The sequence below is a fragment of the Ochotona curzoniae genome, unplaced genomic scaffold (assembly GCF_017591425.1).
Source record: "Ochotona curzoniae isolate NIBS_2020 unplaced genomic scaffold, NIBS_Ocur_1.0 contig_4838, whole genome shotgun sequence".
In the NCBI taxonomy this organism is placed as follows: domain Eukaryota; kingdom Metazoa; phylum Chordata; class Mammalia; order Lagomorpha; family Ochotonidae; genus Ochotona; species Ochotona curzoniae.
This window is the reverse complement of record NW_024466399.1, coordinates 625,989-770,167: the sequence shown is the minus strand read 5'-3', so window position 1 is coordinate 770,167 and position 144,179 is coordinate 625,989. Positions and strand designations below refer to the sequence as shown.

At 45.0% G+C, this 144,179-nt stretch overlaps 2 protein-coding genes across 7 annotated transcripts; one reads left to right on the top strand and one right to left on the bottom strand.

Annotated features, from left to right (window-relative positions):
• Positions 1-8,914: 8,914 nt before the first annotated feature.
• GJA3 (gap junction protein alpha 3) lies at positions 8,915-10,153 on the top strand. Its single transcript, XM_040988342.1, has one exon. The coding sequence runs from the start codon at positions 8,915-8,917 to the stop codon at positions 10,151-10,153; it is 1,239 nt and encodes a 412-aa protein (XP_040844276.1).
• Positions 10,154-47,248: 37,095 nt separating this feature from the next.
• On the bottom strand, positions 47,249-137,467 carry ZMYM2 (zinc finger MYM-type containing 2). 6 transcript variants are annotated; one of them, XM_040988354.1, is made up of 26 exons: positions 137,346-137,431; positions 134,811-134,879; positions 122,564-122,609; positions 106,294-107,150; positions 101,176-101,461; positions 99,415-99,580; positions 98,499-98,711; positions 91,434-91,505; positions 88,067-88,217; positions 86,709-86,824; positions 83,333-83,449; positions 81,801-81,951; positions 78,481-78,653; positions 72,327-72,492; positions 71,703-71,737; positions 69,475-69,604; positions 68,760-68,875; positions 67,849-68,020; positions 65,830-65,955; positions 63,766-63,860; positions 61,257-61,425; positions 60,954-61,105; positions 51,228-51,342; positions 50,364-50,615; positions 49,958-50,078; positions 47,249-48,109 (listed from the first exon to the last, which is right to left on the bottom strand). In XM_040988354.1, the coding sequence occupies exons 4-26, from the start codon at positions 107,138-107,140 to the stop codon at positions 47,917-47,919; spliced, it is 4,134 nt and encodes a 1,377-aa protein (XP_040844288.1). In that variant the 5' UTR covers positions 107,141-107,150; positions 122,564-122,609; positions 134,811-134,879; positions 137,346-137,431; the 3' UTR covers positions 47,249-47,916. The 6 variants fall into 6 exon arrangements, 5 of the variants coding, with proteins under 5 accessions (XP_040844288.1, XP_040844285.1, XP_040844287.1 ...); XM_040988351.1 differs by lacking the exon at positions 122,564-122,609 and having other exon boundaries at positions 137,356-137,467; XM_040988353.1 differs by lacking the exon at positions 122,564-122,609.
• Between the last annotated feature and the right edge of the window lie 6,712 nt (positions 137,468-144,179).

Sequence of the window (144,179 nt, the reverse complement as noted above, 5' to 3'; positions counted from 1 at the left end):
GCTTCCTGCTAACGCAGCTGGGAAGGCAGTGGAAGAAGGCGCAGGTGGCTGGAGCTGCTGCTTTGTAGGATGGAACTACCAGGCCCTGGCAGTAGCTTGGCTCACCTCTGGCCGTTGTGGTCATTGCCATTTGGAGTGAACCAGTGCATGGGAAATCAATCAATCAATCAATGGTTCTATCTCTGTCCTTCCAAATAAATAAATCTAAAATAAAAACCACATTCCAGTCAGCAATAGCTAATATAAAGCTAGTTTGCCTAGTCCCGTTCTTCATTGCAGTCCATCTAATTTATACAAGCAACAATAGTTTCCCCATCAAGGAGGATTTAGTACAATACAGACCACGGTGTTTGGTGCTAACTCCCTTCTAGCTTTATCTACTACTTGATTCTGCCTCTTGTGCTCCCTGTGCGGGTGCCTGGGGACCCCTGGTCCTGCCTGCACCTGCTGAGCTCTGCTCTTTCCCCAGCTCTTAAACACCAGCTACTTGATGACAACTGTAGATAGGGAGGCCCCAGCCTCAACCCTGGCACGTCTCCTCCACATTGCAAACGTTCCGTGTTCTGAAAATGTGGGTAGGGAAGACGTGAAGGACAAGGAAACAGAGAAGGAAAGGCACAGAGAAAGAGCGAGTGAGAAAGAGAGAGCCGTCATCCACTGTTCATGCAACAGGCCAGGCTGAGGCCGGGAACCAAGGGCGCCATCTGGGTCTCCCACGTGGGTGGCAGTCCTGAGCACTTGGGCTGGCCTCCACTGCCTTCCTAGGTGCATGAGTAAGCATGTTAAATGATAAATAGGAGAGCTCAGAGTCTAAGGGGCACTCCGATCTGGCAGTGTCCCAAGTGGCAGCTTGAGCCCCTGTGCCAGCTCCTGCTGCAGACTCTCTGAAGGCCCCTGGGTGAACTCACGATTATTGAGTCTGTGCCCCTGTGGCCACCCCATTGTAAAAGGGCTCCGGTTTGGTCCCAAGCTGTAGCAGCCTCCTCAGCACCCCCAGCTGAGGTCGCATGGCCAGGCCCTGCTGTGCCTCCTCTACACCTGCTCCGCCTGCCTGCCCACCTGTCTTCCTGCCATGACCTCGGGGCTGTGCAGGTACCCCACCCGGCTGGAGCCAGCAGGGCTCACTGTACCACTCCCTGCAGCTGCTCTAGGACTCGCCTGTCATGTATCTGTTCCCTCTGCCTGCAGTGGCCAGTCTCCCTCCCTGCAACTGTGCCTCGCTCAGCCGCTCCCTCCTGTTTTCACTCGCTGTCCCTCGGGCCCTCCTGGGCTCCCCCTCCTTGCTCCCTAGACCCTCCAGGTCCCTGTACCTCCTGCTCTGAGCCCCACATGCTCTGCTGGGCACTGGGCGCTGGGCTTGGGCTTTAGGATCACTGCCCCGCTCACGGCATGTCCTGTTTTCTCCCTAATCCAGTGCCAGCCACACTGGGGCAACATCCTGGAAGGGACCCCCGGTGGAGCGCTGCACCTTGATGGTGAACGAGGAGCCTGATGGAGGGGGTGCGGGTGGGACCCCTCCTGTCCTTGCAAGGACCCCAGGCCTGCCTAGCCTCCTCCGAGCCAAGCTCCTGTTTGACCTCACTGCTGAGAGTCCTGTCAACAGCTCGGAGCCTCCTCTCCCACACCTGCCCTTACCCTCCCTCCCTCCCTGACAGAGAAGCAGGCTCCACTTTCTGGGCCAGCCCGGCAAGGCCTGTGCCTCCTTGCAATGTGTGGGGCTCTCCTTACCCATGTAGATGCCACCGCAGCCCCCATTCGTGCCTGTCTTGCCTCTGCACGGCCCCTCTCTCTCACTACCCTCACCCTAAGGGCCTTGTCTTCATCTGGGAGATGGACGGAAGCAGCTGAGCTGTGCCTTCACTGCCAGGTGTCCCTTCACCTGCAAGCCCCGCCCACATCTCTGCCTACCTGCCGGCCCCACCACTGCCCCTAAGGATGGAACTTTTTAAAGATTTATTTATTTTAAAAGACGGAGTTACAATGAAAGAGATTGTCCCTTCGCTGGTCCACACCCTCTGCTGGAGATGGCCTCCACAACTAGTTCTGAGCCAGGCTGAAGGCAGGCCCTCCGGTCTTCCTGTGTAGGTGCAGGGGTCCAAAGACTTAGGCTATCCTGTATGATTTTCCTAGATGCGTTAGTAGGGAGTTGGATCGGAAGTGGAGCAGCCAGGACTGGAGACGGTGTGTAGATCCATTGCACAATAACCCCTGCTGCAAGGGTGGAACTTTCTAAATTAACTGCTGAATACTGAGGGGGCAAGGATGCTGAAAAAAAAAAGGAAGAAAAATGTAATTAAGAAGTGAAGTGCATGATTTTTCAGCACACACATCCCATGCACCTGATAAAAACCGAATCGTATGGCTTGTGGGGCTTAATCAGGGGCAGTGGCAGGGTGGAGACACAGGGTCCATCTTGGTCCCTCCCCACATTGATAACAACCTCACCCTTCCACCAAGGCACAGACACACACACATCAACCCCTGCACACACACAGGAGCCTCTACCCGGGGTTGCCATTCACCTTAGTGCCCTGTGTACTTCCCTGGATAGCAGGTGCCACAGCAGCCACCCCTCCCAGCCTCTGCCGTGAGCCCTAACACAAAGTGTGCTAACACCAACAAGAGCTCAGCACCGAGATTCCTCCCAACCCAACAACCCTTTGCTCAGAAAGCCCTTGCCTTTCACGGAAAGGCATGGAAAACAGAGTTAAGAGGCAAGTTTAGGGGCAGGCCTTGTAACACAGGGGGACGTCACCGCTTGAGATACCCACATCTATCAGTGGGCTGCTTTTTTTTTTTTTGCCATTTTATTTTTATTGGAAAGTCAGATATACAGAGAGGAGGAGAGACAGAGAGGAAGATCCTCTGTCTGCTAATTAATTCCCCAAGTGGCTGCAATGGCCGGAGCTGAGCCAATCCAAAGCCAGGAACCAGGACCTTCTTCTGGGTCCCCCACGCAGGTGCAGGGTCCGTCCTCCACTGCTTTCCCAGGCCACAGAGAGCTGGATGGCAAGCGAAGCTGCCGAGATTAGAACCGGTGCCCATGTGGGATCCCAGAGCACTCAGGGCGAGGACTTTGGCCTCTAGGCCACCGCACCAGGCCCCAATGTGCTGTTTTGAGCACCAGCTACTTTACTTCTGACCTGGACTCCCGCTGATGCACCTGGGAAAGCAGTGGAAGATGGCCCAAGTACTCAGATCCAGGAGACCTACACGAAGTTCCCAGCTCCTGACTTGAATCTGGCCCAGCTCTGGCTATTGCAGGCATCTGGGAATGAACCAATGAAAGGAAAATTCTCTCTCTTTGTGTTTCTCCTTCTCTGTGTGTATCAGAGAGTGTGTTTAACGGTTTGTGTGCTTTGAAAAATTTCTGAAAGTCTACAAACAATTCCTGGGAACACAGTTATAAAAATCTATGCACAAGTGTTAATTTTTTTGCACCAAATTAAACTTGCCTTTTCATTCCATTTTTCCACGAGCATTTTGGAGTGTTCTCATTTCTACTATGTAGCTTTTACTCTCTTTTCCCCATATTCACTACTACCCACACTTTTTAAAGGCTTTATTTCACTTATTTGAAAGACAGAGTTATGCAGAGAGAGAGAGAAAGAGAGAGAATTTCCCCCATCTGGAACTGGGCTGATCCAAAGCCAGGAGGCAGGAGCTTCCTCTGGGCCTCCCACGTGGGCACGGGGCCCAAGCACTTGGAGCGTATACGCTGCCTTCCCAGACGCATCAGCAGGGAGCTGGATTGGAAGTGGAACAGTGGGACTAGAACTGGTACCTAAATGTAATGCCAGCCCTGCAGACAAAGGTTTATTTAGCCTGCTATGCCAGAGCATGAACCCCATAAATAGACTTAAAGTAGAAAATGTGTTTTTTTTTAAAAGATATATGTTATTATAAAGGCAGATTTTAGAGAGAAAGAAAAAATTTTGCATCCACTGGCTTACTTCCCAAATGGCTACAACAGCCAGAGCTGAGATGGTCCAAAGCCACGAGCCAGGAGCCCCTTCCAGGTCTCTCATGTGGAGCCATGGTCCTAAAAGACTTGAGCCATTTTCCACTGCTTTCCCAGGCCACAAGCAGAGAACTAAACAGAAAACAGAGCAGCCAGGATATGAACTGGAACGCTGGTGCTTGCAGCTGGAGGATTAGTTAATTGATCCATCCTGCCATCCCCCAAAGAATGTGTCTTAAACTTCTTTATCTAACAAAGCCTATGGCCACAAAGCCTATGGCCAGGACTGAGCACACAGTTGTCACTCTGTGAAACAGCCCTGATGAGCTCAAGGGGAAATCTAACATGTCCTGAAGGCCCCAAGGGGAAACGGTGTGACTGATGAGCAGAATACAACTATTGGACTGTGAAACCTCACACCTGCTTCTCATTGCATCTCAGACGAAACCCTGCAGTGTCATCTTCTGAAGAGATTGCCCACATGCAAGCAGCACAGCACCCCACCCTTGCTGCTTTAGATCAGCGACACGCTGACACTGGGGGCAGGCTCTGGGGAGTGCTGCACTGGGCGATTTCATGCATGTGTGAGCATCGCAGAGTCGGCTGGCACCATGTAATCCTAAGGGCCGCCGCTGCCTTTGCAGCCTACCATGGAAGCGCTGTGCCATGGGCACCTGACACGGAGGCAAGCTGCCTCTGTCCCTGGTGAGCATCACCCCGGGCACCCAGCCCCCTGCATTCATCCCACTCGATGGAGGCCTGCCTGGATTCTGGAGTCCCCCTGGTACATTCTCTGTACTTAATATAAAGAGAATGGATTCTATCCATTCCATTGACTACAGGTCCAAGAAGACAAGCATACTTCCTCACTGCCCTCACTTCACCAGTTGATGCAAAGGCATGATTTTAATCCACTCTATGTTCACAGGCTTAATTAACCCTGAATCGTATTGCTCAACAGGTAAAGAAAAGGAAGCCTGCAATTCTACCGGTGCGTAAACATGGGCCAAAAATCCACGGTTGTGTCCCAAAGTGGCCCTTTCATTCCTATGCATTTTTGCATCTTATATTAGTTGCTATATATTAGGGGAAACAAACATGAGTCTTTTTGAGATTGTCCTATTTTACTAAACATAATGGTTTCTAATTGTATCCATTTTGTTGCAAAAGACATTGTGCTTTATGGATGAGCAGTATTCCATAGTGTGTGTGCCTCATTTTCTTTGTCACTCATCCGTTCGTGGACATCTGGGTTGACCCCACACCTTAGCTGGTGTGAGTTGAACTGCAATAAGCATGGGGGTGCAAATCCCCCTCTCGTAGGCTGGTTTTGTTTCATTTGGGTGTATCCCCAGAAGTGAGATGGCTGGGTCCCCTGGCAGGTCTGCTTTGAGGTCTCAGGAGTCTGCAGATTGTCTTTCATAATCATTGCTTAGTTGGCATTCTCACCACCCAGCTGAGTCTTAGCGTGCCAAGTATGCTTCTCGTGTGTTCATGCCACCGGGGGCCTGATGTCGGGGTGTGATTGAGAGTGATACTGTCATCCTGTCTTATCCACCTCCCCTCCGCCCTCATCAGAGGGTACCTGGAACCTCATCATGGCCCTGATCTGTAGAATGGTTTTCCTATAAATCAGCCACAGAGAGAACATGCTTATCAATAAGTAATACACTGAACAACCTTATGTGCAAGTGGTTTCTCTGTGTCCCTCTTGGAATTTCTGATTAACCTTGGTGGACCACTGGAGGTGGCACCATGCACGTTAGTCATGTTAAGAGGCCTCGGGGCCTCTGCCTGTCCCCTGCACCCAGCCACAGGCTGGCACTGTGCAGCGAGCCATGGCCACTCCTGCTTTGCTGCTTTCCATCTGGATCTGACCAACACGAGGGCACTAGCTAGTCCTGGAAAACGGAAGTAAAAGACTAAGATAATTTTAGTGCAAGAATTGTGACATCCACGCAGAGTGTTTTCCATGCCTAAATTTTTCTTTTATTCATTCATGCATGAGATTTCCAAAGCAGAACACGCCCGAGGAAGCCTGGTGGTGGGGCTGGGCTGTGGTCCTCGGGGGCAGACGCAGACACGCTCGCCCTGGACTATGCAGAATCTGTTCAAGAAACTGCTGTCTCTGAACACCAACCCCAAGGGGAGCAAAGTCTGCTCTGAGCCCCAGGGCACCCAGGCCAGCAACTGTCAGGATTTATACTGTCCCTCGTGGTCACACGAGTGAATGAACTTGGTGCACATATCCAAATGGGGATGCCAACAGACTTCTTACACCTCATTGGACTAAACTACCCTTTTTGGCACCTCCAGCCACAGGGACTTGCTGGGTTACACCCCATCCCACCCCCACCAGGAGGCAGGGGGCCAAACCACAGCATCAACTGTGGACAGCCACTGCAACTGGCTGCCAATCATCCTTCAGCAGACACTCCTGTCCCAATTTGACAACGCCCCATGTACACCCATTCATCCAGATCTCTGATTGTTTTCTTAGTGCGATGTCAAAGGCAGTGGGTACGTGGACATGTCTTACGCACGCTGCTAAGTTTCTTTCAGGAAAGGCCTTACCCACCGTGAGTAATCATGGGAAGTGTGTGTCCACTGTGGGCACACTCCTGGTGGTGCCATATCTCTGGGACTTGATGAGCACCAGGCAAAGCACCAGGGTGGCTATGTGGCATCGCTCTCGTAGGTTGCACTCAGAGGTCAGGACGTGAGTTCAAGGACACATGTTTGAGAATTTTGAGCTCATGGACAGAGAGCAGAACTGGAACAGAGGAGCAGGAAGAAAGCTGCAGCCGGCTCTCTTGCCCGCCTCCATCAACTTTACCAACTGAGTAAGCCATGACTGGAGCCCACATTGCTCAACAGGTGCAAAATGGGCATCTGGTGGGAACAGTTTCGGCGTGACCAGCACTGGGAGCAGGCCCACGTGAATCTTGCCCATGGTGCAGGGTTTTTGTCCTGTGTGGCGCTGGCCCAGAGGCCTACCCAGGACCATGTTCTAGAACCCCAGCAGAGACACCACTGGAGACCCTGGGGGACAGCAAGGGGCAGGGACGGAGGTGAGTGCCCATACCAAGCCAGAGGGATGGGTGTGAGGCCCCATGAAGAGTTAGACTCGTTGGAAGTAGGCCTTGCAGTGCTGTGGCTTCCGTTGCTGCTTGGGATCTTTGCATCCTCCGCTGGAGTGTCTGGAAACAACTGCCACCACAGCCTGCCAGGCCAGCTTCCTGTAAGGCTCCCGGGATGCGGTTCTTGAGTCTCTGCTGCCCAGGCAAGGAGACTCGGGTGGAGTTCTGGCTCCTGGCTTTGCCTGGCCCAGCTCCGGTATTTGGACCTAGTGCATGGGAAGTGCTCGCTCGCTCACTTTCTCACCGATGAATACACAGGGATAAATAAATATGTTAAAGGAGGATTGATGGCTTGAAGAAGCATGAGGCAACATGGAGCGGTCCCCTGACTTCATGGGGAAGACTGGGTTGTTTTATGTTTAATAAGTGCATTTCCATAGTAAATTAAAGTTCTGCCTTCTTAGAACATGCAGGATGCCAGACACAACATGGGACCAGGAGACCGGTAAGGAACGTGAATAGTCAGGCCCAGAGTGGTAGCCTAGCGGCTAAAGTCCTCATCTTGAATGCTCCAGGGTCCCATATGGGTACCGGTTCATATCCAGCTGCTCCACTTCCCATCCAGCTCCCTGCTTGTGGCCTGGGAAAGCAGTCGAGGACGGCCCAAAGCCTTGGGACCCTGCACCTGCATGGGAGACCCAGGGGAAGGCTCCTGATTCCTGGCTTCGGATCAGCTCAGCTCTGCTGTGGCCACTTGAGGAGTGAACTAGTAGATGGAAGATCTTTCTCTCTGGAAATTTGACTTTCCAATAAAAATAGAAGAAATGTAAATAGCAAGCTTCCGCTACAGATTTCAAATGACCAGACCAAAATGTTGGCAGTTTTATTCTTGTTTCTAATCAGTTTTATTTGCCATGCAACTCACTCATAAAAAGCAATGTCTTGAAACATTTTTAAATTCACTCAAGACGTGGTCATACTCTCACAGCCGAGACCCCCTTACGGGCTACAGAGGGTGGCAGTAACACCCTCTGGACTGTCTGCCAGCTTCAGTGTCCGGTGTCTGGCCATTGAGGTCCCTGGGAGGGCCTACAGCAACCCCCCCCCCAGCCCTCCTCTCCCCACATCCTGGGTTCTCCCTCCCCACCCCCACACTTACATACCTACAAGCCTGGCCTGGCCTGAGCTGGCCTGCATCCTGGCACCTCCCACGGCAGGTCTCCTCTCTGACAGGCAGGACTAGCAGCACCCTTGGGCACCTCAGCCCAAGAGAGCAAGGCCCAGCAGCTTCTCCCATGATGGCTGGGCCCTTCTCACTGGCACATGGGACATGCCTAGTGCCCTCTGGTGCCACGGATTCAGCAGTCCCATCTGCCCGACTAGTGTCCTGGTCCATCAGGGCATGGCCTTGATTCCACTCTGCCCACACCTGCTACCCAGCTTTGCCCAGGTGTGCAGTTTGGGCTTTGGGAGGGCCTCCGGTTGGTGAGGATAAGATTTTAGGTTGGATGCTTCTGGACGTGGAATCCCACGTGGGTCTGGGTCTTATCGATTCTGTTTCCATCTTAAGGGCAGCTAACGTGGATACTAGCACAGTTGGTCCAGGTGTTTGCCCAGAGGCTGGGCACTTCCGCCTGTATCTGTGAAAGGCAGGTGTGCTCTGCTGATGGGCCACAGTGACAAGAAAGATCAACCTGGACGTGTTGTGTACAGACAAAAACGTTTTCCATGGGCTGCTTTAGGGGTCCGTGGGGCATGGCACAAGTGGAACTAACGGGTGAGTAATGAGTTTCCCAAGCCACCCCGCCCCCGCCACGGGTCTGGGGCCTGCGTGGTAACCTCCGTGTTCCTTGCAGGTTAGCAATCTGGAGCAATGGGCGACTGGAGCTTTCTGGGAAGACTACTCGAGAACGCGCAGGAGCACTCCACGGTCATCGGCAAGGTCTGGCTAACGGTGCTCTTCATCTTCCGGATCCTGGTGCTGGGGGCGGCGGCCGAGGAGGTGTGGGGCGATGAGCAGGCCGACTTCACCTGCAACACGCAGCAGCCCGGCTGTGAGAACGTCTGCTACGACCGCGCCTTCCCCATCTCGCACATCCGCTTCTGGGCGCTGCAGATCATCTTCGTGTCCACCCCGACCCTCATCTACCTGGGTCACGTGCTGCACATCGTGCGCATGGAAGAGAAGAAGAAAAAGAGAGAGGAGGAGCTGCTGAGGAGGAACCACGGACACCCCGGCGGCCACGGGGAGTCGCTGGCCACAACGGGCGCGCAAGACCTGCCCGCGGCCCCTGTGCGCGACGACCGCGGCAAGGTGCGCATCGCCGGCGCGCTGCTGCGGACCTACGTCTTCAACATCATCTTCAAGACGTTGTTCGAGGTGGGCTTCATCGCCGGTCAGTACTTCCTGTACGGCTTCAAGCTGCAGCCGCTGTACCGCTGCGACCGCTGGCCCTGCCCCAACACCGTGGACTGCTTCATCTCCCGGCCCACGGAGAAGACCATCTTCATCATCTTCATGCTGGCGGTGGCGTGCGCCTCGCTCCTGCTCAACATGCTGGAGATCTACCACCTGGGCTGGAAGAAGCTGAAGCAGGGCGTCACCAACCACTACGTCGCGGACCCCTGCGAGGCCCTGGCCGCGCGCCCCGGGCCACCCGCCGTCACCATCGGCTTCCCGCCCAGCTACGCGCACGCTGCCGCCGCGCTCCCGCAGGGGCCGGTGCGGGCCTCGCCCCCTGCGGGGGACTCCACGGAGGTGGCCGTGGTCGCGGAGCCCGAGAAGAGCCGGCCGCAGGCGCAGTCCAGGAAGGCGTCCCCGGGCGCGTCCAGCGCCGCGGCCCCGAGCCCCGGTGGCAGCAGCAGCAGTGCGAGCAGCCTGCCGCCCCCTCGGGAGGCCGGGCCGGGAGGCTCGGCTCCGCTGCTGCCGGGAGCAGACGCCACCGGGAGCAGCTCGGAGGAGGGGCCCTTGGGGGCGACGCCGGGAGAGGAAGAGCCGGCCGTGACCGCTGCGGCCGAGACGCACGCGCCGCCCTTGTTGTCGGCGGACGCTGGCAGGTGCAGCAAGGCCAGCAGCAGCGGTCGGGCGAGACCGAGTGACTTGGCCATCTAGGGATGGTCTCTCCAAGACAGCTTTATAAATCACCTTTTTTTCTAGACATCCAAAACCGAAGTACAGTTTCAGATGGGCAGGTAGACAGTCCCCTGGAAGGAGAGGGGCCGCCGGGGTCCCCCCGGGTCTCCGTGTTTAGTGCTTTTGCTGTTCTCGACGCGGGGAGCTGCGCAGCCCGGCGGCGGGTGGTCCCGGGAGGGCGTCCCGGGCTGCGCGGTCTCCGCAAGGTAGCCGGTCGGCGGGGGTGGGGGCGGGACGCGGGGAGGAGGAGCAGGTGTCTGCGCCCCCGGGGCCATGAGGTTCCCCGTTGCTCAGCTCTCCGTGGGAGACGCAGACACACTTAGCTCTATCTCTGTTTGATACTTTTAACTTAGAGTTGAATTTCATTTGGGCTGTTTGCCAAACTGCACTAAAAAAAGATTGAGAGCAAGTCCATAGAGTGTCTTTTGAGTTTCTGAAACTGCACGTGAAGGCCTGGATGGCAGACGGCAGGCTTCATGACGAGTGATGAAGAGCAGTCGCCCTGCAGGGGCAGAGGCGGTAGGTCGGGGCCACGGAGGTCAGGGTGGCAGGCAGGTGGCGGCGGAGCAGCACGCTGGGGGTGGCTTTTAAACAGCGGTGGAGATAGACATAATGGTGTGTCGGGTATGCCTTAGGTATTTATTTTTTAAAATTCTTGTGCTTTGATCTGAATGGTTATAGGTGTGCCCCTCCCCCCCAACTTCCTGGAGAAAAGAAAAAAAAAAATCGTCCAGAATACTGGTGCGGATTTTGACAAGAAATTCTTCCATGTCATAAGTCAGCTAATTACTGAGAGGATGCACTATCTAAATTAAAAGCAAGGGGGAAGTTTAGGGGGCTTTCAAATACTTGAAGTTGGTGAAGATTTCCGAGAAGTCAAAAATTAACTAACTGCTCTTGCAAGGAAATTAGCAATGATGATCTACACTTTAAAAAAAAAAGTGCAAAAACAAAAACGCACTTCAAGTGTCCTAACCATTCTTTGTGGGTAGCCTGTTTGCTTTCTAAAATGTAAATAAAAGTGTCTGGGTTTTACTCCGGTGTCCCTGTCTTCACTCGGTGCCAGAGGGCGCGATGTGTGTGGTGTGACCAGAAAGTGGTGGCGGCTCTCAAGCAGACACACCCGTTATCTGGGTAATTTCTAACAACCTAAGGAAAAACGCAATTCCCAAGGCTCGGATTCACGTGTGCAGTGAATTCCACCAGTCCAGGGCATAGGATGCACTGGGCCACTGCTGAGACTTCGAAGATGCAAGTTCCCACACAAATCTCCACAATCATTCTTAACCAGGGTGAGAGGAGGAGAGAGGATTCAGGTCTTTGGGAAATTGTGCGAGGGACCCTTCTCATGCCTCGGCTGGTGCTCCAGACATATAACTTGACTCTGCCTGTGCAGCAGGTGCCTTAGGCTCAGGTAAGCAGGACTGGGGCCTCCTGGGTGAGGAGGATCATGCAAAATTCGAACACAAGTCTGCTGCTGCAGTAGAGTAAGTTGAGCTCCCGCCTGTGGTGCCAGCATCACACACAGATACCAGTGTGCGTCCCCAGTACCAGCTGTTTCAGCCATTTGGGAAGTAAACCAGCACATGGAAGATTTTCCTCTCTGTGTAAATAAAAAGAAATAAATCTTTTAAAAATTGCATCTCCCTGTGGGCCAGGTTCCAGATGCAGTTTCAAGTGTGTTAATTATTTGAAAATCTCACTGAGATAACTTTTCCCTTGATTTAACAACAACAAAAATTGAAACCCCTAGGTTATCATAAAACTCAGACATGATGCCAGCCTTCAGTTGCAGAGCCAGCATCCCCTGTGGGCACCAGTCAGAATCCTTGCCACTCCGTTGCTGATCCAGCTGCCTGCATATGGCCTGGGAAAACAGCAGAAGACAGGCCAAAGCTATGCCCACATGGGAGACCTGGAGGAAGTTCCTGGCTCCTGGCTTCAGACTAGCCCAGCTCTTCCTCTCCTTCTCACTTTGTAAATCTGCCTTTCAAATAGAAATACATGTTTAAAAAGAAAAGTTTAGACCACTCTGCCTGTGTTGTTCGCACACCCGACTTTTTGTCTGCAGAGGGCTGTCACTCCTGCATTGTGGGAGTGAGAATTCCTGCACCTGCTCGGCCCACATACTGGGAAACCTGTCCGCTTCCAACAATTCCAAGACATTGCATGCATTATCACCCACTTTCTGCATCATTTTATTGAGTTGTCCTTGGAATTTTTTTCCCTTAAAATTGATCCCCCCACAGCTGGCATGGTACCTCAACAGGCTAATCCTCCACCTGCAAGCTCCAGCATCCCATATAGGATGTTTCACATCCCAGCTGCTCCACTTCCCAGCTCATGGTCCATGAAAACAGTGCAGGATGACCGAAAGGATGGCCTGGGAACTCTGAGCGAGACCTCGAAGGAGCTCCTGGCTCTTGACTTAAGCTGCAAACACTAGGTTGACTCAATCTAAAATTCCTTACCCGCCCCAAATATTTTTCCCTCTTTCCATTGTAGACTATCATAACAAAAGCTTTCATGACCAGTTAAGGGTTTAAGTAAACTATGCACAATGACCTGCTTCTAGAAAGTACCATACTTGAAGATGTTTGGTGTGTAACTGTCAGCTTAGCTCCTATAATTTACAAAATTCTGACAACTCTTTTGGGGCCATAATGGTTTTCTCCTAGATTGCCTTGCAACTGCGAATGAGCCTTTTTCTAAGAGGAAACGATCAAAAGTTCCTTCAATGTACCAGGCTAGTTCTATAGTTGGTAAACGCTTTTGATCGATAAACTCCCTGAGCAAATTTCCAGAACTGCAGTTTTTATTATTAAAGGTATACTAACAAGCACAAAGTTTTTTCAGCAGTAAAAACTTGAGAAATCCTTGCAGAGGTCACCTGTCTTTTTGACTCTCCCCTGCTCGCCCTGTCTGTTCAGGCTTCTTTTTCTGGAGTGTGCCCCCCTCCTTGCCCACAGTCCTACGTTAGTGGAGCCCAGAGGTCTCTACTCGCAGGAGGCCCGAGTGCATGGCCCCAGGAGGACTGTGTGTGTGTAAATACTAGCATAGCTTTTGTGACACTCTGAGCAGTGCCTCATCTCTGGTTTTGATCAGACACTTGACACTGTCCCTGCTTTATAAACTCACAGATGATGTGATTTCCAGGGATGCAGTAGAGCAAGAAGAGGATCTGAAGCTCCCCCGCCCCCCCAAAAGCACAGCCCCCAGGGCAGCTGGAGATGCCCATACCCCCAGAGGAGTCCTGGCACAGGCCCTAGCTCCACTCCCAGACTCCAGCTTCCAGCTGACGCACACCCTGGCAGGCAGCAGGTGGTGGTTCTGCTATCCATCCCAACAGGAGTGCTGGACTCCCAGCTTGGGCCTGACCCAGGCCTAGCTGCTATGAGCATTTAGAAAGTCAGTATGGGGCCCGGCGCGGTGGCGCAAGTGGTTAAAGGTCCTCGCCTTGCACGCCCGGGATCCCATATGGGTGCCGGTTCTAATCCCGGCAGCCCCGCTTCCCTTCCAGCTCCCTGCCTGTGGCCTGGGAAAGCAGTCAAGGATGGCCCAAAGCCTTGGGAACCTGCACCCGTGTGGGAGACCCTGAAGAGGCTCCTGGCTTCGGATCAGCATAGTATCGGCCCGTTGCGCTCACTTGGGGAGTGAATCATCGGATGGAAGATCTTCCTCTCTGTCTCTCCTCTCTGTATATCCGCCTTTCCAATTAAAAAAAAAAAAAGAAAGTCAGTATGCAATTCGCATCCCATATGGACACCTCTTCTTACCTTGGATGCTCCGCTTTCAGCTCCTGCCGCTTCCCAGCTCCCTGCTTATGCCCTGAGAAAGCAGTGGAGGATGACCCAAGGCCTTGAGCCCCTGCACCTGTGTGGGTAACCCAGAAGAAGCTCCTGACTCCTAGCTTTGGGTTGACTCAGCTCCAGCAATTCTGACCATCTGTGAGTGGATTAAAGATCTCCATCTCTCTTTCTCTCTTTATAAATCTGCCTTTAAATGAAAGTAAATAAGTCTTTTTATTAAAAAAAAATAGTGAGTGAATAGAAAAATCACTTTCTCTTTCTTGCTGTCTTCTTCCCAAATAAATTAAAATGGAACGTCTTTATTGTCCCTACGTGGACATTTTTAGCAACTTTGTGCAGTTTTATTACCTTTCTACAGTGCAAAAAAAAAAAAAAATGAAAAGAACAGTGGTGTTTTGTTTGTCTTAACCCACCCAAAGACGTATTTCCAAATATATTGCTTTGATGTCTGAAAACTGACCCAGAGAGAGGCCCCAAAGGCTCTGGGCCTCACAGGTCCCAGGCCGCTAGTTCACTCCCAACTGGCTGCAACAACTGGGCCCGGGCCAGACTGAAGCCAGGAGCCTGGACCTGCAGCAGAGTCGGGAGCTCTCGGGCCATCTCCCGGTGCCTTCCCGTTGCTTTAGCACGGAACTGGGTCAGAAGTGGCTCAATGGGACTTCAGCCATTATTCATCTGGGATGCCAGGGCCTTACCTCCCTGGGCCACGCCAGCCCCTTTCTCCATTTTAAGAGAGGAATGTGTGGTTACTAGCACACACATAAGCCTTTCTCAGATAGGATTTCATTGCGGAGTCTCAATTTCCCACATCTCAAGACAAACCCAACCTTCAGATTCGCACGGAGGCTGTTTGACCTCACCATGCAGGGAAGACAGAAGTCTCCATTTCTATCGAGTGCATCACCAACTGCACTTAATAACGGCATTCACGAAATGCTTGATCAACGTGGAGACTGCAGGCCCAGATGGGCGTGAGGGTCTAACTCTTTTAGGGAACAGTCGCCCATGAGTCATCTCAAAAGGCCAAGCCTCAGGTGCCTCCTGGAGCTGCCCTTCTCTGAGAGGACGACAAGATGACATCAGCCAGTTTTGCAAGTCCACTCATCTCCAAGCAGTTTAACCAAAGTAGAAGGCTGCTGATTTAAGACAGGTGAGGCCCATTACGGTTCATTCTGGTAAATGTGTGTCCTTCTGGTGGCTGTGGAAGCTTCTTCTTCTTCTTCTTCTTTTTTTTTGTATGATACAAGACATCCTAGTTGTTGAACTACAGCTTCAATGTTACATGGATTTTGGCATGTGCTAACCTGGTTAGCCACATCACACCGAAATTGTTATTCCAGGGCCCAGCGTCGTGGTCTAGCAACTAAAGTCCTCACCTTGAATGTGCCGGAATCCCATATGGGTGCCAGTTCTAATCCCAGCAGCCCAACTTCCCATCCAGCTCCCTGCTTGTGGCCTGGGAAAGCAGTTGAGGACGGCCCAAAGCTTTGGGACCCTGCACCCATGTGAGAGACCTGGAGGAGGTTCCTGGCTCCTGGCTCCTGGCTCTGGATTGACACAGCACTGGCCGTTGAGGTCACTTAGGGAGTGAATCATTGGATGGAAAGTCTTCCTCTCTGTCTCTCCTCCTCTCCGTATATCTGACTTTGTCATAAAAAATAAATCTTGAAAAAACAAAACAAAACAAAAGAAATTGCTTATTCCAGTCATGTTAATTTTTGTTACTCATCTAACTGATGAGGGGTGTTTATTCTGTTCCCATACTTATCTTCCGGGGCCCAATAACCGTGTCTGTCCACATGGCAAGTATTGTAGCCACACTGTCCTCAAGGTCCCAGCTAACTGTGCTGCTGCCTCCTCCCCCTTGCTTCTTCAGGTTCTTCCCACAAGCAAAGATTGTGAGGCACTTCGGCTCCTGCAGAGCCCACCATCAGCTCACGCAGCATGCCGCACCTTAGCAGTTACATTTGAAATAAAGTCTGGTCCACTGCTACCCTAGTTAAAGCAATCAACTCTAAACAACAAATCGTCTCCCTTTTTCAATAAGTTATTGAATTATCTGAAGCTTCAGTTTATAGAGACGGAGGTAGGGGAGCGGGACAGAGAGGGCTTCCACCCTCTGCTTCATTGCCCAGATGGTCATAACTGCGGGGGGCAGACCCAAGTCAGGGGCCAGGAGCTTCACCCAGCTCCCCGACACAGACGGCAGGGCCTCAAGCACTGCATGGCCCAAGGTTCACAGCTGTTCCAGGCACATCAGCAGGGAGCTGGATCAGACATGGACCAGCCTGGACTTTATGGCAGCTCATGGGGGATGCCAGGGTCCCAGGCGTCCTTGACGAGGTGTCCCACAATGCACATCCTTCAGCCCCAAGAGCCGTCTCTTCTCCCACCCCCTCCTGACACTAGAGTCGACTTAGGAACTGAGCTCGCTTATTAAGGAGTTCGCACACATTGTGTCTGAGGACCACAGTCTCCCCTTGTTGGTGTGTCACCCAGCTCCGATGTGCTCCTCTGTGGTGGCTTCTCCTTCATCAGGAAGGCCCCTGGGATAAGTGCTCACGGCCACAGAGAAGCTCTTGAGGCTCAGTAGTCAGGGTCCTTGTGGCCTCTGCCCTCCCCTTGGGTGGCCTTGACACTGGCCACAGTCACATGCTTGGGGTCAGGGCTTTCATCGGCCTCTGAACTTCCGGCTCACTTGTAATTTCTCTGCTGCTGTTGATTAAAGGTCTCCTCTCTGGCTCTGGTGCTGTAGTGTAGCAAGCTAATCCTCTGCCTGCTAACACAGCATTCTATATGGGCACTGGTTCATGTCCCGGCTGCTCCGCTTCCCACAAGCTCCCTGCTTATGGTCTGGAAAAGTAACAGAGGATGTCTCAAGTCCTAGTAACCCTTCCCCTACACGGGAGACCTGGAAGAAGCTCCTGGCGTCTGACTCTTGGCTTTGGAGCAGCTCGTCCCTGGCTGTTATAGCCATCAGGGCAGTGAACTAGTGCGTCGGGGTGGGGGAGGTCTCTCTTCTCTCTGCCTCTCCTTTCTGTGAGAGAAAGAGAAAGGAAGGAAGGAAAGATAGAAGGAAGGAAGGAAGGAAGGAAGGAAGGAAGGAAGGAAGGAAGGAAGGAAGGAAAGAAGGAAGGAAGGAAGGAAGGAAGGAAGGAAGGAAGGAAGGAAGGAAGGAAGGAAGGAAGGAAGGAAGGGAGGGAGGGAGACAGGGAGGGAGGGAGGGAGGGAGGGAGGGAGGGAGGAAGGAAGGAAGGAAGGAGAAAGAAAGAAAAAAACAGGAGCTTCTCTAGATAATTGTACCTTTTCTTTAGACACTAGACCTTTACTGTCTGGGAAGCTTAGCTTGTTGCACTGTCTCATTACAGTTCCTTGGTAAGCTGGCTAGTAGACTGTCACCTACGTGACATAATGTGGTATTGTTTTTATTTTAACTTCCCGCAATCCTTCCCCATATTCCCTCACGAAGATATTCGAGAATTTCTTAAGCCCCTGGAGGAAGACAGTCCACCAGTAAGTTCTTGTATCTCTGCAGAGAACCTGGGCTCTTCCCTTCAAAGGTTAAGTGTCTCCTGGGGTTGCCACACACAAAATCGTGGCTAAGCGTGCAGTACTGGCAGCATGCCATATCAGAACACTGGCTGCTCTGCTTCCAACCCACCTGCTAACTGATGCGCTTGCGAAAGCAGCAGAAAGCGACCCGAGCGCTTGGGGTCCTGCCCTCGCGTGGGCAGCCGGGGGCAGTGCCCGGCTAGCCTTTTTTGTTGTAAATCAGCAAATGGAAGATCATTTTCTCTCCCTGTCATACTATACTTTCAAATAAAAATTTTTTAAAAACCCTGGTATTCAGAATCCAGCATGATGCAGAAAGAAGAAAGAAAAAGCAGCTTTGCAGCCCGGTCCTGCTCTGCCCAGGCAGATCGGCTGACTGGGCATAAGGACAGGGTGCTACAGATGCATATTTCGGAATGCATCACTAAAAGCACTAAGTTCTTTAACCAGTCTGTGTACTCTGCTCTCCGCTTTATCAAAGGTGAAACCAGGAGTGTTACAGAGGCTCTCTCCATGGTCTGACCAGCCTCTGCTCTCAGAGTCCGTTGGTTTCAGGAGGGAGTCTTTGCAAAGTTTCTAACTTAAACCTGCTCTTGACTCCTGCTGCTGTGGCGCTGGCTGCTCCTCGCCTCACTCCCAGGAGCATGCATCACGGATCAGGCTGGACCTGCCACTGCACACTGTTCTGTCCCTTCTGGAATCCAGAAGACCCGGGACCAGAGTTGTGGCAAAGCAAGGTAAGCGGCAGCTTGCGCGCTAGCTTCCTGTATCCCAGCTGCATTTCACGTCCTGCTGTTCTGCTTTCAACCAGCTCCCTACTGATGTGCTTGGGAAAGTAACAGAGGATGGCCCCTTGCTTGAGACCTTGCCCCAACGAGGGAGACCAGCATGGAGTTACTGGCCCATCTGGGGTGTCACCTGCTGCCCACCCTAAATCCACGGGTAACTTTGCTGGTGAGGTCTAAAATACGCACCTGGAGGAGCGGTCAGGCAGCTGTCTGTTGGCCACAATTGAGGAGGTGATGGAAATTTCCAAAGCCTTTGTAGGCAGGGAACGTGGGAGCCTTTGGTTTCTCAGAAACGACCATGTCAGAGGCGACGTAGTTGTGAGAACAAGTTCAGACAGTCAGTTTAGGAACACAGGTTGTGGAATGCAGTGACATGCTCTTCCTGGGCTGGAGAGCTTACTGCAGAGTAAGCTGTCCCTCGTGCTCTATTCGGACAAGTCCTGTGCTTGTCGTAGAGTCTGGGAGAGTCCAGAGTGGCTGGGCATGGCATAGCTCCCAGATTTGCAACTGCAAACCTGAAAGAACCTGGAGGAAGCTCAGGCACCTGCAGGGTCTTGAACAGACAGGAGTTAGAAGGCAAGCTCCCAAGCTCTTGGAGTAGTTAGTTGGTGACGAAGCCACCTCCAGGTGAGAGGACTGGCTTATGCCGTGGGATGTTTGGGCATTGGAGAAACCCCTACCTCTGGTGTTGGAAGAACTTTGCGTGCTTACAGAAAGTGTTTTTTTGAGATGCTTATTGTTAAAGCCACAATCCCCACCCTACCGCCTCCCCAAAGCCCCAAAGCCAGGGAATAACAAATGTTGGTGGGGACAAAGTGGATCTCTTCCCGCCACCGCTTAGAATGTGAAATGTCACAGCCCCTGTAGAACACAGACAGTGACTTTTCAGAAAATCAACAACAAAAATTCCCTGATGATCCAGTAATTCCAGCTCTGAGTACACATCCCCCCCAAAATCACAACCAATAAGATCTCCCTTAGGGCCTGGTGGCGTGGCCTAGTGGCTAAAGTCCTCACCTTGAACGCGCCCGGGATCCCATGTGGGCGCCGGTTCTAATCCCAGCAGCTCCACTTCCCTTCCAGCTCCCTGCCTGTGGCCTGGGAAAGCAGTCAAAGACAGCCCAGACCTTAGGATCTTGCACCCATGTGGGAGACCCAGAGGAGGTTCCTGGATCCTGGCTTCAGATCGGCGCAGCACCAGTCGTTGCACTCACTTGGGGAGTGAATCATCGGATGAAAGAGCTTGCTCTCTATCTCTCCTCTCTGTATATCTGACTTTGTAATGAAAAAAAAAAAATCTTTAAAACAAAATCTCCCTTAAACAGGTATTTGTGGGGTTTTAATTTTTATCTGAAAGGCAAATTTACACACACTCACAGATCTTTCGTGCTTTAGTTCACTCCTCAAATGGCTACAGTGGCCAGAACTGGGACAGTCCAAAGCTAGGAGTCAGAAACTTCTTCCTTTGTGGATGGCAGGGTCCCACTAATTGGACTGTATGTCACTGCTTTCCCACGTACTTTGGCAGGGAGCTGGGTCAGAACTGAAGCAGCTGGGACTTGAACCAGCACCTATATGGAATGCTGGTGTCACAGACAGAGGCTTAACCTACTGTGTCATGGTGCCAGCCCCTAAACAGATATTTGTACACTGAAATTCATGGTAGCGTCCCAAGAGTCAGTGGTCAAATGTGTAAACATGATGTGGGCTAAATGAAGACAGCTTAAAATGTTCATGGAAAATGGGATGGAAAAACGAATTTTAGTATAAAAACTTTTCTTGAAAATTCAGGCACTTTTTCATAATACATTATTCTCTGTGAATTTGGTAAAGACACCTGTACATACCATGGAGCATTTGCTGTTGGGGCCACTCGCTGGGAAAACGCCTACACTGCCTCTGTGCTCTGCCCACTGGCGTGCCCAGCTCAGCCTCGCCGAGTCAGCAAGCAGCACTTAGTACACTCACCCCCTCCTGTCCCGTCACTTACAGCAAGCGGGCTGCACGCACAGGGCTCCCCGACAGACACCCTCCTCCACATGCAAAGTTTGCCCTTTATGGTTATTGCTTTGTGCTGTTTGCACACATTGGTAAAACTACTTTACCAAGCATCTCCTGAACCATTTCCGCCTAGCAACCCATACCCTATGTAACTACTACACAATCTAATAAAGTTGGATCGAGTCTTCTCTAAGTGGTCTCTGCGCCCTCCTCGGTTGTGCGGTGGGCTTCTCCACTCGGCTGAAGTTAGGCCTACAAGGAGACTCCTTGCCCGATGGGGGCAAGCCCACAATTTTCAGCCTGAAAAAGACAAGAACAGTTCTGGTCTGGGCTACAATCTGGGTGTATTTTAAGGACCTTTATGTTGCGTGGAATGAGCCAGCCGGACACAAAGACACAAACGAACAATTCCACTTACAGGAGTTGCATAGAGTGGGCAAACCCATAGTGACATGGAAGTGAATGGTAATTCATTATTTGAGAAAATGGAAAATGGACAGAGAAGTAGACAGCAGGCACGAGAGACACAGAAGTAAAATCACCCATACAGCAGCCACTGTGGGCCGAGTGCAGGGCAACCAGGGTCCCTTGGAAGAACAGCTCACACGGGGCAGAAAAGCACCAATGTGCCAAGTGCCTTCAGTAGGCTGCGCAGGGCTGGGGGGCGGGGGAGGGGCACAGGAATGTGCCATTCCCAGAGCAGAGGGGAGAGCCCACAGAGACCCACAGATGGAGCCACCTCTTGTTGTAACAGTGAGGGCAGCCCCTGGACAGCTTTTAGCAGGACCAGAAGACCGCTTGTTTAAGTTGCGCAGCACACCTGCAGCATCTACCTTGCAAAGTGCCCAGGCTGACAAGTCATTCTGGCTGGGCGCTTCCGTTCCTCCCAGGCAAGTCTTTCCAGCAAGCCGCCTGAGTGCGCTCCTGCCCACATCCAGCTCCCCCTGGCACAGGCACACCATGAGAACAAGGCTGGATGCCACGCGCTAAACCTTCGGCTGTGTCATGCATGCATCAGGCCCTGTGCTAACTGCTGCTCGGTGCTGGAGCTCAGCCGATGAGCAGGAATTCCCTACAATATCAGCATGCTGGGTCACAGAACAGTATGTCATCAGATGCAGTTTCAAAGATCTGCAAGCTGGGTGCGGCTGAGCCAACGTCAACAGGAAGGAGTGAGCGGTGTGGGGCAGAAAGTGGAGTGGTGGGTTGGACCCATCAGGTCCAGTGTGTTTCTGTTGGTGCATATTTCAATGCAATTGACACAAGTGCATTAAAGTGGATAAGAAATTGTGATCTAGAGTATATATATCCTCTACTGTCATAATGAAATACAGATTGTCCTATAAATGGGACATGGTACTATATATATGCCTGTCTATAAACAGTGCCTTGAGCAAATATAATATCCCATTATAACTTGCACAGTTTTGATATTTACTTTTATTTGAAGAACAGAGTGACACACAGAGGGAGAGACAGTTAAAAAGAACTTCTGTGGGCTCAGTGTGGTAGCCTAGAGGCTAAAGACCTCACCTTGCACATGCCAGAATCTCTTTGGGCACTGGTTCTAATCCTGGGTGCCCACTTCCCATCCAGCCCCCTGCTTGTGGCCTAAGCCTTGGGACCCTGCACCTGCACTGAGAGACCTAGAAGAGGCTCCTGGCTCCTGACTTCAGATTGGCACAGCTCCAGCTGTTGTGCCACTTGGGGAGTGAATCAGTGGACAGAAGCACTTCTCTCTGTCTCTGCCCCCTCTGTATACCTGACTTTGCAATAAAAATAAAACATATATATTTTTAAAGATCTTCCATACACTGGTTCACTTCCCAAATGGCTGCAACAGCCAAGGCTGGTCCGGGTCCAATCCAGAGCCAGGAATCCATCCAGGTCTGCCGCGTGCGTGGGATCCAAGTACTTGAGTCACCACCCACTGCTTTCCCGCGGAGCTCAGCTGGGAGTGGAGCAGCCAAGACTGAAACCCACACTGTGACATGGGATGCCGGTGTCACACGTGGTGACAAACCCCGCTGCGCCAGAATGCCAGCCCCAATTCTTTTTGGTGGAAAGGGAAAAAAAAAAAATACTTCATGGGGTTTCATAATGTTTTTCTCAACTTGACGCTGTTCTTGTCCTTCTGATTCAGAATAACGTGGCTTCCCACGTCCAATCTGATAGCATCTTAGTGAGTGCTAGGTCTGGGAATGTCCCCTGCTTGGTCTTGTCCCAAAATTTGTAAATAACTTGTGCAGTTACAGTATACGCATTAAGTATTCAGGTTAACAAAGGACAATACTGTTTTTTATCTTTCATAGAAATAAAATACTTAGCAGCCAACCAGCCGTGCTTGCCCACAGCTCCACTGAAGCTGTCCCACCCATCCCAGGTCCCCGATGTGAGGCATGTTCCGAGGGTCCTGCTCAAGCAGTTTTCATAGTTCATCAGTTCTGAATTCCTGCAAGTCTCACCGTTCCAATCGCGATGAAACCTATTCAGAATCCACTGGCTGACACGGTCTCTTCATGGTTGGGGTTCTGAGATCAGCAGTTCAGTTGGAGGGATCTCCAAAGAAACTTCATCTGAGATGATCCCAGACCTGATTCTTGTGTGAGTTTGCCAGTACAGGGTCTGGCACAGTCCCTCGCCCCACTCAGCTTCTGCACATGCTGGTCGTTGGAATTGCTGGGTCAGTTCTGTGTCTAGCCCTGTCTTCCAATGAACTGATGGGTGTTGCAGTCCAGCCCGATCCTGTCCACTTCATACTCAGCCCTCATGTGAACCAGTGGGAGCTGCAGCCTAGCTGGGGTGACTCCCCATAACCCCCCACCAGACCTACCCCCTACCCTGGTTCCCATAGACCAGCCCAGTTTTGACCACTGCAGCCATTTGGGATGTGAATCAGAAGATAGAATTTATCTCTCTGTAATTCTGCCTTTAAAACAAAAATAAATAAACCTTTACCAGGAAAAAAAAATTAAAAACAGGGCCCGGCGCAATAGCAGAGCGGTTAAAGTCCTCACCTTGCACGCTGGGATCCCATATGGGTGCCGGTTCTAATCCCGGCCGCTCCACTTCCCATTCAGCTCCCTGCTTGTAGTCTGGGAAAGCAGTGGAGGACCCTGCACCCACATGGAAAGCCTTGGGACCCTGCACCCACATGGAAGACCTGGAGGAGGTTCCTGGCTCCTGGCTTCAAATCAGTGCAGCAGCGTCCATTGTGGTCACTTGGGGAGTGAATCATCGGACAGAAGATCTTTCTCTCTGTCTCTCCTCCTCTCTGTATATCTGGCTTTTTTTTTTAATTAAAAATAAAAATAAATAAATAAATCTTTTTTTAAAAGACAGAAATAGGGTGGGTCTCAGGACGGGGCGTCTCATGCCTGGATCCCGGACAGCCGCCATGGGCACATGGTGAGCCGTTCTCCCCGGGCGGCCAGTGCGCCATTGGTGCCAGGCTCCGCCTGCTGGCCGCCGGCCCGGGATATGCTCTTGGGATTTGGTTTCTTTGAGTTGCCTGCTTAATTAGCTCCAGGTTGAACCATTGTGCTTTCTTGACCTGAAACAGGCAGTAACTCTTCATTAGCAAACTTGTAATAACTAATAATGCTGAGCACCAAATACAGTCATGCAGAATGCTATCGGCTTGGGGCTTTCCTGCACAAGTAGCTCCAAACGCTGGCAAGTTGTCAAATGGTAATGGAAACAGAGAAGATTAGGCACGATGAGCAACCTTAGCACAAGTAAAACTAGAAACCAGGAGGGAGCAGCGGTCATGCCGAGCTAGGCTCTTGAACTGCTGGACTCGTGGGAGCCTGGGATGCTAAGCCACAGTGTCTAAGGCAGAGCAGAGTTTCGGACAGTGGGCGGGGCTGTGCCAAGGAGTCAGGAGCATCCATTGGAGGCATGTGATCTATGGTGGGAAACAGGACCCGTTGGGGAGGCAAAGGGGACAACCTAGTGGGCTGAGGTTCCCACAAGAGGCGCGTGACTGGAAGGGGGGTGCGTTTTGATCTGGGAAAACAGTTGTAGTTCCTAGGCACAAGTGTGGACGGGATTGAAAGCCCGAACTGGGGCCGGGACCCGACTCCCCCTGGTGTTCTGGAGGACAAGGGCAGATGTGAGGATGGACTAGGCAGGGTCTTAAACCCTCCTGCGCCATGTGTGTGCAACGTGGGTTCTGGGCAAATCATGTCTGGGCTGGAACATCCAAACAGCAGAACCAGATAGGGTTGGAAGGCCAGTCAGGAAAGCCACAGTTCCTGCTATGACGGAAGTGGACTGAGTAGGGTTGGCTCCGGGACCCACTGGTAAGCGTGTGAAACCTGGATTGGGCGAGGTTATGATGGAGGAGCCTGGGCAACTCCTTGGCAGGGCACAGGGACCAGCAGGTAAACGCAAGAAACATGATAGGAAACAGCCAGAAAAAGCATGGAAAACTACCCACTGGCTTACAATTGGCAGGACGTGGGGGCCCAGACCAGGCTGAATCTGTCCACGTCATCCACTGGCAAATCCAAGGCACCGTGTGGGTCGACCAGGGTCCGTTCGCAACAAAGACTAGTGCACATTATGGAATGCCGAGGTGAGGTTGCCTGTACCAGAAAGGGACGCAGCGCTCCCAACCAGCCTTCGAGAACAAGCAAGAAGTGGGCCAGAGCTGGCAGGGGAATAAGGGAGGGGTTCCTTTGCTGGCGCTATTCCACAGGAGAACATGGGCGTGGGAATGGGGGCAGACAGACTAGGCAGAGCTACCACACCTTTGGCCTCATGTGACCTAGATCAGGGAAAGGCCATGTCTGGGAGGATTATTCCTACTGGTGCAAACAAAAAAAAGGTGGGCGAGGTTTGTATGGCAGCATCAACAGGAATTGGGAGTGGGAAGAGGCCTGGGCGGGAAATAGTGGGCTCAATCCTCTTGGGTGTTACACTTCCATGGGAGGACATAATACTAAGACAGGGCTGGGGGTGGAATGGGATGTGGGGAAGGGACTGGATTATGCTACACTACTGGCCAAACCAGGGTAGGGGGTTAGGGCATGGTTGGGGTTCTTGTGGGTCGCTCCAACCTAGGGCTACAGCTCCTGCTCGGTTAATGTGAGGGCCAAGTATGTAGTGGGCCAGAACCAGGTGGACTGCAACACCATTGGTTCGGATGGAAGTAGGGAGCGTAAAACAAACAAACCAGATTGCAACCACCAGCTGATTGGATGCGATGATGGACGGTGCGAGGCCCTGTACTGTTCGCACATACAAGAAGTTCTTTGAAGATCTTCTAATTAATGTGGACTCAGAACCCAAACGAAGAAAAGAAGAGAAGACAGAACAGGTTAACCAACCATCTCAGCAATGATGGACTATGTCAATCAGTGGATTTTTCAAAGATCTTATAGTACTTGAGTGGCAAGATTGACGTGATTATAACTGTGGCAATATCAAGACACTTGAGCAAGACCTCAGAGCATGCCATATATCCGGGACCTGGGGGGGTGGGAAATTGGGGGTGGGTTTCCCTTAAATACCCCCTTTGAATATGAAGCTTTAACAATATGGAAAAACATACTCGTTATTATCCACTTTCCTGTAGCCCTTGAACCTTCTTACCCTAATTAACTATGTAAAGAATGTCAAAATAAAATTTATTAATAAGAAAAAAAAAAAAGACAGAAATAGTAAACTCTGCCAAAGTGGTTTTATTTGCCCCAAGAATATGGGATAATCTCAGCATTTCTGGCAAACTAAAAACTATCAACTCTGTATCTACATATAGATATTTAGATGCAGGCACAGTGGGCAGGCATGCTATCCAGCTAGGTTGGAGAGATAGTCAAAACGGACCCATGGAGACTTCAGATTTCAGAAACATCAGACACAGAGTGGGGACCATTTGAAGATAACCAATGCAAGAGTGGACACATCGGCACGAGTTAGGGTGCCATGTCAGAGTGCTCAGGCTCCCCTGCCACGCCTGCTCCTGACTCCAGCTTCCTGTCAGTGTGCACCCTGGGAGGCAGCAGGGATTGTCCAAGCTGTCGGGTTGCATCCCACCATCCATATGGGAGAACTGAACTGAGCTCTTGCTCCAGGCTTCAGTCGCCCCGAACCATAGCGTACACTTAGGGAGTATTCCAGCAAACAAGGACTCTCTCTCACTCTCTCTCTCTGATGAAAATAAAACAAACAAACAAACAAACAAAAAACAAACAGGGGCCGGCAGCAGATAAAGCCACCAGCTGCAGTGCTGGCAGCTCAAGTTAGCTGCTCTGCTTCCAGTCCAGCTCTCTGCGAATGTATCTGGGAAAGAAGCAGTAAATAGCCCAAGTGCTTGGGCCCTTGCACACATGTGGGAGACCTGGAAGTAGCTCCTGACTCTGGAATTTGGACAGGCCCATTTGGGAAGTGACCCAGGGGAAGGAAGACCTCTCTCCCTCTCTGTCTCCCCCTCTGTCTGTGTACTCTGGCTTTAAAATAAATCAATAAATCCCTCTTTTTAAGATTTATTTATTTTTGTTGGAAAGGCAGATTTACAGAGTGGAGGAGAGACAGAAAGATCCTCCATCCATTGGTCTACTCCCCAAATGGCCACAACAGCCAGAGCTGAGCCAACCTGAAGCCGGGAGCCAGGAGCCCTGCCACGCAGGTTCAGTGTCCCAAAGCTTCAGACCATCCTCCTCTGCGCTCCTAAGCCACAAGCAGAGAGCTGGATGGAAAATGGAGAACCGAGATGCAAACCAGTGCCCACAATTGAGCCATTGAGCCATTGTGCTGGGCCCATAAATAAACCTTTCTAAAGATTCAAGAAACACAGGCAGGGGCCAGCACTGTGGTGCAGCAGATGAAGTAGCAGCACCCCAAACTGAGACATCAGTCAAGTCCTGGCTGTCCCACACCCAATCCAGATACCTGCCAATGGCCTGGGAAAACAATCAAGGATGGTCCGTGACCTTGTGCTCTGCACCTACATGGGAGACCTGGACGAGGCTGGCGGCCCCAAGCCTGAGCCTGGCTCAGCCATCCCTGTTGCAGCCATTTGGGGACTGAATCAGCAGGTGGAAGATCCTTCGCTCTTTCTTTGTGTATATGTCTCTCTTTCTGCAACTCTGCCATTCAAAAAAGAAAAATATTCCTTTAAACAAAAATGGGCCAGCTGTGCAGTGGACAGCATGCCCAGATGTGCACAAGGAACGTGATGGCTAGCTCATCTAGTCCAACAGGAATAGGTTGGACAATTCTCCCGGGCAAGCTTTCTTTGCAGCAAGTTCCTGGGTCTGTGGCTGCACTCTGGTGGACTTGGTCAACCAGTAGACCTTGGAAATGATTTCTCAACCCTGATGCAATGAAACTGACAATGTTTCAGAACTATCAAAATCACTCAAGTAACACCCTCTGAACACTCTTCCCAACAATGGTGTCTAAAGCATCACCAAAGGATGGTCCCCCATCCCTGGGTGCTGATTGGTTTGATAGCAAGCAGCAGCTCGCTTCCCTTCTTCCCCTGTGGACACACGAGGAAAAAAAAAACAACACCGAAGCATTTGTCCCGCCTTTCTCAGCACCTGACCCTCCCCACCCTAATCAGAGTCTCACATCAGCATGCATCCCTCTCCACTATGTAAACAATGTCAAAAATTAAAAAATTTTTATTGCAAAGTCAAACATACAGAGAGAAGAAGAGTCAAAGAGAAAGATCTGTCCGATGATTCACTCCCGAAGTGGCCGCAATGGCCAGTACTGTGTCGATCCAAAGCCAGGAGCCAGGAGCCAGGAAACTCCTCCAGGTCTCCCACACAGGTGCAGGGTCCCCAGGCTTTGGGCCATCCTCGACTGCTTTCCCAGGCCACAAGCAGGGAGCTGGATGGGAAGTGGAGCTGCTGGGTTTAGAACCTGCGCCCACATGGGATCCTGGGTGCTTTGAAGGCAGACTTTAACCAGTATGCTAGGCCATAGCGCCAGGCCCTAAAAATATTTTTTAATGGCCCAAATCCTTGGTCCCTGTCACCTGCATGGGCGACCAGCATGGGGTTTAGGACTCCTTCCTTCAATCTAGATCAGATCCAGCTCTTACAGACATTTGGGGAGCTAGCCAGTTCCTTTCTCTGCCAACCAGCCTTTCAAATCAACATGTATTTAAATTCTTTACTGTGATTAATCTTTTCTTCTAAGAATCAAGTTTATTTAAAGGATGAGGAGACCACAGATACATGGCCCATGCTCAAGGATGGAGTGAGCCAGGAGGGCAAGAGTGGGAAGAGAGGAATGTTTCTGCCTTCCGTCCTTTGTCCACAGGAAGGAGAGAGGGCCCTCCGTGCTGCTGGATTTCACGTGAGCCTATCTCATTTCATTCCCCTTCATGGATTTCTGACCCTTAATTCTGAGCATTGCTGACAGGTACAGATTTACCATGTCTTCTGTAACCAAGTTACTTCCTGCTGGTTAAGGGCGTAGAGTCTGTCTATTCCAAATTTGAAAATCGGTCTCATTTCACAAGCCAGTGAATGTCCCGTCAGAGCCGATGGCTGTGTTCCTTGCATCATCAAAACTACGATGTTGTTGATTTCTTTCTTCAGGAGCCAATGGCTGGGTGGTGATGCAACCATACAATGAGTGCACCAAGGCCAGGACAGATAGCCACCAAACTAAAAACACGGGATGCGTGCCAATGCCAACGGCCACCAGGGTGCCCCCAGCACTCTAATTCCCAGCCATGGCTCTCTCACACTCCCTGGCAGGTGGAGTGACCTGGCCTGGGGAGACCCATGGCACTGGCTCTCCATAGCCCACACAGGGCCTCCAATCTTCCCCCAGCTCAGCACACACACCTCACAAGGTGGGTACTAGCCCAAGAAACCCATCCTGCCAGTATGTGCCAACAAGCACCTCACCTCTTCCCAGGACACTACATGGCAGCGGGTGTTAGCACAAGCAAATCTTTTTGCAATATGGGGATGGAGAGAGGATATTTGAATAGGCATGGGGTGGATAGGATGGGAGGAGTGATGCTCAGAAGGGTGAGTATAGCTGGAAACTATTAGTTGAATGTTTCCAAGTAGCTAGTAGAACATATTCATGACAAATGGTGGCTGCCTCAATCTGACTGTCGCACACTCTATACATGTAGTGGGATATCCCACTGTTCCCCGTGAAGAAGTGCAAGTCTTGAGTGTTAAATACAATTCTGAAATAGTCTTACAATGCGATTATTATGGAATCATGCATGATGGCCACATAGAAGTTCCAGAAATTACAACATTATAACCATTGACTTTAGGAACTCAGTAGGCAAATTTAACACACAGCTGAAGAAATGATCTGAACACAGCCCACAGGATTAAAGAAATAGAAAGTATTAAAAGGGGTTCACAGACAAAAAGATTAGCCGGCAGGCCTCCTGTGTGAGAGAAGAAGATGGGGAAGGCAGAAAGACAATTTCTAAAAAGATGACAGTGGAGCACTCACCATGGGCAACAGAAGGGGCACCCACAGCACCACAATCGAATGAGTGGCAAAAACAGAGCAAAAACCACCCAAAACACACTACAACAAAGACACGAACTCCAAAAAGTGAATTCCATGTAAACAGGATTTTTCTCTTGTCACACAGAGGTAACCCTCACTTAGAATTTTTTACTTTGAGGTATTTCACAAGTGTATACTCAAGCAAAATTAGGATCATGCTTATTTTTAACTTGATGTATGAGGACTATTTCTGCTTAAAATCATAGTGCTAAAGACTTTGTGCCGTTCCACCACACAGATGTTGGACAATTTCTCTAAGCAAACTACAACCGGATATGTAGGTGGCTTCCAGTTTTTGGCTATTTGGGTATTTTGCCTATCCGGGATAACACTTGGTATACAGAATTTTTTTTTTTTTCTGCAACACTGCTTGCTTCTCTGTAACTTCCTAGAAGTGATAGTTTTGGGGTGAAGGATATGACCTGTGGAGGTTTATGGATGCAAAAGTTGTCTGTTCCACACCATTTGGCCCACATGGATGAATCCTTACTTCACTCTGGTTTGCCAGAGGTTGGTGGACTTCCCGCACACATGTCCATTAACTTTGGCTTCTGCAACCACCCAATAACCAAAGACCCCAATGCGATGGAGGGGGGAAGAAAAGAAAGAAAAGAATTTTTTTTTAAAGTCCCCCTTCCCACACACCCTGCTGTAGAACAAAAGTGACCACAATCCCTCAGGGGCATGAAAAATACAAAAAATTGGAGAACTCTTTCAGTTCTGTTGAAGCTTCGCTTCCCCGTTTTCCAAAGTGACTGTGCTTCATTCACTTGAACAAAACCCTTTTAAAGTGCAATTGTCATCTCTTCTGGGCCCGGGGAGCTGGTCAGTTTGTTTTATTAGAAATGGTGGCCTTAGCTCGTGTCACGTGATTCCGGGGAATTCAGCACACGTCGCAGCCTCTAATCACAGCCCATAATCTCACTGTCACATTGCTCTCTGGTTATGCTGTTTGACCCTGCTGACCGAAGCGTTTTCATTGTGCTGGTTAAAAGGACAAGGGATTAGACAGACACAAAAGTGGGCTCTGAGAATTGTTTTTGCTACCATGTGCCCTGACTGGCGCCGAAGTTAACTGAATAGAAGCTGCCTGGCACCCAGCCAACATCACTCGATGGAAAACTCTGACTTTCAGAAAGTATTCCTGGTGCGTTTGAAAAGCCTCACAATTAGCTCAGGTTCAACAAGAAAGACCCCTCTGTCCACAGCGAGAGCTGTGACCCGGAAGCGATCATGAGCCTTCTCCGTGAAGGGTTGGGCAGTTTGCCTGGGGGAACATGCAAGCCCAGTGGTCTATGAGGTGGATCTCAGTGCAGCACACAGATGGCATGGCCAGGCATTCAGACTTCTGGACCCAAAGACGCAGTGACAGGATTTGGCCAATCCCTGTTCCTGATTCAACAGTGGCCACTGGGGTACCTTCTCCCTCCGCGAGTCTCTGAGTCTGCGACTTTGAGAGATGTGGCATGTGCGATTGTGGCCGCTCGGTCCTGGCTGGTGTTAGGGGTGATGGGGCTAGAGCGAGATGTCAGGTTGTCAGGGTCCTGAGACAGTCAGCCAGGACTGGGGGTCTACATGAAAGGGGGCTTCTCAGTCCCAACTGTCAGCCTTGTGCCTTCCACTAAGGAGGACTCACTGCTCTGCCCACATTTGAGCTTCCCTGGCCAGCAGCCTCACTGTCATTCATTCTGGCTTTCCCTAGATGGTCCCTAACTTGGATGAACATCCCTAACCTACCAGGTCTCTTGTCTCAGTCACTGTGGTCTAACAAGAGTCTTTGTCCTGTGTGTGCCGCAGAATGCACACCGGTCTGTATGGCACCTTACCCAACCTCCAGCGTGGCAGGTGTCTTCCCTCAAGGTGACAAGCTCACCAGCACACGCACGCACTGGGTGTCCCGAGAGGAGGTGTCTATGATTCGGGTCTTCTGTTGAGTGTTTTCCCCAAGGCCCACCTGTTACAAGGGTGGTCTCCAGAGTGTTACAGTATTGGTCCTAAGAGGCTGGGGACTTGAATCCGATGTAGAGGCAGGGCCTTTGGGAAACGATCGTATTGAGCTCTGATGGTAGAGGGGAGCCCCCACAGTGAGTCAGAGGGACTTGAGAAGAAGAAATGTAGACAAACACACACTCCCTTGAGTCATGTGACACCCTAAGCTTCAGGAAAGCCATCACAGACGCCCTAAAAAATGGCATCAGCAATCATACGGGCCGAAAGCCTCCACAAGCACCGGCCAAAGATGTCTGCTGGCTTCCTCGGGTATTTCATTGTAGTGACTACACAAGCTGGCTGGCACGCGATGTGCCTTGCCCACTCACCCTCCAACCCGACAAAGTGCTGTTCCACTTCCTGGAGGACAGACCCGCAGAAGCACTTCTGCCTCACTCCTTGGGCTGGCACAGACATGCACCTCAGCGGTAGCTCTTAATAAGTAGCAAGTTCACCACTAAGAGTAATCATACAGAAACCTGGAGTGGCAGCCCCATCAGAAAAGCCTCAGACTTAAAAATATATATGAAGGGCACCATCGTAAGCTGTGGAAATACGGCAGCTCCCCAAGAGGAGCTGAATCCAACACACTGCGGGGAAGTGGAACAAAGAGGATTTTATTGAGCTGCGAATAACGTAAGCAGATGGAGAAGGAGCAGGTGGAGAAGGCGCTGGTACACGTAAGAGACAGAACTTGCAGTTTACTGTATGAAGATATGGCTTCCTCCTGGTTCCCGTTTTACATCATAAACAGGTTTAAAATTCCAAGGCAGAATGTGTGGCTGATAGGCACAGAGTGGGCCTGAGGTCACAGGGACTCGCACGGGCCCCGGCACTAAGCTGTCCTCTTTCTTTCTGCTCCCTAGCACTGATCGCTCGATTCACCAAAAGCGTCTCCATCAGCTTTTTGCGGCTCAGCTCTGTGGGAGCTGAAAGTTCAACCACGCGCCGCCACAGAAGCTTCTGGACCACGTCATCCGACAGACCGCCGGGAGGAGAGAGAAGATGAAGGCTGAAGCTGGCACCTGTCGGGGTGGGAGGGCTAGGCTGGTAGCAGGGGGAGAGGGGTGCTTCTGGACCACGTCATCCGACAGACTGCTGGGAGGAGAGAGAAGATGAGGGCTGAAGCTGGCACCTGTCGGGGCAGAAGGGCTAGGTTGGTAGCAGGGGTGGGGGGGGTGCTTCTGGACTTCAGCACACAGAACTGAGATTTCAATGACTGGGGCACGGGGCAATGCACCCCCAGTTTCCTGGCAGCCCGCATCGCACGGTCAGAGGGGACCCAGTACACAACTGTGCCTGACATATGAGAGCACTTCAAAAACTTCATGGAGAATGGAATTAAGAGCTACGTTTATTCTGCTGCCAGCTATTTGCAATCCACACACGTGAACGGGACTTCATGGAAAATGCTTCTTAGGCGAAAAATCCATCCATGGCTTATGAAGTGTTTTTTGCACCAAAACAAATAGTTTTTAATTCCTTTTGCCATGCATCTTCGAGGTCCCCTCCACATACATTCAATGTAGAGCTACTTGACTTAGCCTTCCATCATCAATACTGTTTCCTGACCCAAAGGAACAAGTTCAAGAAAATGTTAACACACTCAACAACAGAACATGATGCTCTTCATTTTTATTATTTTTTTTTTCTTATTTGAGAGGCAGACACACACACACACACAGAAACATGATAGCAAGACAAAGACAGAGATAGTGACGGACCCCCACATTGCTGGTTTACTTCTTTAAATGCCCAAAGCAGTTTGGACCGGGCCAGACTGAAGCCAATAGCAAGTAACTGAATCCGGGTGGAAAGGGTGGCATGAACCCAGCACTGAGCCATCAGTGCTGCCAGGCGAGTCTGCATGGGCAGGAAGTGGCAGTCAGGAGCCAGAGCTGGGCACCCAACCAGGCACTACCATGTCGGATGTCCTCACTGCCTTGTTCCCCTCCAGACCAAACCCCTGTCCCTGCTTTGATGATTCGATTCCTTTCTTACTTTCAGGTTTGGGGCAAAGGGCAGGATTTCAGTCTTGCAAACCTTCAGCTAGAGAATTCAGTCAGCTCAACCAACTTCCTGTAACAACACTGCGTACAGCGCTGGAACCAGACTCCTCCACTAGAGCTGAAAGCCATGCATAGGACCCTCCGTGTGGGTGGCAGTGCCAGGAGCCTGTGGCCAGAGCTTCAGGGGTGAGCCTCTTGCCTGACCTTGACAGGCTGAACCCAGCTCTTGCAGGCTGCTGGGCCTCCTGACACTCAGAGCCACAGCTCCAGGCCTGGTGACAGGTGTGAGGGACAGGCTGACTGATGGGGACACACCCTCCCCTCCCCGCCCCAACACAAGCACCTGTGTGGACATGCGGTCCCTCTGGGACAGGCTGTGTCTCACCTCCTGGCCGGGGCTGGTCAGCCAGGGGCAGTAGCGGTCTTATTATTTATCTCTTTCACCCACTCATTACGTCAATTTTTAAAATATACTATACCTATAATGCATTGAGGCTTTTTTAGTGATTGTTTTTAAACTTTGTTTTTAAAAGTTTTATTTTAAAGGCAGAGACGCAAAAACTGAGCTTCGATGCACAGATTCACCCTGTCTTCAACAGCCATGGCTGGAGCAGGTCAAAACCAGGAGTCTGGCACTTAGTCCAGCGACCCAGCCAGCTCAGGCTATCACCTGCTGCCTCTCAGGTGATGGAGAATGGAAATGCGACTCAAATCAAGACACTCCAGTAGGGGAAGCAGGTACCCCAAAAGCCTACCCCTTTCTTAAGTTTTTCACTTTTGTGCCATCTGCTAACTTGTCCCCACAGAAAGGCGTGTTCGCCAGCATCCACACAGCCTCCTGTATGCCATGGTCTCAATCAATCCGTGAAGTTAATAATGGGTGCGGGCCACCCAGGCTAGGTCTCAGCACACACTGGCAAGTGCCAGGATTGGGTGTGACTCATGTCAGACTAGACCACAAAACATCTGGCAGGCACAAGAGCTGGGCCTGGAAGCAAGCATGGGAGGGGAACTGCAGGCACTCCCCTGCTGGACTGGTTTCCACTGGTGAGCATGAAAGCCAGGCCTTGGGGCGAGCCAGGCTGGTCAAGACAACACTGCCTATCAATACATGTATGGGCCAGATGTGGGGATGGGTTGAGCTGAGCTGAGCTGCACAACAGCCAGATGGGATATGCAATAGAACAGACTAGGCCATGGCACAGGTTGGCTCATGCAAAATCCGGGGCTGGGAGCAGGCCTGCTGGGGAGATACTGAAGTCGCACTGACTGGGCCTTCGCACCCATGGGTGTACATAAAGACTGGGCTTGCGGCAGGCTGGGCTAGGCTTGGCCACAGCACCCATCACTTTGTGTTAGCAATGGGACTGGGAGTAGAACCGACCAGGCAGCTGCATCCACTGGTATGTATGTTGGCTGGTGCGGTGACAGACCCAAACGTGACCCTGCACTGGCTGGTTTACAATTCAAGTCTGAGGTCATCCCAGGCAAGGTTTCTTGGGGGTTTGGCTGGATTCAAAACCCAGCCACAGGGAAAATCTCAACGTATGTGGTCCAGCCTGGGAGTGCATGTGTCAGGACAGGGCCTCATCTGTCGTGATGCCTGTGCAGTGGACAGCGTGCCCAGATGCACACGAGAGACATGCCAGCCAGCTCATGTGAGACAGTAATCCGAGCCAGTTGGACCACTCTCCTGGCCAAGCTTTGCAACATGTTTCCCGGATGCACTGCTGAGATTTTCTCAACTCTGGTGCAATGAAGAGAACTGGTGCATGTCTGAAAACTATCACTCTGGGAATAGTCTACACATCAGGGCCTCTAAGGCCTCACCAAAGGACTGTCCCCGGGTGCTGACGAAGTCTAAAACTGAAACACTTGTCCGACCCACATTCCTCCGAACCTGATGCTCCCCACCCTAATCAGAAACCCACGTGGGCACGCATCCCTGTCAACCGTGTAAACAGTATAAAAATAAGATAGAGAAAAAAAACAGAGAATGCAGGCATATGTCTGCAGGAGGACTGAGGGTGGGCTAGCTGCTGGTTGGTGCCTGCTGCTTCTACCCACTGGGGTCCTCCTGGCAGCACTGCCTCTGCCTCGCACAGTGTCCTCCGGGGCAGAGGTGGCAGGCAGCCATGGCACACAACGCTTCCCTGTGCCCTCCTCACACTCCCTGCCGCTCATTGCTCATGCCATGCCTTCCTCATTGGCACCTCAGAGCTGAACTTCCTGACAACTTGCACTTTAGAAAATGTCCCTATTCTCCCTGTCAGTTTGGCTAGCTACAGAATATTAGACTGGGGCTCGGCGCAATAGCCTAGCAGCTTAAGTCCTTGAATGTACCAGGATTCCTTATGGGCGCCGGTTCTAATCCCGGCAGCTCCACTTCCCATCCAGCTCCCTGCTTGTGGTCTGGGAAAGCAGTGGAGGACGGCCAAAAGCCTTGGGACCCTGCACCCGTGTGAGAGACCTGGAGGAAGTTCCTGGCTCCTGGCTGCAGACCAGCGGCCAGCTCCGGTCGTTGTGCTGTTTGAATATGGTGAGCCGATGGAAGACCTCACTTTCTCTGTTGCTATTCAAATAAAAATCTTTTTTTTTTTTAAGATTTATTTATTTATTTATTGGAAAGGCAGATATACAGAGAGGAGGAGAGACAGAGAGGAAGATCTTCCATCCGATGATTCACTCCCCAAGTGAGCGCAACGGCTGGTAATATGTCGATCCGAAGCCGGGAACCAGGAACTTCTTCCGGGTATCCGTGTGCAGGGTCCCAAGGCTTTGGGCCATCCTCGACTGCCTTCCCAGGCCACAAGCAGGGAGCTGGATGGGAAGTGGAGCAGCCGGGATTAGAACTGGAGCCCATAAGATCCCGGCATGTTCAACGTGAGGACTTTAGCCACTAGACCACGCTGGCCCGAATCTTTTTTTTTTTTTTTTTAAGGAGGGGCAATGAGCTTTTAAAAAAATCTGTTAATTCTATTTGAAAGAGAGAGAGACGGAAAATCCAAGCACTGAATCACTCCCCACATGTACACACCAGCTAAGCTGGACCTGCCCAAAGCCAGGGACCCAGGCACTTGTGCCATCTTGTGCCAGTAGGAAGCTGGAATCAGCGGGAGAATTCGACTTAACGCAGGCACTGCCACAGGGAACACCAGTGTCCCGGGCAGCGCCTGAACTGCTGTGCCAAATATCCACCCTGACTGCTGATCTTTTTCATGCGTTTTTGAATTCTTCATGTCCGCACATCCACATTTTTGAAATTTCCTGATTATCATGGTCTGAGTCTCTTTGTGGATAATCCACTTCTCCTCACGGCAAAGTTCTCCCTTACATATTTTTTCTACATTTATTTATTTATTATTATTGAAAAGAGAAATTTACCGAGAGAAGGAGAGAGAGGCAGAAAGATCTTCTGTCCGATGATTCGCTCCCCAAGTGGCCAACACAGCTGGAACTGAGCTGATCCGAAGCCAGGAGCCTGGAGCCTCTTCTGGGTCTCCCACACGGGTGCAGGATCCCAAGTCTTAGGGCCGTCCTCGACTGCTTTCCCAGGCCACAAGCAGGGAGCTGGATGGGAAATGGAGGAGCCAGGACAAGAATCAGCGCCCATATGGGATGGCAGCAGTTGCAAAGCAAGCATTTAACCACTAGGCTACCACACTGGGTCCTTTCCCATTCTTTCTTGGCCAATTTTCTCACCTGGATGATCTGTGCTCTCCAGAATTTGCAATTGTTGAAGGCTCTATTTCCAGGGTTGAATTCTCTTTTTCCCCTTCGTCCTTTGCATTTTCTCATTTGTTTTGGTCAACATCCTGTAAGATTTTCTCAACATTGCGATCATCCTTTCCACTGAGTACTTGACTTCTGTTGTCACAAATTTTCCTGCATTGCACACCCCTTTGTCATAGCCTCTGGGTAATATTTCCCACTCACTTCACAGGGTTTCCTCTGCTCCCTACACATTGTGGCTTCCTCTGCTGGTTTGCTTTTCTTGGTCCTTCCTTTTTAAACCTGGAAGCATTTCTCCAACAGTGAGTTCATTGCATGGAGAGGAAGGCAGCCAGGGGAAGCTCTGTGGGCCTGGGCAGCTCTGCTGACTGAACCCCTGTGGGCTCAGGAGGCTCAGCTGGGATGGCAGCAGCCACAGGCGTCAGTGGCTTGCCCGCGTCCATCCCGCAGCCCAGCCCCACAGGAGTCCTGTTGCCAGTTGCAAACCGGGACCCAGGGCTGAGGCTCGCTTGCCTTGCACTCTTGCCTGCTGCCCTCCCATTTCAGGAAGAGCCTTCCAGGCCTGTCAGTCTCTGCAGAGGCTGAACTCCGACGTCTGTGCTTGGGCAAAGGGTGGGGAGGGGACCTTGGGAATAAGCGGTCTCCTGGACGTTGGTTAAACCACCTGCTACCCCGTATCTACTGGAGCGTCTTGCCCTTTGCTGATTCCAGCGCACGCATCACCAGCTCTTTGCAGCTGTTAGCTTTTATTCTGCAGACATGTTTGAACTTTGGAATCAGAGTTTTGGTTACCAGACTCGGGAGTCCAGACCGCCTGCTGGAACCTTTTGTTTTAGCAGTTACTAGTGAATGTGGGTAAGTTACTGATTCTGTGCCTCAACTTCTCCATTGATGAAAAAGGGGCGAAGACACGGACGGCCTGCAGTAGCTGACAGCACACAGCAGAGCCCCTAGGGTCGTCTGCTCCGTAGACTGTTGAAGTATATGCCCAACGAGTCAAGAATGGCTTACAGTTCCGTAAGAGAAAGAAAGGTGCCAACACAACTCCCAGAGCATGCCACAAAATGTTAAGAGTCCAGAGCCGCTGCCACAGTGCGGTAGGATAAACCTTTACCTGCAAGCCCTGGCGTCCCATATGGGTGCGGTTCAAGGCCCGGCTGCACTTCCCATCCAGCAACCTGCTAATGTGTCCGGGGAAGCAGCGGAGGGAGTCACGTGGGAGATCCCTTGGTTGTGGACTGACCCTCTGCCCACTGCGGCCGACATTTGGGGAGTGAACTAAAACAGGGCAGCTCTCTCTCTCTCTCCCCTCTGCAAATATGACTTTCAAACCAAAATATATGAACCTTTAATACAGGTGGAACACTAAAGAAGGTAATTTACTCCCCAGGTTGGAAACATAAGCTCTATAAATGCAATGGAGTTTTCAGCATACTGATGGCTTGAGACCATTTAGGAAGCCCTAAGTTTCAATAAGAAATTAAGTAATAGAGAAGAGACGCAAGAACCGAGCTCAAGGCATGCTAGCTGTAGGCATTACGGAACAAGGGCTACTAGAAAAGAATGCAGAATACTTTGAAAAACGTGATTTACAGTATAAATGCTGCTAAGAGATATGACTAAGAATTATCCATGAATTTCGTGGGTGATGCTAGCTAGAGTGGGGGGAAAAAAACCCTCCTGAAAGTTAAAAACTGAATCAGAACGAGACCATGAAGACAGGATAAGTCCTTTGAGGCATTCCCCCACACGAGGGAGGATGGAGCGGCAGGAACTAGAAGAGCTAGGAGGAGCGTGCCTGCTGTTTGCACAATGCTGAGAGCCTCGCAAGGGCTGGGTGTGATCACAGATGTCCGTTCGGATGCTCCGAGACTGCGTTCATTTCTCCACTGAGGCAGAACACGAGGTGAGCAGGGATTGGCGAACCGCTGGCCGCACACCTGGGCTCTCTGCCCTCCTGGCTCTGCATGGCACACTAGCCACACACGGTTTACATGTTTATTAAAAGGTTGGAAAAATGCAAATACTCAGTGACACATGCAATTCAAACGTCACTATCCATAAAGTCCTAACAGCATCTAGCCAACCTTCGTCATTTTTTTTTCCTGTCCTTTCTCCAACTTCACTTGTTTCACTTACACATCTGCAGTGATGGTGGCTTCCGCCCTGCCAGGGCTAAGCTGAAAGGCTGCAACAAAGTATCGTGCCCAGACCTTGCAGAACCGGACAGTGTTTCAAGCGTCTCACAGGTTGCAGTATGTCAACACTCTGTTCATTTTCAACAGAGAAATTTCCTATGTCAAAGCAATGAAAGTGGGCTTTGGGGCCAGTGTTGTGGCACGGCAGCTTCAGCCACTGCCCGAGACAGCAGCATTCCACATGGGCACCAGGATTCGAGTTCCAGCTGTTCCACTTCTGGACCTTTTCCTTAAGCACCTTGCAAAGCAGTGGAACAAGGTGCTTGAGCCATTGCATCCACACGGGAGACCTGCAGGTGGCTCCCCCGCCCAGCCCTGGCTGTCGAGGCCAGCTGGGAGCAAAACAGACAATGGAAGATTCTCTTTCCCTCCCTTTCTGTGTAATTTTGTCTTCAATATTTATATATTTAAATCTGTTCTTCAGATACCACCCCGTTAATGCACAGCAGAGGGTGGGTTTATGGGGCAGGACACCATAGCTGAGGTACAGGACACAATTATCCAGACACTAGCAGATGAAGCACCCTTCACAGGAATTCCAATGCTCAGGCAAGCAATGCTGAGAATAATAAGGAAATTTAAAACATACTCATTCCAGCAGAATTTCCCCCCCCCCCAAAAAATAAAAAAGTCAAATGAAGCGGCAATGACAAATTTCTAAACAGTTCCTCTGTTAGGTAAGCTGATTGCTGCGATAAACTCATTACTTTGTACTCATGGCCAAAGAAATGTACACAAAGGGACTGGCGCAATAGCCAAGTGGCTAAAGTCCTTGCCTTGCCTTGCCTACCTGGGATCCCATATGGCCACCAGTTTAAGCTCAATGGCCCCGCTTCCCATCCAGACCACTGCTTCTGGACTGGGAAAGCAGTTCAGGATGGCTCAAGGACTTGGGACCCTGCACCCGCTTGGGAGACCTGGAGGAAGTTCCTGGCTCCTGGCTTCAGATCGGCACAGCTCCGGCAATTGCACTCACTTGGGGAGTAAACGAGCAAATGGAAGATCTTCCCCCTGTCTCTCCTCCTCTTGACTTTCCAATAAAAATAAATACATCTTTTTAAAAATGTACAGAAAAAAATAAGACCATTCGTAGCCTTCTAGGCCTTTTAACAAGTCACTTTGTCATTTCAAGGGATGGCATTGTAGCACAGCATGTAAGGGTACAGTCTGCAACGCAAGCGTCCCACATGGACGTTGCTGGTTCAAGTCCCAGCTATGCCACTTGCAACCCAGTTCCATTAATGAGCCTAGGAAAGCAGCAGAGAATAGCCCGAGTACTTGGACCCCTGGAAGAAGCTCCCGGCTCCTGCGTTGGCCGGGCTGAGCCCTGGCCGTTGTGGCCATTTGGGGAGTGACTGGCTGCAAAATCTCTGACTCTGCAAAAACATTTTAGAGATTTAAAAACAAGGCAGGTGTTTTCCAGTGGGTTCCGCGCTCCCCTTCACTTCTGAGGAGTCTGGAGATACTTACACTACGGCTCGCTCGGTCGTCCTTCCACCGAGTCAAATGCCGAGAATCAGCTTTGATGATAACATCAAACATCAGCAGATAACAAATACGGGCAAGAATCCCTCAAACAGCAATCCACTCCAGCCTCAGTACGATCTGCTAAGATGGGCACGACTAACGGTGACAGAATGTGTATGTATGAGCAAGAAAAAAATTTTTGGAAGATTGATTTATTTTTATTGAAAAGTCAGATGTACAGAGAGGAGAGACAGAGGGGAAGATCTTGCGTCCGATGATTCACTCCCAAGTGAGCGCAATGGCCGGTGCTATGCCAATCCATAGCCAGGAATTGGGATCCAGGAGCTTCTTCCGGGTGTCCCACATGGGTGCAGGGTCCCAAAGCTTTGGGCCGTCCTTGACTGCTTTCCCAGGCCACAAGCAGGGAGCTGGATGGGAAATGGGAGCTGCCGGGATTAGAACCGGCGCCCATATGGAATCCCAGCATGTTCAAGGCAAGGACTTTAGCTGCTAGGCCATGCTGCCGGGCCCAAGAAAATTCTTTCTTGACTAAACGAAGCCCAAGCACGTTCACAGGATTATTCCTCAGCAGGCACCGCACAGCAACTCCCTGCCTCTCCTAGTGCCCAGGGCGTTTTCTGTCCTCTGTGCACATGGTCCCTGCCCGTCCTGTGGCTCTGAGACAGACAGTCCGAATGGCCATTCCCGACAGGTCAACAGCTTTAGCGGTGGGAAGCTTTCAATCGTACTATTATTTTGAGCTCAGGACCAAGATTATAATTTGAATGAGAAAATTGCACTCAACCATAGTTATGGAGTACTATTCCGAACAGCTTTGGAAACCAGGTCTTGTTGAGGGCTAGATAATGTCTCCTTCAGAAACAAAACAGCATTCATTGCACAAAACACACTGCAGTCATGCCCACCAAGCCTATGCTGCCTAAAGCTGCCGACACGCTTCTCCTGCTGTCAGTTTCAAGTGACGGCAGGTGCATTTCCAAGTCTCAGAGTTCGAGCAGTGTGTTCAGAGTGTGAGGTTTCTGCATTGCAAAAGTGCTTAATGTGCAGTTGAGTCCAAGTAGCCTGTGACCGAGAGGCCAAGATGAAGAATCTAACAGAACTGACTGCGAGTGAAGCTCGATGTAAATTGTATGCTGATAGGATCCAGTTTATGGCAGTACTGATCTTTCTTCTTCTTTTTTAAAAGGTATATTTCTTTTTTCAGAAAGGCAAATTAACAGAGAGAAAGATCTTCCATCCACTGGTCCCCTCCAAATGGCTGCTCATGGCCAGCGCTGAGGCAATCCAAAGTCGGAAGCCAGGAGCGTCTGGGTCTCCCACACAGGTGCAGGATCCCAAAGCTTTGGGCCGTCCTCTACTGCTTTCTCAGGCCACAGAGTTGGACGGGAAGTGGAGCAGCTGGGACACAAACCGGCACCTATACGGGATATGGGATCCTGGCATTTGAAGCATTAGCCAATTGGCATTTCCAACAATGAACTATTCTTGTCTCAACAGTTAAATATTTGCAATCTTGGTAATGAATTACTTTGAACTTTAAGAGAAACGAACGCTCCTTTAAGAAAGCATTCTATCCTTCTCTATTAGAAAAACTAGTATTTGATTACCATTTCAAATTGTGAGAAAAACTTGTAGAATCCCAAGAACCTCTTTAAAATCCTGGATGTTCCTATGATTTCAAAGCCTGCAGTACTTACTGGCAGGTGCTTGAGGCAGCTTACTGGGCCCCGAGCCTAAGGGTGGGAGACACATCATAGCCACAAGCCTGAGGAGGTGCCAGCCATGCTCCACGGGCACAGCCAGTGGTGGAGGGGAGGTGCAGAGGGCAGAGCTGGTGAGGCACCTGTTTTGCACCCGCGTGGGATACCCGGAGGAAGTTCCTTTCTCCTGGTTCCAGATCGGTACAGTACCGGCTGTTGCACTCACTGGGGAAGTGAATCTTCGGATGGAAGATCTTCCTCTCTGTTCCTACTCCTCTCTGTGTATCTGACTTAGTAATAAAAATAAAATAAATCCTTAAAAAAAAAAAAAGATGTCTTATGGCAAATGTTATTATATTTCCAACAGAAATTATGCTAAATGAGAGCTGCCCTGGATACCACTGAGGGTGTTATGTTATCCACAGTATGTATGTATCTTGCTTGTAAAGGGAAGAAAATCCTGAATTGTTAACATCTCTTAAGGTTTTAGATAAGGGACAGAACAAAGTTCTAAAACAACAAAGCCTTCTGCTGTGCACTACTGCCATCTGCAGACAGCAGCTTGGAACTACAAGGGAAAGGTTTCACCTTGCTTATAGTGCTAACATCACCCACAGTTGGAGAGAGTTGAGGAGTTCTATTTTCAAAATCTACCACTAAGAAAGACAGTAAGTAAGGTTTTGAAATGGTGTGACATACTGAATCTTGTTTTCCGTCTGTACTAGGTAAGCACCTGAAGTTGGGTACCTCGCCGTGACTTGACAACAAGTGATCGAATCACTCGAATTGTGCTGAAAGCCAAAGATAAGCACGGATGCCGTGAAAACGACACCACCGTGATACCACCAGAAGGTATGTGCGGGGGCTCTGCTGGCAACAGGGGTGTGATCGCGAACCTTCACCAAACTGTCAAAAACACCTCGTGCCCTCCCGAGAGGTTAACTGCGCAAATAACGTGACGCCTCCGGCAACGTGACCTTTCGTCCTCTGTTCCTCCGCCATCACCCCAGGTGGCGCCAACTCTTTGGAAATGTGTCACAGACCTTCTGTGGAGTTTTGCGATGCTCACCTCCCGCTTGAGGAGCTCCCATCTCAGGAATTAGCTGACCCAACTGGTACATTAGATGGTTTGTGTCTCCTCTCCAGCGAAAGGGCTCTGAAGAAACCGCACGGCTTCCACTGCGAAGCACTAGGCTTGCAACTGTGCCCCGTATGGAAATCCAGAATCAGTACAGGCAGCACCACGCCTTCATTACACAGATGAGTAAAGCAAAGTCCAAACAGAACAGAGTACCCTAAAGCTTTGCAAAGAACTGTGATTGCTCCCTCAGCGACTCCTATAGAAAACGCAGTGTTTGTGCCACCTGTCAACAGCACACGGCCTGTACCCCTCCTTTGGTCCCGTTAGCGCAGGTGAACCACCACTCGGTAACCTTGGGACTACAAGCGTCTCCGATGCGGAGAATCTTTCAGCTTTTGCCATACACGCATAAGCTTCACCGATCAAGCTTCCCAAATCTGAAAGCCCAAAACGCTCGAAAATTTTAGCTTCTCCGATTCTCAGAAGGCCCCGTTTAAGACCGGAACTCAGCATTTACGAGGCCATCAGCTGCCCAGCTTTTCAGGGCATTTCCACTTCATTAACGGGTGCGATCGTAGTCACTAATTTAGAGCATACATTTCCAAGAAAAGAAAGGAAAAATTACAAACTGGAACGCCATCTTACTGTTTCTGTTCTCAAGGCTCAGGTTGCAGGAGTTCCCACGCCTGGCAGGACTGTTACGCCCACATGCAGCAGCCGCGGCACTAGCAGGAGCGAGCATCCCAACTGGCCTCGTCCTCAGGACGCAGTGGGGTACAACAAAGCAGACCTGGATGGTCTGTAAGCATGTGGAAAGGGCTTATGAAGGGGGAAAAACCCAAAAGTATTATCACTGAAAGAAATTTATTCTTGAAAAATACCTTCATACACACTTGCATAACTATCTTGAGGGGAACAAGGAGATTTACCCTAGAGTCAATGTCGGCTTAGAACATTAAGTGACATATGTGCAAACTATACAGTTGGTAATAACTGGGAACAGTTGGGTTTAAAGTTGGAAATAGCTGTGTTCATAGTAATTAAGACTGAAATACATGGACAATCTCCGATCCGATGGATCCACATTATTACGCAAACCAACACTTGCCATTTTTGTAACTTCTCCAATACTGTAACCCTTAATTCTATGCATAAATGAGTGGAGCTCTTGCAAATTACAAGCGGCCAGGACATGGGGAAATTCCAGCAGTGGAAAACGGTAATAACGTCCTCCCTTTTCAACGGTTAACATATAATAAAAGAAAAACATGAATTCTTATTTAAGCAAAGATATCTTTATGAAAAAAAGATGTGCTTCTTGCCTAGAAAAATCCTTTAATATCTTGTTACCTAATACAGCAAAAACCCTTAAAAATGCATTAATGAAGATTCCATTTGCATGTGAAATCCAACTCCCTCAAAATGGGTTTTTCATCGGGCAATTTTAAATAGCAAAGTCTTCTTAGAACAGAAAAATAGAGCATCTCAATAGATTTCTCAAAAACAATAACATTTACAGGATGCCACCTATAACGAGAAACCACCACGAAGCAGAAATACAAGTCATCATTTCATTATCCTTTTCTCAGCAAACTAAGGAGATCCAGGTATCAGTGGAAACGTGTTCTGGGTGAAGTCATTTGTACTGAGCAAAGCATTCTCACAAAATAGGAATTTTTCCCCCCCTGAGAATCAAGTTAAATCTGTTCTTGGATTGCAATCAAGACAAAGACAGGAGCTCTAAACCCTCAGTCATATCAAGGCCACAATCGCGTGGACATTTTCACTGGCTAAGACGCACAAGTGGAAGGTGTGTAAATAGCTGGACACGGTGCTTAACAGTAGTAGTATCATGGCAGAAAATCATGGCATTTGGTAAAATATATCTAAGCGACATTTGGCAAAAATTGTATTGCTGTTGATGGAACAAGCACCACTGAGGAAGAAAAGATGGTTAGAATTAACCACCTTTTAATCAACAATATGTGTTTATAGGAAAACTGCTTAAAGAAGTAGTTCCGGAAAAAGGTAAGTCAGGAAATTTTTGCATTATCTGTTTCAAATATGTTCCCCACTTTATTAAATAGACAATCAGCAATCTATTTTAGTAAAGTAGTATCAGATTTGCTAATGTCAGTCTGATCATCATCCAACAGATATAAAATCAAGGGACAGAAAAGTTATATTCAAACTTATAAAACAAGTTAGAGCATTATAAATTAATTTTTATGCCAAAAACATTTCAGATACTTATTGCTTAAATATACAGTGATTACAACATCTGAAATTTTCCAAATTTTGATTGAGAAAATTTCTCTCGTGTGCTAACACTTACCCTAAGGGAGAATGAAACACCTAAGGGATATGAGAATACCACCTACCCCATCTCCCCCTCCCACACAACAGGTTGCACGAGCTATCGAGCTATCGTCACTATGGCAATTCAGGAATTAGAAACAAGGAAACAACATGATTACAGACATGCTCTGCAGGGTTGGTCAAAGAACGTGTTTATAATTTGCAGATAGCACTTGCTCAGTCTTTTGAAAGCAGGATTGGAAGTAAACTTCCTTATTCTAAAAGGAAAGGTCTGAACAGACAAATTGCTATGCAGAAGCACAAAAGTTTTTTTTTTTAATGCATTCTTCTATAAGAAGTAATTAAATCATACTAGCCAAACAATCTAACATTGAAGGTGATTCCTCCCCGGGATGGGCTCCAGCCACCAGTCTGTCTTTGTTTTTCATTTAAAATATCAGAATGACTGCCCTGGCAACCTTCCTAGTGAAATGTGAAACTGTCTTACCTAAAGGAGCTTGATTTTATAGAACAGTGATTTCCGCAAAGTGGCGTTTCTAAAAGTAATGTTATCCACTGTATGCACCAGTCACATTTGGGAGCAGGCATGAAAATTCTAATAAAACTGGTTTTAGAGTTCTAGAGTATCATACAGTTAACACTTCAGCATGATCTGTACCCTTAAGGGGGAAAAATAAATAAATACAAATCAAATCTACATAAATGAAGGTTTCGGATACTTTTGCGGTGTCACAGAGAAGCAAAAAGAGAATTTCATAACTTTCATCAGACATTTTTTAAATGAAAATGTCTTGATGCTCTCGTTTCCGACGTAAGTATCCTTGATATATACATGTACGTGGACATGTACGTGTGCGTATCTGATTGATCGGGATGATGCAGAAAGCCACCAATGAGAAAAGCGCACTAAGGTTTTAATAAAGGGAACAGAGTCGTTGTCACCAGCATAGATTCACATTACAGTACACCAGGACTGACAGCATTCTCTTGTCTGGTTTTGGTACAGAAGATGTTATCTCTCCGTATAACTCTGTAAGGCTTCAGTAACTAAAACAAACAAACAAACAAAAAAAAAAACCCAAACAAAACGAAACAAAAACCCCAGCCTATTAGTTTACAGTTTATTTTAAAAATTCTGAGAGACACTGCAAGTTCTAAACTTTAGTAGTGCTACCCATATACAACCATCTGGTCGAAAACCCGGTGAGAGCGCCCCCTTGCACGGGACTTTGCAACAGCAGAGTTGTGCAATATGGATGTTTCTTACTACAAGGAAAAAAAAAAATCATACATGGCACATTCTCATTCATATTTGTAATGTAAAAAGTTACAAACATACCTAATCAAATAAATAATAATAAAAAAAAAGAATTTGAATGTATCTGTTAAGTATTCTAAAACCACTACATAGAATAATGGCAACTTTCACTCGGGGATTATTTACACGGCGATACCCAGTGTGGGTACAATGCTACAAAACTCAAACCAGGAGGAGTAAACTTGAAATGCTGTCCATAGTCAAGCCCAGCAGCACAACTATCTAATGCTCTCTCACCCCGTTCCTCGTTAGTCTGTGTCTTCGTCCAGCTCATAATTGTCTTTGTCATAAATATCTTTGACTAGAAGAACCCGTACGAGCATGTTTTCCAAGGTGTTTCGGTCCAAGGAAGTAGACGTGTACCAGACCGGGCTGTCTGAGGAACTAGAGCGTTCTGGTTGCAAATAAAAAACATCTGTTCTCTGGTTGAGATTCTGTGGACTGTGACGAAAAGCAAAGTCAAGTCAATTTCCAAAAACATACATGCACAGAAATTCACACATTTTTTCTACCTTTAAGACTAATTCAGACCCATTAACTCCATTTCGTAGTCACACTGAATGTCTCATTCATTACCAATACTCTCAAAGCTAATTTTTTGTGTTTAAAAAAAAATTAAACTCACCATAATTAAACTCTAAAGCTCACCGAATCCAAGACATTGATAGGCCTTAATTGTAATGTTACCACTAAGCAAATAAAACATTGTCATTATAGATCAGACAGCAAAACGTGAAAAATGCAGTCAAATGAGAAAAAAATTTTTTTTTCTCAGAATTGATTAAATGTGGCAGCACACAAAATCCAAATTTACAGCAGTACAGTGGAGCCAGCCAGAAGGAATCAGAGAACAACAGATTGCTCCCGTCTACTGGTTCACTTCCAAACCCTGCAGCAGCTGGGAAGTGAATCCCGGGACCCCGCGTGGGCAGCAGGGAGCCACGGCAGGCCACGGCAGGCCACGGCAGGCCTCTCAGAGCGGAGCTCAGAGGCAGAGGCCGGCACCAAACCCAGACATCCTGACTTGGTACACGGGCATCCCAGCTGGTGGGACCCAAAACTTAACAAAGCCAACAGAAAACAGGTTTCTGAGACACCAACCCAACCCAGAGTTACTACTGCTGAAGACCCGGATGCTACAGAAACACCCTAACTGAGTCAGAGACAGCAACCGCTGTACAAATACTAGTGTCTGCTCAGTACTTGCAAGCCAGCCTGAGGACACACATTTTTTACCTAAGGATACATGCTAACTAAGTTGGTGCTAATCTTTTGGAAATTTTAGAGTGGGCACTTACATCACTGGGTATACATAAAACAATCTACAGTCCCTTAACATTTCATGGATTTGCACATTTTAAATGTTTATCTCATACTGAAGAGAAGAGCACTGAGATAATTGTAATAGCATTCCAACAGCACCAGCCCCGCCCACGGACCCCTGCAAGGACCGTTTCTGCTAAGCACACTGTTTTCATCTCCACCTTCTCTGTTCTACCTTTGGATACTCCTTTATAGCAAGGAAACCGCGTCAGGTTGTACCAACACAGCCGCGTGCCAGGATTTATGTCAAAGGAGGTCTCAGAAGGTCTGTGGAACACGGGAGTGAGAGGTAACACGAAGGGCCAGCATCACACTCCAGCACCGGCCAAGTCCAGGCTGCTCCACTGCATCCAGCTCCCTGCTCATGTCCTTGGAACAGCATCGGAAGATGGTTCCAGCGCTCGGGCCCGGCACCCGCACCAGTAACACAGGCGGAGCTTCAGGCTTCCGGCTCTGACCTAGCCCAACCTGGCAGTTCCAGCTATTTGGGAAGTTTATCCAGCATTTGCAAGATTTCTCCCTCTCTTTCCTTCCTCTTCTAACTGTCTTTCAAATAAATAATTTTTTTTTAAAGAAAACAACTTTAAAAAGCAACGTGAATTTCCAAAAATCTTTTGAAAACACCTCGTTTGTGGTTACTTGCTTTCTAATCTAGTAGTTGCAACAGAAACTCTACAGCGTAAAAAGCCCAAAATATTTATAATCTGACTCCACCGAAACTTTGTGCCTCCTGTTTTGTAAATTGAAAATACTCTAAAGGAAGATCACAGCAGTAGTAATTTTACCAGTAGAAAAGTGACTTCTTAAATTGGTGCAACCAAATAAAAACAAGGGAAATATAGCATTCTAAATGAAGGGACTTGGGCTATATATAGTGAGGGTAAGATTTTAAAAACGCCACCTTTTGGTAGCATTAAATTCCAAACAAACGATACTACCATTTTGTGCAGCATCATCGACGCTCACCTTTTCGACAAGTAACACTCAAACAGCTTCACAGGACACCTCGCTGGATTGGCTGTGTTTTCAATTTGTTCAAACACTGGTTCATCATCTTCGTGTTTTCTTTTTCCAGTAGTAATTTTATCTTAAACAAATAAAAAAATAAATCTCCTAAAACCAATCTTAAGAACGACAGGGCTATTCCCTCGTAAGCGCCTGTTACACCCAAGCCTGGGACTAGCGTCCCCTTTAGAGCAGGCTCTAGCTTCTGCCAGGGCCCGTTTCAGAAAGGAACAAAAATACCTTCAGACACATTTTCTTATATCATGAGAATTACAATGTGTAACAAGCGTTTGTAACAAGCGACCCGAACATTTCCTAGGAAGGCAAAATTCAAACATCCCACCGCAGACAATCTCAAAACGGCTACCTTCGGTATCTGTTCCGCATAAGGAAGACACTTGGTATCGGAGACAGGCTTTGTTTTCCATTGTTAAAGGATTTTTTTTCCAATGCCTAAACACAGTGCCAAAGGAAAGTCTTAAGTGTTGTTCCACTGTTTTCAGGCCAAAATACTTAGTGTTAAAATAGAACAAGGTATTCAGGAGGGCTACTGGAGAGTGTGATCCTAGTTGCTTTATCCTCCAGAGATAGTCTTCTTCAACTCGAGAGAATATTGACCCTTAAATAGAGAAAACTGTTTTTTAAAAATTACAATAAATATAACAATTTCTATTCAACGCTCAAGAAATAAAGCTAAGGACAAATTTATACCAATCCTCCATTCAAACTAGGTCAACTGCAATGAATTCAGAATTACCTACATATCTAACATTAAACTATGGAACTATTGCCTCTGCAGTAAGGGGCTGGATGTCTGTGTCTGTTCCTCAATTGGAGAAGCAGTCAACAGACAGAAAAGATGTTAAATCTATAGATTCTTGGGAAACAGACAAACAAAGAAACAGGTGATTTTCATAAACACATTTTCTCCATCTTTTAAAACTGGTTTAAGAGAAATTTTATACCAGAATTTCCACTAGAGCCATCCAGTTTCTTATTCTAGAGAAGAAGGTCACATTTCTTACAAAATTCTATATACTAATTAGCTATAGGTCATATGCATTTCTAATTCAACAAGACATGACCAGATGAACTCTTAAGTCTTCTGGAAGAAAAACAAGAACAAAAACCACACTAATTTAATTTCTCCATTATTTTTTAACATGCTTTTTGCAAAATGAATGATCCCAGTCACAACGTAACAACACCTTTATTTTTAAAATAGTATTACCATCTGGAAGTATGCTTGGTTGCCAACTTCGCAGGATCTTATTGAGCTCCTGCTCAAAGGTCTGGTACCCTGGGTCAATAAATATGTTGTCTTTTCGATTACTACCGCACAGGTACTACAAAAAAAGACCAAAAATAAAAAGTCAGTCAGTTATCAGTGGCAATTATAATGCTAGATTTCTTAAGAAAATAAAGCTTTACACCTAATACCAAACATATAGCACAAGAAATTGCTATACCCCAAAATCGTCAATTACCAATTAATGTTGCTTAAAAAAAAAAAACAAACACCCTCAAAATGACAATACACACACCCAGATATCAGAATGTTAAAATCTTAATGACAATCTTCAGTCTAGCAGGTAAAACACATATGATAATAGTACTTACTATGAGGTACATGGAGAAAAACTGAAATTTTTCAAGAATTAAATTAATGGCTAAAACAAACGCATGAAAAGGCAAGGTGAAGAAGGGTGAATCACTGCTCTGGAGCAATCAAAACCCCTCTGCTAAAACTCCGAGTTACTCAGCTAACGCTGCTTCCTGCTGCATTTTATCTGCTTAATATGTGAGCCAGTTCCAATTTACAAATCCTAGCATTTATTATGGGGAAATCTTCCATCTTGACAGTGAGGTCTAATACAGAATAATCTAAGCTTTCCCTCTTGCTGTGCTTTTAAATTAAGTAACCAAGCCTTTAAAAACCCCTCCATGTGAACTGAACGAGGCAGTCACTGATTAATTTAAGCCTGCCAACAGTGGTGATGTTATTACATGTGAAAACCAACGTCGGTAGACTAAAGCGTCGCAGGTGAACCACAGCCCCGTGTGGATTTAGTAAAGCTTTCCTGGAACGCTGGTGCTGAATCCTGTGTGCAGTGTTGAAGGTTTCACTCTTGCTACAATGGCAGACTTAAATGGTTGCAAGCACCAGCATGATTCATAAAGTCTAAAACATGCATTATCTGGTCCTTGATAAAGAAAGATGGTTAGCCCCTTATGCAGATACACCAAGTGAAAGAAATAGACTAAATATAAATAAATAGGTTCAACAACATGCTATTTACAATTAACTCCAGTTCAAAAAGACACATAAAAGAATCATCCATAAACTAATGAAAACCTACACGGCAGTGCAATCCTGGGACGACAGCGCTGCTCTTACGAGGCCCAGCTCACACATACTCCACGGTCAGACCACAGGTCCCACAGATCCGCCATAGGGAGTTTTGAGTCCAACAGTTCAGTCAGGCGGATCCCCAAAGAAACCTCATCTGAAGTGATCCCAGAACTGACTCCTGTGTGTGCTTGCCAATACCGGATCTGGCACAGGCCTTTATCCCAATCAGTTTATGCACCTGCCGGTAGTTTCAATTGCTTGTTCAGTTCTGTGTCCAGCCCTGTCTCATGGAAACCAATGGATGCTGCGGCCCAGCCCAACCCTTGGCCCTCACTTACAACAGCGGGAGCTGCAGCATAATTGGAGCAACCCCCAATTAATTCACATTAGGCCTGCTCCCAGCCGTGTTTCCTGTGCTTTTCCAGTGTGTGCAGTAGACTGGTCCAGTCTGCATCACATCCTATTCAGCTCTTGTACACGCCAATGAGCGTTAAAACTTAGCTCAACCCAACTGATCCCACTATCCAGTCCACACTCATGTTGGGAGGTGCCATTGCCTGTCTGGCCAGGCCTTTCCCAGCCCTGGTTCTCATGCTTACCAGTGGGGTTTGTAGCCCATCAAAGGTGCCCCCAGTTTTCCTACTGGGTCCATTCCAAGTCCTGGATCTTGTACTATCCAGGTGGTCCTGCAGTCCAATTTGACAGATTTACCCCAAGTCCCAGCACTTGCCAGCTGATGCTGCAGCAAAGCTCAACCAGTCTGCACCTACCATGACTCACACATGCATCAGTGAATACCAGTTAGCCCCTAAGTCAGTCTACATGCAGGCCAACAGGTGTTGCAGCCCTGCCCAGCCTGGTCCCAGTTATCAGGCTAGCCAGTGAGAGCAATGGCCCAGCAAGCGAGCCATGCTGTCCCCCTGGCAGGTTGGTATCCCACCCTCTGAGCCTCTTGTGCGTTGGTGGGTTTGTGGAGCAGTCTGGCATGGCCTGCCTCATCTCGGCATTTGCCGAGGGGTTCTGCAGCCTAGCCCAGCCAGCCAACCTTGCCTGTTTTACACCCCATCCTGGTTCTCAGATCTGCCAGCAGGTATTATAAACTGGCCCAGCCCAGCCTGCCCCAGTTCCAGCTCATGCTGGTGGGTAAAGCACTAATTTACATTCTGTTCTTACTACTAAGCAGTCTACGTAATAAAAAACGAGCAAATTTGTCTTGAAATGATGTCTCCATCTGTTAATTTACTGAAAAAGAAAAATTAATTTCTGTTCACATTTAGAATCTGAAAAATAACAATAAGCCAAGGGCAGGCGTGGAGTGTAGCAGGCTGAGCCACACAGACACAGCAGTGTCAGTTCAAGTCCTCGCTGCGTTGCCTCCCAGGCCAGCCTCCTGCTAACAGACACCAGCCACCCACACGGGTGCCCCTGGGTCCCAAGTTCCTCGCTTCTGTCTGCCTGCCCTCACTGCTGAGCGATCCAGGGAGTGACTCAGGACATGACAGCAGTTTCATTCCCACTCTTTCTTTTTCTGCAAATGAAAATAAACCATTCAACAGGAGGGGAAAAAAAGATAACAAGCAAAAAGTGCTAAGTTTTCGCCTCAGTTCCACTAAATTATAATATCAATTTACAATATAATGCCGATACTCAGTCCTTCTGCAAAGGCCTCTCTCTCTAGGCAATCAAAGACACATTAGTTAAATGATCTATGCCCTGGTTGTTACAGAGTGAATATACTTTACTAGTCATTAAAGAATGCTTTACCACTGTTGTTACTATTCAGCTGAAGGGCCCGGCACCCAAGCGGGAGGCCGGCCTGGAGTTCCCGGTCACACCTGGTGCCTGGGACTGCTCAGGCGATGAACCAACAGAGAGATCTCAACCTCCATCTCTCTCTCTCACACACTCTCCATACCCTGACTCCTTATTTTCCATCCTCTTTCACTCTGCTGTCTGCCTTTCAAAGAAGTAATAATTTAGAGCCCGGTGCGATAGCGTAATGCTTAAGGTCCTCGCCTTGAACGCAGCAGGAACCCATATGGGAGCTGGTTCTAATCCCGGCAGCTCCACTTCCCATCAAGCTCCCTGCTTGTAGCCTGAAAAAGCAGCTGATGACGGCCCAAAGCCTTGGGAACCTGCACCTGCATGGGAGACCTGGAGGAGGTTCTAGGCTCCTGGCTCCGGATCGGCATGACCCCGGTCGTTGTGGCCACTTGCGGAGTGATTCATTGTAGAGAATATCTTCCTCTCTGCATGTTTGCCTTTCCAATAAATAAATAAATCTTTTTAAAAAAAAGTAATAATTAAAAAAATTTTGTTTGATCCTTTAGTTGCTTATACCAAAGAAAAATTACGATCTTTAAAAATCCATTAATACGGAGCGCGACTTAATGGCTCAATTGACTAATCCTCGCCCTGCAAGCACTGGGATCCCATATGAGCACCAGTCATGTCAGGGCTGCTCCACTCCCTCTAGCTCCCTGCTTGTAGCCTGGGAAAGCAGTGGGGAATGTCCAAAGTCTTGAGACCCCCCTGCATCCGCATGGAGACCTGGAACAAGTTCTTGGCACCTGCCCTCAGATCGGCTCAGCTCTGGGTATTGCAGCCACTTGGGGAGAGGACAGGCAGATGGAAGATCTTTCTCTCCTCTCTGTAAATCTACCTTTACAAGCTAGGTTTCAATGCCCATCAATGGACATGAGAATTGAACGGATATGGGACAGACTGAACCAGTCTGCTGCACACACTGCAAAGCACAGGAAACACGGCTGGGTGCAGGCCTAATGTGGGTTAACTGGGGGTGGCTCCAATTAGGCTGCAGCTCCTGCTGCTGCACGTGAGGGCCAAGGGTCAGGCTGGGCCGCAGCATCCATTGGTCTCCGTAAGAGACGGGGCTGGACACAGAACAGCAACTGCAACTACTATACACAAGTATAGCACTGCTTAAATAAATTCTATGTATTTCAAAACCTTGAGTGCAGCATCTTATATGAGGAACAGTTCAGGCCCCAGCAGGTCAACTTCCAATTGAAGTAGGCTCATGGCCTGAGGAAAGTAGCAGAAGATGGCCTGTGCATTACAACCCCTGCCACCCATGTAGGAGACCGTGAAGAAGTTCCTGGCTCTTGGCTTCAGCCTGGCACAGCCATGGCTACTGCGGCCATGTGAGCAGGGAGTCAGTCAACGGAAGATCTCTCTTTAGAACACTGACTTCCAAAGAAATCTCTTTTAAAAAAAGACAAAAGAAAAATGAAAGGAGAAAAAAAAAGTCGTCACTAGATTTAAAATTTAGGAGCTCTGCAACTTGATTTCTTCATCAAAACTGTGTTGATAATCACGGTAAAGGCCGTCAAACATGCCTTCCAGCAACCAGCACTTAGCTACCATCTGTTCGCTAACTACGAAGGGTATAAAAAACTCTGAATCAAAGAAAGAAATCTATAATGGCCTCTGAACAAGTTAGCAAGCTTAGGAATGTTACATATACTTTAATAGAATTTCATTATGTTCAGGATACCGCAAAAAGGGGATGCAAGATGGAATTCAAAGACAATCTAAACTTGATACAATTTTCTGCTTTAAATCTGTACATAGTGTTTTTGTAGTAGGCATTTTCCTTAATATTTTGAAAGACCATTAATACAAATTTAACATCCATAATTCTATTTAAATTATCAGGGAACAAAACCAAAATGGTTAGGTATTTCTGAGTGCACGGACTTAATTCTTGCAAATAAAAGATATATTTCTTTATAGAGATATGTAAGAAGACCACACAACCTCTTCTTCTTGCTGTCAGTTGTGAATGTAACAGAAAAACGGGCACGTTCTTTAAAATAACTCCTACTCCTTTACATGTCCTTAAAGTAACATTTCTCAGAAGTCTACTGCAGAGATCTTTACACTGAGGCTTAGGATTATTTTTCAACTGCATAAAAATGCCACACCGCTTTAAAAAACAAGTTTGTGAAAATGTATCCAATAAAGGAACAAACAGCACCCAGAATCCCCCCCGGCCCCAAATCTGGCCAATAATAAAATGTAACATCCTAACCATTTTTAAATACAAAGTACGTTAAGGAAATATTTGAGAAGGTATCAGTAATACAAGGTACCTATTCATAAAAAGAAGAAGAAGAATGTGGCATATGCTACAAGGATGAACCCTGAATGCATCATACAGTAAGTGAAGTGAATCAGACACAACACAAGGAAGGGATGACTCCGCTTATGAGGCAGGCAAAGTGTCAAATGCATAGAAACTAGAAATACAGTCATAAAGAACTGGCGCACAAGTAATGGGGGGGGGGGGATATTTAAAGGGCACAAAGTTTGTTTCAAAAGATGGAAGAGTCCTAGAGATAGGAAGTAATACTGGTTGCAAATCAATGTATTCTGTCCCATTGTGCTATAAAAAGGATTCCTAAAAAATAACGAACTGAGCAATAAATACACTACCTCTACTAACTCCGAAATGAGTATGTTGTTGAACTAGCTATTGCAGTTTCCCACGGTAGCACAGTACATTAGCAGCCACCTCTGTGTCTAGAGAAGCAGCAGCAGATGGCCCAGGTGCTTGGGCTCCCATCACACGGAACACCCAGACACAGGTTCTGATGCGTGGCCTTCCCAATCCCAGCTGTTGCAGCAATGTGGGAATGAACCAGCAGTTAGAAGCATTCTTATTCTATAATGTAACCTTTCAAATAAATAAAAAAATATTTTCTAAAAAGGAAAGAATTGAATTGTAAACTGTGACTTAAAGGGCTAATGCCACTAAACATACTTCAAACATTGGTAAAATTCAAACTAGGCTTAATTTTGTTATGTCTCTTACTGTAGTAACAACAAACGTCGCGGGGGTTTGCACAGTCTGTTTAAAGTGACAACTGATAGCCATTCAAGGTATGGTACAGTCACATCTCAACCCCCTCACTAATACACTATTAACATTTGAGTACTCCATCCAATACAAACAATCCAGAAACTCAGCTTCTTATGATAGTTTTCCTCACGTGCTCAAACAAAATGAAAATATAATATGTAAACATTGATAGCATACAGGAAAACTAGTTTTAGAGGAAAGTTTATATTTTTAAATACCTTTCTAGAAAAACCAAAAGTCTAAACTAAAATACATAAACATCCATCTTGAGTAATTAGGAAAAAAAAGGGGAGGGGGGGAGCACAGGGCCATGCAGGTGCCACAGCTAGCACCCTGCCGGGCCATGCCCTATTAGAGGGCCATCCACACCTCCTCCTATGGCATGCTCCGGCAGCATCAGGTGGCTCACCCACACTGCGGCTATGGAGGAACATCCGGGCTCCTAGCACCCACCAGGCCCAGTGCCCCCTGCTGTGAACAAAAGAGAAACGATCGAAGGCTGGGGAGTTCTATAAAACAAAATGAAAATAAATACTTCTAAAATTAAATTGTAAAGATCAGAAACTGAATAAAAAAGAAAACCAACAAGTTATACCCACTTGTGTAGATAAGCAATCTACACCAGCTACCACGTAGTCCCATTAGGCCCAATCTCACCAGTAATATGGGTATTTTTACCCCTTAAATAGCATGCGAACCAAAAAACGCAGTTTTTTTTTTCTTTTTTACATTTATAAACAGTTAATTTAAAGCAGTTATCTAAGCAGGTATATTACATAGTATTTTAGTTTATTTCTAATCTGCAAAACATAAACTATTATTATGTGACCCTTTATTTAGAAATTCATTGATTTCCTGAGTTACGCTATTAAATACACAAAAGGTACAATTAATTTAAATTTAAGGATTAGCAAGTCCTCCACACAGTAATGGAGTACTTTAAAAAAAAGAGAGAGAGACAGATTTATTTATTCACTTTGAGTGGAAATGCAGATTTATGCAGAGACAAAGAAAAATTTTCCATCTGCTGGTTCATTCCCCAAGTGGCAACAACAGCTAGAGCTGACACAATCAGAAGCCAGGAGTTTCTTCCAGGTCTCCTATCGGGTGCAGGGTCCCAAGGCTTTGGGCTGCCCTCTACTGTTTTCCCAGGCCACAAGCAGGGTGCTGGATGGGAAGTGGAGCAGCCAGGACATGACATATGGGATCCTGGTGCTTGAAAAGGGGGATTAAGCCCTTGAGTGATCAATCACAAAGGGCTAGATACTAACAGAGGTATTAAGTTATGTTAATCTGATAATTTACGACAAATTTCATAAAAGAAAAAACTGCAAAATTGATCCAAGAAGCAGTCTTATGTCAATTAAAGCAATTGAAAGAAATAATAGCAATTCAAACAAAACCTTTCAGAAAATAGAAGAAAAGTACATTTCCCAACTCATTTTAACAAACCTATGTTACTCTAACACCAACGTAAAGGCAAGAAAATCTGAATTAGTATTCTTCAGGAATATACACAAAAATTACTAATAATGTATTGGCAAATCTAATCTGAAAAGACACCAAAACATTATATAATTATGAAGAAAAGCCTAGCCCAAGGTGAATCTAACATCTGAAAATCAACTGATACACAATCATTAATGGACTGAAGGAGAAACAGTACTAACCTTTCAATACGGAAAAAGCAACTGACAAAATTCAACACCATTTATGTTAACTCTCAGGAACCAACAATTTTAAAAATTGTGTGCTGGCTAAGAATAAAAAAACATTTCTTAACCTGGTAGCAGGAAGATGTAAAAAAATCCAGACATCTGTGGCATCTGTTTAACCGTTTCCTCCTGAGATTAGATACAAAACAAGAGTTCCTGCTTTCCTGGCTTCTACACAGCGTCTCACAGGCAGGGGAGGGATCGCAGCGTGATGGAGAGAAAGCACGCACAAGTGAAGTAAGGCTGTCCTGATTCCTGACTCGGGACTATGTCTGCTCCAATTTGCTCTTAAGGAGACTTCAGGGGAGGAATGATTCTAAAACCAGAAGATATAGATGATTCATTTCTATCTAGTATTACATTTATAAATGGTATTCCCACTGTTTTTATAGTGGCTTTAGTTTTTTAAACATGAAGGAAACTTCCCATACGGGTCAACCGTCCCAGAACTGGTATCACACTTTTAAAAATTCTGCGGAAATACAGGGCATGGGCATGACTATGTAATATTCTACTGCAAAATCTACAATACTGTATAATCAAATATTAACACCAAATATAATTAAGACAATAGCTTCAAAACTCGAGGTCTAACTTTCATATCAAGTTTAATTTCCTTTCAGCTGGTGGGGGCCCGAGGAACAGCAGGCACACACCAGCACATAATCACCAAACGCAAACCCAAAGCATCACCAGGCTGACACTAAACATCCGAACACTACTCAGTATACCTGTGGCTTATAGCTATGTACTGCTGCCCCTAAGACAAACTTACTACTAAAAAAAAAAACACTTTTTTAAACATTTTTACTTTTAAGTTAGAATTATGTAGTGGAGGAGAGACAAAGAGAGCTCTTCTACCTACTGGTTCACAAGTATGGCTGGACTGGTGCAGAACTGGAAGGCAGAAACTTCTTCCGATGCCCCACATGACCGCAGGGGCCCAAGCACATGGGCCACCGTCCACTGTTCCAAGCATTTAAGCTCCCATAAACACACGGGAGTCCTGAAGAACTCCTGGCTCCCGGATTCCACCTAACCCAGCGCTAGCCATTATAGGTACATGGGGGCGGGGGTGGCAGATGTTTCGCCCTCTCAAACAAATAAAATAAAACATAAAAACAGGAAAAAAACAACAACAGAAGCAGATAATGAAAAATTTAAATAGCTAAAAGGGAACTCTATTCAAAGGCAGACCAGCATCAATCTGTAGTCAAATGTAGCTATACATTAAACCCGAAACTCTGAATTCATTTATCTATAATCGTTAAGGAGAAGACCTTACTATCCCAATTATCATAAATATGAATGCATAGTTTTACATGTATATTGTATATGAGCATTCTGGCAAAGTTAGTAGAATTTGATTCATTTTACTTGCGATAACCACAATTGAATGGATAAGGCTGGCAATTTTAGAAAAAGAAAGAAAAAAGCCTTCTTGACTCATGGTTCTAGGGGAGCAAAGTCAAAGAGCCTCACCTTTCACTGGCCTTCTTGGGCAGAGAGACCCAAAATGGCGCACAACATCACAACTCAACACAGGACAGGGATCTTTGTAAGTCACTCTTCCTGCTCTTACAAAAGCACCAAGTTCAAGCATGGAGGAACTACCTCACATCTAATTCAATCACAATCTGACACACCCCCAGGCTCCACCTCCAAGATCAGAGTCTAATTAAATTTACGCCCTCTTAATGTTTCACAGCAGAGATTAAATTTTACCAAACAGAGTACACACTAAGGCACATGCAAATCATACCGCAAAAGGTGCGCGAGTTTGACTGGCCTGCCTGGATCATTTTTTCTCCAAAAAGTCCTTTCTTGCTCTGGTTCACAGCTATGAAAAGTGGGTTGAGTTTCTATAACAATGCAAGTATATAACCCAACAGTTTCTTAGTAAACTCATAAAGGCTCAGGAGCACAGTTACTATTCCAGAGGCACAGCATTTTTCTGCCCAAGAACTATCACAACGGTTCTTAATAAGCATCAAATTTACTAACCTCCTGTATTCCAAGGCAAAGGTAATAGATGCTGTCGGGTGCATAATTCTCCCCGTTTGGTCGTCGGATTTCATTAACAAAGTGGGCTAACCCATAGTTAAGCTCAGCTGTGGTGTGAGAGAGTAGATCTTCTTTTAATTTGACTGATTTAGCTGAAAAGAAATAAGTCAGCAGTTATTACTATTTATTGTCCAACTAGAAAAATTTCCTGAAATTAATTTCTTCTTTATGTTTCTGAAATTATTTTAAGAGACTAGCAAAAACAAACAAACAAACAAAAAGACAAATCACAGGAAGACTTACACGATGTCAGTTGGTCCAATTCCAGCAGATCTTCATCCAGCTGCCTGGTCTTGACCCAGTGCTTCCACGCATTGACACCGTATGCGTATTTGAAAGGAAAGCTGCACTCGGAATTGTCGGAGCTATCATCATGGGACTGGTATCCTGACACAGCTTTTCTCTTGGTTCCCTATGAATAAAATACCATTATAAAATTATTTTTAAATCTACAATATTTTATGAATTGACCTAACACGTTTCTCAGCCAAGGTAGATCAAAAGGAAATATTTGTTTACAACTGACTTACAGTTGATTATCTATAACATGTTTAATGATTTTATTCCAGGAATGTCATGTGCCTACACAAATCACTTTGTAAAACCCAATCATAGTATAACATCTTGTGAGACCAGCACAATGATGAAAAAAATCATTAAAATACGCTTAACTCAAGGTCCGAAACATTTAGGCCCATGCTTTCTTCTAAGAGTTTCGACATTTAGGTTTATGACAACATTTAGATTTCTTTTTTAAAAGATTTATTCTTATTGCAAAGGGAGATTTACAGCAAGGAGAGACAGACGCATCTAACGTCCACTGGCTCACTCCCTAAGAAGCCACAATCCCCAAAGCTGAGCTGTTCCAAGCCAAGAGCCAGGGGCTTCTTCCAGGTCCATGCAGGTACAGGGTCCCAAGGCTTTGGGGTCATCTTCTGCTTTTTCCCCAGGCCACAAGCAGACAGCTGGATGGAAACTGGAGCAGCCGGGATATAAACCGGGATCCATATGGCATCTTGGTGCATGCAAGGCGAGGACTTTATCCACCAGGCCACCCCGCCAGACCCAACATTTTAATTTTTTTTATGATGTCAAGTAAGAATCTACCTTCCTTAGATGGCAGACACTCCTTTTCCATTTTTTCTTTCCTGATGGCTTAAGTTGTGGAAGCTCTTTTATTAAGATGTCTTTTGATATTGCTTCACATGTTGGAACTCAGAAACACAGAATACACTTGACAGAGTACCTCACCAACTGTATCTGTTAACATATTTCACTTTTAGATCTACCTGATGATCCAAGTGTCCTGGGCATCTTTTAATGTACTTGACAGGCTTAAAAGAAATCACACGTACTGGTGATGTGGTGGTGTGGGTAAAGCCATGGCCCACAATGCCAGCATCCAATTTCGGCATCAGGTTAGAGGGTTCTTCACTTCCGACTCGGATGACTGCCGACGGGCTTGGAGGGCAGTGGAGGGTGGCCTGCATCTGGCTCATTTTTGGTCTTGCCGGGATTTGGCAAGTGAACCAACGGATGGAAAAAACCCTATATTTATATATCCTGCTGCCTTTCAAGTAAAATACATAAATCTTAAAAAAAAAAAAAAAAAAGCTAGTAGAAAAAAAAGATATTCTCTTGACAGAAGAGGAATAGCACCCACCAAAGGCAGATGCGAAGAACATCCAGTAAAGTAGTAACAGAAGACCAAATCGATCAACAACCCGTTGCTAAAATGACAGGACCAAATTACCATTCATATTAACCTGAATGTAAATGGCTAAACTCATCAATTAAACATCAAAGATTAGAAGACTAGATTTTAAAAAAAAACAAAGAAACAAATCTATCTGTTGCCTACAGGAGACATATCTCACCAAGAAGATCAGCAGAAACTATATCTCATGGATTTTTTTTTTTTTTAGTTTCATCTCTTCAAAACACTTTCTTTCTCATTAAATTCTTCACAGATTCATAGCTCATACAGGAGCATCATTTTCTGCAAGAAGGTTCTTGATCTTCTTTTCCCTTTCTTCAGCGACACATTAGTCATTGAGTAGCATGGTATTAACTTCATGGTGCTTTTCATTTCTCTTTTTTTTCTTCCTGTTGTTGATCATGTTTCATGGGTTTTCATTTAAGGGGATGTAAAGTAACTATGTCATGGAGACTAACATATCCAGATGTGAGGATACATTGCAGTGTGCACCTTTACTTCCAGATCAAAGATGGACTTCCGGGGAAACAGTTACCTATATCTTGACAACAGGATGCTGGACTCTGTGCCATTGTCCGTGCCCGCAATGATGGACATATAAAAGTTTATGAAGAACTATATACTACAGTAATGACATAGGGGAATTAAGTTCGGGGCAGATGGGAGTTGGGGATCAGTAACAGTAATCCCAGGGCCGATGGAACTGTACCATTAAATGATAATAACAATAATAATAAAAGAAAATAGCCTCAATTCCTATAAAAGGAATTTCCTTTCCTAGCAACTGTTTTTATATCTCTATCAAGACAATGAATAAAGAAAACTAAATGATAATAATACTCACTTTTTGATGATATAACAACTAAATTTGAGACATTAATTAAAAACAAATTACCACTTAAAATCCTTTAATATCTAGGAAAAAAACTCTCTACCAAAATCTTTGGGCAACAAAAGATCATTGTGTTCGTGCATAGAAAATGTACTGTTCAACATAGTATAAAGTGAACGCAAGACTACTACTAACTTTTTTACCTTCTTTTTAGTCCGTGGCCTCGGCTGTTCCTCATATTCTTCTCCAAAAACAGGTGGCAACAAAAATTCATTTTCCATATCAAGCTCCTCAGCAGCTGATAAATGAGTCAAACAAACAAAGAAAGAAAACCTGTTATTTCAAATGCAACAGCACAAGGACGCTTACAGAAACAGCCAACAAAGAACTAACAGGTGAGCAGCCCTTGCACCCGGGGAGAGCGGGGACTGGGCTCTGCAGGAATGACTCGCTGCCATGACCTGACCTGTGAGGTCTGAACAACCTTTGCCTGAACTCCTGAAAAAAGGATCTTCACGGAAACATGTGCTATCAGAAAATGTATGATAAATGCAAAAAGATCTATACGGTTTCCATGCAAATCTGAATTACTCTATTACATTCTTTTCTAAAAATATTTTATTCAATGAGTAATTAATCATCAGGATTAATCAATTAGAAACAATAACATACAAGAACTGAAAATAATATAATTACTGAAAATAACCATTTTTCTTTGAGGGTAAAAGTTAATTTTCAAAAGGTCTTAAACTCAAGTTTGTTCCTCAATCTTGAGATTTTTTTCCATAAATAAGATTAGATACTCCCAAGATTAAGAGTAACTAAGATTAGTTACTCCTCACGAAGGTACTGAAGTTTGCTCTGCACACCCCTCTTAAAACCGTTCTACACCTCAACTGTTAACATATGCCCTGTTAGAGTTACAAACCAGTTTGGACTAACCTAATACTATACGCTGCTAAATATAAAAACGAAAATACAAACGAGACAGCTGAATAGTACCCTATAGCCATTTTAAGGTGGATAGAAGCCGGTTGTATATAAACTAAAATTGAAATGTCAATGAAGTAGTCACAGGATGTGGATAAGACTTGCATTTTCTAACATATCGGTCACTCAATACCATGGCAACTAACTCCATAGTGTTGTCAATTGCTGTGGACGGTTTCTTGTGGCTTTTCATTGGATGGGATGACATTCTGCCAGCTCTGCTTTCAGATCAGAGATGGTGTCCCCAAGAAACTGTTAAATTTATCTGGAAAATAAGATGCTGGACTCTATGCATGGTACATGCTTGCAATGAAGGAATCATGACTGGATTTGAACTGTAATACTGCAACAAGATGGAGTAATCCACCATGGGCGGGGGCATGGTGAGGGGTTGAATCCCAGAGCCTATGAAATTGTCATTAAATGAAAGAAACGAAATTTTAAAAAAAATCTTTTCTTTTTTTAAGATCTATTTATTTTTATTGGAAAGGTAGATTTATAGAGAGAATGAGACAAACAGAAAGATCCTCCATCTGTTAGTTCACTCCCCAAATGGTGGCAACAGCGGGAATTGAGCTGATCCAAAGCCAGGAGCTGGGCACTTCGTCAGGGTCTCCCACGTGGGTGCAGGGTCCCAAGGATTTGGGCCATCCTCAACTGGTTGCCCAGGTCACAAACAGAGAGCTGGAAGAGAAATGGAGCAGCGGGCCATGGACTGGTGACCATGTGGGATCCCGGCACGGACAAAGAGAGGACTTTAGCCAGTCACCATTACACTGACCCCAATACATTACTTTCAGAAGTTTTACTCGGAGCAGCATTGTGGTGCAGTTGGTGAGGCTGATGCCTGCCCCCAAGCAGAACATTAATTTAAATCTTGAGTACCCTCCTTCCAATGCAACTCCCTTCTACTCATTTGGAAAATCAGGGGGAGCAGGCCCACGTGCTCTGTTACCCACATGAGGGAGCCAGAGTCTCCTGGCTTCAGCAGGGCCCTGCCTCAGCTGCTAAGAGAACTAAAGATCTCTTATCTCTTACCTATCATTCTGCCTTTGAAATACAGTAACTCTTCATTTCTTTTTTAAAATCCCTAAGATGTTATTTTAAAGCCCTATGTTCCAAACCTGTGCCTTATAGCAGAAGCTGCAACATTTTACTTGGATAAGAAAAAATAAACATGTACACCATAAACACAAATATCAAATAGGTACCAATTATAAAATTACACTTAGACTCTACTAGTAAATCCCCAAACCATAAAGTAGTGCTTTGATTACCTCTGGGAAAATCTATTTCAATATCCAAATCTGGTTCATACGGTACATCAGGCATATTGGACTGTGTCTCTGAGTCAGAATTCTTCAAGATATCTGAAGCAATTATATCGGTTTCAATAATTACACCTATGAACAATTCACAATATTATTAGAAATCAAAATATAAAAGCCCAAAAGTAGCTGGCCAAAAGAAGTCACTTAGGTGTAAACACAGTAAGACTCAAAACAACATCACAAAAACAAAGCTATATAGGGAGCGAGCATTTAGAGGCAGTGGATTCAGCATAAACTAGTCATGCCAGCATCCGACATCAAGGCACTGATTCATGTCTTGCATATTCCACTTCCCATCCAGCTCTCTAATGTGCATATAAAAGCAGTGACAGATGGCCCAGGGACTTGGGCCCCTCCCATCCACATGGGAAACCTTGATGGAGTTCCAAGCTCCTCTCTTCAGCTTGGCCAGAAGAGCTTTTGTAAGCATTTGGGGAGTGAATCGGTGGAAGAAAGATCTCTTTGGTTCTGTCACTCTGTCTTTCAAATAAATTAACCTCTAAATAAACATATATATAAAAAGGTATATAATATCTTAAAATGTAAATTATTGTGATTTTCATAAGTTAGGTAATTTAAACTATCTAAAACTTCGAAGGCAAAAAAAAAATTACAAAACAAAAATAAAAACAATAAAACACACACACCAAAACAAAAAAAAAAAGGAAAGAAAACTCCCTTTCAATCCTGGAAATGTTGACAGTCCCCCTTCAGAATAGGTATGCTGCAATAACAAAACAATTGAAAATGTATTTTTAAAAGCAGCCTTTTCTAAGAAATAAAGATGGCAGATCATTTCAATTTTCTTTCTGAATTCTGATATAGGTTTCCTGTATTATTTAATATATATTTATCTACAAGTGCCTTTTCATGATTTGATGACTTTTTTTTAAAGGTTTGCTTATTTTTATTGGAAAGGCAGATTTACAGAGAGCAGAATAAGCAGAGATCTTCCATCCACTGGTTCACTCCCCAAGTGGCCATAACGGCTGGAGCTGAGCCCATGTGAAGCCAGGAGCCAGGTTCTTTTATGGTCCTGCACGCAGGTGCAGGGTCCCAAGGCTTTTGGCCGTCCTTTGCTCTGCAAGGCCATAAGCAGGGAAGTGGACCAGCTCAGACAGCAATCGGTGCACATTCAAGGCGAGGATTTAAGCCCGGGGCCATTACAGCAAGCCCATGGTGACTTAAACTTATCTGTAACCACAACACAAATTGGACTTTATCCAATAAATATTCTAAAGGGTGATGGTAGGAGATAGAAAAATAAATTATATGCAACACCCCAAAAACAACATTTATTTTTCCTAGGATAGATCCACAGTGAATTTTTTCCTGTTCCCCTTTCATAAAAAACACTGGTTATAACCCACCAAATTCATTTTATAGCTCCTTAACACAATGTTTTAAAAACAGTGCCGCACTATTAAATAGAATAAAATCACATGTTGAGATTGCCATTAGGCATCTCAGGGTGCAGACAGACCTTGGGGGTATCACCAGAGGACTAAGGGTAGGAATTAATAACCCGAGACATTTAGAATTACCAATAAACACTCAGGTACAACTGCGAACTACCACAACAGGTCAAGACACACCCTGGTTATCTGGTTAAGATAAATGCAAATGACCAATGGAACCAACCACACAACACTACAGATAAGGATCACACAAATAATGCTGGGCGCATTATTAAATGCACTACAAGTTAATTTTCAAGAATAATATTGAGTTTAGGTTTTCAAGCAAACCATGTTAAAATAAAACAGAAACCATACAAATTCACTCCTTGATGACTGGATATGGCATTATTGGTACAGCATCGGACTAGACACAACAGGGATCTCTTGATGTAAAATACATTCTTGTCATTGTGCTGTGTCTTAGTTCACTACCAAGTCGAAGTGCACTGAATGCCTTAGAAAGTCCTCCAGCCACCAACCCCCTGTCAAGAATCAAGCAGCTCACTGTTGATGCTGGCAGCCTCCGGCTTGCCCTCATCCTCTGCGATGATATCCGTCATTGTAAGCAACCCTGTATCAAGAGGATCTGAAGAAACTTTGCTTTTCAGCTCCTCGATTGCTGCAGGGATCTTCTCACTGCTATCCAATGGCGCAGGCAGAAAAACAGGAACAGGTACCTAATTAAAGCAATTTAGTGTTAGCTTTACTCAGCATTAGAACTACTTTTGCAAACTGTTACTCTAATGTATGATCCACTATATTAAGTGCTAACAACTTTTGAGAAGAGCAGATATCAAAACTAAGATGTCAGGGCAGAGCTCCAGTGCAGCAGTGCAAACACAGCTCAGCAGGAGCTCAGCCCCTGGCCCGCCCCTGACCCGGCGGTGCACACCCTGGGAGCAGGTGACGCCCCGGCATCTTGGGCTCTCGCATACGTCTCTCTGCCTTCCAATGAACAACCCCAAGATGTTAACCTTTTGTTAAAAAAAGGAGGAGAAAGGAATTCTCGAGATATTTCACTCCCAGAGACCTACAACAGCTGCCTTCTGACAGTGTTCTAAATATGTGATTGATAATAAAATAATATTGTGTGTCCTAGTATATGAAATATTATTCTCTAAAAACGTCATGTGAAATGTTATGGTTTCACAGCAATTTTGAAAATGAACGCGAACATAAAGCACAAAGATGTACACAGTAAATGCAGACATCTGCTAAACTTTTTCTCAAAAGCAAATATATACAAAATTAAACACAAAGCAACCAGGATCGCAAAGTGTCAATTACATCCAGTTGTTGAAGGCCAAAACCAAGTTTAAAAATCATTCAGGTAATAATCATCCCAACTACATAAACAGTCTTCCCACGGGTGCCCGATAAGCCTCAGAACGAGGAAGCGCTCGAGATGTGACTCACAGGAACAGGGACTGTAGTGGGCACGGGGATGCTCTGGCTGTACATGTGCATCGGCACGGGGATGTAGACGGGCACGGGGATGGGCACCGGGACGTACTCTGTCTTCCAGCTGTCATCTAACAACACAACACACGTGTGTAAGGAACACCATTAAACCGCATCGACTGTGTATGTTCAATGTTAAAACAATTGCATAACCGTGAACAATTAAGAGAAATGACAAAGTTTTTCAAAATTAAGAAGTTTTAAACAACAGAAAGCAGCAGTTCTTATACAATACAGGCTTTGCTTTAAAAAGAAGCAACATTCTTCACAACACCACGAAGCCCAGCAGTCCCTATCCCCGATGCTCCTCAGCCCACAAAGATGTATTTAGTCAAACTAAACTACAGTTAACAATGTGAAGTTAATGAAATGCATATCTAAATTGCTTCATCTCATTCTGACAAGAGGGAAATGTCACCGCTACTGCCGCTCACACCGAAAGACACGCTACACCACATGAGATGCTGCAATTACTCCCAGGGACGCTGCTGTTTGGGATTTTTTTCACTTCTGACATAATTTGTATTCTAGGCCTTTATTAGACATTGATCACAAATTGTTTTAAATTATATTCTTAGCAAAATGACCAAAGAAATTGATTCCGTATCCCTATCAGGAAAAGCATGTTCATTTGATTAAATGAGGCAAAAGTCAAATTTGATTCAGTTACCTGTCTGACAAGATTTGGTCTGCATGTGAGGTTTACAGTAAGTAGCTTTTGTCATTGTCAAAGGTTTGCAAAGAACCGCTTTGTTCTTCATCTCTTTATTAGGTGTTGGAGACGGGGGTGGTGCTGAGCCCTACAGAGAAGCAGAGAGAAAAGCTTTTACTTTTTATTTTTATGAATTTCAGGTGCTAATGACTACCTAGCTTCTTAAGTGCTAAGGAAGAAACACACCCAAGGGGAGGACACAATCGGAGCATGCCTCAGCACTGCGCTTAGCACGCTCTCACGCGGGCAGCATCACTCTGAATCTACACGGACATTGTGTGATTTGAAAATCACAAAATGAAAACTGCAAATGCAACCGGGAAAAAAAAAAAAAGCAGGGTCTTTTAAATTTCTTTTGGAAAGAAAAACTCTTGCCTATATTATGATGGATTCTCTAGCTCCCTCTCTCGGAACAAGACATAAAATAATAAAGAGTTACAGAAGTATTAGCAAACTTTAAGTTGCAAATTTCCTGTGACTCAGCAATTCTAGTCCTACAGAGTTTCTCAAACATTTTTACACAAGGTTCCTGGGAATGTCCTTTGCATTCTAAGCAGAACAAAACAAAACCCTGTAATAGAACAATCTGCAGCTGAAGATCTGTCCAGAGACTGGAGGTAAGGTACTCTGCACGTGAGCTCGGAGTTGCTGCCCAGCATTCGAGGTAGTCCTGCTCTGTACACTCGCTTAGAGCATCCTGAACCACTGCTGTAAGACTGCAGAGTTCCTTAGCGAGCTCCCTTGTGAACCTTTGGTCAAATTCTCACCAACTGATACACACACACAACTGTTTCTTCCATATTTCCATATTTCTTACTTCCATATTTCTTCCAAATAATATTAAATATATACTATTTCTTACATGCTAGTAAACTAACAAGTGAAAGCATCTTCCTTTTTTTTAAAGATTTATTTACTTTTATCAGAAAGGCAGATTTACAGAGAGAAGGAGAAACAAGAAAGAAAGCTCGTCCATCTGCTGGTCCACTAACAAGCAGACACAAAAGCAGACCCAAAGCCAGGCGCTGGGAGTTTGTTCCAGGTCTTCCATGAAGGTGCAGAATTTCCTAGGCTTTGGCTCATTCATTACTGCTTCCCTAGGCCACAGGCACGGAGCCGAAAGGGAAGTGGGGCAGCCGGGACAAAATCAGGGCCCAAATGGGATCCTGGCGCATGTCAGGAAAGGACTAAGCCACTGAGCCATCGTGCCAACCTCCCACCTTCCCACTTCAGGATACTTTCACTTTTCTGCTACTGCACAGGCAAGATGTACAGTTAGTTCTGCTCAACACTGAAGAAGAAGCCAAAATAATAAAAATTAGACTTAAAAGTCCCCACCAATTGAAGTACTACGCAAATCAGTGGTACACCCTATCCACGTCACTGTATTATCTACTTCTGGTTACAGCGTAGATTATCTCCACAACTTTGCAAAAATCAAGCATCTCTCAGTTTAGACTCAGGCCTTAGACGCAATCTTCTTACCAAAATAAATAAATAAATAAATAAATAAATAAATAACAAGCCCAGAGGCTTTCTGTGTTGCCAGAAAGTGATTCTTGACACACTTCCTTTGGCTAAGACAATTGAGAAAGCAATATTAAAGCACAGGGGTGCATGCGTAGGCATGCAAAGAGCAGGCAGTGCTTCGCTGCTTTGTAAAACGCAACCAAAGCCATCTCTCCATTGCCACTTTCCAACACAGAACTCAAAATGCAAACATAAAAGCAGAATGTACTCTTCTAAAGATTAAATAAAGGAAAAAAATTTACACAATTCCCAAATTTTAAAACTTATGAATTCTAGCTACTAGATATTCAGTTATATATGAAAAATAAATGTATAGATTAACAACCTGGCCCAACCTAATTCAGCCTCAGTTCCAATTACTTTGACAATGGTTTCTTTTGAAGTGGTTCATCTCATTCACATTATTCCTACTGTCAAAATGATGCATCTACAAGGGAATTTCAATCCAAAAACTCCATGTCTCTGTCCCATATGAATAGAGGCTATAACTAATTTATTTCCTCTAGCATGCATGAAAGACTCTGAGTACTTTCACTTCCAAAACAAAGTAAACATTTTTTACTATTATAATAATTGGACTAATAATTTTTTGTTAACACATTACCAAAAAAAAACCCCATAATTTAGCAACTGCGCTTCAATTAAGCAATACTTACTGTCATTTTGGTTCGAGACGTCTGACAACCCTGATCTAAAAAACAAATTTAAAATAAGACAAATATCACTTTCTTTAGAATTTTTTATATCTTTATTATTTTAATTTTGCTGCTTTCCAACAAACATTACTGAGGAAAACAAATTACTTGAGGTAAAGAAAAATCTTAAATTACAATTAGAAAGTGTGAAAACACACACCTAAATAAGTAGAGTTAACCATTTTCTTCCTTTGTATCTTCTTATACTTCTTAAACTAAAAGTTACAGTTTTTCAGGGCTTCTGTTGTTCCTCCCAATGACTGCCAATGCGTACAACCTGCTAGCAATGGTTTTCAAGCACAGTGACAGGTAGCTGGTAGCTGCAGATACAGGCTGATGACCGCTCTACACCCACTGGGTCATATTTCTTATTCTTTTCAATAAGTATTTAATTTGTAAAAGGAAGCAAAACTAAAAGCAATGCGCTTATAAAATTATCATATATGGCAGTTAACCCAGAGAAACTAAGGAAGGATCTGCTATTAAAAAACTCCAAAATCAACTACACAATGCACACTTTGGATTTAAAACTAAGGAAATAAAGACATTACAGGTTTGCAAATGAGCACCTAAATTATTACATACCGTAATGTAAATTTTCAGGTCCTTTCTGAGTTGTCATGTTAGGCTCATTCTGCTGACAGTAGAAACGCAACAAGCAGTGCTGGTCGCAGAAATGTTTCATTTCCCCGCGCCACTGCACTCGCTCCTTCAGGGTTCCTTGGGATTTGCAACAATCGCACCTTGCAGCCTTAAAAAGAGAAACCAAAAACGCACATATGAGAAGCGTCAAAGTATAACATATGCATTATGATTTCTAAGAGCATATTTGTGGGGCATCGTGCTGAAGCTTTGATGCCAGGGTCCTACAGAGCACCAGTTCTTGGTCCCTGCTGCTCTGCTTCGATCCAGAACCCTGCTGAAGTCCCTGGGAAAGTAGCAGAGCGGCCGAGGTGCTGGGATCTCTACCACACGTGGGACACCCGGACGAAGTCCCAGGCTCCTGGAGTTGGCACAGCACAGTCCTGGCCACTGCGGCCATGTGGGAAGCAAGCCAGCAGACAGAGCACACCTCTCTTCCCTCTCCCTGCCCTGTTGAACTACCTTTCTAATAAAAAAATACATTTCAAAAAGCTTATCTGGAATTTAGCCTCAGATACTGTGAAATGCAATAAATAAGTCTGATGAAGAGAAAATAAAATTACAAAATCAAGCAGACCAATCTAAAATAAATGAGGAGAGGTTAGAGGAATGAAGCAATTTACTTATTAGCCAAAGTTCCATTCTATACTTACCGGAAATCAAAGATGAGCATTATTAAGACAGCATAACTTAAACAACATTCACATATCAAGACAATACCACATATTTCAATGTTTCAGGTTAGCTTATACAATAAGCCAACTCTGACAGAAGCTGTTAGGATGGGATATTTTTAGATGTTCACTTAAAGTTTTAGCTATTCAGAAGCTTTAAGATAAAATATAGAATTAACTCTAAATAAATATATTTTGCCTTGGTTTTACAATAAGAACTTCAAAAGTTCTAAGAAAGCAGTGATTGCGTCAAGAAAACCAATTTGAAAAACAGAAACATTTGACACAAATTTGGGGAAACTATCAGCCCTAACTGACAGAATATAACACAAGCAAAACCCAAAAACAAAACACACTGAAATTCACATTACATTTGCAAATCCCATTTCCCTTAGGTTTTGTTCATGTCTTCTTGCCTAATATCTTGATCAATAAATAGAACATAACAAGTGACCAATTTTAAATCTTAAGCTTTTAGAGAAAATTCCTGCTAACGTACCTGCCGCCTTTGAAAATTTCAGATAAAGCAATAAATCTGAAGCACTTTGCAAAGTACAATAATTGTGGATATGATTTCTCTTTATCACCCTGAGTACTCTAGATTTTCATACTGTAGAAATCTCACTTTATGTCCTGGACAGGATTCTATGAATAAGTATCACATTAAAATTCCTTATTAAGGGACACCAGCAGATATTTGTTTTGGTAAACAGGTCTTATATCACAAACATACCAAAAAGTTAGAACAGATTTTTTTCCCTTCCAGCTCCGGTAAGACTCCTGTTGATAAATGTTAAATGAAGATATATAGTATAAGTTAAGACTATAACCAATTCCAATATCACATCTCTTGTCCAAAACCTTGTAAGTACAAATATTACATTGCTGATCACACTATATGGTGAGCTCAGTAACATTAGCACTTAACAGTTAACAAAAGTCACATTTTGCTCAATAATAAAAAACCCTATGTAAATTTGATACCAGCGAACAACTGTTCCAGAAATAACCATAATAAAAATGTGCCGTGTTCCAATTCTTTTTCCTTTTTTATAACTTACAACAAAAAAGACAAAGCACAAATAATAAAAAAGAATGGAACTGAGAATGACAGTCACCTGTTTGCACACAGGAAGACAGAGTTGGACCCTTACAACTACCTCAGAGAACTGAAACAGAAGCCCAAAGTTCTATGTCACCTGCCAATAATCTTCACATCAGTTCTTTAAAACCAAGGACCAAAGAGCAAGTATTTTGACAAATGTCATGTGTTAAAAATGAGATAGGATACAAAGCAGGTAACTCTAGTCTAACCCAGAGCGAGAGGCTAGTTTAGCACAGGAGCTAAACTGCTGCTTGGGACCACATCTCATCCTGAAGGGCCTCCTCACTCCTGACACCAACTTCCTGCTTAATGCACAGCCTCAACCACAAGAGGCAGTCTCTGCAATCCACAGGGGGACTAGGACTGAGGGACTGGCTCATGGCTTCTGGCTTCTGGCTTCTGGCTTTAGCGCGGTCCAGCACTGGCTGTGGTGGGCAGCTGCGCAGTACACCAGTGTCTGCCTCACTTCAACCCCATGCCTTCTAATAACAAAAACAAAATCTGAGGTTTGTGCTGTACTCTAACTTGTAAAGAAAATGGAAAGATAAAACAAATTAACCAGAAAATGAGAAAATTTTAAAAACCAAATCAAAATAAAATGCTGGCTCTCAATTTATTATAAAAAAACAAATATATAACAAATCATTCCATGACTTTCAGTAACATTTAAAGAATAAGGGTATGCTAAACATGTCACAAAAAGAATCTAAACAAATCATCTCATAATTCTGTAATTATTGAACTTGGTATTTGCAGAAACAATACCTGAAGCTCCTTTCTTCCAGAATGTTAAATGAAGATAATGTTAAATGTTAAATTAAGAAATTTAGGTGATTTCTCTTTATCCAAAGAAAGAGGGGCAAGATTAATGCCAATTTACAAATGGAAACCAAAATGTTCAGGCTGAAATGGAGAGTGAGAATACTAATAAATGAAAGCTGAAATCCATATTCAAAATTTTGGAAAGGCCTGGGAAATCAGTCAGGGACGGCCCAAAGCCTTGGGTCCCTGCATCCGTGTGGGAGACCCAGAAGCTCCTGGCTCCTGATCAGCTCAGCTCTGGCTACTGTAGTCATTTGGAAAGTTAACCAGGAAATGGAAGATATTTCTGTCCCTCCTTCTCTCTGTAAATCTGCATTAAAAACAAAACAAAACAAAACAAACAAAAAAAAAACCCCACAAACCCACAAACTTACCTCTACATTAAGGGATATTGTAATATATAGATGGGAAACTAAATGTTTTCGAAGTATTATTTCCACAATGTTATAAAACATTCTAACATTCCATTATAATACTAAATCCTTTCTCTCAAAAAAATTTTAAACCTATACAAATCAAAAAACTCTCCATCCACGTAGTTTCATATTATTCCTGGAAACTTTTAATTTAAGCAAAAGGAGATCTATTTTCTTCAAAAAAATTATGTGGAAAGAGAAATTAATTTTATTCTCAGCATGTTGTGGAAGCATGTCAAATCTTTTAAATTGGAAGAGGCAATATTTAAACTCTCTACTATGAACTCAGAAGCAAGCTATTACATGAATCAAAATACAGATCATTCAGAATAATCAGTTTAAACAAAAATTTTAAGGCACAATAACAATAAATAAATAAATTGTATATACTCTATAAAGAGTCTGTCCGATTTGCACATAGAAGTTAAAAATGCCATGTAAAGTTAATGCTCATAGTCAAACTTGGCAGTTGAATTGGCTGTTGATTCTTTTAAGATTGATATATGATGTATGTCGTTTTCAGGGGAGCTGACGTTTTTATACTTAATAAAGCGAGACTTAATATGCAAAGGTCAATATTTTAATGGGATAAAATTTCCCATATTTAAAAAGATAAATTGCACAAGAAGTAGAAAATACCAACAAGGACTCAATTTAATTTAGCACGCTGGAGGCAGCGTGACAGTCATGACACACGACAGCAGTCACAAACACGAAGGATTTAATGATGCCAGAAGCACGGAGCAGTGCACGCCACGGCTGCAGCACTGCCAGCACGACCACACTGGAGAGCTGGTCTGAGCCAGCCAGCCTGTCCAGGAAGGCTCAGGGGCGAGACAGACGGAGTGTAGAACTCCAGGTTTTTGTTTTCTGGACCAGCCCCATTAGCGCCACCCTTTAAGGAGTGAACCAGTAGATGACAACATGCCTTTTAAATAAATTAATAAATCTTACTCCAAAAGAAAAAAAAAAAAATACAGCAATAAGCATGTGGGATATAACTGCCCTTACACTAATGGCAGGTTACAGAAGATTAGGAAGGGGCCAGTCTTTCAAGTTGTACTGCAAACTACACAGAACAATGGCAATTCCTACCACCTGACAATATCCTCTTATCTTTATCCTTGAGTACAATTATTACCATACTATCATATACACAGTACAATAGGCTATCGTGGATGATATACAATTACTATTTAAAACATTTCAAGAAATGCATAAAGTGTTCAGCGTTTAGCATACGTTGAGCATATTGAGTGTCACTCACTGCTCAACTAATTTACTGTGGTATATTCTAAAAACCCTTGCTTCACTCAATTGTTATTATTGAACACTATAAAAAAAAGCATTGGAAGTAATTATCATTAAGTAAAGGCAACACCATATACACACTCTAACAATGTGTTCTTTCACTACAGAGATTATTTTTGTTTCAAGAACAAACTTTTTTTCAACCTAGCTTAAAGTATTATCAAAAAAGTATTCAAAGAAAAAGCCAAACACAAAGCACAATCCATCAATAAGGTTATCGTAAAATGTTTAAACTGTACATTCACAATAACGCAGGACTAGTCATTATTTAGTAGGACTGCTGTTTCCAACAATAAGAAAAATGACATAAGAAAAACCAACAGTACCAACAATACAGGGGGATTTCTGTATCTGCAATCACCACTTACGGCTTAAACAATGGAAATCAATAGCAAGATAATGAAGCAATTTTTTAAAAAATGAAATGGCAACATTTGAGCCAATGATTATACCTCTTACTATTAAAAAGGAAAATTCTTCTATTTTAGTTAATCCTAGCTAACATGCTGAGTTACAGACATTCAACAATCCACAAAACTCTCCTAACAGTATCATTTTAACGCTAATCACTGAAAGTGAGCTAAACAGTATTCTTCACATTTTTAAACCATTTAATTGCTCCATCTTTTATGGACACCTCAGAGTTTGAATTTTATATTCATGCCTAATTTTACAGCACTGAGATGGTTTCCATGTTACTGACAGAGGAAATAATACCCATTTTGTGGGTAATATTTGACTGCTCAACATACAAATTTATACTTCACTTTTTTTAATCCAGAAACCAACTAATGCAATAAATGAAAAAGAAAATTTATCCTGACTTGAGTATCAACTACAGGGTGTAGCCCCAGCACTACCACAAGAATGTGGAGAAATCAAACAGCAGATGGAGCTCGCTCACTCTCAAATACTTTTCATACATTTATATTTTGAAAGTCAAAATTCAGAAAGAATCAATCTTCCATTCAATTAACAGAGCAAGCTGAAGCCAGTGACTTCCTCCAGGTCTCCCACATGGGTGAACACATCTGACATGGCTTCTGACAAGAAGCAAGGAGCTGGATGAGAAGAGGAATAGCTGGGACACACACTGCTGCCCTATGCCTTACTCGTATGTGTTACTACGCGTTGCTCACGATATGCAGCCCCAGATATTTGTGTGTGTGTTTTCCTTAAGATCTATTTATTTATTTGAAAGGATGCACTGCAGAAAAGGGGGGAGAGACAGATATCTTCCATCCACTGGTCCATTTCTCTAAATGGCCACAATGGCTGAAGCTGAGCCGATCAGGAACTTCTGCCGGGTCTCCCGTGTGGGTATGTGGATCCAAGGACTCGGGCCATCCTCTGCTGCTTTTCCAGGCCATGAGCAGAGAGCTGCATCAGAACTGAAGCACCCAGCATCAACATGGGATGCTGACACTGCAAGATGCAGCCAAACCAGCCACACAACCTATGCCTCACCAATAAATCATTTTTACTGAGATTAAGACACATTAAATTTAAGAGAAAAGTTCCATGCACTTGAACTAAGGATACATGTGTCTCCTAATTGTTAGTAACGCCATCTTTAAAAAAAAAAAAAACAGGCAAAAAAAAAAATCTACCTTAAGCTGTAAATAATGAACTGAAAAGATAATTTTGAGAAATAGTATAATTGGGGACAAGCCTAAAACGTCATACATTTTACAAATACATGAGTAAGCAACAAAGTTTTATTTGGAAGACGAGTTAGGTGGCTGCACAGTAAAGGCGTCGTGACTTGCCTTGTAGTACCAATCCTGAAACTTGCGGCAGCACTCCTCCCCGCAGAAGTCTCTTACCACCCCGTCCAGCTCTTTCGTGGCGCCCTTCTTACACAGCTGCGAACAGTAGTTGCAGGTAACACATCTCAGTCCTAAGCGGCGTGCAAAGTCCTGCTTGTACAATAGTTTGCAGCCTGAAAACATTTAAAATATTAAAAATATTAAAATATTAAAAAATATTCACAACTTAACTTTTTCTTCTTTTTTTTTAATTAATTTTTTTTTCGTTATATTTTGACAATCTTTACCTAGTTAATTAGGGTAAAAAGGTTCAAGGGCTACAGGAAAGTGGGTAAGACTAGTATTTTTTCCATATTGTTTCCTTCATGTTTAAAGGGGGGTATTAAGAGGGAAGGCCCACCCAATTTCCCACCCTCCCCAGGTCCCAGATGTAGGGCATGCTCTGAGGTTCTTGTTCAAGTGGTTTTGATATTTCAACAGTTATGAATTGCTGCCAGTCTTGCCACTCCAAGCACTATGAGGTCCTTTAAGACATAACTTAACTTTTGACCTGTGGTCAAGTTGACTATTGGCTTTATTTTTGGGAAGCATTCTGCATATTTAAATAAAGGCCCCTTTGCTCCCTGAACAAACCTGTAAACTCTAATGTGATCAACCTCAATCTGTACAAATTGGAACAGAAACGGAATATTAGGTATTTTCTAGCATTTTCTAGTATTTTCTCGTTTTAAATAATCTTCAGGACGTTAAAACCCATAAAAGACTTATCACTTTTATTTCACGGTTAGTAAAATCTTGCTCAAATTATAAGCACATCACAGATACTTCTAAGTCAATTTGTAGAAATGTGTATTTATGGAAAAATGTTAAATTTTTCTACTCACAAACTAGGTGCATTATTTTAAAAATCAGAATGCATTCACTTATTTCTGAAATATGAAATGCTGCTCCCGGCCTTTGCTAATCTTAAGTCACAGGTAGAATGACAGTAGACTTTTACAATCTACTACAGTTCTACCCATCTTTGTAGCAAAGAGCTCCAAGTACAGCTCCAACAGAAACAGTGCGCCTACCTTATACTGTGAAGCATTCCGAAAGATTTATATTGGTTGCTCGATATAACCAAGTTTTGATAATATTATTTTTAATAATTTATTTTTCTGTTGGGTCCTACTAGAAAACTAGGCAAGACAAAGCAAAAACAATATTATTCTATCTATCTAAACTTTTCAAGTCTGACCTGTTCAAAGTTACATTCTGAAATGAATACTGTCTACCCACTTTTGTAAAATCGATGTATAACAATGTACTATAAACATCAGACCACTTATATATCGCTTAGTGACACTGACATCAATTAATTTAACAACTGTTGGGGTCCGTGCAGTGGATGTGGGGGGACGTGAAGGTGTGAAGAGTATTGTTCCACTGCAGGCAGGGCCCCGCAGATGTCTCTACAACCACCTGAACGCAGCTCCACCTTCCTTTGCATGGACACCAGACCACCCTGTGGAAGAACTCTAATCCATCCAGGCATTGTTTGCTACTGTGGAGTTGGCTGTTTTACTCAATGTAAGCTTGGAGGTTAATGTCAATAATGATGTCTTGCAAAAGTGCCTTCTATTATTCCTACCGTCTTGGCTGTCCCCATTGACCTTATGCTAATCAAGGTACCTATATTTAGACTTTCATTCTTTCCTTGATCTTTTCATTGTGATACAAAATTAAGTTGTAGAATAAAAATTGTAGTAGGAACTCCTATTGTTTTTAGGTAAAACAAATGGCAGAATTATCCTTAGAAATACCCACTTGACCATGATATAAAAAGTCTGAGCCAGAGTTTGACTGTTTCTGTATAAATAAAGCAGACAGCTTTTGTGCATTGTCCATTATGATCATGAAATTGTAGTGTCCATTTCTTCCCTCTTTAGGCCTCATCCACGAACTCAGCTGGAGCTGGACTCGGGCAAGGAACAATCAGTATGTTCATACAAATGACTTGAAATTTTACAGAATGTATAATGAAACAGGATACATGACTATAATCTAAACTATACAAATCACTGATCAGTATGTAAATAATATCAATATGTTCAGGCTTATGGATCATTATGACTGTCTTCACACCATCTTTCTTTCAATGAGACCTTTTCAATATTTGTCACTGTCTACTATTCAGCTCTTAAATAAATGTGATTATCCTGCATTCCAGGTGATAAACACCACATAAACCCAGACAGGAGGCATTCTTTAACACCACACAGAGAGCTTTTTATCACACGAGGAATGTACAAATGAAGGAAACCACTAAATGGACTGTAAAGCCTCTTGGTTTTGCTACCATTCCCTACAACCCTTGGCATTTAGGATTTCTCTTACCCCAAACTAGCACTGGAATTCTACAAAAAAGTAGATCCAAAGAAAAGTTTTAAATTCTCACTGCAAAGTAACAGGTGGTGACGGCAGCGAAGAAAGCACGTAGAAGGTCAGTGACCATGGCAAAGAAAGAACAGAATGTGAGAAGCAGCTTAAAATGTACATGGCACTTAGGGAAGAGCCATCATAAAGCCCAAAGCCCAGCGATGGCACTGGATCCTATCACTGGAGTGCCCTTCTATAATCTATGACCTGGCATCAGAGCAGCAGAAAGTAGAGATAAGAGGTAAGAGAGTTCCTGAATGTCTCTCTAGAATCCCAAACTGAAATCCTAAAAGCATTTTCCCAGTGTAGTGCTATCACAGCTTATTTGCTTTCTAATATACACTGAGAATCCCTACTTGAAACACTTGGGACAAAAAAAAAAATTTCAAATTCCAGGGTTTCTGTTTTCTTTAAGTTTTGGAATATTTGCATTGATTTCACCAACTGAACATCTCTAAAGATCATGAAACTCCAAATCCAGAACTTTCTGATGATAATTTCAGCAGCCAGAAAGTTTACACTTTAAGGTTTTACCATTAGAATGCTCAACTTACATAATGAAAACCTCTGCAGGCTAGGCAGAGCACTGAGCTGGGAAATGGACCTAACAAGATGCCAATCTCATCTTCTCATAAAAGCAAAACCAACTTTCATAGTAAGCCTGGAGATGACACAGTATAACAATGTTTTTATTTAATTCTCAAAAAAATCTTTTAAATGGGAGAAAAGAAGTAGCCAAATTTTAAGACATAAACATTGTAGAGCCCAGCAGAAATGTAAAGTTAGTTTCTTGGTTCCGTTATATTGAAGTTGGCAGCTACTCAGGACATACGTAGAAAAGGTATTTTAGACATTATTAAGTCTCGGTAAGTTATTAGTGACACTTTGAACACACTTGCCTTCACTACAGAAAGGTCTCTTAACGCCAGAGAAATTGACTGTTTCATGAAGAGTCTTCTCCTCTTGACAGTATTCGCAATACGTTACTATGCAATGCAACTTCTTGTAGTCATCTGAACAAGTTTTGCTGCAGAACTGATGCACTTTGTTCTAGACGCACAATGGGAACCTTGGTAAGTATGACAACCACCTCAAGAACAGTTAAGAAATAAACAAGCCACTTTTCTAAAAACAAAGGTTACATCATTTACGTACTTAACGCTATGATCTGTGGAATTTACCTCCTATGGCACAAGTTCCCTGCTAAATGCAAACAACTACAAAATTCAACACCATTAACTACCCTGATATTACTCAGTGAAAGCATCGCTAAAATAAGGAGAAAGCTTGCTGTTGATAAGGGATTTGGAGAAATGGAAGAGAACAACGCAAATACAATATGGCTAACCAAAAAGATATGTGAAATATGACACAAATAACATTGTCAGTCAAAAAGAAATATTTTTCGTTGAGGACAGGCAAACAGGTCTAGCTGCATTTCTGTCTCAACTAACAGATCTCTATCATGCGTAAGTATTCATTTCAGCGCCACCACACAGGATGCTGCTCAACTTGGGACTGAGGTGGTTCCCCTGAACACAACATGCCTACATATTTAGTTGTTTACCCCAATTCCAAGTCCACAATAACCAAAGCTGTTTTTCAAACATAAAAACACTTCAAAAACTTCACGGAAAATGGAATCAGAACTGCAAAGTATTTAGAACCTACTCAGAGTTCATAACATGTATTTCCCATGAACTTTTCTGAAGACCCTTCATATCCAGTCAATCAGTAATGAACGAATTAGAACTTCCAAGAAAGCAGCCATTCAAACCCCCAATTATTATGAAGGCATAGTCAAGACTAGCATTAACACTTAGTGAAGACAGCAGAGGACCAGAATAAAGACAGTAGGAAAAAAAAAATAGAAATCAAATTAACTAGTAAGTACCATCACTACCCTAACTGTGGAAACAAAAGCTAGTACTTAGGGTAGGAGTTATTGGCAAAAAGACCTGGTAAAGCATATTACTAAACCTACAAAAGTAAGCACTCTTACATAAATAAAATACTTATTTATAATCATTAGGTGCTCTCATTTAACTAAAATATAATTATAAAATATTAAATGGTAATGTGGTATACAACAGTGACAAATTCTCACTTTTTTTAAGTACTAGTAACATAAAAAATTTAGTTCATAGGCATTATTTTAAGGACAAGAAGAAATATAGAAATAAAATAATTTTCAGTCATTCAAGGTACATAGTCCTGCACACTATTATTAATATATGTATACGTTATATAAGACCTGAATAATTTGTTTAACCTGGAAAGAAATTGATCCTCTGTCAACTTTATTCCCACACAATAGAGCAAATAATACATTCAACACAAAAGCTAAAAACCTGGTTCAAATCCACTTCAGGATGGAAACATACTTCACCAGATGTTCTTTTAGCACTAGATAACACACAAAATGACTTGCCTCCCATTCCAGGATTTCTGGTTTTGAACAAAATGAATTTTTGCAGTAGTTGCATTTCAACTGAATATCACTTGGTGCTACAAACTGACCATTTTGAGAAGACTGCATGCTTAAAGCCTGAAAAAAATAAAATAATTACTGTTAATATTTACTATGTACACAAAATAATCTCTAGCTTAAATATTTTTGCAGCACATTAAAATTATATCTCTGAATTTTATCTTTAATATGAAAGTCACATTCTAAGTTCTATAAAACTGAAATTCAATATACTTTACAGGATTAGGTACAATTAACCTATACCAGCAAAACAGCATGAAAAAATCAGTTCAAAGCACATGTAAGCAAACAGAAGGGCTGCCAAATCTGACCAACCAGACAAAAATTAAATTAAAAAAAGTCCCCATTACTCTTACCAATAACCATCTAATTCACAATTTGCACCACTGTAACACTGTTGCATTTTTACTCCAACGCTAATAAACTATATTACTTCTTAGCTTACACAAAATTTAAAGGGAAAGCTAACCTATTCAGTTTTTTAAATTTCATAATCACACTGAATGCACTATTGAGTACATTTTAAATATTAAACTCAACAAATAGCAGATACATATTACATATGCATACATTAACACGGTGAGAGAAAGCTTTATCATGTTCAAAACTTCTGAACACTCTGTACAGCACAAATTTTGTGAAAAATACAACATGTCTTAAAGTATAATTTGGAAAAAAATGAAGTGTATTTAAAACATATAAATTTACTAAGAATAACCAGAAGAAAAATCAATATGATGGCACATTGAACAGTTTGAACTTTTCCATTAAAGTTAACTATTTCTAGTGAAGTGGAATGTTCTAGTTTGAATGTTTGCATACCAAAAAATTCACACTGCTGTAGGGGCTTTTGGGGTGATGAGATCATGACCCAGTCTCATGATCTGGGTGAGGCACTGATAACGGGAGAGCAGCTGCAGGAGCGTACGTGCACATCCCACACCTCACAGATGTCACCCAGGAGGATCTCCCCTCACAAACCTGCCAGGCTGACACTGTACCTCCCATTCACCACAAGTACCAGAATACGAAGCTTAGGCACTGTGTTACAGCAGCCTAAATAGACTAAGGACATGAGATATTTAATAGCATACATGTTATAAATATTATTTGTACATTATTTAATATAATTGATACATTACATATTTTATATATAGTTATCATGTCCTTTTTTTTTTTAAACAAAGATATATCTATTTTTATTGTAAAAGCAGATTTACAAAGTGAAGGAGAGACACAGAAAGATCTTCCATCTGCTGGTTCACTCCCCAAGTAGCTACAACAGCCAGAGCTGAGCTGGTTTGAAGTCATGTGGGTGCAGGGTCCCAATGCTTTAGGGCATCTTCCCCTAATTCCCAGGTCACAAGCAGGGAGCCAGAAGGGAAACACAGCAGCCAGGACAGGAAACCAGCACCCATCTGGAATCCCAGCACTCACCAAGGCGAGGTTTAACCACACTGGGCCAAAAAGAATAATACCTTGTAACAAGTGCGCTCGATACATGTCTTAACACATGTTTTGCCTTAAAGATAAAGGAAACTGCTTCTGGCAACTCTGTGACAAGTGCAGACAACCTGAAGCAGCCTACAAACCTTTCTGGATATCATCCTCAAATTAAGGTAAGATACACAAAGCAGGGTAGGTGTGGGTGTGTGTTGCAGCATGGTAGCATAGCAAGCTCATCCACTGCAGGCAGCACAAGCATGCCACATGGGCACCAGTTCTAGTCAATGCTGCACTACTTCCCATCCAGCTCTCTGAAGTGAAAGATGACCCAAGTATGTGTCCCTGCGCACACAGGGGAGACCCAGCAGAAGCTCCTGTTCCAGGCCTCAGACCAACCCAGCACCAAGCCACTGCAGCATTTGTGAGTCAACAGACACAAGAGCTGTTGCTCTTCTCCCTCCCCCTAAATAAACTGGCCTTTCAAATAAAGTAAATAAATTTTGAAAAGGTTTAATCAATACAAAAATTTTTAACATGCACATACACAAAGAGCCTCATCAAACTATAGCCATACAAGTTTCAGTTACATGAAAAAAACTGCGTAAAATATTCACTTATTAATTCAATTTACCCAACAAAATAAAAAGAAAAAACTGTAAGAACTGACAACAAACATGCCACAAACTATCCTTTTTCCTTCTGACTGATCAATATTCGTTAATTCCTATAGTTTAAGTGAAGCTAACATGATTGAAGCATTATGTACCACTGGAAGGATCTATCAATTGCCACAACACCTAGCTTTAAAATAAAAGTTAGAACTGAGTGTGAGCCTAGTTTAAGAATCAAACAATAAACTTAACATTCCCTTGGTTAAATCAAAGCCATCTCAATTTAAATGCCAATAACTGGGGATGTCACTGTGGCACAGCAAGGTAGGACACCACCAGTGGTTACAGGGCCCCACCTGGCAGCTACAGTACTCCACTCCAACTTCCTGCTCCCTGGGAACAAAAGCAGAGGATGGTCCCAATACTGGAGCCCTTGCTGGGGTTACAGCTCCGGGCTCCACCCAGCCCCGCTGGTGCAATCTTGCCAAGAGTCAATCTGCGCCTCTGTCTTTCGAGTAAGTCTTCTAAAAGGACTAACCACTAGTAACTAAGACAGCAATTATCACAACAAACTTGACAGCTTCTATGTTCTGTTTAAATAAATTTGTACAGAGCACAGGATCTGGAACAAAGTAAAAAAGGAGTGGATGAATTAACTTACAGAGCAAAACTTTACACACTGGGTTTACACCTTTGGGCAATATCCTAAAAGTAACACCTAAAAAATTAATGCTTGAATCACCTGTAAAGTATTTCTTTCTAGCAGTCAACAGGTGCGTTTGAACTATGCCAGTATTACTATCCCGTCAGAAATACTGAAGAACTCTGGGTGAAAGTGTTTCCCATTTACCAAAATGAAAGAACTGTCTCTCTGTAACTGTGTATTCAATTCAAGCCTGCTGTGAGAAGTCAGATCCCATTTTCATATGACTTAATGAAGCACAGATGCTCATCACTTCCGGGGAAATACACCTAGGACCTTCACTCATTCATCACAGGTTAGGTTTTCTGTAAGGCTTGTATTTTATACAAACTATTTCATAAGACCAGGCACTAACCTCAATTATATCAAATGTGTGTAGCAAAGTAACAATTCAAGCACATTTGTACCAAAGTAGAAAGCAGATGTTTCCTGTGACTTATTTTAGAATCCCCATCCATCAACCTGACCCTCAAAAAAGTAATAAAGCGCATTACACTGCTGATTTTCTATGTGTTGTTTTCTTGGGAGTGGAGGGGATAGAAAATAAGCAACAAACCTGAAATTTAGCCACACAATTGGAATTGCAAAAGTTATACAGTTTTCCATCAGGCATCGTGGCTTGGTACTGAGGTAAAGAGTTTCGCTTACAAAAATGGCAAATTATTCCCAAACCTAAAAGAGAAAAGGAACATATCTGATTTTGTTAGAAAGCAATGGAAGTTGTTGTTTTTGTTGTGTTTTTTTTTTAAATCTTGCAGGCGGAGACGACTTTTAGCAGAGCCTTCTATCGACTATTCTTTTAATTGCATCTTTAGCAAGTCACGAAATACAAATCTGGTATTATGTACTGAAAGATACGTTACATCCACGTAACTTTGGGAAGGAACAACAATTTTAGCTAGAACACTACTTTGAAAAATCAAGAAGTTAAATTAAGAAGTGTATGATGACGCAACTAACGAGAATAGTTTTGAAGTGGCATAACGTGATAACAAAATAAGAAAATTAAATCATTTTAAGAACTGGCATAGCCCAGCTACAGACACGTGCCTAAGTTACCTTGCACCTAGTCAAGTGTTAGAATGCCGAGAGAAAAACAGGCGATAGCTGGCGGGGACTCCAAGCCTACGTAATGCCAAAACTATGCTAACTATCCCAGCGTGTCAGCAGTCGTTTATTTTTTTTTTTTAAGATATGTGGGGAACTTCACCCATCACCGTGCAAAGCCACAACATGGAAGGTGTTTAATACCAGGCCAGGACCATCCCGGCCCCCATGCTGCAGACTGCCTGGGGAAGGGAGTTGGGGGCCACTGAAGGCATGTCTGACAGGTGAGGAAGTCATTCCTCACTTCTGGGGGCATCCACAGACTGGGCCACAGCACTCATAGGTGAGGGAGCTGAGGCAAGGTGCTTCACAAGAGGAAAATCAAAAACTAAGTCTGGAACAGGCTGTAGTACCCACCAGCAAAGGCCATGACTGGTCGGCCATGACAGGCTGGCCTGAAGGAACTGAGAGCTCACACAGCATCCGGGGCTGGTTAACAGGCCTGGAAGGGAACTCTGAGGACACCCCTTCCAGGCCATAGCTCCCAATGGTGAATGCAAGGGCCCAGAGCAGAGGCAGGCAAGGAAAGCTGGGGAAGGCTGCAGCATCCTACCACATACATACAGGCTGGGTCTGGGGGTGGGCCACTAGAACCAGAATGGGTATGGGATAGACTGGGTTCACGTGACAGCCAATTCTGGTGATGGGCAACAAGGGCACCCATCCCTCTCAAATACAAAAACATTAAAAATAAAAAATTTTTTAATGTTTTTAAAAATGTTTAAAAAGCACGAAGACAAGGTTAATGGAGAAAGAGTAATTATTATTTGTGCAAAAAGTTAAACTTTCAAAATACCTGAAACTTACTTTGTGATTTTGCATATTTCGTCTTGTGACTGTTCATGCAAGCAGTTGAACAATATGGCTCCATATATCCATTAGGACCTATACACTGAGTCATATCAAAAAACCTGCACTGTGCCCGGCAACCAGTACAAGTTGTCAGTTTTCCATATTTCTAAAATTACAAACACAAAAACAAAGTTTTTAAAGCTACAATTAGAAAGGAAGTTGTATTTTTCGAGACACCTTCATATCTGTATAAACCATTCTATTAAAATTCTAGCTTGACTTACAAGGTCAAAACTTGTCATTGAATCAACCCGAGCTGTTGGATCAATTAATCAATCCAGCAGCCGCCACACCCATCGCTACACTTTTACAACTAAAAAAAAAAAAAAAAACCTAAACTTTTCTAACTCAAAAAGGACACTATACAGAGAATAAAAGCATTACCGAACAGGATATTTGCACAGTACCAAAGATAACCTGTCAAACGCTTAGATAAGGAGGGAAAAATAGTAACCTAACCCTCAAAACATGAGAGACATCCTCCACAACCCTTAAGCAAGTAAACCAAGTTAAAATACAGTAACAGCACAAGCAGAAATCATATGCTCCCTTATATGAAATATTGATAAGAAACATAACATCATTTACAAGGTCATTCAGAACAAAGCTGTACTTTCCAAATCAAGAGTTGAGAAAAAAAATCAACAAACAAAAATCAAAGGCCACTCTACAAAATAACAGAAGATCAGAGCAAGCAGCATTGGGAAAGGAAAATCTTGCAAACTGCAGTGATACCCAAAAAAGGTTTAATACCTAAAGATATTTTCAATTTCTTTGAGCTCAGCATTTATGAAAAGAAACAATCTAGACACCAAAGAACCATACAACCACCAAGAAACAATAGGCAAAATAACTCCTTTCCAGGAAAGAGGAGACAGGAGGTTCAAACTATCCTGTGGGGCTACCTACACAGCATATACAAGACTGGGGCCAAAACTGTGCGGCAGAGGCTCAAGGTACCCCCAGGAGGCTGGCATCCCATAAGAGCTGCAGCCTGTGTCCTGGCTGCTCCACTTCCAAACCAGCCCCTTGCTAATATACACCTGGAGAAAGCAGGAAAAGAGGACTCATCTGTCTGGGTGTCTTCACTCAACTGGGAGATGAGTGATGAAGGATCGGGCCTTGGGGAGTGAACCAGGAGAAGGAAGATCTCTCTTCCTCTCTCTCTGACTTCCAAGTAAAGTAATATATATTATATACTAATTAAAATAAATTTTAAAATTCTTAATATACATATTTAAAATTCAGAAGAAAACATGAATACAAGACAAGGAATACAAAACAAAAGAAAAATAGGACTTTTGAGATGAAAATCAGATAATCTGAGATTAAAATTACACTATGCCATTCCTCGAGGCATGCCCCACGTCAGGGACCCAGGGATGGTTGGGAGGTTGGCAGTGGCTTCTCCCCCCGTCTTTCCCCTTCCCCCAGACAGAGTAATGCAAGAAGAGAATGAAAAATGACAGTCTTACCCACCTTCTTCTAACCCTTGACCTTTTGCACCCTAATTACATATATAAAAAAGTAACAAAAACAAAATAAAAAATTTTTAAGAAGTAAAAACAATACGCTATTAACAGCTGATTCTGAAAACATCAAAATATAGCACAAAAGGAGTACGGATTGTGGGGAGGGAGAACAAGACCCAAAAAAAGCAAAAATGCAAAGTTTCAATGACCATGGAATGAAAATTGGGGGAACTGAGGTCACCGAAGACCAGGAGTGGTACCAAGGTGTGGCACAGCTAATGGAGCTGCCACCTACGGTGCAAGCCATCCCATACTCGTAGTCACACAGGGCTCCAGTTCACGTCTAGCTGCTCCACTTCGGATCCAACAGCCAGCTAATGGCCTGGGAAAAAGAGCTGAACATGGCCCAAAGGTGTGACTCATTCTACTTCAGGGAGATATACAACAAGGATTTTATTATTATTATTATTATTATTATTATTATTATTATTATTATTATTATTACTTCGGAAAGGCAGATTTACATAGAGGAGGAGAGATGGAAAGGTACTCTGTCCAGTGGTTCACTCCCCAAACGGCTACAACGGCCGGAGCTAAGCCAATCCAAAGCCAGGAGCCAGGAGTTTCTTCTGGGTCTCCCATATGGGTGCATGGTCCCGTGGCTTTGGGCCACCCTCTACTGCTTTTACAGGCCACGATCATTAATTGGACTCCAAGTAAGAAATAATTTTTTATTGGCTTTAAGGGACATTAGGGAACAAAATCTAAAAAATTGTATAGATTAATGTAATAATCTATCAATGCAAACTTTATTTTAATTACTGCATTATAGCTAAAAGTTCTGGTTGTATACATTAACACACTTCTGTTCCAATTCATTTACATGGATTAACATAAACAAAGGATTCAACTCTTCTTTTGTGTGGTAGTATGTATAAGATATTATGCCTTAAAAATTATGTCTGAAAACAATTTTTAAAAACATCAATATATAAAAGCAAATGGGCATCACACAAGAAAATACATGTAAAATTCAGTGTAAACAGAATATTAGGCCCTATGTGATGATTCAGTAACTCAAACCTTACCTTGCAACCATTGGGATCCCATATGGACACCAGTTCTGGTCCCATCACTTCCCACCCAGCTTCCAGGTTATATCCTAGAAAAGCAGTAGAGGACGGCTCAAAGCCTTGGGAATCTGTACCCATGCGGGAAATCTAGAAGCTCCCATTTCCTGCCTTAGGATTGACTCAGCTTTAGCTGTTGAGACCATTTGAGGCGTGAACCAGTGGACAAAACCACCTTTTTCTGTCTCTCCTTCTCTTTATGAATCTACCTTTCCAACAAAAATAAATAGATCTTAAAAATAGAAAAGGTGATATCAGTCTTTAAAGAGATAAACTTCCATCATGTGATCTCATGTATTTTTATGTGCTTCAAAATAACACCTGACTCTTTTTTTTTTAAAGATTTATTTATTTTTATTGGAAAGTCAGATACACAGAGAGAAAGATCTTCTGTCTGATGATTCACTCCCCAAGTAACTGCAACGGCCGGTGCTGCACCGACCCAAAGTCAGGAGCCCAGATCCTCTTCCCAGTCTCCCACACGGGTGCAGGGTGCCAAAGCTTTGGGCCATCCTCCACTGCTTTCCCAGGCCACAAGCAGGGAGCTGGATGGGAAGTGGAGCTACCGGGATTAGAACTAGCACCCATATGCAATCCTGGCGCGTTCAAGATGAGGACTTTAGTCACTAGGCCACGGCGCTGGGCCCAACATCTGACTCTTGAGATGCATATTCACACTGGAAAGGCTAGGGCCTCAGCCACATTCACGCTGCTGCTTACCTCGGGCTGCATTAAGAAGGAGTCCTGCATGTGATCGCGAACCTCCTTCAGGAAACTTGGATGGCTACCTACCTAAAAACAAACAAACAAAAAGGTTTAAAACATTATACATACATTTAAAGAAGAGCTGATAGACAGCTGGGAAAAAAAAAAATCACCAAAACAATGTTAACTGCCACAGGAAAAAATTATGTAACTGATGAAACAGCAATAATAATAATGCAGTAAGAAGCTAAACTCATGATTTGATTTGCAGAGAAAAACTTTGACTATATTATGTGAAGAGAATTCTTTGCAACCTATTAAACTGTAATACTTACAATGAAATCTCAAAGCATTCAAAATTAAATTATCTTGAGATCAGTTAAAATCTTCATTTTCTGGAAATAATTTGTTTCAAGATTTGTTCTAAAGAAAGAAAGCGTCAAAGAATTTACTACCTTCTTTCTTACAGAAACTCTTAAAATTCAAAGACCCTTCCTTTTTCGTGAAAGTCAAATTGTAATTATGAAGAAAAAAGCTACTGAAAGATTAAGGGAAAAGGGGTAGAAGTGAAAATACCTGTATTTACAAAATCGTGCTACGGACAACAGCAATAATAATTTTTAAAAAGCTAATTTTTAAAAAGGAAGACACAGCAAAGCAATATACATCGAAAAAGGTTGACGTATAAGACAAAATAATCACAAACATGTGGAATCACAGTGAAGGAAGAAATCAACAACGTCAAAGTGGAAAGGCACAATTCTACAAGAACATCAAGTCTTCAGGTTCAGCATGATAGCCTAATGGCTAAATCCCGTCTTGGATGTGCTGGGATCCTGTATGGACACCAGGTCGTATTCCGGCTGTTCCATTTTCCTTGCAGTTCCTTCCTTGTGGCGTCTGAAAGCAGTTGAGGACGGCTCAAAGCCTTGGGACCCTGCACACACATCAAAAACCTGGGAGAAGCCCATGGTTTCCTGGCTTGGGATCGGCTCAGCTCCGGCCACTGAATCTACTTGGGGAGCAAACCAGCAAATGGCAGATCTTTCTTTCTGGTTCTCCTTTTCTTTTGTATATCTGCCTTTCCAATCTTAAAAAAAAGGGGGGTGAGGGGTTAGTACAATAGACCAGCAGTTAAATGACTCGCCTTGCAGACCTGGGATCCCATATGGGTGCCGATTCTAATCAAGGCAGCTCTATTTCCCATTCAGCTCCCTGCTTGTGGCCTGGGAAAGCAGTGGAGCATATCCCAAAGCCTGGGGACCCTGCACCCATATGGAAGACCCGGAAGAGGTTCCAGGCTCCTGGCTTTGGATCGGTTCAGTTCCAGCCAATACAGCCACTTGGGGAGTGAACCATCGGATGGACAATCTTCCTCTCTGTCTCTCCTCCTCTCTGCGAATCTGCCTTTCCAATAAAAATAAATAAATCTTTAAAAAAAAAAAAAAGGAGCAAAATGAATCTTAAAAGGACAGTCTTCAACACACTATTTTATATAGCAGATATACTATGCTCAACAGAATTTCACTACAATTTCAGGTAGACCTTGAACAACATTATATAGCAAGAGATACGTAGAGACAAATGGATAATGCTCCCAACAAACCCATGAGACTAAGGATTAATCAAGAATGTATAGTATATTGTCTAGGAGAAACATTTTGGGACACAGAGTCCCAACAAATGAATGAAGATTAAAATCACAGAAATCTTTTTCAATTCTAAGTGCAATGTAACCAGAGATCGCCAACAGAAGGAAAACTGAGAATTCCATAAATTTAGGAGTATAAGCTCTGCACTGTAAACCACGCAGGCCAAAGAAAAAGGAAAGGGAAATCGAAATAATCAAAAATATAACCACCAATTTCAAAAAATGGAAAATGTAGCATAAGCAGTTATTAAGAAAACGTTAACTGTTAATGTTTACGTTTAAAACAATGATCTCAAATCTGTGACCTAACTCCTCGCGGAAAGAAAAAGCACTAAGACTAAAAGAAAGTAAGATTACAGACACAAACACAGCAGAAAAATGAAGAGGAACTCAAAGATCAAGAAATTAACCAACTTTTTGGTAAACAAATAACAGTATACAGCAATGGACATTACTGCTGACTTCATACTAACCGATTGCCAGAAACCACTACAAACAAATATATACCCACAGCCTACACAAGCACCAAAACTGACGCAAGAAGCAACAAAATATCAACAGACTAACAGCAAATTGTAAGAAAATAAGCCCAAGGCCAAACTTTCCTATCGGGCATTTCAGTGAATGCCAACAAGAATTAAAATCGGGGCCAGTGCAGTAGCTTAACATGGGCACCAATTCAAGGCCCAGCTACCCACTTCCAAGCCAGCTCCCGGCTTATGGAACGGAAAGCAGTGGAGGGTGGCTCAAATCCTTGCGCCCCAACAACCAAGTGGGAGACCCAGCAGACCATCTCGGGAGTGAACTCGTACAAGGAACATCTCTGTCTCCCCTCCCTGTAAATCTGCCTTTCAAATAAAGAAACAAATCTATTTTAAAAAAGAGATTATTAATTCTCAGACTTTTACCAAAAATCATCAGAGGAGACACACGGATGCCCACTCTGTGAGACCAGCACTGTCAGTCCACAGACGGATGAAGACCTCAGAACGCAAATTAGAAACCCTGACAAATACAGATGTACAAGTTCTCAACAGAACTAGTATAAGATCGCTTAATCATTCTGAAAGATTTTAAGAACTTATCATTGGATGTTTTTACTATTCCATGACGATGTTTTACTCATACTGAAGACTTAACACTGGTAAGAAATTTTTCTCCACAATCTAGAATTCCCACAACTTCTGGAGTTGTCCATATCACCAGGCGAACTCACCACCCACTTTCACAGTATCAATAACCAATAATTCAGCTCATCAAGAGCTGGCAAGGAACTGGGCATCATAGTCTGGCTCCTGTCTTTCATTTAAACATCACAAACTTGCTTTGTTAATAACTCCTCCTGGTTTCTAAAAGGGAGATACTAACTCTGATCTTCAACCGAGCCTCAGGAGTTTCTTCATATCTCATTTGGGCCCTTGCCAAATACGTTCACTCCCATCACTTTGTTCTTCAACATCACATACCAGGAGAATGAAACATGCCAAACTACTGAGGCAGCCATAACGATCACTGATGTTCCACCTTCATAAACATCTCAATCACTTAAATGCTTTTTACAGATCAATCACTAGCAGTGGCCCCCTATTGCTAATAATAACAATGGGTTTTACTTGGAACAACCATTAGTTAGGTTAAATCAAGAAGAGGAAAAGGAAATATGAAATCAGGAGATGTGGGAAACATGAGCCATCTGGGCTGCTGGCATTATGAAAACATACTGTACTCTTCAAGCAGCTTCCCCTCTGTGCAGAGGTCATGTACCACAGGGCTGGCAGGTCAAGCCTACTGGCTCCACTTCTCATCCAGCTTCCGGCCTGTGGCCTGGACAAGCAGGAGCACAGTGCAGGGCCTTGGGACATGCACTATAGTTCGGCTCATTGCCAGTTAGCAAGTGAACCTGCAGCTGAAAGGTCTTTCTGACTCTCCTTTTCTCCGTAAATCTGCCTTTCCAAGGAAAAGAAATAACTCTTTAAAAAAATAATATATGCAAAAAGGAAATTACAGACCATTCTCACTTATAAATCTCAATAGAAAAGTACTAAAAAGCATGAAGACTTTTAAAATATACCAGTTAAAAAAAACTTAAAAGATGTGGTGTGTTTTATTTTAGGAATGTGAAAACCAATCAATGGATTGGAAAATTCATTAATATAAAGAGGGAAAATCCATATTATCCCTTAATAGAGCATCCATTAATAGACCACAAGAAGACTTCAGATATTTGGCTAGCAGTTCAAATGCTCCTTGGTACACTGGCATGAGCCAAATGCAGACTCTACTCTCCAATTCCAGCTTCCTGCTAATACAGTCTGGAGCAGCAGGAGGAAGATCAAAGCTGAGTCCCTCACACTCACCTGGAAGGCCAAGACCGAGAGCCCCGCTCCAGGCCAGCCCAGCCCAGCCTCAGCTACAGCACACATTTCAGCACGACAGGAGCCCTCTCTGCCTGCTTGCCATCTCCCACCCACCTTCCATCTACGTCTCCCCCTCTTCCCTCTCTTTACCCATCAAGTGCCTAAAATTTCAAAAATTGAAAGTGCATTTGCTACTGATAAAGTATTTAATAAAACAGAAACCAAGGCATATGTTTTTGGAAGGATGAGTTTACAACTCATTCCTAAAATCTGCATCTAACTTAGTGAGGAAAGCACTAAAGGAGTTCTCACTGGAACAAGATTTACTGTGGTCACTATTTAAAATTTCTCTAGCACAATAGTAAAGCTTAAAAAAAACCTAAGAACCAATAATGATGTTAAACAAGTAGAAGATGTTTAAAAAGCAATAAATAACATACCCATACATATACATAAAATACAAAAAAATTGACTCAAATAACAAGGGCAAAATTTTTATGATTAATAATTTAAGAATGTTGACATAAAAATCAAATCAAACATGTTGTGCTCTAGGACAATCAAACAGCAACACAAATGTGCGTGAGTGTAGAGCTAGACACAACTTCATCTAAAGGTTATATGGAAAAACGCAAACACCAGCTAGCAAAACCCAGCACAAGTGTCTCCATCTCTCTTTCTGTCTTCCCAGTACAAATAGATCAATCTTTAAAAAAGGAAAAAAAGAAAAGGCTCTTAAGTTAATGATTTTCAAGTTTTTTTCATTTATTTGAAAGGCAGAATTAAAGAGAGATCAGACAGATCTTCCGTCCACTAGTTCACTGCCCAAAGGGTGCAACATCCAGAGCTGGGGTCCTCAGCCACACACGTCCCTCCGAGTCTCCCAGGCAGGCACAGGAGCCCAAGCACCTGACCAAACCTCCACAGCTTTCCAAGAACCATTAACGGCCGAGTTCCAAAAGTGTAGCACATACAAGAATCTGGTTTGAGCACACCTCAGATAAAGTTTCTTTGGAGATCTCCCAATCTAAATGCAGGACTCAGAGCCCTAACCAAGAAAAGAGAGAAGACAGAACAGGTCAACCAACCATCTCAGCTATGATGGACTATGTCAATCAGTGGATTCTTCAAGGACCTCATAGTGCTTGGAGTGGCAGCGATTCATAACTGTTGAACTATCAAAAACCACTTGAACAAGAACGTCAGAGCATACCCTACATCCAGGACCTGGGAGGGTGGGAAATTGGGTTGGCCTTCTCCCTTAATACCCCATTTAAACATGAAGGAAACAATATGGAAAAAACACTAGTCTTACGCACTTTGCTGTAGCCCTTGAACCTTTTTACCCTAATTAACTAGGTAAAGATTGTCAAAATTTAAAAAAAAATGGTGTAAATAAAGTTAAAAAAAAAAAAGAATAAATGCTCAGCCTCTTGAATGAGGTCCTTAAAAAGCAAAACTGGCATAGATTTTTGGGGTAGCAGTTTAAAGTACTGCTTGAAATGGCCACATCCTGTACCAGAGTGCCAAGTTCAAGTCCCAGTTCCTGCTCACACTCCCTGACAGGCAGCAGTATCTGGATCCCTTCTACCCAGAAGACACACAGATTAAGTTACGGATTCCCGTCTTCCACACGGTCCAGCCTCAGCTGTGGTATGCATCAGTAGAGCGAGTCAGAGGATGGAAGATTTATGTATAACCTGACTCTGACTCTCACCGTGTATGCTGTCTCCCTGCCTTACCAGTAAATTAAATTGATAAGAGCAGTCTTTATATGTATAAACCTATAAAACAGGGATTAACACTTTCCCAACATCACACACAATGAAGAGCAAAGCACAAGATTATGGTACCAACTGATGGTATCATACAAACTAAGAATGGAATGGAAAATTCTTACCACCTACAGGTATAATAATGTATAATATATTAAATGTTCATGAGACAGTGGGGACATAAATTTACTGCACTACCAGTCACATACTTAAAAATAACTGGTTATGTCACCACTACTTTATGTATTCACGACACTATACTGTGTGTTAACTGAACACAGGCAGTAGTTTAAAGGCTGGGGGTGGGGGGCAACAAATGAGCTCAGTCTTGCAGCACCATGGCAAATTAAGCCACTGCTAGTGATGCCAGCATCCGAGATAACAGTGCTAGTCAAGCTCTGGATGCTCCACCCCCAGTGAATCTTTCTGTAACAGTGTCTAGGAAAGCAGGAGAAGCTGACCCAAGTATTTCAGTGACTCACACAGGAGACTGCAATAGCCATACCTGGTCAACTGAGGGGTGAACCAGTGGGGAGATCTCACCCCAAAGCCCTCCTAACTGCCCTCTGCCACTCTGCTTTTCAAATATTTCCTGAATTACCATAAAATCTTATGGCATGATATGGCAACAGCTGCTTCTCATATTGCATGCTAACTACAGCTCTTGTTTGCACAGAGACTACATCAAGTAATTGGTTCACACCACGTAGGTCTGAGGAATATTCTATGCTCTACAGTGTTCCTAACAATTAAACCACCTAAGAATCCATTTCTCACAGCATCAACTCCAACATCAAGAAAACTTCCCCGTCATTAAACACATAAGAGTACTGGTGATACAACCCTTACATAATTAGATGCCTTTTATATAAAAAAGGGGGGAGAATGCATTGCCTCAAATTTGTCAAAACAGAACAGTAATATCTATAAACACAATACTAACAGCAGAAAATAAAATAGGAATCACATTTCTTGGATGTTACCTTCTATATACACTGGCTTTCAAGCCACATGTTTAAATCCACACACACACACACAAAAACAAAACTCAAAATTTAAACCAGATAATCACTGCCAAGCTGAGGTTTTAAGATTCAAAAATTTTATTCATAACCACTAAGCCCTCAAAAAGCTTATTTCCAGTAATCTATACGTAGTCATGAACCAGGTTATACCTATGAGATCAAACAGAAAGTTCAAAGTACATTTGCCTGATAAAAGCAGTTCTTACAGTAAAACAATGAGAAGTTCTCAATACATTCAAAGAATGCCAAATTTTGATCAGAACATGAATTACCTGTTTGTATTCACTGACACAACTCTGACAGCAAAATCTTTTCTGCTGACCATCGATCACCAGGACGTTATTCCCAGCACCTTTACTGGGCAAATACTCCCCACACTGCTCACAGCAGTTCATGATGAGCCCGTTGGCCATCCTGTACCTATTAAAGCAGTGGTCACTGCACAGCTTATGAGTCATATTTTTAAAGCTAACTTCATGTCGAATCTGCAAGAAATTAAAAAAAAAAAAACTTTTTTTTTCTAATTTACCTGACAAAGGCAGCTATATAACCAATTATGCTCAAAAAGAAAACAAAGGTGTCCCAATAAAGTCTGTTTGGGGAAAAGGAAAAACTACATCTGGCACTAAAAAAATCCAACAATGACATAATTATGAACTTCTCTAAATATATCAAAAATGATAGGAAAACAAATGCTTTGAATATTGCTAATATTAGATTTTATAAACAAGAGAAATCAAAAAGGACTGATACGCTAAAAATAAATAATGCACAACTTTTAATAATTTTATTTTAATAATGCATCATTATAAATAATGCAAATGAGTATGTACACAAGTTTAATAATATACGTGAAGTTATCAAAAAATATTCCATTCACTTGTTCAACTTCTCAGCAAAGCTTTCTTTACATAGTGAGGCTACTTGTACAAATAAATGTATTAGACAAAAACCAATCCCGTGCTGTATCATTTTAGCTGCAAGTATGACAGCCACCTCAGTACAAAGCAGGCCAACACGGCCGAGTGTCCTCCCCATCTTCCCTTGCAGGGGAAGGGTTTTCATTATAGGACAGTTATAAAACACTTCTCATGTACTCTGCTTTAAATGCACATTGAGAACAGGATATGTAATACAGCCTAGATGATTCTTAATAGAACTAAGTGATAAAGTACGAAAAATACAAACCTCTGTTAGTTTACCACAAATTGTACATCTTGATTTGTTTAGAGCTCCTTTGGTAGGATTCTGCTTGTCTTCATAGAGAGACAGACAAGACGTACTGCAGAATTCCTGAAAGGACTCGCTGGAATCCACCTGCGCAACAATGGTTCCTTTCATTGTAGTTATATCTCTGAAATATAAGACGTGCAACTTACATTTTAAAAGGAATCACACTGAAAAGGAATAACTGACATTTTCCATTGCTACAAAGTAAATCCTAGAAACTAAACACCATCTTAGGATCCGGTAAGTCATTATTTCTTTTTTTTTTTGTAAACCATTACTTCTATTTAGAAACTCTGGGCAATAATGATCAAGTGTAAACCACTATTTTACACTATTAAATCTTTGCCATTAACAGATTCATCTTCAAATTCAGTAAGGTTTCCATACAGATACCAAAAATAGCAAACAAGAAATTATAAAAGACATAGAACGAGTCACAAACTTTTACTGAAGTATAAACATGTAACACACAAGCCTTATCCAAAAATGTTCCTGATTTTTTTTTTTCAGATTCTGAAATACCTGCAATTTAGAGCACGAGCTGTCTTAGAGATGGGACAAGTCTAAACAGGAAGTCCATTTATGTTACATAAGTTCCTTGAGCACACTGCTGAAGATACAACATTCGGAGCACCTGCGGTTTGACTACAACCTACCAAAACGAAACAGACCCAGGAAGCAAATTCCCACTGGGAGCAACAAAATAAATGCTCCAAAAAGTTCTGATTTTTGTGGACATTTAAGAACTCTGATTTTTAGATTACGGGATTCTCGATTTGTATATGAAGCCCCTTGTCTTGTATATGCCCACCCTTTGACCCCAAATAAGCAGAAAACACAAGAGATTCTGGGTCGCAGAAATCATGCATTTCAGAGACTGACTGAATGAACGCAAAGCACCCTTCCTGCCACCCCTCACCCAAGTCATGTCACCCAGCTACAGTTACCTGACTAGAAATGTCACAACACTTCCTTTAGATTCTGAATTTGCAGGTCGCAGTCTGTAGTACTGAGGTCAACTACAGCAAAGCAACCTAAACAACTGTGAAACAACTGCACTAACACTTCATTTCAGTAAACCTTTCCAGAGCTCCAAGATCTAAATATAGCTTTACAAAACTGGCTGCTCCAAGAAATGGTGCAAAAAATCCACCCTTCTCAACTCTGCCTACATTCCGGCTCATTTTTATCAGTGACGCCAGACCCCCCCCAAAAAAACTGCAGGACAGGATCCTTTTTCCAAGACTGGCAAAATGTATACCTGAGCCTTTACCAGTATGCCTAATGTTCACAACAACGATGTATATCACAAATTTCCTCATGTAAAATAACTTTACTTAATCTAAGGACAACAAAATTACACATATTTTAATACAGAGGTAATAACACATAAGCATTTCATGCTTAACATTTCTATTTTGGTAAGACTAAAGTCATAATTAAAGTAATAAACATGGATTTTTAAAATGCCAGGAATACAATGGAAAGTACAGTAAAAATTGATAAAGCCGTACCCAAATGCCTTTTCTCCATTAACACCTAAACTTGATAAATTTCTAGTGCCATCCCATATATGAGTTTAGCTTCAAAATTCAAACTTGCTTACTCATTTTAAAAATACAAGAAAATCAACACTAACACTTTTACTAACAATTTTCTTAAACTGTTATATTACCTACAGTCAACTATATGGAATTATGTGGAGAGGTTAAGCCTTACTTTTTACACATAACACAAAGTTTCTTTGGAGCAGGTTTGTGAGAGAAGGATGAAAGGCAGGTGGTAGAACAAAAGAGGTGAGCTGATCCTTTTCGTTGATAAGCTGTCTGTCCCTTCTGCAAAGGTTTTTTGCAGTTTGCACATGTGACTTTAACGGGTTTTGTGGGTTGCTGCTGGGCTGAAGGCGGAAAAATCTGCTTCGGAAGTGAGGCCACTGGTGATAAAGAATCCACCCCTGGCTGTTTCTGATTACGGGGGAATGACGCTGATTGGGAGATCCACGAATCTTAAAAACAAAATGTACAAGAAAAAATAATGCAACACACATTTATACACAGTAAAAATTATCATTACAGGAAAGAAATACTTTCAACATCCCACTTTTGCAAATTTAGGATTTTAAAACAGCAGCAACATATAGTAAAAATGTGAGCAGCACAAGTTTCATAGCAAAAACATCTGGTTCTTAATAATGATACTGTACTCCTGAAAACACTCAGAGTAAAAGGCAATGCAAATGTGAATAACTTTAGTTTAGCCAATCTATGACATATATGTATGTACATATTTCAAGTCATGTTTTATACATTAAGCATATCAAGTGTCAATTTTTTTACAAAACAATTTTCAGTGGTTCACATTACAGCTTTATCCCTGTAAGACTGGGAAGCTACTTCCACTCTGTACCACACTGTTCCCTAAACTGGAAGTGGCACTCATCTCTATGATGGGAAACATTAAATGAGATAATACATGTAAGAAAGCAAGGACTAGCATACAGAAGGTACTGAAAATATAAGTCATTAGTTACTCAGCAGAAAGTACTCACGTAGCTAGAAAATACTAGTTAGGCAAAGAACACGTTAATATAAGAAAACAAATGTTAACCAATTAGAATGTTCAATAAATAACAGTTATACAAATCAGTATACAAAAACATCTTCCAAAACTTTTGCATATGTATTTAGTTACAAATCATCTAAATATATCACATATTCTCACAAAAACTAGCAAGCATGCATTTAACATATACTGACCAATGCAACATTAAATTACTCTGCCAAATTACTACCACCACTAAGGTACTGCACAGTACTGAATACATGTGACTACTAATCAAAGAGTATGGAGTTAATATATGCTCTCTTTCATGCTAACCTTAATACTCATCAAGCAGTCTCATTTTGTTGTTGTAATAGTTACCACAGGCCTCTCATAACATACTCCAATATTTTACCCCACTTTCATTTTGAAATTTTGCAAGTCAGTACTTCTAATTTCTACTGTGCCTTGCTCTCCCAATTTTTTTTTCTTTTCTCATTTTTTCTAAGTTTTAAACTCCCATTCACAAAGGCTACTACTCTTCTATGGAAAGCTCAAACATAGCCAGAGCTCAGGGAAATGACTCCCCAAACCTTGAAGAGAGCAGTGTCTTATTTCAGCCACTTCTTCCACGTACCAGCCAAGGGGCTGACTCACAGCTGTTCAGATTTTACCTGACTCCATTTAAACCCTCAATAAAAACAAACAAGCTAATCTGACACAAAAATATACATTATGGTACATTCTAGAATCCCAGTATCTTGCTATCACCTTGTTTAATGAACAGGTAAAAAAATACAAATCAACAAAGTAAACAAAGCATACAAAGAAAACAAGGGTCTTAAACATTATACATACACAAATGCCAGAAGCACAAACACCATGTCCAAAGAACTTTCAATGTTTAGATTACTCATTTCAATACACACTTTAAAAAGAAAACTATTTAAATCCAATAATCATCTTTTCAAATCAAATTTAGGCTTTGTATCAATAAAGGAAGGCCCTTTATATTTTAACTCTAATATTTCCTCTACTTTCTTCCTTTTAGGTCTCCAACATCAAAAGAAAACTTTAGGAATAGAAGACACAAAATCCTTTTGTCTAAACCCCCAATTTCTTAGGAAAGACATCAAGAAATAACATTTAAACCTGCACAAGTCATGTTAGTTCAAGAACAAATGTAAATTTTTAGTCAGAATTTTCAAATTCCTCAACTGTGCTCCCTATCACAAATAAAAACATCACCTAAACAGAAGAGCCATCTCATCAATGCAACACCAAGAGGAATGTAGGCTTGCTTGCATTTTCCTGATGAGTATTCCAAATTCCCTGGTTTTGAGAGCTTAATGGGAGGCCAGCATTGCAAAGCAGCGAGGAAGCCACAGCAGCGATGACAGCATCCAATCAATGTGAGAACTTGTTTGAAGTTCACAATGCTCCACTTTGCAATCCAGCTCTCTGCCAGTGCATCTGGGGGACAGTAAGTAAGCCAAGTGCTCTGGACACTGCTACCCATGTGGCTGTCAACCTGGCCAAGCCCTGGCTGGCGTGAACATTGTGGGAATAAACCAGAGAATGGTTTATTCCTCCACAACCCTACTTGTCACATAAGTAAATCTTTTCAAGAGAAGTTTAACAGAAACGTATTTCACATAATGACAGAAGTCCTCAAACAAGGCATTATTCCTACTTAAGCATATATACACAAAAATATTCTCCCAAGTATTTCAACTTGAAAAGCTGAAACTGGGCTAAACAGAGAACCAACAAATTTCACACACATATGCCTGAAACGGACAAAAGGTGAAGATTTAGTGTTAGGTAAAGGATGGCAGAGGCTGCAACACTGTATGTTCATCACAATCGCAAATTAAAACCTAACGTGCACTCTTAACTAATTTTCAACGGTGCGACTGAACGATATTTCCTTCCAAACACTCCATAGTGTTCCATTAAGTTTACTGCATAACTACTTCAAATTATTTTGAACACTATCATTTTTAAGACTTTCATGTAAGGTAGAAAGTTACAAATGAAGATCATCCTAAAGTACAGCAGGCAGCAACATAAACAGCTAAGAACTGGACCCTGACAACAGTCATTTTTACTTAGTAAAATCACAAGGAAGCTTCTCCCATTGTTAACTAAAAGTTTTTGGAAAAAGAGACCCAGTGCAATAGCTCAGTGGCTAAATCCTCACCTTGCACATGCCAAGATACCATAGAGGCACCAGTTTCTGAGCCAGGTGCTCCAATTCCCATTCCACTCCCACTCATGGCCTGGGAAAGCAGTAGAGCATGGCCTGCGCGATGCTGATAACCTGTGGGAGACCCAGAGGAAGCTCCTGGCTCCTGGCATTTGGCTCTACATCAGCTCAGCCCTAGCCACTGCAGCCACTTGGGGAAGTGAACCAGCAGATGCAAGATCTTTCTCAGTCCCTCCTCTCTGTAAATCAACCTTTCCAATACAAATAAATGTTTAAAATAAATAACATAATGAAATTAAGAGCAAGAGCGGGAACAAATAGCAGGCGAGAGCAGCCATGCACCCCCACTGCTGGCTCTCACCAAATGCCTACAAACAGCTGCTCTAGGGCACAGCCTAACACAAAGCCAGGAGCCAGGAACTCCATCTTGGTGTCCCAGATAGGTGGCAAGGGCTCCAGGACTTGATCTGATGGGCAGGGTATGCATCAGCAGGCAGCTCAAATCGGGACCAAAGTCAGGACAACACTCCAGGCACTCCAGTGTGGCATCTTGGTCACAGGTCACTCATCCTAAATTTGTACACTATAATGTTTTCTCAGAGCAAAGCTGACCACAGAAACCCTTTCAAATACCAAAACATCTACCCAGTCTCAAAAACAACAAAAAGGAAACATTTATCAAAAACCAGAATGCAACAAGCCGGCAGAAATAAACACAGAACGTTCGAACTCATGGAGTCACATGCAGTTAATTACGTACAACCATTAAACATCAATTGTACCTTTAAAGAGATTTTTGAAAAGAGAAAAGGATGTGTTTGGCTTTTTATTTTTTTAAGGAAGCCAGAAAATAAAACCCTTAATTGTTAAGAAAACAAAAATTACAAACACAGAAAAAGGGCAACCTAAACGCAATTTTTCAAATGTGCTTTGCTTTTTAAAAAATTCTTAAAAGCCAGAAAGATACAGAGGTCAAGGGAGAGGCAGAGCAAGAGAGAGATCTACTACCTGCTGGCTCAGTCAGCACTGGGCCAAAAGAAAGCACCAGGAACCCGCTGGCCCTCGCACGGGAGCTGCTGTGGCCCAGCCACTTGGCCCATCACCTGCAGCTCTCCCAGGCACACGAGCAGGGAACTTAATCAGAAGTAGAATAGCTAGGGTCCAAACCAGTGCCCTCTATGGGATGGCAGTGACACAAACGAGGCTTCACACACAGTACTACAATGCCAGCCCCTAAGAAACAGATATTCCATCCACTGCCGGTTCACTCCCCAAATGCCTACAACAGCCAGGATGAGGCCAAGCAGAAGCCAGCATCCAGGAATTCCACAGCAGCCTCCTACTGCACAGGAAGAACCCAAATACTTCAGCCCAACCTGCTGCCTTATAGTGCTAGGATTCAAACCCAAGCACTAGCGTATAGTATGTAGGCATCTTGACTAGCACATCATTAAGCAAAATGACAAACATTAAATATAAATATTGTATAACATTACATCGTTCTTTGTAAGTGTAATCATTTTCTTGTTCAATTAACGTATTAATCAACATATTAAGCTTATCAATACTAGGTAACAAATCATCAGACATTAAGGTCCTCAATGTTCACAGTACTATTATTTCATAACCTTTTAAAAATAAACCATTCTGACTTTTAAAAAAGATTTATTCATTTTAATTAGAAAGAAAGAAAGGAGACAGAGAGAAAGTTCTTCCATCCGATGATTCACTCCCCAGGTGGCCGCAATGGCTGCAGCTGAGCTGATCCAAAGCCAGGAGCTTCTTCCAGATGTCCCACACAGGTGCAGGGTCCCAGGGCTTTGGGCCATCCTCGACTGCTTCCCCTGGATGAGAGGCGGGGCTGCTGGAACACAAACCAGCGCGCACGTGGCAACCTGGCACACGCAAGGCAAGGACACTACACAATGAGCTATAGCGCCGTGTCCTCTGATTAATTTTCTAGCAATCTTCACACAAATACTACACACGGTTTTACAGCTTCAAACGAAGTCCACAGAGTTGGTATATTCCCATGTCATATAAACTGAACCAGACAGCAGCCCCAATCAATATCACTTACTGCTTACCAGGATTGTGGTGAGAGGCAGACTCCCCATTCTGAAACACATCTCCTGCCACATGCATTCTACCAGGATTAAAAGGTCCTACTCCAGTCTTGGTCTGTGAAGTTAAAGTCGGGGTGTATGTTTGTATGTTAACACCGAAATGACTTGACTGCAGTCCATTAGAGACATCGCCCAAGTTGGTGTTCTGCAGTGACGTGACATGTGTAATCATTAAGTTCATATCTCGGCCGTCAGTATTTTCTAACTGGCCATCATTCACAGAGCTTACACCAGTTTCTAAAGTTGTGACATTAGCAATTTGAATTTCGGAGTCTGGTTCTGTGGTGATACCACTGTTACCCATTCCTGCATTTACCTTACTTCTTGAAAAACTGGAAGGAGAGAAATCCACATCATTGGTTCTGTTTTTGGTCTCAGAAGGTCTTCGCTCAACAAAGTTAGAAGGATTTTTCTCTTGCCCTTGATTTGTTTCCATGTCCTCTTCATCATCGATGACAATTGTTTCACTTACACTTCCCTTCTGAGAAGCCAACTCTTTTGAAGAAGGAAGGATTTTTGAATCGTTTCCTTGGTGTTCCTCGTTTTTGGACGATGCGAATGCTGTGGTTCTTTGATCAGCCCCCACTGGAGCAGAAGGTGGGGTAGGTTGTACGGGTTCAATAAAAACCACATCATCATCATCTTCTACTGATGAGTTCTGAAACTTATTAGATCTAGATACCAAAGGATTCGGTGGGCCACTGAATGAATTCCCTACATTCGTAAGACTGGTTGCCATGGCCAAATTCCCCAACAACACGGGCGTCTGGTCAGTCAGTTCTAATCCTCCCAATGAGCTTGTGTCCATGCCAAGGAACCTGTTAACAAGGTTGAAAAAGCAAAAAGATTAAAATGAAATAATTTTTTTTCTAATATCCAGGTAAATATATGGTACACACTGGGATCCCCTCACTCAATAATCATTTGCATACGGTGTATGTATTAACTTTACAAGTACCAAGACCTTCCCCTTCGTACGAATCACATACACTCTATATCTACTGTCACCACCTTCATCCCAGATTACACTACTTGTAAACTTTAACCAAGATAATGTAAGTAATCCTTCCACAGAGTGGAATAGAAAAACAAAACCTAAAATAAAAATCATCACCTCAATAACATCTATCCCATTTACTCCTGATTCTAAATAAAATAGTTCAGTCTCTAATTGCTCAGTGCCCAAATATTATCTTCTTAGGAAAAGACTTATTTTTATTGAAAAGTCAGATATACAGAGAGGAAGAAAGAGGCAGATCTGCCCGTTGGTTCACTCCCCAAGTGGCCGCAATGGTCAAAGCTGAGCCAAACTGAAGCCAGGAGCTTCTCCATGCTTCCCACTAGGGTACAGGGTCCCACGTCTTTGGGCCATCGTTGCTTTCCCAGTCCACAAGCAGGGAGCTGGATGGGAAACAGAACAACTGGGAAACGAACCGGCATTCATATGGTATTCTGGTGTGTGCAAGATAAGGATTTAGCTACAAAGCTCCTATACCAGGCCCCAAATTTTATATTTCTCTACTCTACTTTTCTCATTGCCCTGGCCAAGTAACTATGTATTGATCAAGTGACTATATAATCCAATTTTTCTGAAAATCTGAAATTATTGCTTCTATAATCTGTGTATTTTACATCCATTTAACAGGCTAAGTGAATAAAAAGAAATGTGTCCACACCCAGGACCTATAAATGTAACCATACAAGGAATAAGTTCTTTTTTTTTTTAATTGGAAAGTCAGGTATACAGAGAGGAGAGACAGAGAGGACGATCCTTCATTCAGTGAGTCATTCCATTCCCCCACGTGGCCTCAACAATCAGAGCTGAGCCGATCCAAAGCCAGGAGCCTCCTTCAGATCTCCCAAGTGGGTGCAGGGTCCCAAGGCTTTGGGCCATCCTCAACTGCCTTCCCAGACCACAAGCAGGGAGCTAGATAGGAAGCTGGCCTGCTGGGATTGGAACAAGCACCCATGAGACCCAGGCCCGTGGGAAGTGAGACTAAAGAGAGATCTTATGTCTGTGTGGGCCTTATGCATAAATAGCCTTGTAAGAAAGAGGTAGAGGAAGGCCAAAGGCAAAACAAAACACAACAAAACCATGTGGCCAAGGAAGTGGGTGGCCAGCGTAAAGTAGGGGAGGCAAGGCACACATCTCCCAGCAGGGCATCTCAAGTAAGCATGGCACTGTTGACACCTTGACTGATTCCAATGAAAACGATTCATACTCCAATACAGTAAGAAAAAATTCATACTGTTTTAAGTTATTATATTTGTGGTAAATTGTTACAACACCCACAGAAACTAAAGCAATCTATTCCTATGTTACTCTCCAAAACAATCCCTGATGTAAGCATAAATTTTGTCCCATTTCAATTATTAGAAATTGTGGCTTTAAAATGTTAAATTATTTCAAAAACATAGTTCCAACAAGTGCTCAGGTCTCTAGAACCCAAACTCTTCTTCATTCTGCAATATATAAGTATTTTTTTAAAGATTTATTTATTTCTATTGCAAAGTCAGACATACAGAGAAGGGGAGAGACAGAGAGGAAAATCTTCCATATGATGACACACTCCCCAAGTGACCGCAACGGCCAGCGCTGCACCAATCCAAAGCCAGGAGCCCAAAACTTCTTCAGGGTCTCACACACAGATGCAGGCTCCCAAGGCTTTGGGCCGTCCTCCACTGCTCTCCCAGGCCACAGGCATGGAGCTGGATGGGAAGTGAGGCCATGAACCAGTGACCACATGGGTTACCAGCACTTGCAGGCAGTGTTAGTTGAGCCACTGTGCCACTCTGCATTTATACAAATCTTTAAGACTGGCTTAAAGGACCATGTGCATGCAGTGCCAGCAAACGAGTACTGGTTCAAGTTCTGGCTGTTGCGCTTCCCTTCCCATCGAGTTCCCTGCTAATGATTCTGGGAAAGCAGAAGATGGTCCAAGCCCTTGGACCCCTACACCTATGTGGGAGACCATAAAGACAAAGCAAGAACACTTTGGAGTCCTTGCAAGCGGAAGGAAAAAGGTAAGAGAAATAAAAACAACAATTAACAGATCACAGGGTGGACCAATTCTCATTTGTCTTGAAGCTTTCTCTTAGTTTTTAGACCATATAATTTATCGTTTGTTTTTTTAAATGAATCTTTAAAATCTACTTATTGATTTAGAAAGGGGAGACACACAGACAGAGAAATCACCCATCCACTAGCTCACTCTGCAAATAGTAGCTTGGACTTGAGTCAGAATTCTGATACAAAATGTACTCACCTGTCCCAATCAGCAGTTTGCCCTGCTGGATCAAAACACTGGCCTCTAAACTTTAATTTTCTTAAAGCATTATTTTTGTAGTTGTTGTTAAGATTTAACTCCTTGGCTCAGGCCTGGCACAATAGCCTACTGGCTAAAGTCCTTGCCTTGCAAGTGGCAGGATCCCATACGGGCGTCAGTTTGTAACCCAGCTGTTCCACACCCCATCCAGCTCCCTGCTTGTGGCCTGGAAAAGCAGTTGAGGATGGCCCAAAGCCTTGGGACCATGCACCAGTGTGGGAGACCAGGAAGAAGCTCCTTGCTCCTGGCTTCGGATCAACTCAGATCCAGCCAGTCATTGCAGCCACTTGGGGAGTGAACCAGTGGATGGAAGATCTTCCTCTCTGTCTCTCCTTTCTGTAAATCTGACTTTACAAGCAAATAAAACTTTAAAAATAAAGATTTAATTCACTTAACTTGCAAGAGTCACACACACAGAGAAGAAAGAGGGAGAGACAAAAAGAAGTCCAGGCCCGGAACGACAGCCTAGTGGCCAATGTCCTCATCTTTCATGCACCAGGATTCCAGAAGGGCGCCAATTCATATCCCGGATGCTCTACTCCCCTTCCAGTTCCCTTATTAAGTCTTGGGAAAACAATACAGGACCCCCTAAATCCTTGGAACCCTGCACACATGTTGCAGTCCTGAAAGAGGCTCCTGGCTCCTGGCTTCAGATGAGCTCAACTCCAGTCGTTGCAGAATCTTTGGGAATAAACCAAGAGATGAAGATTTTTGCATCTTTCCTTCTCTTTGTAGATCCGTCTTTGCAATAAAAATAAATACATCTTCTAAAAAAAAAATCTTTGCACTCCTTGGTGGTCTAGTGGTTAGGATTAAAAAATCTTCCATACATCTAATTTCAAAAAACAATCTTCCATCTTCTGGTTTATTAACCAAATGGCCTCAACAGCCAGAGCTGAGTTGATCCGAAGCCAGGAGCCAGGAGTTCCTTCTCGGTCTCCCGTGTGAGAGTGTGGCCCAAGCACTTGAGCACCCACTGGTGCTTTCCCAAGCCCTAGGCAGGGAGCTAGATCCAGAGAGTGGAGCATCTGAACTCAAACTCGCACTCATATGGGATGCCAAGTACTGCAAGCAGAGGATTAGCCTGCAAACCTGCAGCTTAAGCTAAAAATACAGTTAAGAGAGTAGACACATAACATATCTGAGCAAAAGCATTTACACTGAAATATGAAATAGCAAGAAAGTTACAGCTGTGGTAAAACTGATGGGAGGACCTTGTCGGCAAAGAAAAAAGCTTTTGGTATTATAGAATAAATTCAGTCCAGTTTAAGCAACAGAATAAATGCAATATGCCTGAGACAGAATTGGAGGGTAAGAGAAAGACACTGAAAAACTCATGCAGACCAATAAGTAAATTTATTAATTGTATACAACAGATTCATAGTGTACCTCGTAGATGGCTCTTCAGGCACTTGAAGAAAACAGAAAATCAGTAAACAAAAACAGCACTGCTGCCTTCAGAAATCATCAATTATTTTCTTAAAAAGATTTCTTTTGGAACATGAGTTACAGAAAGAGAGGGACAGAATCTGAGAGAATGCGATCTTCAAGTGCTGCCCCGCTCGCCAGATGGCTGCAGCAGTCAGGGCTGGGTCAGGCTGACAGCAGGAGCCAGGCAGGAGCCGCATCGGGCTCTCAGCAAACGGCCAGCGTTAACTCAGGTTCTAAACCAATCACTCTGGCTGCCCTGTGGCAAAAACTGGAAGCAAGGAAACCACTAGACAGCTCCAAGTAAGGTGTGCTAACATGAGTAGTGATGGGAGCGGTAAGGCAATGGCAGCTGAGGGCACTTCAAGGAGGTGGACAGCACTGAGAGGAAATACCACACAGCACATAATTCAGACTATAGTTCTATCTCCCTAGCACCACTGTAATGCTACACATATTCCAAAAGCCTGCGAATACCGTATTTTTCCTAAGCTACATTTACACATCAATTGAGGAGCGGAAAGCCCTTCAAAACCAGATCTCATCAACAGAAGTAATTTTTGAGCTAGAAGTTTAGGTAGGGGTTGGTTACTGGGGCACAATTTTATTGATCACACTTTAATTTACGGTTCGGACAGCCCGACCCCCAGCAGAGCTGTGAACCAGAGGGAGGCAATCTCTGTTACTCACTTTCCCCCTTTTCTCTCTAACTCTTTCAAATGAATAAATGAATCTTTCTAAAAAGCAAAAATAAGATGTTGGCCTTGTAGCTAAACATTCACTTTTCATAAGGTGGGAGACATTTTAATCAACAAGACGATTTTCACAGAAATGAGATACCAGCTCAGCCCAAACCTAGTATCATAAAATGTGTAGTATTTAATATGTAACCATGTATATTTATGTGTTATAAAATGTGTAGTCTTTAATATGTGTCCTCCTTTTTTTTTTAAAGATTTATTTTATTTTTATTGGAAAGGCGGACAGAGGAAGATCTTTCGACCGATGATTCACTCCCCTAGTGAGTGCAACGGCCGATGCTATGCCGGTCCAAAGCCAGGAGCCTCTTCCGGGTCTCCCACACAGGTGCAGGATCCCAAAGCTTTGGGCCGTCCTCTCCTGCTTTCCCAGGCCACAAGCAGGGAGCTGGATGGGAAGTGGGGCCGCCAGGATTAGAACCGGCACCCATATGGGATCCCGGGCGATCAAGGCGAGGACCTTAACCACTGCACCATTGCACTGGGCCCTATGTGTCCTTCTTAACAGGAATAAACGTCGGAGACTGGAAAGCCAAAACCGCCCTCCCAGTGCCCTCTGGTGGCTGGGGGGTGTCAATCCTCCCAGCGAGGTCCAGCACCCAGCTCCTTCTCTGCTGTTACCTACTTGTCAAACACAACAAGTATAAAATGTGTAGTCAACACTCAGGCCCCTAAAAGAAAAACAACCAAGAGAAGTCAGCAACATCTCTGTTTTCCAAGTAAAATCTACTTCACTTCTGGATCACAGAACAATTCTAATCAGCTGTTAAAGCTGAGAAAGAAAATTTTAAAAAATCACCTTTCTGAGCTTAAATCGTTCCTACAGTAAGTAATACAGAAGTGATGCACAGAGCTCGTGCTGGAATCCCGAGACAGCGGGATGCAAAGCACCAGTTCACAAGTCCTTTGAAAAGAATGACCAGGTGATTCCAGCCCGGACCGCCAGATACCAAAAATCTCCAGGGCCCGGCATGATGGCGCAGTGGTTAAGGCCTTACACGCCTTACACGCCTGGAATCCCATAGGGGCACCGTTTCTAATCCCGGCGGACCCGCTTCCCAGCCAGCTCCCTGCGTGTGGCCTGGGAAAGCAGTCGAGGACGGCCCAAAGCCTTGGGACCCTGCACCTGTGTGGGAGACCCAGAAGAAGCTCCAGGCTCCTGGCTTCGGATCGGATAGCTGAATCGGATAGATTTAGCACTGGCCGCTAGTTTTATATATAACAAGTAAATTTCAACAATCTACAAATTGGAAGAAGCATATTTACAGAGCTTTTAATATTTAGAATGGTCACTTTTCCACAAAATATAAACATAAAAAAATAAAAACAATAAAAAAAAAAAAAAAACATGGCCTGCCAAAAAGCCTCACTCACGGAAATAAAAGGATTGACAAAACTATCTCTGGGAAATCTGAACAATGGAACTAGCAAAGACATGAGGCATCTGAAATATGTCCAATACGTTACAGGAAAAGGGACACAAATTACAGCGCTAAGTCTGAACACATGAACAAAATGAGAATATAAACAAAATTACAAACATAAAAAGGAGCCATTGAAAAACTTGGGGAATAAGAAGTACAATGACAAAATGAAAATGTGACCACCAGACTTTAATAGAAAATGTGGCCAAACAGAAAAAAATCTATAAACTTAAATAACATCGTTTTAATTACAGTCCAAGGAACAGAAATAAAATGGACAAGAGAGAAAAAGAAAATGAGTAAAGCGACAGGACTTATGGGATACCAACCAAGTACCAACACCCACTTAGTGACAAAGGGTCATAACTATGTGAAGCCAAGTCCGAGGCCAGGATTGTGGTGTAACAGGTTCAGCAACTGCCAGTTCTTGTTCCAGCTATCCCACTTCGGATCCAGCTCCCTGCTAACACACCTGGGAAAGCAGTGGGTGATGACGCAAGTACTTGGGCCCCTGGACACACAGGAGAGACCAGAAGGAAACTCCTGGCTCCCGCCTTAGGCCCGGCCCGCCCCAGCCTGGCCCCGGCCCAGCTCCAGCCCAGCTCCAGCCCAGCTCCAGCCCGGCTCCAGCCCGGCTCCAGCCCGGCTCCAGCCCAGCCCCAGCCCAGCCCTAGGCCTTGGAGCCATTTGGGAAGTAAACCAGCAAAAGCAAGATTCCACCTCTCCTTCTCTTTCTACTTAATTCTTTTGACATAGGGCCATCCTAAAGATAACAAGAACTTGAAAGCAGCTAGACAGGTGACTCATGACATATAAGGGAACTTGAATAAAGTGATTTTAGAGTTCCAGAGTTATTTGCAACACTGGAAATGTAAAGACAGCCATTTTAATTCTGAAATGCCACAGGCACTGTGGCAAAGCAGGTTAGGTCACCTTCCAAGATGTCAGCACCTCTATCAGAGCGCCAGCTCGGAGTCCCGGCTGCCAAGCTTCTGCACCAGCTCCCTGCTGACGAGCCCAGGAAAGTCCAGAAGGCAGCCCTCGTACTCCTGCTAACCCCACGGAAAGACCCAGAGGAAGTTCCCGGCTCCTGGCTGAGCACTGCCCACCCTGCCCATTGTAGCACTTTGTCTATTCTCTCTGCTCTTTCAGATAAGCAAAATAAAATGAACCTTTAAGAAGAAAATATAGAGAAAAGGAATCAAGATAGAAGGAAATAAAGGAAATATAAAGGAAAAAAATACAGAAAACTAATAGTAACATGGCACAGGCACGTTTGGAATGTAAAATGGAATTTATATTGGAATGTAAAAATGTATAAAAGACCAGATTGGGAAATAGAACTTTTTCAAATATTTATTCATTTTTATTGCAAAGTCAGATAAAGAGGAGAAACAAAGATCTTTCATCCACTGGTTCACTTCCCAAGTGGCTGCAATGACCGGCCTGAGCCAAGATGACCCGAAGCCAGGAGTCAGGAGCCTGCTCCAGGTTTGCCACGCAGGTGCAGGGTCCCAAGGCTTTGGGCCGTCCTCCACTGATTTCCCAGGTCACAAGCAGGGAGCTGGATGGGAAGCAGGGCCACCAGCATTTGAACTCATGCCCATATGGGATCCCAGTGCATGCAAGGCAAGACCTTTAGCCACTAGGCTACCACAGTGCAGGGACTACTTCAATTTCCAGCAAATGCTCCTAGGAAAGCAGAAAAGGGTGGCTCAAACACTTTAAGAGCCCTGTCTTCCCTGTGGAAGATGGAGCTGTTCAGGGTTCCTGGCTCCTGGCTTCAGCCTAACACAACCCTAGCTGCTGCAGCCAGCTGCGGGATGAGCCTGTGCACACAAGCTCCCTCCACCCACGCCAGGGTGTGTGCATGAGTTTCTACTTCTCTCTGTGTGTTGCTCTGCCCTTCAATTAAACACATTAGAAACCCTCTGTATTCTGTTTAGAAGACTCACTTTGGATACAAAGTAGAAAGAAACTGCAAAGACAAAAGAATCAGCAACTGGACTGGCACTGTTAATGTCAGACAAAATAAGCTGAGCAAAGGGGGAGACAGAAGACATTATGTATTGGTAAAAAGTTCACTCCAGCAAGAAAACATGGAAATGCTAAAAACACAAAAACCCAACAACTAAGTCTCAGATACAAAAATTACTAAAAAGGCGCAACAGTTCTATAATAGTTACAGATTTCCATATACAACTTTCAACGATGAGCTGAACAACCAGACAGCCTAACGACCAATAAATAACCAAAAAAACACTTCAACACTGTAACGCAACTGGCAGGCGCAAATACCTCCAGAACGCTGCATCCAACAGACAGTAATGCAGCCGAAAGCATTCTGCTGAGGCACTCCTGACACAGTCACGACAGCAGACATTGCTAGTCCTGCTAAAGAGCCTGGACAACCCGCGGGAGACAGCCCAAAGCCTTGGGATCCTGCACCCCAGGGAGCCCCTGGCTCTCAGCTTTGGACAGAGCAGCTCTACGCAGCGATTTGGGCAGTGAAGCAGGGTGAGATCTCCTCTGTCTCTCCTGCTTTCTCAGCAACTCTGCCTTCCAATATTAAAAAAAAAAAAAAAACTTTAAAATAAAAAAAATTAAGGGGCTGGGATGGCGGTGCACCAGCTTAAGCACCTGTGGCATCCATTGTAGTGCCAGTTTGAGTAACAGCCAGGATCCAGGAATTTCTTCCGGGTCTCCCACATGGGTACAGGGTCCCCAGGCTTTGGGCTGTCCTCCTTGACTGCTTTCCCAGGCCACAAGCAGGGAGCTGGATGGGAAGTGGAGCTGCTGGGATTAGAATCGGCGCCCATATGGGATCCCGGCGCGTTCAAGGCAAGGACTTTAGCCGCTAAGCCACGGCGCCGGGCCCAACATCTGACAAATTAACCACCAGGTAAAGCCTCCATCTCTCTGTGTCATAGATACAGCTATAGACCCCGAAGTGCTGAAAGTAAGGACCTCAGCGAGCACCTGTACAGCGCAGACCACAACAGCATTACTCACAAGGGCCAGAGGCCGAGAGCCACTAGCTATCCACGCATAAACACCAAAGAGGAGATGTTTATACACAAGCACAGCACAGATCACTCCTGAAAACACAGTGCTAAGTGAAATAAGCCAGCCACAAAATGACAAATATGTGTGACTCCTCTTGTAACAGGCAAATACACAAAGAGAAAAAGAAAACAGGTTACCACAAAATGAGATGCTCAGAGATGGGGATTGTTTAACCTTTGAAAGAGACTCCTTTTACAAGGATAAAACGGGAAACATACTGGTGATATACGCAAAACTGGTGATATTTGCAAAACGTTACAAATAGAAAAGTGGAGCTGGCATGGTGGTATGACAAGCTAATTCACCGCCAGCAGCGCCAGCGTCCCACGAGCAGAAGTGTCCTGGCTGCTCTACTTCCCAATCAGCTCCCTGCTTGTGGTCTAGGAAGGCAGCAGGAGGGCTCAAGCCCTTGGGCTCCTGTACCCAAATAGGAGACCCAGAAGAGGCTCCTGACTTTAGATTGGCTCAGCTCTGGCCACTGCAGCTACTCAGGGAGTAAACCAGCAGATGGAAGATCTCTCAGTAAAAATGGGTCTTCCAGGTCCAGTGTGATAGCCTAGTGGCTAAAGTCCTTGTCTGGAACATACCTGGATCCCATGAGCACCGGTTCTAATCCCAGCTGCCCTGCTTCCCATCCAGCTCCCTGCTTGTGACCTGGGAAAGCAGTCGAGGATGGCCCAAAGCCTTGGGACCCTGCTCCCGTGTGGGAGACATGAAAGAAACTACTGGATCACGGCTTCAGATTAGCTCAGCTCCAACCACTGTGCTCACTTGGGGAGTGAATCAATGGACAGAAAATCTTCCTCTCTGTCTCTCCTCCTCTCTGTATATCTGACTTTGCAATAAAAATAAATAAATATTTTTTAAAATGTGCCTTTCAAATAAAATATAAATCTTTAAAACCCAAAAAATCTAAATGGCAAATTTGGAGGCCAGCATTGTGGCCATACTACCTGAAGCTTCTACCTGTAACTCCAGCATTCCATATAGGAGCTAGTTCAAATCTTAGATGCTCTACTTTCAATCCAGTTACACTGTAATGCACCTGGAAAGCAGTAAATCAGGTCCAGCGCCAGGGCCTAGTGGCTTAAGTCCTCGCCCTGAACATGCCAGGATCCCATATGGGCGACAGTTCTAATCTCGGCAGCTCCACTTCCCATCCACCTCCCTGCTTGTGGCCTGGGAAAGCAGTCAAGGATGGCCCAGAGCATTGGGACCCTTCACCCACATGGGAGACCCAGAAAAAGCTCCTGGCTTTGGATCGCCTCAGAACAGGCTGCTGTGGCCACTTGCGGAGTGAAGCAGCAGTTGGAAGATCCTTCTCTCTGTAGCCTCGGACTGGCCCAGCTCTGGCCACTTTTACTCATTTGGGGAATGAGCCAGAGGACAGAAGGGTCTGTCTTTCCTCCTTTCTTTGCATTTAAAAAAATAAATCTTTAACAAATAATACATGTTAAGTTATTTATATTACACCAGAATTCTTTTAAAGAGGAACTGAAGACAACTCTATGGAGGAAACACCACACACAGCGCACAATCCATGGCGCAGCTGGCACCCATTTGGTGTCCTCCAAGTCCCCTGCCATGGTCTGCCTGGAGAGGGCCAGGCTGAAGGCCTAGTCCCAAGATCCTCTTCCCAATTCAGATGCCAATCATAAGCTACAAATGGCTCTGTGTTTCTGACAGACTAGCTGTAAATCACGGTCCTCACAAACCTCATACTCACAGAGCTCAGGGAAACACACTGACACAATAATCAAATACATACATGCAGCCAGATTTCACATCCCCTTTGAAAGACCACTCCAAACCCCATGGTGACAGGGCTTTCCAGAAGCATCATTCTGTGCATATAGCTCATTAAATCACTGACTGCTGCCGGTCAGCTTAGCCACTGCCAGTTTGGAGAAGGAGTTGAAAAGTCCCAGTCCTCCGATTCTGTCTAGGCCTTTCCCAAAGCTATTAGAAGCAATCGACTTAAGCACACAAGAAGGTTGGAGACCACAAGGGTTTTTTTTTTTTTTAAAGATTTATTTTTATTATTTTTTCATTGGAAAGGCGGATATACAGAGAGGAGAGACAGAGAGGAAGTTCTTCCGTCCGATGATTCACTCCCCAAGTGAGCGCAACGGGTCGATACTGCGCCGATCCGAAGCCAGGAGCCTCTTCCGGGTCTCCCACGCGGGTGCAGGGTCCCAAAGCTTTGGGCCATCCTCGACTGCTTTCCCGGGCCACTGGCAGGGAGCTGGAAGGGAAGCGGGGCTGCCGGGATTAGAACCGGCGCCCATATGGGATCCCGGGTGTGCAAGGCGAGGACCTTTAACCACTTGCGCCACCGCGCCGGGCCCCGACCACAAGGGTTTTAAGGACTATATACCAAGAAACAGGAGCCAAATACATAATTCACAATACCACAATCAAAATACTACAAAACGTATGTAACTCCTATCCCAACAGGTGGAGGCAAGAGTATCCACAAAGCTTAACATAACAAACGCCAGCAACAAAAAATAAACTAGTTAACAATTAAATTCAAATAATTCGGACCCAGCGCGATGGCACAGTGGTTAAGGTCCTCAATCCCATATGGGCGCCTCGATCCCGATCCCATATGGGCGCCGGTTCTAATCCCGGCAGCCCCACTTCCCATCCAGCTCCCTGCCTGTGGCCCGGGAAAGAAGTCCAGGATGGCCCAAAGCTTTGGGACCCTGCACCCGCGTGGGAGACCTAATAAAAGAGGCTCCTGGCTTCGGATCGGCATTAACATTGACCATTGCACTCACTTGGGGAGTGAATCATCGGACGGAAGATCTTCCTCTCTGTCTCTCCTCTCTGTATATGCGCCTTTCCAATAAAAATAATATAAACAAATCTTTAAAAAAAAATCAAATAATTCAAATGGCTCTTTAACATACAAAACAGCTAAGAAAGCTAAGAGATCAAGAGACAAATAGGGAAAGTGAGTGTTCCTAGCTGCTGGCAAACCTCTCCAAATGCTCCCACCCAGGCCAGGGCTCCAGAGCAGTCTTCATGGTGGGTGGTGGGAAATGGCTGGTCAGGCTGCCACAGTCTGCATCGGAGCAGGAAGCTGGCAGCAGGAAGCAGGGGCAGGAACAACAGAGCCCAGGCACCTTAACGCGGAATGCACAAGTCAACTCTTGCTCCATCAGAGCTCTCACCTTCCTGTTAATACTGACAAGGATCTGAGGTCTGCGACGGACAGGCCTTTGTCACACAGCAGGCTGGGTTCTACCCGACATGACTGCGCTCCAGTCCATCCAGGGTTCCTGCTACTACACCAGCAGGCAGCACAGCACAGCCCTAACACCTGCGTCCCCACCAACACCCCGCACACCTGAGGCCAGGCCTGGCCCGGGCACCGTAGAGTTCTGTCTCTTCCTCACCCTACCGCTCTGTCTTTAAATAAGTAAATGTTTTTTTTTTTTTAATAAAAAAAGTTTAACAACACCCTAAGTACTAAGAATCCCAGATTGAACTGGTGTAAAACACTGTGGAGAGCAATTCAAAAAATATTTCTTTAACCAAGCAAAAGCATTTCTAGACATCCATAATTGCACTGTCTCATATCTTAAGTAGAAACACAGAAGGATATTCATGGAAAAGCCTAAGGATTTAGAGAGCTTCAGCGAAGTGAGAGAAAAGGACCAGTGAATCAATGGGAGACAACGACACCGTAACAAATCATGTCCCCGTTTTATACACAATGTAGCCTCACAATCTCTTTTAAACCTTATTTATCAGATATCTGAAGCCTTACTCCTCTGGCTGTAGAAGATGACAGGGATCAACTACTACAAATCTAGTCTTGATATCATCAGCCTATCTGGTCACTCAGACCACCAGGACCTAAGATTTTCTATGCATAATCTCTTCTCTCCCGGAAGACCCAAAGCTAAGCACATGGTATGTTCCAGTAATTTTCATTTATTCCCATGGGTTTAAATAATGCCTTAGATATACAAACGCCTTAATTTATTTCACTTGTTTCCAAACTCCAATTCTCAACTCTCTAGAACTAATTCTAATTTGTTCCTTCCATTTTTGCCATTGCGAAAAGTTATGTGAAAAGTTATGTCGTTACTCATACCAGTAATCTGAAATTGGTCCCTTTTTAACCAACAGCCAGCCCACCTACTCCAAATCGCAGCCTACTTCCCAAACGGATCTGGAAACTCCACCCTGAGCCATCACTGACAGCCTGCTAGCCCAGACAGCCACACCAGCGCCCTCTGCATTAATCACGTGAGCTAACACAGCCCACATCTAAAGCTGTTCCAAACAACGAAACCAGAAAACAGCACTCAGACTACAGCACTCTGGTTAGCACAGCTGGTTTTCTAATCTCACTAGAAAAAGAAAACATGATCTTCCCTCGCCCTCCACACGCATGATTACTGCCCGAGATCCAGGCTCACTTTCAGCACTATTCCTTACCCACCTTCCTGGTTCTTGGAAAACTCAAACCTCGTCCTGTCTCACGATTCTTCGCAAGCATCAAGCTTCGTCTCAAAGATTATTCTATGCCAAACCCTCTACTAACCCACAGTTCCTGATCTAAATTAGGTCTCCTGTTCTCGCATCAGCATCCACAGAGCCGCAAAAGCACTTCTCCAATGGTAATTCTGTTTGTTATCCCCCATTAGACTACATGTTCCAAGATGCTAAAGATCCTTATTCTTACCACCTCTCACCCCATTCCCTAAACGTCGAACTCCTAGTAAGCACAAATATACTGAATATCTTTCCCTAATAAGCAAAGGGAAAGAGCCTCCTTTCTGGATGGTTTTAAATTCATTCCAGTTCAGTATTTCCTTTCCTGTATTCCAAGGCACAAACACTTCACCACGAGTCTTTGTCTCCCCCATAATAAGACAGAAAATAGCATAGGAAATGACCTAAATATCTCTGTACTATAATCTCCATTTCTCTATTAATTTAGTAATACAATCCTAGCCCCGCTATGCCCTAACCTCCATCCCACGACTAACACCAAAAAAGGGCTAAAAAATAAGCCCACGCTTCCTTCTTCAATACAGGAGACCTCAACTGGCCAATCCTCCCCTTCCAAGCACCAGATCCCATAGGGGCACTAGTTCATGTCCCCGCTGCCCCACTTCCCATCCAGCTCCCTGCCTATGGCCTGGAAAAACAGTAGATGCACCAAAGCCTTGGGGCCCTGCACCCATTTAAGCAGCACCAAGGAGGCTCCAGCTGCAAGGATGAGTTCAAGCTGCTGCGGTCATTTGAAGAGTGAAGCTGCGGATAAACAATTTTGATCTCTCCTTTCCTCTGCAAATCTGCCTTTCAAATAAAAAGGAAACTTTTTTTTTTTTAAGATTTACTTATTTTTATTGCAAAGTCAGATACACATAGAGGAGGAGAGACAGAGAGAAAGATCTTCCATCTCATGATTCACTCCCCAAGTGGCTGCAACGGCTGGAGCTGAGCCAATCTGAAGCCAACAACCCAGAGCCTCTTCTGGGTCTCCCACACAGTTGCAGGGTCCCAAGGCTTTGGGCCGTCCTCGACTGCCTTCCCAGGCCACAAGCAGGGAGCTGGATGGGAAGTGGGGCTGCTTGGATGAGAACCGGTGCCCATATGGGATCCCAGCAGTCAAGGCAAAGACTTTAGCCGATGGGATACCACACCAGGCTATAAAAATAAATCTTAAAAAAAAAAAAAAGAAAGAAAAGAAAAAAGAAACTACAACATAGGGCGAGCACTGCATGCATAGCATGTTAAGCCACAGGCTGTAATCCCCTCCCAGCAGCCCTCAGAAGAGAACCAGGTTCAAGCCCCAGATACTCCATTTTCGATCCAGCTCCCTACTATTGCACCCAAAAAAAGCAGAAGATGACCCACATTCCTGAACCTCTGTCACCCACATGGGAGACCCGAGTGGAGTCTCAGGCTCCTAGTTTCAGCCTGGTCCAACTCTGGCCATTGTGGCCATTTGAGCAGCAAGCCCACAGAGCGAAGATATTTCTCTCTTCCTCCCCTACGCCCCTTTTCTATATAACTCTGCCTTTAAAATAAATAATTTTTTAAAAAAATACAACACAAATGAACTTCTACTGCATATATTAATTTGGAAGCAAACCGTCAAAGCATTCATTTATTCACATGACTTGTATCCAAACATTTACGGTTTTGATCACAAATGTTCCCAACATTTAAACATGATGGAATAGAGGGCTAAAAACGTTACCTTCTTTATATGACTTCAAATGCTCCATGATTAGACCTCATCTAACCTAAAGAAACAATAACACCGTATCAATAAACAAATGAAACCACAGATTCAAAAATGCTAGAATTCAGGTATCAGGAATCTCTTTCTCTAATTCACATTATTGCCAAATATAGATCAATCTGATCAAGAACTAAAAGTCTATGACAATGTTTAACACCAATTTTTCCTTAGATATGTTCCTCACATCTGGCTTAATGCTTTCAAAAACCACAGGGAATTGGGCCCGGCGCGGTGGCGCAAGTGGTTAAAGGTCCTCGCCTTGCACCCCCGGGATCCCATATGGGCGCCAGTTCTAATCCCGGCAGCCCTGCTTCCCTTCCAGCTCCCTGCTTGTGGCCTGGGAAAGCAGTCGAGGACGGCCCAAAGCTTTGGGAACCTGCACCCGTGTGGGAGACCCGGAAGAGGCTCCTGGCTTCGGATCGGCATAGTATCGGCCCGTTGCGCTCACTTGGGGAGTGAATCATCGGACGGAAGATCTTCCTCTCTGTCTCTCCTCTCTGTATATCCGCCTTTCCAATGAAAAAATAATAAAAAAAATAAATCTTTAAAAAAAAAAAAAACCACAGGGAATAGAGTGTACCAAAGAAAATGCTTTCTGCCTTAATAGACAAATTTCATAAGTAAACAGACTACACTATTATTTGCAGGTTTTAATTATCTAGTAAATATTTTTTAGTTCCTTCAGGGACCAGCGCTGTGGTGTTACGAGCAAAGCCTCCGCCAGCAGCGTCAGCATCCCATGTGGGCGCCAGTTAGATTTTTGGCTTCTCCACTTCCATCCAGCTCCCTGCTAACGTGCCAGGCTGATGCAGAAAAGGCCCATGCGGGAAATGCAGAAAAGGCTCCTGGATCCTGGTTTCAGACTGGCCCAGCTCCAACTATTGCAGCCATTTGGGGAATGAACCTTTTAAATACGTACATAAGCCTTTTTCTTTTTCCCCAAGATTTATTTACTTTCATTGGAAAAACAGATTTACAGAAGAGACAGAGAGAGTGACCCAGAGGCTGGAGCTGAGCCAATCCGAACCAAGGAGCTTCTTCTGGGACTCTCAGAGTGCAGGGTCCCAAGGCTTTGGGCCGTCCTCCACTGCTTTCCCAGGCCACAAGCAGGGAGGTGGATGGGAAGTGGAGCTACCGGGATTAAAACCATCGCCCATATGGGATCCTGGCCAACACACTGAGCCATCATGTCGAATCCATAAGTACATAAACCTTTTAAAAATATTAATTTTTTTTCTTTTAAATGGGTTTGAAGTAAAACTTATTCTGTAAGTGTTAATCCAGTTATGCCTTTTATTCAATCCTTCAATGCTTTGAATTCTACTTTTTTCTTTGAATTCCATTACATCCAACAGGATCGTATCTATACCGCTCACATCACATGTTTAAAATCACTCTAATGACAACTACCCTGAACAATGTAACAGTGCTTAAATACACTATCCCATGTTGCAAGCGAATGAGTTGTTTGATCAAACCAGGGTGCTACAGCACACAGCTGCCTAGTGGCAGGCCCAAAGTTTGTACCTAGAATCCACATCCCTTTCATTTTACCGAGCTGCCTCCTATAAAACAGAATGAGGCTAATGAACTAACCATTACGACTCAATCAGCTGAACACTTTTACATGCATGGATTAGAGAAGGGATTAAGGAGTGTCAAACTTATCAAATGTCAACTGATGATGGCAACTGTACACAAGTAAAACACAAAATAAAACAATGGGAAAGTGTAAGAACCAGTTTTTGTTTTACAATTTTGAATATCAGCTCAAATGTTTTGTTTCCGTATTTGTTTAGTCTTTGTTTTGTATCCAAAATAAGAGTCTTGTGCATGTAAATTATATTCAAATGAAACTGTTAAAATAAATGTATTGTTGCTGGGGCCAGTGTTGCGGTGTGCCTCACAATGCTGACACCTGCATCCCTTCTAATGCCAGTGTGTATGTCGCCCGGCTGCTGCACTCCCAGTGCAGTGCTCAGCTCCAGTCACTGGCCCTGCACCAGTGGGAGGCCACAAGAGGCTCCTGGCTCCCAGTTTTGGAACAGCTCAGCTTGGCCGCTGTGGCCATCTTGGGGGGTGACCGGGCAAGATCCAAGACCTCACTGTCTGTTTCTCTCTATAGAAATGTGCCTTTCAAATACAAATAAATAAATGTATGTTTCAATTATCCTAAACTTTACATTTTGTTATTTTGTGGTGGACCCTTACCCACCACATATTTATTAGACAGGATGGAGCTGAGGATTCCAGCTTTGCCTGACTTAGTCCTGGTCATCCGGGGAATGAACCAGCAGTAAGAATCTCTCCTTTCTCTAGTTCTCCATCACTCTACATTTCAAATAAACTGTGTCTAAAAGAGTTTTATGGGCCTGGCGCAATAGTGTAGTGGTTAATGGATCCCTTGAACGCACCAGGATCCCATATGGGCATCGGTTCTAATCCTGTCAGCTCCACTTTCCTTCCAGCTCCCTGCTTGTGGCCTGGGAAAGCAGTGGAGGACGGCACAAAGCCTTGGGACCCTGCACCCGTGTGGGAGATCTGGAAAAGGCTCCTGGTTTTGGATTGGCTCAGCTCCAGCCACTGGGGCTGCTTGGGCAGTGAACCATCTCTGTCTCTCCTCTCTGTACATCTGCCTTTCCAATAAAAATAAATAAATCTTTAAAAAAAAAAAAAAAAACAGGGCCCAGCACCGTGGGCCTAGCGACTAAAGTCCTCACCTTGGAGGCACCTGGATCCCATATGGGCGCCAATTCTAATCCCGGCTGCTCCACTTCCCATCCAGATCCCTGCTTGTGGCCCGGGAAAGCAGTAGAGGATGGCCCAAAGCTTTGGGACCCTGCACCGTGTGGGAGACCCAGAAGTTGTTCCTGGATCCTGGCTTCAGATCGGCATAGCATTGACCATTGCGCTCACTTGGGGAGTGAATCATCGGATGGAAGATCTTCCTCTCTGTTTCTCCTCCTCTCTGTATATCTGACTTTCCAATAAATAAATAAATAAATCTTTAAAAAAAGTTTTCATTTTGGATTTCAAATTTTCAGTTTAGGGATCCTCAATCTTTACCAGGTTAGGGTCAGAAACAATGAAAATAACTCAGAATAACTAAAAGGAAAGGAAAAGAAAAATAAATAAATAAAAATCTCATTTAATCTAAAACTTCACTCGAACTTTTACTTAGTTCTAGAGATCTGGAATCACATCTCATTAATCTTACAATTACTGAGCATAACCAATAATTTAGCAATTTCCCAATTAGTGTTCTGGATACAGCATCAAAAGCCTCACTAAAATGTTCTTCCAACCTACAAGACAAAAAATGATCAGCCCACTAAACAAAACATATCCTTTCTGGCCGACTGCAAGCAAATCCAGTGGGTGTCGAAATGTGGAATAAATGGTCTCTACCAGTACTTTGATTTTGACACGGACTCATTCTGGGAGGTGCACAGCTCCATATTTTAATATTATTACTCCCTACCTGACCACATGATTGTTTAAATAGAATGAATATAAAATAACTTCAACATAATAAGAAGGAAGGGTTTCAAAAAAAAAAATAACAAAATCCAAAATTTTAGTTTCATAGTATTTACAGTGTTAAATCCAGACAAGGTATTATCTTGGTGACTATGACCTAGATAAACAGTGCTCTAAACAAAACTGGGAAATACATACTTACATTCAAAACATTATAAACAAGTGTGTCTGTAATTCTATTCACAATGGCCAGTCTAAATGCGTGCCTAGAGGGAAGCTGATGGGGCTGTGGCACAGCAGCTGTGCTGCCAGCCTCCCACATGGATGCCAGCTTGTGTCCCAGCTGCTGCACCTCTCCCTGCTACTCCCTGCCAGGGAAAGGCACAAGATGGCACCACCACGTGACCTCGGCCGCCCAAGTGAGAGAAGACCTTCCTGGCTCAACACGGCCCACTGCAGCCATCTTGGAGAAATGAACGACAGACAGAACATATCTCCTCTCCCTCCCCATAACTACACAAATAAATCTTGAAAAAGAAACAAGCTTAGGGCCCAGCACAGTGGTGTACCAGACTACTCCTTGGGCCATAGCATAATCCCATATGGACCCTGGGATAGTGTTCAGGCTACTGCATTTGTGTATCTCCTGCTCTTCTATCAAAAAAAAAATCTGCATTTCAAATTTAAAAAAATAAATTTTTAATGTAAAGTATACTGCAACAGCAACAATGAATCTTTTCCAACTTTCTAAGAAGTTGTAAAAATTCTAATTCTACTAAATTTATATTTTCAAAACATTATAATTTTGTGTGGTAGCCTAGTGGCGAAGGTCCTTGTCTTGCATGCACCAGGATCCCATACAGGCGCCAGTTCATGTCCCAGCTGCTTCCCATCTAGCTCCCTTGCTTGTGGCCTGGGAAATCAGTCGAGGAACGCCCATAGCCTTGGGACCCTACACCCAAGTGGTAAACCCTTTAGAAATTCCTCCCGGCTTCAGATTGGTTCAGCTCCGGCCATTGTGGCCACTTGGGGAGTGAACCAACGCACAGATGATCTTTCTCTATGTCTCTCCTCCCTGTAAATCTGACTCTCCAATAAAATAAATAGACATTATAATTTTAACATTAGCTTTAAAAATCAGAATCATAAACACTTAACGATATATAAACATCTAGGCCAATTTACAAACTTACAAAACCAAATCTAATCTTCAAATCTACTAGGAGTGTTAGGGGAAAAAAGTAGTCAATACAGGAGCTGGTGGTATGGCATAATAACGTCCACAGAGGTACCAGTTCAGCAGTGACTGCCCCACTTGCCATCCAGCTCCCTGCTATTGCACGGGCAGAGCAGCAGAAGATGGTCAAGGGTCGGGGATGGGGTGCCCTGTGGGAGACCTGGATGCAGCCCCTGGTTCCTGCTCTGGCCTGGTCCATCCCTGGGGAATGAGCCTACACAAGGGAATATGGGCCTCTCCGGCTCCCTGTAACTGATTTTCAAATAAATACACCTTCCAAAACACATTACATCCCAAAATATGCAAAAAAAAAGAGTAGTATGTTCTGAACTCTGTAACCCAGCTGTCGCCACAACCCGTCTGCTCTAACCGTGGCATACTGTGCAGGAGAGCATGGCGACCCTCGTGCCACTTCTACTGAACTAGGAGAATCCCAAATTACGAGGTGTCTACTGCACCATGATCCAAGCGTAAAAAGCCTGCACCACTAACCTATACAACAGCATTTTTCCACTAGAAAACGACCAAAATAAAGCACAAAAATGAACTGCACTTGCAACCTAGAACACAGAACTCAAATTTATGGGTCCACCTAATTAAAAAAAAAAAATGTTTACGAGTTCTTTATTTTTATTGGAATGTCAGATATACAGAGGAGAAGGAGAGACAAAGACAGACAGGAAGATCTTCCGTCCCATGGTTCACTCCCCAAGCAGCCCCAACCGCTGCAGCTGCATCCATCTGAAGCCAGGAGCAAGGAGTCTCTTTTATTAGGTCTCCCACTTGGGTGCAGGGTTCCAACGCTTTGGGCCATCCTCAGATGCTTCCCCAGACCACAAACAGGGAGCTGGAAGGGAAGCGGGCTACAGGACACCCCTATGGAATCCACACACAAGGCAAGAACTTCAACTTTGAGGCTATTGCACTGGGACCCCTAGCAAAATTCCTTTTTTTTCTTTGTGGCCCAAAAACCTGACATTCTGAATTTACTATTTCTTTTATTATATTTTTGACAGTCTTCACATAGCTAATTGGGGTAAAAAGGTTTAAGGGCTATAGGAAAGTGAGTAATAAGACTAGTATTTCCATATTGTTTCCTTCATGTTTAAAGGAGGATATTAAGTGAGAAGGCCCACCCAATTTCCCACCCTCCCCAGGTCCCGGATGTAGAGTGTGCTCCGAGGTTCTTGCTCAAGTGGTTTTGATAGTTCACCAGTTCTGAATTGCTGCCACTCTTGCCACTCCAAGCACTATGAGGTCTTTGAAGCATCTACCATTGCCATAGTCCATCATAGAGTCTCTGTTTGCCCTGTATTTCACTGCCAACATGTAGCCGAGATGGTTGGTTGACCAGTTCTGTCTTCTCTCTTTTCTTGGTTAGGGTTCTGACTCCTGCATTTTGATTGGGGAAATCTCCAAAGAAACTCTGTCTGAGGTGTACTCAGACCAGATTCTTCTATATGCTAGCAAGTACAGGGCCTGGCACAGTCCATCCTCCTGATCAGCTGGTGGTTGCCATCTCTGGGTCGATTAGGTTTCAGCCCCGACTTCCACTGGAACCAATGGGTGTTGCAGTCCAGCCTGGTGCTGCCCAGCACATACTTGGCCCTCGCATAAAAAACTGGGAGCTGCAGCCTAGTTGGAGCAACCCACAATAACCCCCACCAGGCCCACCCCCTACCCTAATTTGCCAGTTTGTGTAGCAGACTACTCCAGTCTGTCCCACACCCCATTCCACCCCAGACCCTGCCCTGATTTTATGCCCTCCCATGGAAGTGGTAACCCAAGAGGGAGGAGCCCACTATTTCCCTCCCAGGTCACTCCCACTCCGGAATTATGCACTCTCCAGGTGGTTCTGTGGTTTGACTTGACAGAATTAGCCCCCAGTGCCAGCTTCTGCCAGCTGATGCTGTGGCTAAGCCCCAACAACCCTCACCCACTCTAATTTTGTTTGCACCAGTAGGAATAATCAGCCCAACCGGGCATTCCCTGACCTAGTCCACATGAGGCCCACAGTGTTGTAGCCCTGCTTAGTCTGGTCTGCCCCCATCCCAGCTCATGCTCTCCAGTGGGAGTAGCTGTCCAGTAAGGGAACTATCCCTTTTTCCCCTGCTGCTCTGCCCACTCCCTTGCTTGTTCTCACGCGTTCTGCTGGGGTGCTGAGGTCACTTCTGGCACAGGCAACCTCACGTTGGCATTCCGTATTGTGCACTAGTTTTTGTTGCGACCAAACCTGGCTCGACCCACACTGTTCTGGTGTCTGGATTTGCCATTGATGATGTGAACAGATTCAGTCTGGTCTTTCCCCAATCCATGACAGATGTATGCCCATGGGTATCTTTCCATGGCCTGTTCTGGACTGATTCCGATCATGTTTTTTGAGCTTACTTGCAGGGTCTGTGTCCTGCCAGAGGAGTTGCCCAGGCTCCTCCATCAGAACCTCTCCCAATGCCAGATTCTGCACATACCAGGGGGTCAATGAGCTAGCCCTACTCAGTTCACCTCCTGTCTTAGCAGTGGAACAGTGGCTTCTCCTCACTGGCCTTCAACCCTAACTGGTCCTTGCTGTTGGATGTTTCAGCCCAGCCATGGCTCGTCCATACCCACATATGGCTCAAACATGGCTCAGTAGGGTTTGAGACCTTGTCTAGTCCATCTCACATCTAGCCTGGTCCTCCAGGACACCAGAGGGTGTTGGAGTCTGGCCCAGTTCGGTGCATCCAATCCCAGTCCACACTTGTGTCAAGGGAGACTACAACTGTATCCTGATCAGAATGCAGCTCCCATTCCAGCCCACACACCCCTTGGTGGGAACCTCAACCCAGCTAGGGTTGTCCCCTTAGCTCCCCAAACGGGCTTGTTCCTAGCCATAGATCACTTGCATGCCAGTGGTTGCTCTGACTCAGCTTGGCTCAGTCCCTCACCTGTCCCGACCTCTGCCTTAGACACTGTGGCTTAGTGTTCCTGGGTCATGCAGACCAGTAGGTGCAAGAGCCTGGCTCGGCATGACCTGTGCTCCGTCCTGGTCTCTGGTTTCGCTTGTGGGCTAAGGTTTGCTCAGTCCTGCCCGGTCCACCCTGTTCCTTTACCAATTGACACATTAGCCAGCTGTTGCAGCTACTTTGCCCAGCTTGTCCGACTCCCAGGTCTGGACCACATGTTCACCAGCAGGAGCTATGATTTGCCAAGGGAGTTTCCCAAGTTGCTCCACTAATCCACTCCCAGACCCAGTTCTCATACATGACATTGGGTTTAGGCCAGGTTCTGGCGAAGTCTGGCCTTCCATTTGGCCTTGTATGAGCTGGTGAATGTTGCGGCCCAGCCAACCCCACACCCTATTCAGGATGCACATTTGGGTGCTGCTGCCCTGACCAGTCCAGACTGTTGGGGGTTTCATTACCTGTGATTGATGGCAGGCTCCTTGGTCACACCTAACGTAGTCCATCACCACCCCATCTCTTGAGCTAACCAGTGGGGCTAGAATTTCCACAGGATTTGGCCCACACATCCCTCACAGAATCTGCCACCGGATATGGTTCTCGAGTGCTGGTTAATATCATGGCCCTGCCTAATGTGACCCTTCTCCTGATCCATCATCATGTCATGTAACAGGCTATGATTCTGCAGCACAAGCCCTGAGCCATAGCTTTTGCATGGACTGGTATTGGGTGGTCAGTATTGTTCAGTGATTACAACTTCTTCAAAGGAAGAGTTACTGTCATTGGGGATCTTTACAAATGCTTCACGGCCTAGAAGCACAGTGGGTTCAACCTGGAGCTACCTCAACAGCGATTCAAAGAACCAAAACCCTAGAGCTCCCCATTCGGGCAGCCAGCAGGCAGAGCCTGCCAGCAAATGGCACACTGGCTGTCTGGGGACAGCTCACCATGTGCACATGGTGGCTGTTATCTGAGATCCAGGCATGAGATGCCCTGCACTGAGACCCACCAGCAGCCTCCCTCTGCTGGAAGTTTAAACTCCTGGGCTCAAGGTCGCGCCCCTCCCCAGTCCCATTCACTGCCCAATGAAGGCAGTGGGTGGGCCCCGGCCCCAAGCAGTCAGGGAGACCTCTCCCCTCAGGTGTACTCACCCGGAAGGGAGCAGCCCCTGGAGCCCAGGCAGGCCCAGGGACAGCTCACCAATTGCACATGGTGGCTGTTGTCTGCCCTAGCAAAATTCTTAACAACTTTAAAAGTCCTACATATTGGTAAGAATTTTTAAATTTGAATACTTAAAATGTGTTCAGTTCTGAAATTCTCATTATATACCATGGGATAGAAGAAAATTAACTGAAATTTAAAAAGAAAAATGGTGGGATAATGGAGTCCAAACAATCTCTCGCTTCCTTATTTGAGATCCCTACATAAACACTAGTTAAGAATCCAACATGAGAAAACACTTTAGTTTGGGCCCTCCGAGAATCTCTCTTGGGGGGAAAAAAAAAACACATTTAGTTCAGCACAGTGGCAAAGAACTAAGCCACCTCCTGTATACTACATCCCATATAGGCCTGCTCTGAGTCGCAGCTGCACCATTTCTGATCCATCTGCATGTTAATATGCACAGGAAATTGAGCAAAGACTCATGTGCCCAGTGCTCCACTTTCCTTCCAGCTCCCTGCCTGTGGCCTGGGAAAACAGTGGAGGACAGCCAAAGCCTAGGGACCCTGCACCCGTGTGGGAGACCCACAAGAAGCTCCTGGCTCCTGGTTTAGGTCTGCCCAACCCAAACCGTTACAGCCATCTGGGAAGTTCCTGTAGCGCCAGCATCCCATGAGTGCCTGCTCAAGCCCCAGTTGCTCCACGTCTGATCCAACCCCCTGCTAATGACCTGGGAAAGCAGCAGAGTGCCTGAGTGCCTGGGCCCCTGCTACCCAGTGGCGCCTCTGATGAATTCCTGGCTCCTGGGAGCAGCCATTTCAAGAGTGAACCAGCAGACGGAAGAGCTCTGTCTCACTCTCTCCCTATAAATCTTACAAAACAAACAAATCTTTTTAAATTACTACATTCGGGTAGTATACATGCGGACATTTCAGAAAAATTCCTGATTGCATATTTCCTAAGCCCCTCATGTCCAAACCTCTCACCAAACTAAACAACTCATCAACATCACAATTAACAAAAAAAAAACCTAGAAAAGTAAATCTTTTGTTAAAATATGTTAAGTATTGCCCATCCAAGCAAGACATGAACTTTGAACTATCATATTTGAATACTCTAATGCCTGAAAAGTTTTATGCTCTAATTATAAAAATTATGAACATATGTTCAAATTATATTGGAAACAACTACAGACTAAATTGCATGCAATAAAAAAGGAGAAGGGGTGGGCATTTAACCTAAGAGTTGAGCCACCACTAGGGAAGCACCCACCCATCCCCTCTACTCTAGCTTCCTGTTGAGGTACACCCTCAGAAAGAAGAGAGGAAGACTCCGCTCACTGTGCTCCATGGGGGAGACCAGCTCCTGGCTGCCAGCAGCCCTTGCTGCTCCAAGCATCTGATGAGCTAACCAGAGGAAGACAGCTCTGCCCTTTCCTGTCTCCACACTTTCAAACAGAGATAACATTAAATTGATCCAAATTCTGAAAACAAGGTAGTTTAGAAAGTAACAGATAAGGGCCCAGCATTGTGGTATACAGTTTGAGCCAATGCCTGGAACTCAGGCATCACATAGACACGCAGCTTCCTGTCCCAGCACTTCAGCTCCCTGCTGCCCTGCCTGGGAAAAGCGACAGGAAACGAGCCCTTTGGTGTGTGAACCAGAGGGAGGGAAGGTCACTCTCCCAAGATCAATCAATCCATCTCTCTCTCTCTCTCTGTGTTTGAAAGCCTACCTTTCAAATAAATAAATTTTTAAAAAAAGTAATAACTATAACTGATAAGGAATAGTACTTTCTATTTGTTTACACACTTAAACTTTAAAAAGACAATAAACCGAGGTTAGTCGTGAATTTTCTTTTTACTGCCTAATTTATAGACTTTTAAGACAGCAATATAATTTACTGTAAAACAATATGGCACATGAATTGAGTCTGTAAATAAACTGCTTCAATTCAAAACCTTGCTTTAGTAAATACTTGCTGGGTATGTTTGTTTACTCTCTTACAAATTAGTCATAAACACAACCCCTCCATCACTGGGCTGTGGATACAGTACTCGGTACACGCCTAAAGCAGTTTAGACACATGCAGAGTTTTAGAATGGACACTGCACACTTTCAAAGTTGCCAAAAACTACAGTGAATTTTTAAAAGTTTCCAATAACTTATTTGAGAGCAGACAATTAAGCTGACTCACAGCAGCTCCGTAAATCCTTGATTACTAAAATTACATCAACACGTGTGTGTCCTGTACTGTGCTGAAAAGAGCCTGCATTTAATGTAAGCTCTTAATATAAACTGCCAACTTTCTGTCATCTTTCACCATCTGTATCCCACAAACCCTCATCTGCAGAAGTGACTTGACTCACTGGGAGGTCCCTCCTCCCTGTACCTGTACAGCAGTGTCCGCAGCACACGGCTCAGGAGACACAGTACACCCTCAGGAGCTACAGTGTACCCTCAGAGACACAGTGTACCCGCAGGAGCTACAGTGTACCCTCAGGAGTTACAGTGTACCCGCAGGAGCTACAGTGTACCCGCAGGAGTTACAGTGTACCCGCAGGAGTTACAGTGTACCCGCAGGAGCTACAGCGTACCCGCAGGGCTGCCCGCACTCATGCTTTGAAACTAGCTCCAACCACTGACGCACAATTTAACCTGATAATCTTTATCTAACATGTTACAAGATTGCCTTAAAAACACCCAACTATCAACACCAAATCAAGAATGCCTTCCCAGAAGGGCCAACGCAGAAGACAGAGGACAAAATAACTAGAATACGCTGGTCTTACCAGCATATCAGCAGGTGAAGACACTCCCTATTAGAGCCATGAACGCCATACCCTTTCCTAAGCAGAAAGTTGGTGGAAAGGATCTACCAACTCATAAATTTGTTCAGGATTAATAGAACCTTAACCGAAGTTTCTATTTCAGATCGGGACATAACCAAAAACCTTCAAAAACTGCTTCCAACCCTTTGAGTAGGAATCCATTCTCAAGGGGAGGGGGGGAAAAAACGCCAAAGGGGGAGGGGAAAAAATGTCAACAATGGTCACACAGCATTGAAAACGACAAATATAAAAGCTAGCATTTCCACTTTGCAACTCTAGAGGGCACCAGAAATATGCCCTGCTTCGCACCCCCTCCTCTCCGGGCCGAGCAGCCGCACCAGCCCAGGTCGGGATTGCAGCCGCGTCTGCAGCGGTGCGCGCAGCGGGCGCCCACTCCCAGCTGCCTCCACTGCCATTCCCCGGGCTGCGGCCCGGGGGCAGCTGCCACCCAAGGGGAAGCTCCTCCCCCTGCAAAGGACGCCCAGGGCCGGGTCTCCAGGCCCAAGACAACTGTCCTCTGAACGCGAGCCGCGAACGAGGGCCAAAGGACTCACAATGGGGCTGTTTGCGTCCTCGCTCTCTGCCAAAGATGCGCCAGACAGGGCTGAAGGCGACTCCTGGTCCTGGGATGAGAGAGAGAGAGAGAGAAAGAAAAAACAAAAACGGGAAATGGAGCAAGAATAGGCAACCTGGTGGGAACAGCAAGCCTCTTCGGCCAGGAGGAGGCAGAGTTAGGCAAGAAGAGGTCAAGGAGCCGCGGCCCTTCTATTATTACCCCCCGCGCTGCCAAGAGCCCCCTTGCTACGGAAGCGGAGCACAACACGCAGGAAAACACACGTCTGCGAGGCCCAAGCCCACGTGAAGGGCGGCGATCCGCAGGCGAGCGTGGCCGGAGGGCGCACGGCCGGCTCCCGGCGAGCGGAGGGGGAAGGGCAAACGCCTGCCTCGACGCCAGGCGGGATGAGCATTCCCTCCTCCATGCGCCCACCTAGCGTCGCTGCCATCACTCCCGCCGCCCGTTTCCGAGGGCGCACGGGCACCGCGCGGGGCAGATCGCGCCCGCCTCTGCCCCCAACCCCCCGACCCCCGAGCGGTTGCCCCCCGGGGGCCCCGAGCTCTGCCCCCACCCCCACCCCCTCCCGCAGTCGGCGACCGGCGGCGCTGCCTCCCGTCCGCCATTAGAGACCCAGCCAAACAATACGTGAGGAGCCGGAGCCGCGCAGCGCAGCGCCGGGGAGGAGCGGGGCCGGGCGGGGGGCCCCCCGGCGGGCCACGGGCGGCGGCCCTCGCCCCCTCCCCGGCCACCGGACAAACTTGAAGCCCCTCGGCTCGGGGCCGGCCGGGTGGGCGCGCAGCCCCCTTAGAGCGCGCGATCGCCGCCCGGCGCCCCTCCCCCCACCCCCGCAGCGCAGAAAGGAGGAAAAATAATAATAAATAGTAATAATAATACCCCCACGCGAGCGCGCGCGCGCGACCCCCGCCGCCCGCGGCCGCCTGCCCCCAGCGCGCCCGGCCGCGCCCGCGGAGCAGCCTCCGGGACGGGAGCGCAGCCCCGCGCCGCCGCCGCCGCCCCGCACTCCCGGAGGCCTCGACGCGGCGGCCGCGCCGCGGGGAGCCGGGCCCGGGTCGGTGGGAGGCTCCGCGGGCTGCCCTCACCCATCTCCGCCTCCGCCTCCGCCTCCGGAGGCTGCGCTGCGCCCGGCCACCCCCACTCGCCGCGGCCCCGGACTGCGAAGACGAGCGGGGGAGAAGCCTCACCCGGTGCTGGCTGCGGCTCCGCGGAACGAACCTCCCCTCCCCCGGCCCACCCCCCGGCGGCGACACGCACAACTCCGCTCGGTCCAGTCCCGGCTTTAGCGCTGGTGAGGAGGAGGAGGCGGCGGAGGCGGCGGCAGCGCGGCCGAGCCCGGGCAGGCCCCGCCCGGCGCGCGCTCATTGGCCGGCAGCGAGGGCGGGCCCGGGCGCCTCGGCCGCCGCCATTGGCCGCGCCCGCCTTCCCTCAGGACCCCCCTCGGTGGGGTGGTCCGCGCGGCCGTCGCTCAGGCGCCGGCCACGCCCCCGGCCCCGCCGGCCCGCCCCCGCCCCCGCCCCCGCCGCCGCGTCCGCTGGCCCTCGGCTGGCCGCGGCCGCGTCCCCTCCCCTCGGCGCCCCCGCCCCCACCCCGGGGCCGCCAGGGTCAGGGCGCCCGACTCGCGCTGCCCGCCCTCCCGGGCCCGTCGCCCGGTCCCCCGGGGCCCCGAGGCTCTCCCCGGGCCCGGGACGGCCCGCGGGCCGACGAGGCAACGCCTGGCCCTCTGCCTGGCCCCGGACGCGCAGGCCGCGCTGCGGCGGCTCCCAACCACTGCGCCTCAGGACGCGGGCGGCCTCGATGCCCCGGGCGCCCTCGCTGTCCAGGGCCTCGGGGCGCCCCGCGAGGGGCCGAGGCCGGCGAGCCCGCTGACGAGGCCGAGGGCGCGGTCGGGGCCGCGGGTGCAGGGCACTGCTGGCCGCTCGGAGGGCCGTGGGGACACCTCCACCCTCGCCTCGCCCCCGTGGGGAAGAGTTGCCCCCCCCCCACCTCCCGTCATGGCTGCAGCAGGAGGCGACGTCCTCCATTTTGTCGGAACTGCCTAGGGAACTTGGGACCCTTTCAAATCCTGACCCCCCGTGGGGGGCCCAGAAACTTGGCCCTTGGGCGGCCCACACTGGGTTCTGCCATTCTGCCCCGGGAACGGCCCCCGCTTCCGGCGCCTGCGGCCCCGCGGCCGTGGGGAGGGGCGAGGGACGCGGGCGCGACGGTGGGGAGACCAGACGCCGCTCCCCGCCTCCATCAACCAAGATGGAGGGAGTTGCGGGCTTCCCTGGAGCGGGGCTCCCGCCCGCCCAAGGGACGCGGGCCAGCCCCAGGGCGCGTCGGGCGCTGCCGTCGCCTTTCCCCCACCCGGGCGCCGGCCCTCCCCAGCTCCCCTCGGCCTCCCATCTGGTCTTCCAAGGTGGATGGAGGCTCCACTGCATCGCCCACACCACGGTGTCCCCCCCCCAGCCAGGGCGGCCCCCGGCGCGCCCGCGAGAGCCAGGCCGAGGGCAGACGGTACCCGAGGGAGACGGACCTAGGGCCGCGTCCACGAGGGTCCTCTCTTTTGTTCCTCGTCTACACCTACGTCTTCGGGGGACGTCATGGTGCTGGAGATTTCCAAGACTCCACGTAAAAGACGAAAGTGATGTCTCTTTGGTCTCTCCCTGGCGGTTGTGAGTGGAATTACAAGTGGTGATGGTGGTTACCTCCCCACCCAAGTAGATGCGGACCTCGAATTCACGATTGTCTGACACCATTGCCTGTTAATAGACATGTTACAGTTGGAAAGTTCGACACAATCATGATAAGCATGAAGTTATTAATGAAGCTAACCATCCGTGAAAGACGGAAAAAAAAAAACCCGATGTGTAAATTCTAACTCATGAACATCAACAAGTACAACTAGACATTCATTCATTATCGACTTAAAAAAAGAAAAAAATCGAGGAGCCGGTGTTTCGGTTGGAGTCCCGGCTGTGCCTGATCCAGCTCTCTCGGGGGCAGAGCAGTGATGGCTCAAGTGGGTCCGTGCAACCCACGGGTCTGGACTAGCAATTGCGGTTCCCAACAGGGACTGAATGCCACAAATAATGTGGCTCTCTTATGAAGTAGAGAAGAGCCCCAATGTGTGTTTTCAATTTTAAAATCCACTTTTATCTCTCAAATGTTTTTGTCATAATAAAAAGATTTTTTGTTTTCAAAACGCTAAACTGCCCTAAGATTTTATATTACATATTACTGTTTTACGTTGACATGTTTGTGTGCACTGCTGTCATGACAACAGAATACCCCCTCTCGCCATGGACTGACGATAAACTTACACCATCTCTCTCTGCCACCATGACCTGGGACACTAGTTTCAACTCCTGGCATTTATGATTGGAACAGTTGAATGGCGATAGACGGTGTCAGTCTAGAATTGTATCTATGAAACACACGAACTCTGTTATCTCCACTGAAATGATAGATTTGAGTTGCCACATTGCTGTTGAGTCGCAGGAAACTATATTATCACCAAATCCCCACCATTATTGTTATTCATAATTGATTAGCAGCAATAGCACTAATTGCAGTAGTATTTATTATTTGTGCTATTTATTCATTCGAGTCCAATTGTCCATGAAACTAAACCAGTGTGCTGGCATGATAGAAAAGAAATCTGTGTTTGAGAGTTTAGAAATAAGGAAGAAAAGTTTCTGTGCCACAATTGAAATACAAATTATAGTTCATCATATGCAAGTATTTTTCAGTAAACATTGATGTGTTCGTAACAAGCGTTATTCCTCATTTCCAACAGTAGAAACAACCCAAATGAGAATCAGCTTAACAACTGGATCACAAAACGGGGTGTCTGCCACCCAGCTGAACGGCGTGCAACTGCAGCGGAGTGAAGTTCTGCAACACAGACCAACTTGGAAGGCATTAATGCTAAGTGGAATAAACCACACGAGAGAGGCATGTGACATGCTTTTGTTCATGTGAAACCCAAAGTTGGCAAAACCTGGAGACATCAAATTAGCAGTTGCAATGGCAGGGTGGTGTGGAGTAGGCACAGCGGAAAAGGATTTACTAATGAAGTCAGTGTCTTGAAATGAATTGACTTGCTGACCGGCCAGTGCTGAGAGGGTTGACATGTTTTAACTGTACAGCATACATAAGTGAGAACTATCTCAGTCATCCTGTAACTGACAGTACGTGTATATGAGGGTTTGGGGAGTGTGGTTTATCACCAATCACAAAGAACTGTAAGCAGGTAGGAAAACCATGGGAAAACCAGAGCAAAGAGACTCGTATTCAAACACCTACTTGGCTACTCTGAACCTCTGGAAGCTAACTTCTCCCTGAGCTTCTTTCCTCATAAGTAAAATAAAGTAATAAAAGCGTTGTAAACTGTAAATAACCCCTATGAAAGTGATATAAGGCAAAGTTGCATTTTTGAAACCCAAAAGTTTATCAATCACTGAGTGACGCAGAGCACAGATTATCCAAGACTGAATTCTGAAGTTTCCCACAACTATTTTTAGGCATGTGTCAACTTGTTTAACTGTCTCATTATATATAGAATGTAGGCAGTGGGCCCAGCGTAATAGTGTAGTTAGTGGTTAAAGTCCTCACCTTGCACGGATCCCATATGGACACCGGTTCTAATCCCGGCGGATGAGCTTCTCATCCAGCTCCCTGCTTGTGGCCTAAGAAAGCAGTCGAGGACGGCCCAAAGCCTTGGGGCCCTGCACCCCTCTGGGAAACCCGGGAGAGCTCCTGGCTCCTGGCTTCAGATCAGCGCAGCACAAGCTGTTGCGGTCACTTGGGGAGTGAATCATCGGATAGAAGATCTTTCTGTCTCTCCTCCTCTCTGTATATCCGCCTTTCCAATAGAAATAAATAAATCAAAATCTTTTTTAAAATGTAGGTAGTAATTTCTCACAAAATTATTGGGATTAAGTAAACATGTTACATCAAACTTCCATCTCATACTTTGTACGAATTAATAAATGCTAGTTTTTGTTATTCACAACTCGGCAGAATATGAGCAAGCAACTCACATATTTTGTGAGGATCCTATTAACACCGCTACTAACAGCACTGAGCCAGTGAATGCGTAACTCAAACACGTAATTGCCATTATCAAATCCAGTCCAGTATTACTGAAAGAATTATGATTGAAATACAAGTTGGAGGAGTATTTTTTTAGGAATTTGTTTGCACAGGGGCTTTAGTGTAATATGATCATCTTCCCAATATAGAGACGAAGGGACTCCATGCTCACCTGAAAGAATTGTGTGCGGGCTAATGGCTTGAGGGAAACACACTGGAAGAGTATTTTCATCACTGAGGTGCTGAGAAAAAATTTCTAGGGCAGGAGAGACAGAGACGGGTTTAACATGATTTATTTTAACATAAAAAAACTACCTTTGGATAGCGTGGGTCTCATAAGATTTTTGAAAAATCATAGTTTCAAATTAGTTCATCCTTTGTAAGTTTGACATTTATTAATTTATACTGATTGATATTTGCTATGATTATATCATAATAGTTCAATTCATAGTGGAGAAACAGGAGCATTCTTAATAAATATGGATCAACTGTGAAATCTATTTAACTACTTACATTGTATTTTACTCTGGCAGAAGCTGTTCTGCATTCATTGTCAATAGTGACATTACCTTGAAACTATGTAGCAGTAAATATTATTGAGACATTTTAACAAATGCTAGAGCAATCAAAGAGAGGTGAGGTTGATGAAGCAAGAAAGGGGTCAAGGATGGGCCTGGCATGACCGCGTAGTGGTTAAGGTCCTCGCCTTGCACTCGCCGGGATCCCATTTGGGCGCTGGTTCTAATCCTGGCAGCCCCGCTTCCTAAGAGGCTCCAGCTGTTGCGGCCGCTTGGGGAGTGAATCATCGGACAGAAGATCTTCCTCTCAGTATATCCGCCTTTCAAATAAAAATAAAACAAATCTTAAAAAAAAAAAAAAAAAAAAACGGGAGGGCAATAAAGGACACATAGACAAAATCCACACCCTTAACAGTTCACATTACCATGCTGCCTGTCTGGGATAGCTATATTCATTCTTAAGATTGAAGTTTGGGGTCTGGCACAGTAGCCTAGCAGCTAAAGTCCTCTTGGGCACACACACTGGCATTTCATATTGGTGCTCTTTCTAATCCCGGCTGCTCCACTTCCCATCTAACTCCCTGTCTGTGGCCTGGGAAACAGTCAAGGTCGGCCCAAAGCCATGGGACCCTGCACCCACGTGTGGGAGACCCAGAAGAGGCTACTGGATCCTGGCTTCAAATTGGCTCAGCTCCAGCCATTGTGGCCACTTGAAAAGTGAACCAGCACATGGAAGATCTTCCTCTCTGTCTCTTCCCTTCTCTGTACATCTGACTTTACAATAAACAAATAAATAAATAAATCTTTAAAAGATTGAGCTCTATATCATATATCTAGATAATTTGAAACGCAGCACTAAATAGTAGTGGATTGTAAATTCCAAAGTAGTGGATCGTAATTGTGTTTGGTCATGTCAGTTACTGGGATACATATTGCGTTTCAAAGTGTAGGAGCAAGCCACCTATGCACAAAAGTATACAAATGAAGCATAGGTTTTAGTAAATTATCTGTCTTACTACCACAGGTGTGTTTATTTTTAAAACACATATATATTTTTTAAATGTTCCTACATTTTAAAAAATATTTATATCTGTGAAAATCAGAGAGAGAACATTTTCAAAATCTGTTAACTCCCTTCCACCACATACACAGATGCCCACAACTGGCCAGGCTGGAGCCGGCAACAAGACACTCGGCCGAGCCTCTCACAGAGGTGCAGACACCTAGGCCATCCCTGCTGCTTTCCCGGGGGGAATATCAGCAGGAAGCCGGACTCCGGAACAGAGCTGAAACCCAGGCATGCTTATATGAGATAAGAGCATCCTGCTGCATTGCTTAACCATGGTGCCAAACGCTCCCACCACCTCCAGCCCCCGCCCCAGCCAATTACAGGGAACAGAAAGGTTTTAACACACAGTGCTGTGAACATCCACTGAGGGTGTTCTTACAGAACGCTAACATTTTGCAAAACAGGACCTAGCTGAAGGAAAAAGAGGATTAGAGCAGGAAGCCCCACCCACTTCAGCCACAATGCAAGTCATCAACTCCAGAGAGCTAACCCTTTATCATCTAAACACTTCCTAAAGATCTTACCTTTCAAAGGTCCCACCATCACAACAGCGATTTAAATACAGAATGACGGGTGGCCATTTTGCCTACCTGTTAAGCCTGCCACACCCCAATTCATAGAGCCTGGTGACAGTGTCTGGGTGCAACACGTAACACCAGCTTTCTGCTAAACCAGATCCTACGAGAGAGCAGCTCAAGCCGAGCCGGACTGAGATGCTGGCTTCCAGGTGAGCACCAGCTCTGAGGGGCGTGTAGGCAAATGAAGCAGCAGGAGGGCGCCATCTTGATTCTCTTTTTCTGTCTGCTACCTCACAGATAATTTTTCAAAGTCTGTTAACTTTGGAGAAGGCAAACATTCAAACAACTGCAGTAACCCTAGACCCCTTCCTCAATAAAATGAAGAAATTATATGTCCCATGGGCTTCAAGGAAAATCCCCTCTTCCCTCCCTATCTTCGCAACCTTAGAAGGTTCCAGTGTCCCCAATCAAATCTTTGTCATTCTTCCCGCTCACGATGGACATTCGCATTCTTTAAATTCCTGTGGCTTTGTTAGTAAAGCATAAAATAGAATTGGCCATCAAGTTCATAACAAAGACTGACCTTCACTCCTTATTACCTAATGCACACCAACATGTGATGGTCCAGCATGCCCCTTACTGTTATAAAATCAATTTATTCATTTTTTTTATTGGGAAAAAGGTTGTCTACAATTATTATGTACAAACTGCTTTGAAATACATATTAATTGTAGAATGCCTAAATGGAATGCATAACCTCACATATAATTTTTTTTTTTGTGATGAGAGCATTTAAAATGGACTCAGCAATTTTCAATCATGGTATTCATTAATTACAGTCACTAAAATGCACAATACATACCTGTCTTGAATCTATTTCTTCTCTATAAACTGAAATCTTGTAGCGTTTGACCAGTCTTTCCTTAGCTCACATAGCATCACCTTTGCTCTTGGAGGCAATTGTATTAAACTTTGCCCCTAAAACTGAAAACATTAGTATTGTACATTTAAGTGAAATTAGTACCGGTTAATTGTGCCTAATTTACTTCATATAATGTCTATTAGGTCCTTCCATGTTGCAAATCATGGCTGCTGGTGGGTCTCAGGACAGGGCGTCTCATGCCTGGATCCCAGACAACAGCCACCATCTGCACATGGTGAGCTGTACCCAGACGGCCAGTGTGCCATTTGCTGGCAGGCTCTGCCTGCTGGCTGCCCGAATGGGGAGCTCTAGGGTTTTGGTTCTTTGAATCGCTGTTTAGGTAGCTCCAGGTTGAACCCACTGTGCTTCTAGGACATGAAGCATTCGTAAAGATCCCCAATGACAGTAACTCTTCCTTTGAAGAAGTTGTAATCACTGAACAATACTGACCACCCAATACCAGTCCATGCAAAAGCTATGGCTCAGGGCTTGTGCTGCAGAATCATATCATGTTACTTGACATGATGATGGATCAGGAGAAGGGTCACATTAGGCAGGGCCATGATATTAACCAGCACTCGAGAACCATATCCGGTGGCAGATTCTGTGAGGGATGTGTGGGCCAAATCCTGTGGAAATTCTAGCCCCACTGGTTAGCTCAAGAGATGGGGTGGTGATGGACTACGTTAGGTGTGACCAAGGAGCCTGCCATCAATCACAGGTAATGAAACCCCCAACAGTCTGGACTGGTCAGGGCAGCAGCACCCAAATGTGCATCCTGAATAGGGTGTGAGGTGGGCCGGGCCGCAACATTCACCAGCTTATACAAGGCCAAATGGAAGGCCAGACTTCGCTGGAGCCTGGCCTAAACCCAATGTCATGTATGAGAACTGGGTCTGGGAGTGGATTAGTGGAGCAACTTGGGAAACTCTCTTGGCAAATCATAGCTCCCGCTGGTGAACATGTGGTCCAGACCTGGGAGTCGGACAAGCTGGGCAAAGTAGCTCCAACAGCTGGCTAATGTGTCAAATGGTAATGGAACAGAGTGGACCGGGCAGGACTGAGCAAACCTTAGCCCACAAGCGAAACCAGAGACCAGGACGGAGCACAGGTCATGCCGAGCTAGGCTCTTGCACCTACTGGTCTGCATGAACCAGGAACACTAAGCCACAGTGTCTAAGGCAGAGGTCGGGACAGGTGAGGGACTGAGCCAAGCTGAGTCAGAGCAACCACTGGCATGCAAGTG

Coding starts and splice junctions, on each gene's coding strand:
- GJA3 (XM_040988342.1), top strand. CDS start 8,915: ATGGGCGACTGGAGCTTTCTGGGAAGACTACTCGAGAACGCGCAGGAG.
- ZMYM2 (XM_040988351.1), bottom strand. CDS start 137,414: ATGACGTCCCCCGAAGACGTAGGTGTAGACGAGGAACAAAAGAGAGGA. Junction 78,654..81,800: donor GAGACCTTTCTGTAGTGAAG/GCAAGTGTGTTC, acceptor AAATGTTTTCAG/GCTGCAAACTATTGTACAAG. Junction 68,021..68,759: donor CCACTACAGTCCCTGTTCCT/GTGAGTCACATC, acceptor TGCTTTAATTAG/GTACCTGTTCCTGTTTTTCT.